Genomic DNA, 144,179 nt, shown 5'->3' on the forward strand with positions numbered 1-144,179 from the left:
ACTCTGGTACTGCACAGACATTGCAGTTCACTGTGCTGAGGACAGTGTCCAGTGCATGCATCTTGCGGTGTACACTGCTGGTGTTGTGTAGCATCACTGTTAGTGTCCTATCCTGTGTGATACCCATGGAGGTGGCTATGTAATCCGTGTCCTGCAGCATAAGGCAGTATGTGTGTATCAAGGGGCTTAGCCAATATACATTGGGCCATGGGTGTCACGTGCAAGCTGCCCCTCGCACATCATTGTGGCTTCCCTAGCATGTAAGCATACGTTGACAGCCAGTGGGTACCCTATGAATGACATTGGAGACTGAGCAGAATGTAGACATAGAACACCCTTCCTATATATAGTGGTAGCATTCCTGGTGAGGGTATGATGGCAATCAAGATCAGGCTCATACTGGCCCGTGCCACATGCTGAGAGATCCCTTCTATGTTCCCTATCATGTAGTCCAGGGAGGTATGTCTCAGGTCATCCATAGTGGCATGGTCAATGACTGAGTCATATGTGTCCATGCCTCTGACTGACCTGTTTGCATGTGTTTTGTGGTGGACCATAGTGCCCCAGAGGCATATCACTGTGACCTTCACCATGTACAGCCTGTTGAGCGGGACCCCACTGCAGCGGCCAAGAGAGGTACCTGACACATCTGTAGCAGTTGTGTTGTGTAGCCCTACAGGCTGCGAGTGTGTGGCACACGGGATGTGTGTGCCATGTGTGGCATGTGCTGTGTTCCGACGTAACATATGCCTGTGTGCCAGCTGCGGAGGTGTGTGATGCTCAAGCAGGATGCTATTCTGAGTCCCCACGTATGCCCCAGTGTGTTCAGCTTGCTGTCAGTGCATGTCTATGTCTGACTGGTATTGTAGTCACTGTAGTATGACATGCCACCTAACAGGGTATGGCATTACTGGGTTCCGAGTGCTCAGTCCCCAGATTGGCTATGTGGTGGCATCCCACACATGTGTTGTACGTTCATGGCAAAGGGTGATGGTTGACTGCATACATGTGGCAGCTGTGACATTGCCACATGACTCACATAAACCACAACTGGACCATAGAGGTGATTCATAGGTTACCTTTGCACATGCTACCCTAGTAGTGTGATTGCCATGGTGAGTACCAACACATAGGGCCAATGGGGAACAACATACTGAAGGTGTGTATGTGTGGGTGTACTGCTACTGTTTCATAGCACTGGCATATATGACTGCATACGTGGGTAAATGCCAGGTAAGACATGTGCAATGTGTCACAGGCAACGTACATGCGAACAGGACAGACAGTGACGTTCTGTCATGTGTAAACTTGACATACGTATCGTACGCTATGCAGATGTCACTAGGAGTCCACAGAAGCACTGTAACTCTGCATTGCAGGTGGAAGCAGTGTTCCAGGGAACCCCAAGCAAACATGCATGCAAACAACGCTACAGTAAGCAGGGCTGGAAGTAGTCCATTGTACAACAAAGAAGGGCTAACACTAACAGTAGGTAACAGTGCAAATATGTAGGCACTATCAACATGTACCCAGGAATGCACAGCACAGATGCCCATGGTAGAACTGATATTATGTCATAGTTAATTGTGATTTGGATTACATTGGTACTGCACACATATCAACATGCGCAAACATCCACATTGCATACTCATTGTGGGCAACTTGCCACCATTGCTGTACATGTCCATCATTGCATATCACTACTTGCATTAGCTTCCCCCTGTGCTACCCATGTATGTGGCTATCTGTTGACATCCTTTCCACCGGTATGCAATTATGTGCAGCTGTTACACTTTGGTATGTACTATGGGTGCAGATAACAATTCAGGACAGTCATACAGTTACTGCATCAGGCATGCTGGGATATACACACAGTCATATCAGCACACTGTACTGTTACCAACATGATACTACTAATACACTTCTATGTAGTCACCCTGTGCATCAGCAACGTGTTTACCTGTTCCTGCACTGATGTTGGAGATTGCAGGAGGTGGCACAGTTTCATCATATGCACAGGGTGTGAATTAGGTATGCCTGAGTCTGCCACTGATACCACCAATTGACATGTGTGTGTATGTGTGTTGGTGAGGGTCAGCAGTACAGGGTGGGGCACTGTTGGTGCAGTGTGTGCATGTATGTGGTAGCCCTAGGTGTTAACATTTCGCATGTGTGTATGCACACACACAGTTCTACCTCATGGCTGCCATATACAGGGGGTTGTGGACAGCCACAGACTGCACCTGGCAGGTCATACAGATCAGTGTCTGTGGACATGGACATGGCACCTGTGCCTGGCAGGGGTGCTACGGACCGTATCCGGTACTAAGCCAGACTGGGTACTGTCTTCAGAAGCGGGAGTGTGTTGACTGGACACAGGTCCCTGTTGGGACTGTCCAGAGCCACGTGCACGTGGTCTCCTGGGGCGTTCCGATGACAGCACAGACCCAGCATTGCTGGGGCTGCTGCTGGCACTATGGGGGCGTGCGCTGGCCTGTTGTCATCCGCTCTGACTGCCAGCTGCTGCTGTTGCTGGCATACGGCCACGTCGACGCCGCAACCACCCACCATTGCCCTGGCTCATGGACATTTGGTTGTGGAACTGCTGTAATATGTCCCCACAACGTCTGTCTATGACATCGGTGAAATTACGGATAGCATCCGCGATGTCACGCATACTGTCAGTCATGGCTGTGCGACATGCTCTCAGATCCCTCAGACCCTGTCTGGTGTACCTTTCCATACGCGACTGTGCCTGCATGACAGCCCGAAACATAGCTGAGGTTGACAGACCTCTTTGGGCACGTCTGCCAGAGGCAGTACGCCCACGGATGCTCCCACGAGAACCCATGGGCAACTGTCTGTGTGGTACCATCACAGGACCCTGCCCATGGCTGCTGTGTGGGGAAGCATGTGCCACAGATACCACATTATCTTGGTCAATGCCCACTGTATCCTGTCCATCACCTAGGGACAATGGTGACAAAGGATGTACTGGCAGGATGACTGTGCGCAATGATGGGATTGACAGCTGTGTACTGTCAATTGGCTGACCAATGGCGGACCCTGACACACCTTCCTGTACCATTACACAGATATCATCATTACCAGTACCTGTGGCACCAGATTCAGGTTCCCTGCTGCAGGACACCAGAGCAGCACCAGAACCTGTGGGAGGAAGACAGGAAACACAGTTTACAGTGTCCACACAATGTTACCAGTGATGCACTTATGCACACATGCACACATGCACACATGCACACATGGACACATGCACACATGCACACATGCTCACATGCACACAGGCACACATGCACACATGCACACGTGGGCACGTGTACACATGCACACATGCACACATGCACACGTGGACACATGCACACATGCACACGTGGACACAGGCACACATGCACACATGCACATGTGGACACAGGCACACATGCACACATGCACATGTGGACACAGGCACACCTGCACACATGCACACCCCGCAGTATACACACAGAGCACTACTGAGTTACACTAGTATTACTAGCACTATCAGGACTATTATAGGTATTGTTAAACACACTCACCAGCATGGATGGCCTGCCTTGCTGTAACCCCGGAGGGACCTGCAGAAATGAGGAGATTAATTTCAGTGGGCACAACTGTGCCATTGATACTGCATATGATACAGTGCATTAGTACACCAGTTGCCTTTCACATGTCAGCTGCTGATATTGCCAATATCACACATGTGCAATTACATACTATGTTGACAGCTACATACCACGGACACATCTTACACATGCATAAACTAACAGTGTACAAACCAGTCAAGTGTACATATGGCATATTACCTGCATGCTCCATGTCGTGCTGCTGTGTGGATCCAGCCTCCATCATGATGCAGGTGTATTGCTGTTGCTGTTCCGGGGCTGGAGCCACAACACTTAGGAGTAGCCCCTCCAGTCTGGTGAGGGGGGGATGTGTGGCCACCCCACCTCCTGTGGCAACCTGTTGCCTGTGGATATCCGGCCTTGCGCTGGCGGACATTTCTGATTAAATCACTGCAGTGATGTCATACCTGCTCATATGTCCTATTATGCGTGCCAATGTCATTTACCCTACGGACAAGGTCTTGCCACAGTGCAGCCCTCTCCTGCTGATTCTGGCTGGTGCAGGAAAACAGTATGTCATACTCCCGCACCAGGCTCTGGTGTATCTCCTCATCTTCCGCTGCAGAGTAGGCGGGATTACGCTGACACGCCATCTCCCTGGAAGAGAACACAAACAGGATATCAGCAGACTATGTCAGCAATATATCGCACACATACTATACATGATACTCAAGTGTAGTGATATACTACTACTCCCATATGTTGCATGTGTGTCTCGTGGTGGATACACAAGTACATGGCCAGATATCAGTGCTCAACCAACACCTGTGCAACAATACCTGCCACATTCCATACAACATAGTAGCATGCCCCATCGGTCAGCACACTGTGACAGGTCCAATGCACAACCTCACTCTGGGGTTCATACCAAGGTACTGTATGTGGAACGCCATCCACTAGTGTGATGTGGACACAAGTTACTCGGCCTGGATATACATATCCCACCACCACCACCAGCACAGTAGACTACTTTGATATGTATGTGATTAGACAGTTATTCACTTGTTAGGACTGAGATGGTATCCATGCAGCCCACTGGGCCAGTGGAAGCCACAACCCACACTGCTGACCCCTTTGCGAATGCTTACCATGGACATCCCACAGATTGCATGGAACTAGCACACACATTTCTAACCCAGACCCTATGCACAAAGGTTAGGCATCCTGTCCGGTGGACCCCAGCCAGAGGCAGATTGTATAACAATAGCAGGAGGCTACTGCAGGACACAGCAGATTCACATTAAGGGAAGGCATCTGTGGTCAGCACTGGTAATACGCTACGGTCTCTCATAACAATGGCCACAGCCTACTCTGGGAGGGAAATGGCCACAAACACTATAGATAACCACAAGGCCTTCTTCAGTTATGTTACACATATGGACCAAATGCCTCAGATATGCTCTGAGTTAATACACACCTACTTAACATTCACCGAACACACAGATATTGGCAACATTCTTGCAGACAGGTTCGGTGCACGTATCCCTCCTCCTTCTCCCCCACAAGTAGAAATACTTATCACAGCTGGATGTAACCTCCCTATCATCTCACATGTCCAGGTGAGGGCCGCCCTCAGCAAAGCAGAACACACAGCATCACTGTGACCTGATGGCATCCCTGGATGTGTGCTACATGCACTCCAAGAGGACATACAACCGCATATAAGACTGATATTTAACCTTGGCCATACTACAGGATATGTACCTGAACGCTGGCATACAGCAACAGTGGTCCCACACCACTAAGGAGGCACCTCTACTGATCCTGGGAACTACCGCATCATAAGCATAACCAGCCTGGTCTGCTAAGCTATGGTATTATTCAGTATGGGACGCATATACAGCGATATTGGGTACCTGCAGACACTTGTTCCCGGCCGGTTTGCCTTTGCGATGGGCTGATCCTGCCTTTCGAACCTGGCTGACCTTTCAAAACAGTCACTACAGCCATTGATGAAGGCAATGCACAGACAACTGCTGCTAGGATCATGGCCTAACACTGACTGACATGTAATGTATAGTCATCCCCTTTTGGTGGAACTACGTACACACAACATATCACATGGACATACCTATAGATACAGACCTATGACACATTTGGAGGGTTCATAGTATGCAGACTATTAACCTGCTACTTTACATTACCTGTGTTTGTCACAGCTGGTTGCGTTACCACTACTTCTGCTTCCTGCTGCTGCTGGCACGGCTTGCTACTGTCACTGCTGACAGCTTAGACTCAGTGTGTAGCGTGTGTATTTTTTTTTCTCTCACTCTCTGTTTCTGTCTCTGTCTGTCTCTCTCCCTCTGTCTGCTTCCAGACAGTGCAATGAACATATTGCATGTGTGGAGTGTTAGTACAGGATGCTTTTGTAGGTATCTGCATAGGTCCATGTGATGGCCTCTGCACCAATTGTAAGCCAGCATTTGCTAATTGCATGCAGCCAGTTGTGTACTGATTGCAGTTCTCACTGTGATTTCAGGACAGTGCTATAAAAGGGTATGTGAGATAGGCGTTGCCCTTTCAGATTGTAAGGGTGGGGACCATGCTGGTATGCTGTGGACACTGTTCTGTGAGTGTAAAGGATAGTATCTCTCTCATGATTCAGGCTGTGTTGTAGATTCACATTTCTCCATTCCTCTCTCATGTTCCCTGTAGTAAGTGTGTATGCACAATGACACCTACAACTATATATAGATATATCTATCTATATCTATCTATATATATATATATATATATATATATATATATATATATATATACATATATATATATATATATATATATATATATATATATATATATATATATATATATATATATATATATATATGTAAATATACATACATTTATATATGTACATTAACTGACATTATTACCTACTAGCTACCAAATAGCATGGTTGTTTCTGTTCACACACTACTATTATGGAAATCCACTAGTTTTGACAGTAATTCTAAATGACATGCTTTGTGTACTACACATCCTATATTCCCTTTACATTCATTCCTACTATTACATGATATATTTATTTTAGCACAATGTTCCTGTATAAGAGTCATGGCTTAGTGGTAGGTTATGCAGACTACTGTTTTCAAGGTCCTGGGTTCGGGACTGACAGTGGGATTTTATTTTGCTTTTGAACTGACTACAGGACCTGTCAATCAGAGTGACTAAGGCACTTTTAAGCAGTTGTAACCAGGTTAGCGCTGGTTTGCGCGGAGCTCACGCATGCGCACTGGCATTCAGCTCCGCGCACACCCGCTTACAACCGCTTAACAGTGTTTACTCTGGCGCACACCCACGCTATTTTCTTTGAAAGAAATGAAAATGGGGAGACAGGAAAGTGGTGAAAAAGGGGTCACAAAGAGGGTAAGACAGTAGGGAAACAAGCTTGGAATTTTCAGGAGGGATGTAGGTAAGGCCCATAGCTGCCCATTTCTTCATCAGCAACAGCTGTGCATATGTATGTAATTTGGTGTGACATTTGAAACCTTCCACCCCTGAGAGAGGTGTCAGGACAACAATAATACTTGTTGTACAGCCAATTGTAATTGATAGTTTCCATGTCCAGCAGACATGTGTGCGGAATGGGCAGCTATGTATGGGGCGTAATTTTTTTGTGGGTACAGAGTGCCCTTTTTTTCTTTTTTTTTTTCAGGTGAGAGTGGTATGTCAGGTGAAGGAAGTCGGTATAGCTGGGGAGGTAGGTTGGGTAGGTCAACAGACAAGACAAACAAGACGCATACAGGGGCGGTGTATGACAAGTGTGGGGGGTTACACAATTGACGGGGACAGAGGTTTGGATATCCAGAGCCCATGAGCCCACAGATGGCAACAGTGGAACTGATATCCCCAGCCATGGGCAGTTGCCACTGTTCCTTCACTGCCCAGGACGGGGCTGTGCTGGGGGCTGTGTAGGCCAGGCAACAGGCATGCCCATAAGTTGTGCCACCTGTGCCTCAAGCTGGCATAGGGGCCCAAGAACAGAGTCCTGGATCTCCCTACGCACCACAGTCCGGACTCTACGGAGGGTGAGTGGTGGTTCTCCTCCGGCCACACTTGCAGAGGGGGGATGAGTCCCATCCCCTGCAGCGCTTCCACCCACAGGTGGCACAGGGCCACCGGAGGAGGGTCCAGACTGGGCACTAGTGCCAGGTGCACTCGCCAGCTGAGGTGGGATAGGTGGATCCGCTGGAACCTGCCTTCCCTGTCGTCCTATGTTTTGCATTATGTCATGACAGTTTGGGTTAGTAACATATAATACCATTCACAATTAGATGCAACAGCATGCATTAGTATTCCCATTAACCAAACACCCAGATATTCACACCATTGAACAGCGAGCATAACACATGCATAATTTGAACAGCAATACACAGTCCAACAACATGCAGGGTTGATTGATGGCAACATGCCATCAGGTTTGGATGTATGAACAGGGCAGATGCATCAACGGACATGCAAATATTTATGACCCAACAGGACAAATGTCCAGGGGTGTTAATTGTGATTGCACATACCATTTTCACGTGGAATGGGTTATATGTGGTTATAGGGTGGGGTGAAGAAAATAATATTAACACCTTCGAATACCAATACATATGCTGTACATTTCTAATAGCTGCAAATATATACACACTACTGTTCTAACTACAGTTTCCTATATGATAACTACTTCAATTTGGTGATAGGACTGTTACTGCTACATCAATATACATTTTATTGTTCTTCATACACATTCATATCTGGCTTTGTTCAGCTACATCATCCTGCTACATTTGCTTTATATATCTATAGACAACTGTGGATGTTTGGTATGTCAGACAATCATACTATCTGCATATTGCAGACTGAGAGCAACATATCCAGATTTTGGGATACACATTCCAGCTGCAGCAACACTTTGAACAGATTTCGCTGTTTGGTTTTGCTTCTCACATGCATTTCATTCTGTACTGACTGCAGTATACTTTATTCAGGGGTTATTACTACTTTATTGGTGGATTCATAACACTTTCTCACACTCTCTCACTTGTTTTCATTTTACTATTCAGGATGGTACTTACTTCTAGGCTTTATTGACATGTTTTACCTGTAGTTATTACAATCCTTTCCAGCAGTCTCACTTCTATCATGTTTCAGTATTTCAACAGGGGTGTATTTCACACATGTGATTTGCTCATCTTCTGCAGCTGTACTTTTCAGCCTGCTGCTGGTTGTGTACTATTATATTACAGGTGGGGCATCTTTATTTCAGACTTTATTTCAGACATTTTCATTTTTCTGTTTGGATTACAGACTGCAACACACTTTTGTAATTAAGCAATACTTGCAAACACTCTTACACTTGTTACTTGCACATTCTATTACTTAGTGACTACACTGCACTCTTTTGCTAACTGTCATACTTTTATATTTCTTTACAGTTACTGGGAGAGGATTACTGACCTGCCTGGTGGCGCAACCGCACCAGCCTATCGCCATAGGCTCTGCGGTTTGCAGAACGGACACCTGCAGCTGTAATATAAATGAAGTAATATTGGAATACACATCTCCATAATATCAGCTAGTTTAATTTCTTACATACATAATTGCATGTAACTTACTCAGTAGTGGGGCGTTGGGCATTTGCCGGGCCTCCTGGACCCAAAGGTTCAATTGGTCCTGCTTGCATCTCTTCAGGTCCGCATGGTGGTGACGAACCTGCTCACCAGTCCTTGGAATCCCTGTGGCACTGGTGAGATCATGAGCCAACCGGTCCCATGCCTCAGCCCTATATGCTCCCCACAGGACCTGGCCCTGCATGAGTTGGGCCTCATGATTGTGGACTAGGAGCCAGACCATGTATCTGGACTCCTCAATGCCCCACCTCTGTGCTCGAAAGTAACTACCCTCACCTACTCCTGTCATTCTGGCTGCAAGTCAGTTCTACAATCGTTTATGCTGTGTATTCCCGCCTATGGGGCTTATATATGATGTTTTTCCCGCACATATCTGTGATTGGCCATTTTGGAATTGTATCAACTTTACAAAACCTGCTTTGTCATGCTCCACTTTGTATTTATTCCTATATATTTGCTATTACTGCATTTATAGGTACTGCTGTCATGGCTTAGTGGTTCAGTACCTTGACTATGGTGCATAGTATCCTGGGTTCAAACCTAGCCACTGCTTTTTATTTTTTATGACTGTCTAGACAGGCTGAGGGGTGTGTCTGTGTAAAGGCAGTTTTGATACGGCTTGCTCAACGTTGCCCATCGGTTAGCTTGTTGGCATGGTGCACAGCTCTGCGCAAACAAGGTGCACTGGTTTATGCCTCATTTGGCTATCAGCACACATATTACACTCAGCTCAGCTAGGGGCACACAGTTTCAGTGTGTTAAACCACTGCTCACCTACGGGCACTCATTTTGCACATGTTGAACCACTGCTCACCTTTGGCACTCATTTTGCACCTGTTAAACCACTGCTCACCTTTGGGCACTCATTTTGCACCTGTTAAACCACTGCTCACCTACGGGCAGATGCACTCACCTTGTTAAACTGTAGCTCAGCTATAGGCACATCTGGCATTTTTTATTATTTTATCTCACATTTCTTCAAAATAAATGGACTATTTCATTACATTTTACATGAACTATGATTTTTATATGTGTACATGTTTGGCAGGGACTTGTTTCGTGCTTATTTTACTAAAAATAAAAGTTGGTGTTGTGGGGGCTCGAATCATGAATGCCTGCTCTTCAGCCGATGTCTCTACTGCTACGCTATTGCTTCTTGGTTTACTTTGCATATGTAGTTCTTATATCCTTTTCCACTGACTGCTAACTGTGGCTAAGCTACGGGCATGCCCGCGCAAACAAGCGCACTCATGGGCAAACATCTTTATGTTTAAAAAAAATATATAAGATGTTCATTTATATATTTTATGTTCATAGTCTGTGGGGGCATGTGTTGTGTTGTGTTTATTCACATTTCCATGGCCTCTGTTGTGGGTGTTTACTTTGGGCAATTTTACTCTTCTGGGGGCGTGTCCGCTTGCAGGGCTCGGCCTACGGACACGCCCCTTACTGTCTTCCACTGACCGTGTTAGCCTTCGGTGTGATTCAGCATGCCCTCATGCATATGCATGACATGCTGACGTCACAACGTTTAACTGCAGCCTCCGTGTAAGCCATGTATCTCTTACATGGAGGCTTCGTGAATCCTGCCCAACAACATTTCTTTTGAATGTGAGAGAGAGAGTTTGTTCCTAATTATAGTACCACAGCTGCTCCCCTCACAGACCTGACAAGGAAGAACAGGCCAGATAAGGTAGTGTGGACCCCAGCATGTGAGCAGGCATTTCAGAAGCTTAAGGAAGCTTTGGGAGGACCCCCTGTGTTAGCCAGTCCAGACTATATCATAGAATTTGTTGTGCAGGTGGATGCTTCAAACTATGGGTGGGGGCTGTACTTAGCCAGATTTCTTCAGAGGGGGAAGAGCACCCAATGGTTTATCTCAGTCATAGGCTCCAACCCAGGGAGGAATGCTATGCAGCGGTAGAAAAGAAATGTTTAGCCATAGTGTGGGCATACAAAAAATTCAGCCTTATCTGTATGGAAGAAAATTCACTGTGATGACAGATCACAACCCTCTAACATGGTTAAACTGAGCCAGTCAGCAAAATGCCAAGCTGCTAAGATGGAGCCTGGGGTTCCAAGCATATGATATGTCAGTGCAGAACCGCAGTAGGAGTAGCAATGCCATTGCAGATGGGCTCTCAAGACAGGGAAAGGGGTTAGGTACACCCAGATAGATCTCACACTCTCAAGCGATGTTTCTCAAGGGGGACTTGAAAAACTTGCTTGAGTTCCCCGGGGGGGGGGGAGATGTAAAGATTTGGGGAAGATGGGCTAAGACTGCCAGCCTAGTCAAATATAATTTGATACATAATTTTATCAGTTGTATAAATAAATGTAAAATACAGGCTTGTGTTTTTAAATGAAAGAAAACACTTTAAAATGTGAACTTCAAGATTGTTGCAACATTGCCATCTGCTGTAAGGAAAACCAAGCCAAACATTTCAAATGTGTCTTTTGAAGCTGAAAAGATCTTATGAATCTCTTTGATGTTTACAAGTCGGCTTCAGTGGGTCTGGATGAAGGTTTCATGCCCATTGTTTTAAGGTTAAAGTTAAGGGCCAGAATTTTCATGTGGAAGGTGCTTTATTGCTCTGGTTTCTGCTAGAGTGTATATGTGAAATGCTTTGTATTGTTGTAGTTTCATGAGCAGGTGTTAGCTTGCTAAATAATGCAGTTTGTGGCCTGAGAAAACCTAAGTGTCAAAATTATGTAATTTGGGAGGGCCTCAGCAGAGCTGTAGGTTAGTGTTTAAAAAATATTGTTCAGTGAGAGACTGTAAGCATTTTGATCTTGGACATCTAACCCAGCACTGCTTGCTCTTTATGTATGTAAGTAAGATAATAGCACTGTGATTTCTCTTAGGAATAGTTAAACTTAGAAGAAAGTTAGACTAAGTATTTTCTTTGAAATCAGATCTTTCCTACTGTATTGTTTTAAGTTTCTGTGTGATATCTGAACTCTTAGATATCTCTGTGGTGTAGCAGTATTGTCTTGTGTTTTAATTATTTATTATTAAATATTTTAAAAACCTTTACCTGTGGCTGGTTTATGTAGAGATAATTTAACCTCTAAAGTACATTACACATTTACAGATTTTACTGTCTAAGTAACTCCAAATTAAGCCTTGACTGTCTAGTCATACTACCATTGGATTATAATATTGCTGATAATTATTTTAAGCTGGTGGTGGTAGTAATTACTACCATATTGTCTGGGTAAAGGGGTATAGCTGGAGAATCTGTGTCAGCCTTTCCCAGGAGTGTCTGTTAAGTTGTATAAATACTTATCTCAAAGTGTGGGTGTGTGTCAGCTACCTGGGCAGGGACACAAAGCACTGGTTGGACTGAGAAGATACTGGAGGTTAGCTTGCCAGCTAGGCTGAGATCTGGACCCTATAGCTGTGCAAGTGGGGATTCTTATTGGGGACCTGGTGAGCAAGGGAACAACCAGCCCCAGACTGACTGTGATCTCTGTGTGCACTTAAAGGAAATTGTACTTTGCTGTGTGTATTAGTTATCCTTCCCTCTTCTAGGAGTCACCCTCTTTGGTGTTAGTGGTGAGGATTGAGGCTCCTTGAAGGTTTTTAGGTACTTTCAACAATGTAATATATTTTTAAATTGTAAGAATAAAAAAAAAGAAGAAGAAAAAAGAACAAACAATAGTTTAGTATTAATAACCACTGTGTGATCTTGTAGTGTTTCAGGAAGAAAATAATCCTCCCTTTTCTCATGATAAATTTTTGAAAGTGTTTATACAGTCTGCATTTAATTAAAGAAAAGTCAGTAACAAATGGATTAACAAATAACTCATTTGGTAGAACTTTCTTATATACAGAAAAAAATAAAATGCGTCATGAAATGGTCATTGAACTGATTCACTTGTTAGACTGTCTGATGACGGGGAACACCTGTTTGTGGTGCAGCCATGGAACCTTCCCTGAATATTATTTAGGCAGAATTAAAAAAAAATATATCACTGAACTAACTATTCAATTTCCTGCACAGTCTGGATTCTGATGATGAAGATTATGTTGAAGGGTATCAGCACAGCTTGATGATAGTTTATTTCTGTGGTGACAGAAGTGGTGAGTGAACAATTCTGGGACTTTGTTAGAAAGTTTCCAGAGGCTGCATATAAGATGGTTGAATTAGATGATAAGGTACACAGAAAGACTTGTGCATAACAGGGGTTCCAAAACAAAAAGTAGGACAGAACCTTGTTAAATCCATGAGAAGTACATTTCTGATATTAAATGGGTTGTCAAAAAATTAATTAGTTCTGAGACTGTTGAATCTCTTCACTGGTAGCAGATATGACTGTTGGAAAACCCAGTGTTATTGTAGCCAGTGCCTGCATATAGGGGGACAAACCAATGACTATTGACTAGGTGTTCTGGGATCAATTAGCATCTTGAGTGCTTAATGTCACTATAAAGGAAATATGGGTAATCCCATTATTGGGGAGAGGGCAGGGTGGTGCAGGAAAAAGTTTGACACAATCCCTTGGAGGAGGGGTGAGATTTCCATATGCAATTGCACAGGGAGGATATTTTGAACCCCTTTTGTGAAGTGGGTGGCTGATCTCACAACTCAGAGACTGGGTTAGGAACTTACACAAAAATGCTCTCATTCCTGCATTGCTGGAGAGAACAGGCACTCTGAGATGTCTGCATAAACGATGGCCATTATGTACAACTCTTATGCCAGCACGTTTGGGGCTCTTGAAAACTGGAGAACAAATGCACTCAGGTACAGCATGTGGAGCTTGATTGTCAGAAGGCAAAGGGGAAAACGCACCAAAAGAACAAATAGAATTATCATGATGCAATTTGAAAATTTGTTTATGAATGGAAAAAGTACCATTCAAGTTTTGGACACTGGGTAAAATGGGCATGTCAGTCAAAAGAAAGATTTTAGTTTTGTCATAATTTTTAAGAGGGTAGCTAATCTCTAAAAGTCTATACCAAAACATCCTTCTCCCAGCTCTGATAGACTTCTTCCTTGGTTTATTTTCTTGTGCTTTGATCACCTAGTACATGCTCTTTGTCATACATTCAGTTTGTGGCTATGCAGCAATGCAGCACCTACATTTGGGAAATACTCCACCATCATTCTCCTTCCCAAATCTTTAAAACCTTCCATATCCCAAGACTACATCACCCATATCATTTCTCCCAAGCCTTTAAAAATTCCTAAAATATGTTACTTTCAGTTCTCTACCTAGATAAAAATATAGCTTACAATTCAACAGCCAACAAGATTTCTAGTCATGACACAATAATGCAACTGAGCTGTATACCCTCACCAATTATATCAAAAATAGACAAAGAAAAGCTTACATGCACCATCATGCTTGACTAAACTAAAGTATTTGGCCATATAGATCACAGCCTACTTTTAGACTCTGTTGCTGGCACTAGAGTCTGCCCCAATGTCCCCTGTGTTGGCTCCCACACTTTATGTGTTAAAAACCTTTAATGTCAACATTAGTCCATAAACCTCTAGTTCAGCCAATGTACACAAAGTGTCCCCCAAGGTTGTGTCCTCTGTCCCTTACTCTTCTGCATCTTCATAAACAGGCTGCCCTCTGATCTTCCCACCTGGTTGTTATATCTGTGTAGATGACATGGCTATTTGCAGTTTCTCATCCTCCACCTCATCTGCATTAATAAAGTCACAGTAAGAAAATGACTTCAATCTTTTGCCTAATTGGACCCTCAGCAGTAACTGCAAACTCAACCTCAAAAAAACAAACAAAAAAAAAAAAAAACAAAAGTCATATTCATTTGAAACAAACAAAAATTAAAAAAATGCTCCTAGCTGCCACCTCTTCCACAATAGAAAAATCCTACAGAAATAACAGACCAATTTCAATACCTCTGTATCTATCTGGCCCCAAAACTAAACTTTGAAACTAAGATTTCCCAAACTCTCTTCAGGGTCAGAAGAATTTCCCACTTCCTCTCACATGAAGGTAGAAACATCAACGGGGCATTTTGCAAGAAAAGTTGCTTAATGCCCTTTCATTATCTTCATCATCTTAAATGAACCTAATGGCACTTTATTACCTCTCAAACAGAACTGACTACATTTCCAATAATATTGCCAAAAACAGCACTATCAGCTTCTCCAACGCTTTCTTCTTTTTAAATTTCTTAAGACTCTATCTTGCTCTTACAGTCCATCTCAACATTAATACTTCCTGGTACAACCTCAGATCAATTCCACCACCTGCAATCTCCCTCTACCACCCAAGGAGCAAACTATACAGCTTTCTTTATCATGGGTCCAAAGCACTGGAAACTTCTTCCCTTTTATCTAGATACATTGTCCTTTACTAAATTCTCTACCCAGTTAAAATACCTCTCCAAAACTGTAAACCTCTCCTCATCCCTCCTCTCTTTTCATCACCATTAATTATCATATATCACCTTCCCCTTTCAACAGTCCCATTGCACATTTGCACTAGTCCTAGTAATGCTGTCAATCCATACATTCTTCCCTCCCTCATCCCATAAACCTCTTATTTCCCTCTATCTATCCACTCACTCTATCTTCCTTTTCTAAGCCTGCCCCCCCCCCAGATAATCAACTATTTTACTTTCTTTATTATTATCATTTATTTGCTTTTATTTACTGAGATAGTCTGACTGGACCTAGAAAAAGCCCCATTTAAATGGAGGCCAGGTGGAAAAGCTCTACATAACAATGACAATGCAATAGTTTTGAACCACTTGAGAAATAAGAAAAATTTACATGATTACACAAACTATAAAAGACAATATATAATGTCTGTCAGTGTAAAATCAGATGTTAAATGTAAACTCAGAATAGATTATTATACAGTAATAAGCTTAAGTCAAAGAACAAGAAACAAGCCATATTTACACGTTGGTATTTTGAGCTAGTTTATAATAAAAAGGGTAAGGTAAACTTTTACTTTTTAAGATGTATAGTTACAGTAAGGCTAACTTACTAAAATATTGACTATAATTATAGTCAATTTTGCATTTAAGCTACAGATTATATAATGTGATAACAGAGGCATGTTAGGGAGTTAGCTGCATTGGTGAAATTAATGTTAACTTACACTATTGAATTTGCATTAAAAGACGCAAGTTGAAAAAGGGAAGATTGAGACCTGGTTAATTTTCTGTGGGATAGGTAAGCTTACCCTGGGAATATGCAGGAACACATCCAAGACTAATTGATGTATTACTTTTATTAAGTTTTATAGCCCATGGGGCTTTTCCTCTAGTCTAATTGGTTGAGGTAAGGAATTCCAAATGTGTGACACACAGTGTGAATGCAGAGATTTTCCTGAAAAGTTATTGTTTTTGGATATTGTGAAGAGAGGTTGGTCCATAGAACACAGTGACCTATTTGTGGATAAGGGTTTAATAATATGTTTTAGAGCTTGTCAGTTCAGGGTCTTATGTTTTATATTATGAATTACCACCAGCTGGGTCAGCCATAAATTGTACAGAAGTTCCACCCAGGTTAGCTATTTTAAGGTGAGACAGTGATGTAACTTTGTTAAAATTAACTGTAACTAATTAAAAGTAACCTTATTGGAATTAAGCAGTTTTATTATAACATTGCTCAGTCTTCAACTGAAGGCCATACTAAAGGTTTGTGGAAACTGGGGCAGAATATAGGAAAAGGCTAATAGATGCTATTATTTTTTTTTAGCAGTGTCTGTGAGACAATCTTTGCAGTGATAGGGGAGACCAAGTTTTTGGTGTTTTTTCTTTCTTTTTTTTTTTTATTTGATAAATTGCTGAATGTGAATGTCTAATTGTTATCAGCTATGACAACTATCAGCTTGGCGTGAGAGATAATTTTGAGAGTTGTGTTATTTATAGATGTAACAGAGATGGTACAATTATCTCTATCAAATATTTTTGGTATAAAGATTATAGTTTTCTTTGCAATGAATATGAGGGTTCACTTTTCAAGATGTGACTCAATGGTGGAGAAGGATACTAAGGTTATAACTTGGAATCCTTGTAAGGTTTTGATAGAGCAGATAAGAGTAACATTTCTGTATTGAATAACAGTGGCTTCTTTTGCTGCTTTGAAAAAGTCATTTGGAAGTCATTTACAAATGTTAAAATGAATGCAGCCTAGAACTGAACCTAGGGGACTTCAACAGTAATGGATATAAAGGTGGATAATTCTTTGGATCATCTGACTGCCTGTAGTATTTTACTTAAGTAGTTATGAAACCACATAAAATGGGGAATATCTAATTAAGTAATGTTAATATATATATATATATATATATATATATATATATATATATATATATATATATATATTTTTTTTTTTAAATAGGAGAGTGTATCAAATGCCTTAGAGGCCTAGAAAGAGGAAAGAGCCTAGGTCACCAATATCCCTGTGAAGCTTAATTAGGTGAACAAAGCTGAGAATAACTATATTTGTGCTATGTCAAGGTTTGAATCTATAGTGAATGAATAAAATACAAGTCCAACCAAGAAGACAAAATAAAGCTGTCCAAATACCATCAAAATGACCAGTAGTCCATCAATAATCCACTTTATTAAGATACGAACACAGGAGCAACTACCATAAGCGCTTTCGTCTTAGGCACAAGACTTCATCTGATGAAGTCTTGTGCCTAAGACGAAAGCGCTTATGGTAGTTGCTCCTGTGTTCGTATCTTAATAAAGTGGATTATTGATGGACTATGGTTATTTTAATGGTATTTGGGCAGCTTTATTTTGTCTTCAAGGTTTGAATCTATGCTATGAGGGTAACTTTAGGTTAAAGTCTATGAGAAGTTTGAGCAGTTGTGACTGAATGCAGTTTTCTAGAATTTTGGATAGTGGTAATAGTATGGTGATTAGAAGTATATTTACAAATACACTGGTGATGCAACCCTTGCGGAATGGTATGATATATATATATATATATATATATATATATATATATATATATAATATATATATATTTTTTTTTATGAACTTCAGGAATGTTGATTTCTAGAATGGACTTGTTAAGTAAGATTGAAACAGGATCGGCAAGAGTCTGCTGCCATTCTATGGAAGCTAGAAGGAAGGCTGACATAAGTGGGTGAGGTTAATTATAGTTTGTGTAAGAGCTTTGCAGTGCTTGAGATGGCAACATGGTCAAAACAAAATAGGTTTTGTTGTGTTATAAGAGCTATTAAAAAAAGGGTCCACATACATTACAGGACATGAGAGTTAGATGGGGGCATGCAATATTTTCAGTAGGGTTGTATTATATTGGGGATGGCCGAGTAGGTTGGCCATGGTGAAAAATGTTGCGTACTGAAGACCAAAATAGTTTAGAGCTTATATAGTGGGCTTGTTGAATGGAGCTGTAGTAAACTGTTTTACTAGATTTATTGTGCTGTTTAGTTAGATTACATAGATGTCTAAAATATTTAAAGTTGTTTTGGGAACTGCTATATAACCATGCATGCCCAAGTTGTTTTGTGAACTGCTATATAACCATGCATGCCAGGCTCTATCCATCTTTCTTATAAGTTATTTTGTCTCTAAGATTAGCCAGTGAGCAGGATTGTATTTGACCCTTTTTGTTTAAGTGACAGTAGCTGATTAAGAACTTAGAGGAAGGTGTTAACTGAAGAAGACTGCAGTGTCATGTGGAGATGGCAATTTTAATAAGCTCTTATTGCATTGATTTAAGGTTGCAATAAAGCTATTTTTGTTAAACATGGAGAGATTACAAACTTTTTTATAACAATGCTGCTTGGTGTTCTTCAGGGTAGTATTTTAGCAAATATTTTATTAATATTGTGCAGCATTAATAATTCAGTTTTTCAGTTTACATTTAACCATATTAATATGTTGATTAATCTTTCTTGACTGAAATTTTTTTAATATTATGTGCTATAAGGCAACTTTCTCTACTGTTCAGATCTTTAATATTCTGTATCATTCCTGGTCTGAGTGAAAATAGTCATACTGGTTCATGTCTCTAGATAGATATATAGTTAGACAGACATATAAAGGTATGAATAGATGTAATATAAAAAAACAAAAAAAACAAAAGTGTAAACTAATCTCCACCCATATTTGATCATGTGGCCAGTAATAGCAGACATACAACTCTCATAATCCTCCTCATGTTCAACTACTTTACAGATAGATAATCCAAAAAAAAGTACAGGAGCAAACCAAGGCTGGCAACAAAAATCAGCATAAATCCAGCAGTCACTATGGCTTATTCAAGCAGCAAAAATAAATGCTAGTTTAAACAATGACTGAATCATAGAAAAAACAGGTAAAATCCAAGCCGTTTTATTGGTAAGTGCTTTCACCCTGTAAGGGCTTTTTCAAACCATAAGAAGCAAACACTGAATAAAATCAAGTCACATTTTATAAGGAAATAGGGATGACATCACTTCCTATTCCTAATTCAAACTTTTCAGTATGCAAAAACAATGCATATATATAAAAAATATGTATTGTTCAGGTTCTGAAGAAGTCATACTTGTTGATGAATGCGCTTAACAATATTGTTTTATTATTTTATAGTCATTAAATGTTACTGTGGGCTCGCAACCTTGGTACTCCTTTTTTATTATTTAGTTTTATTCAGAGCACTATTTGCACTACTTATTTGGATTGAGTTTTTATATTACTCTAACAATAATTCAGACTTTAGATGGAGTTTGGTCCTGGGAGAACTGGATGCAAAGTTTGGAAACTAGTATTACTGTATAGATTGCTGCATGTATAATTAGAGATGCTAGAGTTTTAAAGAAACAAATGATAGGGGGCATTCAAAAACAGACAGTGTCATCACATAGTGTTAACTTACCATGAGCTAGTGTTTTTAATTCTTTCCTATCTGCATCTTGGAGCAACATAAGTATATTAAGTGAATGTTTTGAACCAAAGCCTTTATTTTAGCTGTATATATACAGTGCAGATAGAATTATGAAAAAATGCTCACATTAATTAGCAATCCATGACACTGATAGCCCTTTAATAATACACTCAGATATTTTGTTTGAAGAGTGTTATTATAGAGGCTTTATTATGTTATATCATTGGTACAGTGTAATAATAAAAATATCTTTAACAGCAAAATGCAGCCACGATAAGATCATTCTGATACTTTTATGAGTTAACTGTGGTTTATGGGTTCATAGGTTCAATCTAGGCTGTTGCTCTGATAGATCATTTCTAGCACAGTCTTAAGATCCCACTCCATCTCTACCCCTCAGTACAAGTAACTATCAACTGATTTCTTTCCCTTCCAGTAAGGGTCTGTGTTACCTGATTTTGGGGGAATTTACTGTTTCCAATCCATTTATCCAGGTTACATATGAAAAGGGTCAAGGAGGGAGATCAATTGACAGAGGTATTTATCTCAGCAGTAGGTCTTGTTATGTTATCATGTTATTATGGAAGTGTAATAGTTTTGAGTGGATGTTTATGGTGGTGGTGTTTTTTGTCAAATGTATATTGTCACTTTGGACTAGACCATGAGAGAGACTTTGCAGACAAGACAAAGGTCCTCCCCTCAAATGTTGGTCAGAAATAAAGACAGATTGCTCTTAAAGGTGGTCTGTTCAGCACAGGGAAACCATATCCTTGACTTTATTTATGATGAAATTCAGAGGTGTTTCAATTTAAGTTACATGTTTGGAGAGGTACATACCAAAAGGTGCATTATATTCTATTATTGGTCTCATTAGTGAGGAGTGAATAGGGATAATAACTTCCTTTGACATAGAAAATATATCTCTGATAATTAGACTGGTTACATAGAAAGACTTCCTAATAATAGTAGATACATTAGATACATGGTGGTCAAATGACAAGTTTACTGTCTATGAAAGTACATTGGTGCCTAATAACTTTGTTAATTTTCAGAAGAGTGTCATTTATGTGTCAGGTTCATTGCTGCATGTGTTTATCAAAGGAAAGTATGCTATATTTCTTGGCATTTAACTCTAGGTTATAGTGCTAGCACCATGTATTTGTTTGTGTAGGTGCTCCCAGAGAATCCAGGAATCAGCTGTAGAGTTTATGGTAGGCCAGGGTTAATAGTCACCCATAAACTTATTCATCCACAACCATTTGATAATAGCTTTGACATCAGAAAAGTAAATAGACTTGTAAGTACCCTTTTTCTAAGGAGGGCATGCATATAACACTAGATTGGGTTGTGAGTGAGCTAGTTTGCTCTCCAGTGATTTACATGTTCAAAGAAGTCTACTAAGTTTAGGAGGCAGCAGTTACCTTTATTGACGCTAAATTGCTTTGGATTAAGGAACTGTAGACTGACAATATCCATTTTTTACTAGTTTCATAATGATGCACTCAGTTTCTTTGCAGATAATGTTAACTAGGTTTATTGGTCTGCAGGTCACAAAGTCAGTGGTTGGTTCTCTCTTGTGAACTAGGGTGCACACAACTGTTTTACACATCTCAGAAATGAAGCCACTGTTGAGGCTGAATTTGAACAACTTTAGTAGTAAGTCATTAAGTCTGTGCTTAAAGCTAACAAGAAAACAGTGCAAGGCATCGTCTGTGCCCATGGTCTGGTGTTCTTGGCCTTGGAAAGTACATTCAGGACTTGCTCCATGGTGGTCTGGGGAGGAAAAAGGCATGATAACATGGGAAATGATTATGGGGAGATAAGGTTGTAAAGTCTGAAATAGTTTGACAGCTAATATACTGGCTATGTCCAACATGGCTCAGTGTGTGTTACTATTAAGTGTAGTAGAGGATATTGCTTCTAAAGTTTTTAACAAACTTGAAAAATGTCTTTTTGTTGTCCTTTACAGAAGTAGCAATTTTCTCTGCAAACCTATCACTGCAGCATTTTTGAGTTTGATTCTGAAGTCTTAGTTTAGCCTTTCTGAGTTTATGTTTGAAGGTTAAGGCATTCAGTTAATTCCTCTGAGCAATAAGATTATTCTTTTTCAGTACAGTTTAGTTATACTAAACATATTATTAGGATATTTTTCTGAACTTAACATTATATTTGTATTGGATGGGGACAATGCCTCATAGCGGGCACTGAGGTAAGAATGGAAATTATCTGTAAAAGCATCAGTGCATGTGCATGCATGGGTCTGTGTGTGTGTGTGTGTGTGTGTGTGTGTGTGTGTGTGTGTGTGTGTGTGTGTGTGTGTGTGTGTGTGTGTGTGATTGTGTGATACCGGGCCATCAAAATAGGGTTAGGGTGTGCTTCAGTTTCATCGAGTCATAAGCTAAGCCCAACATATTTGCCCTTGAATAATCTGTAAGGATAGAATAGTTTGAAGGTAAAGCTGGTTTTACCCTCATAGTGAGTGTTTATGTGCAGTGCTCAAATCTGACCAAAGATGAGGTAACTAACAGTGAAGACATTAGCAGGATGATATTTGTGAGGACTAGATCTAATAGTTTTAAGCTCTTAGTTGGGACCTGACCTAACTGGCTTACAAAGCTAGTGGTTGTGACATTTAGGAAGTGTTGTGAATACATATTTGAAGTAGTATAGATTTTCCAGTTTATGTACAGATAGTTGAACTATTTCAGGAAAATAGTATTTGGTTTACTGGGAAAGAGGAACATAATTCCATATATGTAAATGTCTGCATGATAAGCAAATGAAGGTAAACACTGAAATAAAGATATAATGATATGAAAATGTACAAAATCAAGTCCTGATTCAAAGTCATTTTGTATGAACTTGCATGTGCACTATGACTGCAAGTGTACAAGTATCAGCTGTTTGCCCTGTCCAGCCTTTACCTGTATCCCTGTCCTCATTTTACCGTGCAAGTACAAGGTATGACTGTTAAATACATAAATAAATAAATAAATAAATAAATACCATAGCATGCATACTTACAAAGAAGACAGTAGCAATGCATATTATCAAGGCAGGATTTGCACAGCAGTATCTTATCATACTTAATGCCATCAGTTTCTGTCCAAAAGCACTATGTGGCAAATGACAACAATGAACGTTTTTAGATGGTGAATACACACCATACATGGATTAACCAGGGGAGAGCTGACCATTTTCCTGTTGATCGGGACATTATTGAGCTCCTGCTGGCATATGACTCCCACAAAAAGAATCTACAGGAAAGCATGGCCTGTATATCCCTATGAAGACATAAGTATGTGCAACACTCACCATCTTAGATACAGGGATCTTTCATGAACAAATAGGGCAAACAGTAGGCATATCACAGCCATCAACCTCAAGAATACTTACAGTTTCTTGGTACTATGTCTGCACATAAAGATGAGAACATCTGATTTTACAGGGCAGCAGAAGGAACAGCTAGTTCTATTTGTCACTGCTTTGACATTGCAAACCTCCCTAATGTACTGGATGCCACAGAGTGTACACATGGTCCAGTAGAGGACAGGCTTGGTCTATAGCCACATCTGTATGTCAATAAGACAGACTGTTATTCTGTGACCTACTAGGTAATGTGCAATACACATGGTATTAGCAGATCCCACACAGTTTTAATGATTCACATGTATGGCATATATCAGCTGTATTTCCACTTCAAAAAGAGTAACTCTCCATAGGGCCATCTAGCTGCTAAATGCAGTCACCACGGGCAGAATATAGGTGAAGAGCTGAATGTAGTGTGTACATATGTGCTAACCCCACAAACATTGCCCAATATTCACTTTTTTATATTAATGATTATGTAAAATAAAAAAGTATGTTTGCTTCTTTCAGTAGTCATATTTTGAAGTCATTTAACTGTATAAATTAAACAGATATGCAATAAGTAATTGCTGTCTATGCATACTTTAATTGCTGTTTGAACAAATCAGTCTTTAGATCTCATAGTGATCAAGCTATGGCATTAACAACATTCAGTTTTAGAATAAATGTTCTTGGGCATACATACATATATAATATATATATATATATATATATATATATATATGTATATGTATATATATATATATATATATATATATATATATATATATATATATATATATATTCTTTGAATTTTTGTCTAAATACTAAACATGACAACGCTGGGCCAAGAATAATGAGTCTGGATCTTTCAAGTTAACCAGGCATTTCAAATGCAAATTAATCATGTATTTTTTAAAGTATTGGAGGTAACAGATCCATAGTACTATATTTAATAATTTTCTTGCATTATGTTCCTATGCCAGTTATCCAGTACATATTGGACACGTATTAAACATTATTTTTGAAACTGATTATACATGCAGTAAACATTTTCTCATTATCACCATGTAAAGTTATGTGGCATCAGTGAACTAATATAATCCATGATGTAGCCACATATTCTGAGTTGACTGTAAAATGAAGGAGAAAATATTTCATAAATCAAAGCATGTGATTTCCTGTGCCTTGCTTAACATGCATGCCTCTTGCAATGCATAATTTTATCTAACATCAGAAATCCAAATGGCCCGTTCTTCTTTTGCTTATTATTTAAAGCGTTTATATTTCATGAATTAAAGGATAAGTAGAATCTGCAAAGTGAGAACCACCACAGACAATACCATTCCAAAATTAGTCATACAACTACCATAGATCTGGATTATAAAATGTAAAAATATGTATATATAGAGAGAAATGAATGACACACATACATCTTAAATAAAATATCAACATAGTTGCGACACGCAACGAATAATTTCAAGTCACTCTAGAGTCTAACAGATTCATAGCTTTGCAAGCTACGCCTGACCTACCTCAAATCTATATACCAGTCTAATTAATCTAACACAAATCCTAATCTAGTCAATGTCATCTCAGAATAAGAAAGATAACTAAACAGACTTAATCATATCAATTTAAAAATAAAATATATGTAGCTTACCAACAAGTACATTTTAAAGAAATACAAAGTATGTCAAGATGAGACATCTTTTATTTATTTATTTTTCTTTTCTTATCCCCGTAGATCTTTAGAATTGCAGCTAGTCTAAGTTAACTGCTATATATTGTTATATAAAGAAACGCGGAATAAGGAACAAAATAAATGCATATGTAAATAAGTGCATGCTCAAATGTAGACTTAGATAATGTAATATATAAATACACAGCTGCTATACAGAGTGTATTAGTGCACTGCATTTAAATTGATGTTTACATTTATATGTATATATATATATATATATATATATATATATATATATATATACACACACACACACACACACACACACATATATATATATATATATATATATATACACACACACACACATATATATAAAAAATATAGCCCAGAATCGTCTTCACATGAAACAAGCCAACCAATTACGTAGAAGAAACAGCATATGCAGAGAAACTCACGAGGTGCATGTAGCAATAAACGTACCTCTACTAAAAAAGAACGCCAGTCCTTCAATATAAATATAGTCTCCTTGAGCAGATCAATGCTCAACAGATGAGCAGAATAATCCTATGATGTAGCATAAATATATAGAGCAGCAATCAATCTCGAACACCACCACTGGTAAAGGCAAAGATTTATTAGAACAAAAACGTTAGTGCTTTCACGGACATAACATTTCCGCTTCATCAGACGTTACCAAGCCATTCAAAGAAGCACATATATGCATCACTTCCTCTATACGTCATAAAACATCAAAACAAATTTAAAAAAACAGTAATATAATATGAAATATAGAATACTGACCAAATATAATATTAATAAACAATCAATATAAAAATGCACCATTCCTAACATAAAATCAATCAGATAGCAAAAACAAATACTAACAAACAAAATCTATAGAATAAATATAAAGACACCAGTCAAATTCATTTCTAACCTGTGATATCAAAGTACAAATACTAAACATATAACTCAATATTACTGCATCAACATACAAGACATTGAACAACATACTATCTAACAGACCTTGCTTTAAGTATGGGTTTAAGGGGTACACATTCGTTTAAACCTCTACCCCTATTATTCTATAGATTTTGTTTGTTAGTATTTGTTTTTGCTATCTGATTGATTTTATGTTAGGAATGGTGTATTTTTTATATTGATTGTTTATTAATATTATATTTGGTCAGTATTCTATATTTCATATTATACTACTGTTCTTTTAAATTTGTTTTGATGTTCTATGATGTGTAGAGGAAGTGATGTATATATGTGCTTCTTTGAATGGTTTGGCAACGTCTGATGAAGCGGAAATGTTATGTCCGTGAAAGCGCTAACGTTTTTGTTCTAATAAATCTTTGCCTTTTACCAGTGGTGGTGTTCGAGATTGATTGCTGCTCAATATATTTATGCTACATCACAGGATTATTCTGCTTATTTGTTGAGCATTTGTTTGCTCAAGGAGACTGTATTTATATTGAAGGATTGGCGTTTTTTCTTAGTAGAAGTACATTTACTACTACATGCACCTCATGAGCTTCTCTGCATATGCTGTTTCTTCTGCGTAATTGGTTGGCTTGTTTCATATATATATATATATATATATATTTATTTCTTCGGATAAAATAAAAAGATTATCTGGCTACCAAAAGGTTGCAATTACTGAAATTACTGAAGCATTATGTGTTCTTAAACATCAAACATACCAGCAATATTTGCTTATATCATTCCCTATAAGAAAGAATATCATCCAAAGGAATATTGGTCTGAAATTCACTGCATATCTACTGTATTCCTGGAAACAAATTGGGGGTATATGAATCATTAACATAACCCACTTCATTAATGAACACATCTATTACCAGGCATCTAAAGCAATAAGACTGCTATATTAAAATAACATGAAAACAGTTAGTTAGTTATTTATACACTATCTTAATCATGGCCTATACAAAATATACTGTAATTTTCACCAGTTTGAAATAGTTCACGGGTTGTCAATAAAGAAAATAGGATGGAAAATACGCATTATTCTCACTGAAAAATGGGAGTTATCCTTTTTCTTTGTACCTTGTTGAGGCCTTACAGAGGAATTAGGTTAATATAAAGCCATTCCCAAGATTACTTGAAAATGCATGCCTAAAGTGTATGTTGAGAGGAGCTAGTAAATGATCTTATAACTTGCTGTTAAAAATTAACATGAACTATGGAAAAATAAATTGACTCGTATCCTATTGATTTCTAAAACTTTGAAAGATTGTTCCACTCATAATTAAGGCCTATATTACTGTACTAAATCAATACAAGTAAGTACTGGTAAAGAGAGTTATAACATGAAAATGTCAGTTAAACTTCTTGGAGGTCAATAGGTTGCAAGTTTGACACCTAAACCTATTGAAGAAAGAATATATGACAAAGTCTTTTTGTGGGTGACTGAAATCAGAGAGTGTGTTGCAATGCATTACAGGTCTTTGATGGTTTTATGAGAATGGAAAACACAAGAAGAGGTTATTAATGCTCAACATACATCCTTAAGAATCTACCCTATAATATTTTCTTGTGCAATATAATTTGAGATCGATAAAAGAACTATATGGCATGAGCCCTGTATCCAAGTTGTCCTTATGCAAAAAAGTTGATTCAATAGAACTGCAGATGATGAAAATTGAAGTTCCATTTTATCAATGTTTTCTATAAAATGTCAAGAAAGTGAAACTATTCTGTTCACAAGATACATTTTTTGTAAGGGTCGAACATCTGCTGCTCTCAGAAAGAGCAAAAAAAGCAAAAGGTTATGAATGTGTAAGTGGTGGGTTAAATTTTGTTTCAGTGATGTAAGGTCTCATCTTAATCAAAGTTTAGACTAAGATACAGCAAAATGAGTTTAAAGTTAATTGGTTTTCCAAACTGGTAGTTTTCAATTTTCAGGTTCATTACTGAAGGGAATTTGATGTACTTTTTTCACCAAAATGAGAAATTATGTGAAAGATGTGATAAATCCCTCTCCTCTCCTTTCTCTAGATATATACTTGATTGACAAAATCTGAAACTGAGTACCACTTTAGGACAACCATTGGAAAGATGTACTGGTGTCCTGCCATGCACTGTACTTGTCCTATTAGTTATGTGTTACTGGAAGATAAAAGATAGGTTTTTAGAATACCACCAAAATGTAAATGGTCTGGTATGTTGCTAATGAGATGATGGATATCATTAATCTTCTGATCTCTAGACAATGTCCCAATATATCCAGCTACACAAGTTTAAAGATAAACCTTTTTAGGGTTGGTATAGTGATTAAGATGTTTGCCTTGTAGACACAAGGTACATAGTTTGATTCTCACTGTTAAAGAGATGTTGGCTACGCTTAAAATGGCCTGCAATGGCAGCAACCTAGCACTTACCTATGAACTTATAACTGTATACTGGTTGCAATTATCAAATCCCTTTCTGATGCTCAAGTCCTTCAGCAAGAACTTATGTGTGTAAATATCTGGTGTATAAAAATAGGCCTAAATTAAAAGCCCCAAAATGCAATATTGTCATATTTGATAGACTACCTCTCCACCTAGCATACAACATAGACAATATCCCACTCCAAAATGAGAATGTTATCTGAGGCCTTGGAACTTGGGTAGATAATTACCTTTCCTATTTGAAGTAGTCAGAAAGTCCTTTATTTTAGTGCAGCTGACTGCCAAGGGAATTTCATCCATACTTTAAGAGACAATTTTTCCATTATATCCTGTATTGATTAGGCCAGCTATTCAAAATAATGGTCCTTTTGTGCTACTCCTCACTAGACATATCAAACAACTAGAACAATCTCAGAGGATCCTAACTAAAATGATTACTGGCTTAAAAACACTTTATCCAGTATAGTCATGCCCTGTTTTCCAAGTTATTAGGGACCCAGTGGTTCTGGATCTTTTCTATTGCCACAAATTAGATATTCTTACAAATACGAGAATCAGGGATCTAAATCTTTACTAGCAAATAAATAAAACATGATGGAATGATAGGTTCTTTACTCAGTACCTTCCCCACTTTTGGAACAGACTTCCACTGCAAATTAAGAAGTGTGTTACCTTATCCTCCTTCAGTCATGAACTAGAGGATTTGAAGTCTATTCACAAAATCACTGATGGTTGACTGTGCATGCCCTCCTCGGAAAAAGAGATATGGTCAAAGGATAGATACTTGCATAAATGGTTGTAATACTCAGTTGGCCAGTAGTTCCAAGGATCTTATGTTTAGAATTTGTAGGACCTTCTTAAAATTCATTATGCAGTTTGATTATATCCTCACCTTACTGATTTAGTACAGTTAGTTAGCAAATAGCTGTACCCCCCACACACATACACTCCACCTTCAGTCCACCCATACTTTTGGGATTATTTCTTCTAGACTTTTGTATTATTAGAAAGAAAACATTTAAGGTGATCCATCACTATGAGTTGTGTATCCATGATTATACTGGCTGGTATAATAAGTTTTAAAGTAAGCAACTAGAAAAATGTACTAAAATGGTAGGTAGCACCAGACGTTGAGGGAAGCAGATCTGAGCAATTTTGGCATGATCATTTTAGGCACTTCAAGATATTTTGGGAGGGTGGGATCAGCTTCTGACATGTCAGAGCAAATGCCATTTCTTTTCTCCATTTACTGAAAAAAATGGATGTTGCTAATGGTATTTCTAGCAGTTTCACTTAGCATCTTTAAAACATTGACTAAGGGTGGCCGTGGTGGTGCAGCAGTTAGCATTGCTGCCTCACAGCAAGAGATTCTCAAGTTAGATTCTCGGCTGGGGTGCCTTTTGTGCAGAGTTTGCATTGCCCTCCCTGCGGTCACGTGGGTTTCCTCTGGGTGCTCCAGTTTCCTCCCACAGTCCAAAGACATGCTGCAGGTGGATTGGACACTAAGATGGCCCTAGTTGTGTGCTTCAGTGGAAGGTTGGGTGCTGGGCTGGCAAATTGACACCGTAAAAACTTCACTGCCAACAATTATTGCGTGGACCATTGTTCCGCTGTGGTGACCCTAATGGGAAAAGCCGAAAGAAGAACTAACTTGATAATCAAGGAAGCTGAGCTTTTGGTAAAGCTTAGTAGTTTACTTTTTCTTTCATTTCTTGATAACAGCTGGGTCTAGGTTATGGAGTAGTCAGAATCTAACTTAGCAATCAATAGACAAAAAGCAAGAAAACTAGCCAAAAATAAATACCCATCTATTGCACAACACACATACATATGCACTCACTCATGTGCAGTGTTATCAGCTAACCTGTGGGTTGTTTGGTTTGTGGGATGCAATTACTCTTAATTATAAAATTATTTAATACTAGTTTCCCTTACTATATAACAGACATCCAATATACATTATTGTCTAAACTTAATAGAAGATTGAATCTGCTTTTCTGTATGTCTTACCAATTCTAAATGCAAAACAGATTTTTAAATTGAAAGAAATTTGTTATAGCTAGGCTAAAAGTATTACTACTTGATATTATCAATATTCTCCACCTAGCCTGTACTGAGTTCAATCTAAATTAATATTAATATGCTATTAACTTGTCAAATCATGCTAGTAAATCAAAATCCATATGGTTATCCTCATGCTTTTTGCTGAAAAGGCTTTTGATATTTTTTCATGCACACATCTGTTCACATCCTTGATAAATTTGACAGTCACAGTCATTTAAAAATGAAGGAATTCATATAGTTATTATCTGTCTTTTAGATTGAAGATTTACAGGATTTACTGAAGGGTGTGCAGCACTGTCTCTTCTAAGACATGTCTTCTGTCTTACAAGATCATAGCTGTAGGAGTAAGACAAAATGTTAACATTAGCAGCGTTCAAACTGTAAAGTCACAGCATAAATTAGCATTATTACTGATGTCTTATAAACATGCACTTATGCACGTAATTCCAGATTATCATTTTTTTATCACATGTCTTTATCTGCTGCCTTTAAGCATTGTAAATCAAAATCTGTTTATGGTATTCTTTTCCACGCAGTGTCTGAGAGATTTGTTCTCATACAACTTGAATTTTATAAATTTAAATATGCTTAGCCATATACAGCTATTATCTTTAAGAGCATGCATCTTAAATTATATACCTCACCTTTACTACTGTCGTTGTCAATAAAACTGAGAATTGTTACCACTTTTGTTGACCCACTAGTCAGATTTAATGACTAATAAGGTCTCATTCATTTATGGTTTTGCTATAAATTCCTTTCATACGCAATATCTTTTTGATCCATATTTCTGTTAAGGCAGAAATACAAATGTAATACATTTATTTGAAGGTCTTCTAAGAAAAGAATTATGTCAGACATCCAAATCCTATGATAAAGTGAGGGGTACTATCTTTGCTGAGACTTGCATTTGTCATGAGGAAAGGTGAGAGGGACAAAGGCATGGGTCCTCCTCACTTTGTCTGCTAGTGAGAAACAATTGGACATTCTCTGTCAAGTGTTGCCTGGTGCAGTGCAGTGAGGCTGGAATGCACTGCATGCTTTTTCCTTAACCTCTTAAATTCTGATGTTTTTACAGAATTTGCTCTCCAAGAATCAACTATTTAAATATTGTTACTGAAAATATGGAATTGTACCTCTTCATTGCATAATGTTTTGTAGTAGATTTGTCTGGGTATGATTTTTTCACTGATATTATTATTATTATTATTATTATTATTATTATTATTATTATGTTTTGCTCACAAAATGAATGAAACAGCTACATTTTGAACCACTGTGTTATAATTCTTTTTGCATGTTTTTTTGTAAGGGCAGCTTAGTTGCATGAACACATTGTCATCAAGTTTGAGCTGGCATTCTTAAATCTGAGCTGATAAAACACTGTAGCAAAATGTCTTATTTCGAAGTCTACTGCATTCGCCTTCTCATGTAGAAATTAATAATTGCCTGTAACTGTGAATGAAACATAATGTAAGATGACATGTTTCAGACACTAGCAACTCTCCTGACTTGTTTTATTCTGTACCTAAATGAACTAGATCACTTAAGTGATTGAGTATCTTGCATTAATCATTCTCAAAAAATATTTCTCAATTTTTATGTCTTTTCTTAGATACTGTGACAGGAGAACAACTGAATCTTGGATCTCTGAGTCATCATGAATGGTTCTCATAATATTCCAAAAAATGAAAGGCATAAAATATCACCTTTTAGGAAAATGTATTTAGTCCTGATGTTATAACTCTACAAAATTATTGCAAGTCTTTTTTATGTTGTAGTTACCCACTGAGAAATGTAATATGTACTTTTTGATATGACCTGCATCTGAATGAAGTTTGCTGATTATCGATTTTATAAGCAAACTATGATTCTTGGCTTGTTATCAGAAGGTCACGTAACGTAAACCTGAAATATAAGGTCATAGATTGCTTATGCTGAATCAGTGATATGCTGAAAATGGAGAATCACTGAGATTTTTCTTTCAGCTTTTTTTTAATTCATTTCAGTACAAACCACAATACAAATCAACATGTAGCTGTGAATCCATCCTAAGAAACATACAAATAGAGTAAAGGGTATAGTCTAACATTAAGTCGAGGTAACAGCAGAAAAAACAATTAGAATGCACAGTGTTGTGCAATACATTGCACTGATCCACAAGGTGTAATACTATTATCAGTTTTAGCCAGCAAGAGTTTGAATACTTCTTCTTTATCTGTTAGCTGCTTTACTTTAGGGGATGGTGGATTGCTGTACGATGACCTACTCTTAATGTCATCCACACTATTCTGCTGTGATGCCTTCAGCTGTATTTCCCTGAGAACATCAAACCTATGTAGGTTTTTTAGTTAGTCAGACTTCTCAATCTTCTTTGCCATCCCTCGATTGTGTTTTGACTTCATGGATAGCCCAAGCTTAAAGTATTCCAGTGATTCAAAAGCTTTATATGAAATAAAGTCGTGATGCATCCCAGCCTTCCCAAAATGTAATTTTACTTAAAAAAAATCACAGCAGCTTCCCAAAATCTTGCATGCCTGCCTCAATTTGTATAAATGTATCAGTAACAGGATGTATAAAAGCAAGCTAGGAATTATTTACATAGCATTGCAGAATCAGTGTTGTTACCAAACTCTACAGCAAGCCTCAGTGTTTGATTTTGTTGCCATACAGCCCAACATAAATCAAGCCAACAGACCTTTGGTATGGTGTCAGGTATATTTTTAGTGATTTTGTTTACTGCTCTGTTTTGAAAGTCACTCAACATTATGACAGGCTGCTCTCACCAAATTTTCTTCACCAATTTCCAGAATGCATCATAATATACCTCAAATTTGCTCAATAACATTGTGATGCCCATGCACTTGCCCAGTAATCAAGGATCCTCAAGCCTCACCACTAGCACAAGTGAGGGGCATACACATTTTGGGGATAACAAGTACACACATAGTAAAGTACAATTTCTCTTAAGACCACACATAGCTTACAGTCAGTCTGGGGCTGGGTACTCCCTTTCTCTCCATATCCCCAAAAAGACTTCCCACTGGCACAGTTATAGGGTCCAGATCTCAGCCTAGTGGTCAAGCTAAAACCTCCAGGACCCTCTCTGTCCAACCAGTGCTTCGTGTCCCTGCCCAAGTAGCTGACACACACAGACACTTTGAGATATGAGTTATATAAAAACACACAGACACTCCTGGGGAAGGCTGGCACAGGTTTTCCAGCTATGCCCCCTTCTTTCCAGACTATAATGTAGAAATCACTGCCACCAGCCACTAATATCAGCTACTATAAGGCCCTTCTCAAAGTCTGACCAATTTTACTGTGAAATATTACTGTTATCCAAATAATAAGTGTGACTGAGCAGCAAGACTATTGGAGTGGCTTGGACAGTATCACCAAATGCATGCAATTTACTCTAAGAGCTTTAATTATCTATACACAAAACAGCCAAAGTTGAAAGGTTTAAAAATATTTAATAATAAATAATAAAAACACAAGATAATACTCATCAGTTTAACACAATGCTAACCAACAGTTCAGAGATCACAGGAAACTTTTTAAACAATATTGTAGGATAGTCTGACATAAATGTAGAAAACAGATAGTCTAATCCGGATATATTTCCATCTAACTCTAAGAGAAATCACGGTTCTAAATACTACTTACATACAGTGCAAAGCAAGTACCTGGTGAGTTGTTGTCAGATATAGACAAAATCCAAAATGCTCAAATCTTTCGCTCTGAGATAGTCTTAAATTGATATGCACATTACTCCTGAGTAATTTCACATTACATCATTTTTAATACCTCTGCCGAAGTTTTCCGAGGCTCGCAGAACTCAAAATGTAACATTTGTTTGTAATCTTGCACCTGGCAAGAAACCACAGCAATAAAGGACACTTTACATATAAAACCTAGTAATTACATATTGTCCATAGACAATAGAAATAATTTCTTAGTCCAGAAATCATGTCCCCAAGCTTGAGATCAAACAGTCACAAAATGCTTCCCTTATCAGCTTTCTTCCAGTAGGGTGCACTGCACAGTGGTTAAATTTTTGAAGCTCAGAACATATAACACAGTTTTCTTACATTTAGTTTTCTTACATTTGTAAAAAACACACCTGTAAATTATATTAATATTTACAATGACATTGGGTTATTTACAAAATTCTACCCGTCTAGGCTGGAAGCCTTCGCATATCCACCCCCCCCCCCCCCGGAGAACTCAAGCTAGTTTTTCAAGTGATCCTTGAGAAACGTTGCTTGAGAGGGTTAGGTCTATTAGCGTATACCTTACCCTATTATCTGTCTTGAGAGTGCATCTGCATTGGTGTTGCTAACCCCACTGTGATGTTGCACTGACATATGTTATGCTTGCAACCATAGGCTCCATCTTAGCAACTTGGCATTTTGTTGGCTGGCTCGGTATAACAATGTTAGGGCATTGTGATCTGTAACTACAGTTAATTTTCTTCCATACAGATAAGGCTGAAGTTTCTGCAGTGCCCACACTATGGCTAGACATTCCTTTTCTACAGCTGCATAGCATTCCTCCCTGGGTTGAAGCCTATGACTGAGATAAACCACTGGGTGCTCTTCTCCCTCTGATGAAATCTGGCTAAGTGCATCCCTCACCCCATGGTTCAAAGCATCCACCTGCACAACAAATTCATTGCTGTAATCTGGACTGGCTAACACAGTCCTTTTGACTTTCTCAGGGACTCTATACAGTGGCTGCCTAATAGGCCTTTGAGGTCCTGTATCTACCTGCTGCTGCCCTAGGTGGGCACACCCTGATTTCCCAGTGAACATGTCCCAAAACTCTAGTAACACTGCTCGGATTTCTTGAACCTGGGTAGGATATAGCTAATGGGACATTGCTATTCCTTCCACTGAGATGTCATTCCAAGCCTCACTGAGGAGATCAGTCACCAGACCTCCCTCAGATTCTTGCAATTCACTGCAAATACTCAACTCAAGGGCCTCCCTCTCATGGTAAGGTTTCATCATGTTAACATGGTACAATTTGTGCCCCTGCCTCCTGCCTAGCAGTTCTACAATGTAGTTAACATCACTGACCTTCCTTACCACCTTGTAAGGTCCCTCCGAGGCTACCTGCAGATTGTTGTGTCTTACAGGAATGAGAACCATTGTCTGCTGCCCTACAGCATACTCTCTAGCTCAAGCATTCCTTTCATACCAGACGTTTTTTGTTGTTCCGTGAGCCTTATCCTAAGGTTTAGGATATATGCCACAACAGACTCCTTGTGAGATTCACACTCACCTTCCCACTCATCACAAATGAAATCTAGAGGACCCCTCAACCCATGCCCATACAACAATTCAGAGTGAAAAACTCGTGGATTCCTGGTGAACCTCTCTGTAAGTAAATAACAGAGGGGGCAAGTATTTGTCCCACTCCCTCTTGAGCCGGTCTGCAAATACCCATAGCATGGACTTGAGTGTAGAGCTTAACCTCTCAACAAGACCATTAGCCTGGGGATGGTAGGAGTGGCCTTTAGGTACTTCACCCCACAGTACGTCCACAGACAAGCCTGCGGGCCTGACATGTAATTGCCACCTCTATCAGTCAGTATTGCTTTTGGGAAATCTACCCTGCTGAAATTCTCTAACCAAGCATTTGCCACCTTTTCCACCTCAATGAAGGACAAAGCCACTGTCTCAGGGTATCTTGTAGCATAATCTACCACCACTAGGATATATATTTTACCTGTGGAACGTTTGGCTACTCTGAGGCCCCACAATATCCATAGCTACCCTCTGAAATTGCTCCTCAATCACAGGCAAAGGCATCAAAGGAACTCTCACCTTGTTTCCTGCCTTGCCTACCTGTTGGCACTTCCCACAAGTGCTGAAGTACCTTGTTACATCTCTGGAAATTCCAGGCCAATAGAAGTTCTGCATAATACGTCTCTTTGTGTGTTGTATGCCCATATGACCTGCAAAGGGAATATCATGGGCTATGGCTAGAAGCTCCAGACAGTAGGCTCTAGGCACTACCAACTACTGTATTTTCTCACCTTATAGCCCTCCCTCATGGATCCACTCTCTATACAGTAACCCTTTGTCCCAGTATACAGATCCCCCCTTCCCTTGAGAATTGGATGCCTCACTAGCTACTTGCCTCAGGCCTTGCAACGTAGTCTGAGAGCTGAGCCTGCCTCAACTTTCTCTTTGTAACCCTTCCAGCTCCCCTTCAACAGGAAGTTTGGCATCCTCTGACAGTGGTGCCTCACTGTTAGCTTGGGTACTACTACTCATCTCTACTTTTGCAGTCACTCCGTCCAAGGGAACATCAGTACCCACAAGCAGCTGTGGCTCACCTTTAATTTCACTGCTACAGGCCAGCTCCCTTCCTGAAGTAATCACATCACCAGTCCTGGCTGCAAGTATGTGGTCTGTTTGGGGCTCCCCTAGGCTACCCGACCCACATGCTTATCTCCAAGCCTGACTGCATTAACACACAGTACTGCCTCATAAAATCCTTCCCTATCAGGACATCTGCAGGATGGTAATTTGGTACCCCTGTTGTCTCAAGGCAATCTACTATTGGCATTTTGCCTGTCCCACTTACTGGCTCCTTCACCTTTTGTTCCCCACCTTACCTCTGTGGACATATATATGCTACATGGCCCCACTGATTGCATTCAAGGCACTTAGCTCTAGGTCCTGGATGTGTACCTGGATTATTGGCTTCCCTTGCTGCTGTCATATTCTGTTGGGGAGTCTGGGCTGCCCACCATGAGTTCTTTTAGACCCATGAGCAACACTGGGTGTCCCTTTCCTCTGCAGGGATGCCCTGCTTGCTAGGTATAGCTCTCCCTTCTTCCCCAACTCATCTGAAGTAGCACATTGTCTATCAGCTAACAAGATCCTCATGTCCTCAGAAAAAGAGCTAAGGGTTTGTTCCCTCACCAAAAATGTACCAGCTCTTCAAAAGTGGTGACCTGACATCCACTCATCCACCTATGAAAATAATTGCTCAGTTCAGCAACATACTCACACACAGTTTCATCTGCCTTGCATCTATGCTCACAAACGATTTTCCTATTAGCTTCAGGCTTTAGCTTTAAAAAATTGCAAATAATTCTTAACAGCAGTATAATCCAAAAAGTTATGATCAGATAATTTAGACAGCACAGCTACAACTTTACCATGGAGTATGGGGGTCAGGAACTGTACCCAGAGCCTTTGGTCAACATGATACTGTTTACATACCCTCTCAAACATATGAATGAAACTATCAAAATTATCCCCCTCTGTAAACTGCAGAAGAAATTTACTGGCCTTTTGTGCTTCTGGGTTCCAGTTACTCCCATCCCCATTACCTCCATGACTCTGGCAAAGAGTCAGCATCTCCTTTTTGTGCTGCCTCTGCCTCCTCTTTTCCTCAGCTTCCAGGCATAGCAGTTTCTCATTCTCCTCAGCCTGTAGATATCTCAGTCTCACTGCTGCTTCTGTTTCCAAACACCTGGCCTCCAACTCAAGTATCTTTAGCTCCAGATGGATTTTTAAATCCTCTGTAGAAAGGTTGAGCTGTCCATTGTCAGAGTGTTGTACATCTCCACAGCCAGTTGATCTTCCTTCTGGTTGCTATTCTGTGATGTAGCTGTGACCAAAGCAGCAGTCATGTCTGCTTTAGTCAGGTTTCCATGCACCAGTCCTTTAGCCTGGCATATCTCAGCCAAATGGATCCTTGTCAGATTACCGTACTCCTATGCTGACATGCTTGCCTCCTCTCCCTGACTAACCAAACTAACAAAAGAAATAAAACAATTGTGATCTGAACTCTTAGTATTCACTGCATGGCTGATTTAGAGTACAAAAACACCTTCAGTGATCACTGTACACAAGCTACAGGAATTCACTATCCAAACCACTACAAGCCAATTGGTATGTGATGTGGCTAACTCACCACTATCAAACAATTAATATTTGATGTGGATATTCCACCACTGCCACCAATTAATATGTGACATCCATGCACTGGCCCAGTAATCAAGGAGCTTCAATCCTCACCACTAGCACCAGTGAGGGGCATGCACATTGGGGGATAACAAATACACAAACAGTAAAGTACAATTTCCATTAAGAGCACACAGAGATCACAGTCAGTCTGGGGTGGGTTTCTCCCTTTCTCTCCAGATCCCCATTAAAACTCCCCATTGGCACAGCTCTATGGTCCAGATCTCAGGCTAGTGGTCAAGCTAAAACTCTAGCACCCTCTCTGTCCAACCATTGCTTCATGTCCCTGCCCAAGTAGCTCACACACACACACACACACACACACACACACACACACACACACACACACACACACACACACACACACACACACACACACACACACACACATGCACACACACGCACACACATGCACACACACACACACACACACACACACACACACACACACACACACACACACACACACACACACACACACACGCACATACTTTGAGATATGAGTTATATACAAACACACAGACACTCCTGGTGAAAGCTGGCACAGGTCCACCCCCTATACCCACTTCTCTCCAGACTATAAGGTAGAAATCACTGCCACCAACCACTAATATCAGCTAATATAAGGCCCTTTCCAAAGGGTGACCAGTTTCACTGTGTAATATTACTGTTATCCAAATAGTAAGTGTGATTGAGCAGCAAGACTATTGGAGTGGCTTGGATGATATCACCAAATGCATGCAATGTACTCTTAGAGCTTAAATTATCTCTACACTAAACAGCCACAGTTGAAAGGTTTCAAAATATTTAATAATAAATAAACACACAAGACAATACTCATCAATTCAACATAGTGCTAATTAACAGTTCAGAGATCCCAGGAAACTTTTAAAACAATATTGTAGGATAGCCTGACATAAATACTAAAAACAGCTAGGCTAATACAGCTATATTTCTAACTCTAAGAGAAATCATGCTTCTAAATTCTACTTACATATAGAGCAAAGAAAGTGCCTTGTGAGTTGTTGTCAGATGCAGACAAAATCCAAAATGCTCAAAGCTTTTTCTCTGAGATAGTCTCAAATTAATATGCACATTACTCCTCAGTAATTTCACATTACATCATTTTTAACACCTCTGCCGAAGTTTCCGAGGCTCACAGAACTCAAAATGTAACATTTGTTTGTAATCTTGCACCTGACAGGAAACCACAGCAATAAAGGACACTTTACATATAAAAGCTAGTAATTACATCTTGTCCTTAAACAATAGAAAATAATTTCTTAGTCCAGAAATCCTGTCCCCAAGCTTGAGATCAAACAGTCACAAAATGCTTCCCTTATCAGCTTTCTTCCAGTAGGGTGCACTGCACAGTGGTTACATTTTTGAAGCTCAGAACATATAACACAGTTTTCTTACATTCAGTTTTCTTACATTTGTAAAAACACACCTGTGGATTATATTAATATTTACAATGACATACGGATATTTCCACAATTCTATCTGTCTAGGCTGGCAGCCATCACATATCCACCCCCACCCCCCACCCCCGGAGAACTCAAGCTAGTTTTTCAAATGATCCTTGAGAAACGTTGCTTGAGAGGGTTAGGTCTATTAGGGTATACCTTACCCTATTACCTGTCTTGAGAGCACATCTGCATTGGTGTTGCTAACCCCACTGTGATGCTGCACTGACATATATTATGCTTGCAACCATAGGCTCCATCTTAGCAACTTGGCATTTTGTTGGCTGGCTCGGTATAACCATGTTAGGCATTGTGATCTGTAACTACAGTTAATTTCCTTCCATACAGATAAGGCTGAAGTTTCTGCAGTGCCCACACTATGGCTAAACATTCATTTTCTACAGCTGCATAGCATTCCTCCCTGGGTTGAAGCCTATGACTGAGATAAACCACTGGGTGCTCTTCTCCCTCTGATGAAATCTGGCTAAGTACATCCCTCACCCCATGGTTCAAAGCATCCACCTGCACAACAAGTTCTTTGCTGTAATCTGGACTGGCTAACACAGTCCTTTTGACTTTCTCAGGCACCCTATACAGGGGCTGCCTAATAGGCCTTTGGGGTCCTGTATCCACCTGCTGCTGCCCTAGGTGGGCACACCCTGATTTCCCAGTGAACATGTCCCAAAGTCTCCTGTAACACTGCTTGGATTTCTTGAACCTGGGTAGGAGATAGTTGCTGGGACATTGCTACTCCTTCCACTGAGGTGTCATTCCAAGCCTCACTGAGGAGATCAGTCACCAGACCTCCCTCAGATTCTTGCAATTCACTGCAAATACTCAACTCAAGGGCCTCCCTCTCATGGTAAGGTTTCATCATGTTAACATGACACAATTTGTGCCCCTGCCTCCTGCCTAGCAGTTCTACAATGTAGTTAACATCACTGACCTTCCTTACCACCTTGCAAGGTCCCTCCGAGGCTACCTGCAGATTGTTGTGTCTGACAGGAATGAGAGCCATTACCTGCTGCCCTACAGCATACTCTCTAGCTCGAGCATTCCTTTCATACCGGACGTTGTTTGTTGTTGGGCTGCTGCCAGGTTCCCCTGGGCCAAGCCCATGAGTTCCATGAGCCTTATCCTAAGGTTTAGGATATATGCCACAACAGACTCCTTGTGAGATTCACACTCACCTTCCCATTCATCACAAATTAAATCTAGAGGACCCCTCACCCCATGCCCATACAACAATTCAAAGGGTGAAAAACACATGGATTCCTGGTGAAGCTCTCTGTAAGCAAACAACAGAGGGGGCAAATATTTGTCCCAATCCCTCTTGAGCCGGTCTGCAAATACCGATAGCATGGACTTGAGGGTAGAGCTTAACCTCTCAACAAGACCATTAGCCTGGGGATGGTATTAGTGGTCTTTATTTGCTTCACCCCACAGTACGTCCACAGACAAGACTGCGGGCCTGACATGTAATTGCCACCTCTATCAGTCAGTATTGCTTTTGGGAAATCTACCTTGCTGAAATTCTCTAACCAAGCATTTGCCACCTTTTTCACCACAGTGGAGGACAAAGCCACTGTCTCAGGGTATCTTGTAGCATAATCTACTACCACTAGGATATATATTTTACCTGTGGAACGTTTGGCTACTCAGAGACCATGCAATATCCATAGCTACCCTCTGAAATTGCTCCTCAAACACAAGCAAAGGCATCAAAGGAGCTCTCACCTTATTTCCTGCCTTGCCTACCTGTTGGCACTCCTCACAAGTCCTGAAGTACTGTGTTACATCTCTGGAAATTCCAGGCCAATAGAAGTTCTGCATAATACGTCTCTTTGTGTGTTGTATGCCCATATGACCTGCAAAGGGAATATCATGGGCTATGGCTAGAAGCTCCAGACAGTAGGCTCTAGGCACTATCAACTACTGTATTCTCTCACCTTATAGCTCTCCCTCACGGATCCACTCTCTATACAGTAACCCTTTGTCCCAGTATACAGATTCCCCCTTCAGCTGAGAATTGGATGCCTCACTAGCTACCTGCCTCAGGCCTTGCAACGTAGTCTGAGAGCTGAGCATGCCTCAACTCTCTCTTTGTAACCATTCCAGCTCCCCTTCCACAGGAAGTCTGGCATCCTCTGACAGTGGTGCCTCACTGTTAGCCTGGGTACTACTACTCATCTCTACTTTTGTAGTCACTCTGTCCAAGGGAACATCAGTACCCACAAGCAGCTGTGGCTCACCTTTAATTTCACTGCTACACGCCAGCTCCCTTCCTGAAGTAATCACATCACCAGTCCTAACTGCAAGTATGTAGTCTGTATGGGGCTCCCCCAGGCTACCTGACTCACATACTTGTCTCCAAGCCTGACTGCATTAACACAGTACTGCCTCATAAAAATCCTTCCCTATCAGGACATCTGCAGGATGGTAGTTTGGTACCCCTGTTGTCTCAAGGCAATCTACTATTGGCATTTTGTCTTTCCCACTTACTGGCCCCTTCACCTTTTGTCCCCCACCTTACCTCTGTGAACATCTATATGTGACATGGCCCCACCGGTTGCATTCAAGGCACTTAGCTCTAGGTCCTGGATGTGTACCTGGATTATTGGATTCCCTTGCTGCTGTCAGATTCTGTTGGGGAGTCTGGGCTGCCCAACATGCATTCTTTTAGACCCATGAGCAGCACTCGGTGTCCCTTTCCTATGCAAGTGATGCCCTGCTTGCTAGGTATAGGTCTCCCTTCTTCCCCAACTCATCTGAAGTAGCGCATTGTCTATCAGCTAACCAGATCCTCATGTCCTCAGGAAAAGAGCTAAGGGTTTGTTCCCTCAGCAAAAATCTACCAGCCCTTCAAAAGTGGCGACCTGACATCCACTTATCTACCTATGAAAATAATTGCTCAGTTCAGCAACATATTTACACACAGTTTCATCTGCCTTGCATCTATGCTCACAAACCATTTTCCTATATGCTTCAGGCTTTAGCTTAAAAAAATTGCAAACAATTCTTAACAGCAGAATCATCAAAAAAGTTATGATCAGATAATTTAGACAGCACAGTTACAACTTTACCATGGAGTATGGGGTTCAGGAACTGTACCCAGAGCCTTTGGTCAACATGATACTGTTTACATACCCTCTCAAACATATGAATGAAACTATCAAAATGATCCCCCTCTGTAAACTGCAGAAGTAATTTACTGGCCTTTTGTGCTTCTGGGTTCCAGTTACTCCCTTCCCCATTACCTCCATGACGCTGGCGAAGAGTCAGCATCTCCTTTTCATACTGCCTCTGCCTCCTCTTTTCCTCAGCTTCCAGGCATAGCAGTTTCTCATTCTCCTCAGCCTGTAGACATCTCAGCCTCACTGCTGCTTCTGTTTTCAAATACCTGGCCTCCAACTCAAGTCTCTTTAGCTCCAGATGGATTTTTAAGTCCTCTGTGGAAAGGTTGAGCTGTCCATTCTCAGAGTGTTGTACATCTCCACAGCCAGTTGATCATCCTCCTGGTTGCTATTCTGTGATGTAGCTGTGACCAAAGCTGCAATCATGTCTGCTTTAGTCAGGTTTCGATGCACCAGTCCTTTACCCTGGCATATCTCAGCCAAATGGATCCTTGTCAGATTACCGTACTCCTATGCTGACATGCTTGCCTCCTCTCCCTGACTAACCAAACTAACAAAAGAAATAAAACAATTGTGAACTGAACTCTGAGTATTCACTGCATGGCTGATTTAGAGTGCAAAAACACCTCCAGTGATCACTGTACACAAGCTACAGGAATTCACTATCCAAACCACTACAAGCCAATTGGTATGTGATGTGGCTAACTCACCACTATCAAACAATTAATATTTGATGTGGATATTCCACCACTGCCACCAATTAATATGTGACATCCATGCAATGGCCCAGTAATCAAGGAGCTTCAATCCTCACCACTAGCACCAACAAGGGGCATGCACATTGGGGAATAACAAATACACAAACAGTAAAGTACAATTTCCCTTAAGAGCACACAGAGATCACAGTCAGTCTGGGGGGGGGTTCTCCCTTTCTCTCCAGAACCCCAATAAAACTCCCCATTGGCACAGCTCTATGGTCCAGATCTCAGGCTAGTGGTCAAGCTAAAACTCTAGCACCCTCTCTGTCCAACAAGTGCTTCATGTCCCTTCCAAAGTAGCTCACACACACACACACACACACACACACACACACACACACACACACACACACACACACACACACACACACACACACACACACACTTTGAGATATGAGTTATTTACAAACGGACACTCCTGGGGAAGGCTGGCACAGGTTCACCCCCTATACCCACTTCTCTCCAGACTATAAGGTAGAAATCACTGCCACTAATATCAGCTAATATAAGGCCCTTCCCAAAGGGTGACCAGTTTCACTGTGTAATATTACTGTTATCCAAACAATAAGTGTGTTTCAGCAGCAAGACTATTGGAGTGGCTTGGATGGTATCACCAAATGCATGCAATGTACTCTAAGAGCTTAAATTATCTCTACATTAAACAGCCACAGTTGAAAGGTTTAAAATATTTAATAATAAATAAACACATAAGACAATACTCATCAATTCAACATAGTGCTAATTAACAGTTCAGAGATCACAGTAAACTTTTAAAGCAATATTGTAGGATAACATGACATAAATATTGAAAACAGTTAGGCTAATTCAGCTATATTTCTATCTAACTCTAAGAGAAATCATGTTTCTAAATACTACTTACATATAGAGCAAAGAAAGTGCCTGGTGAGTTGTTATCAGATGCAGACAGAATCCAAAATGCTCAAAGCTTTCTCTCTGAGATAGTCTTAAATTGATATGCACATTACTCCTGAGTAATTTCACATCACATCATTTTTAACACCACTGCCATAGTTTCTGAGGCTCACAGAACTCAAATTGTAACATTTGTTTGTAATCTAGCACCTGGCAGGAAACCACAGCAATAAATGACACTTTACATATAAAACCTAGTAATTACATATTGTCCTTGGACAATAGAAATAATTTCTTAGTCCAGAAATCCTTTCCCCAAGCTTGAGATCAAACAGTCACAAAATGCTTCCCTTATCAGCTTTCTTCCAGTAGGGTGCACTGCACTGTGGTTACATTTTTGAAGCTCAGAACATATAACACATTTTTCTTATATTTAGTTTTCTTACATTTGTAAAAACACACCTATGGATTATATTAATATTTACAATGACATAGAATTACTTACAAAACTCTGTCTAGGCTGGCAGCCTTAACATATCACCCTCCACCCACGGAGAACTCAAGCTAGTTTTTCAAGTGATCCTTGAGAAACATTGCTTGAAAAGGTTAGGTCTATTAGTGTATACTTTACCCCATTCCCTGTCTTGAGAGCCCATCTGCATTGGTGTTGCTAACCCCACTGTGATGCGGCACTGACATATCTTATGCTTGCAACCATACGCTCCATCTTAGCAACTTGGCATTTTGTTGACTGGCTCCGTATAGCCATGTTAGGGCATTGTGATCTATATCTACAGTGAATTTCCTTTTATACAGATAAGGCTGAAGTTTCTGCAGTGCCTAGACTATGGCTAGACATTCCTTTTCTACAGCTGCATAGCATTCCTCCCTGGGTTGATGCTTATGACTGAGATAAACCACTGGGTGCTCTTCTCTCGCTGATGAAATCTGGTTAAGTACATCCCTCACCCCATGGTTCAAAGCATCCACCTGCACAACAAATTATTTGCTGTAATCTGGACTGGCTAACACAGGGGGTCCTCCCAAAGCTTCTTTAAGCTTCTGGAATGCATGTTCACATGCTGTGGTCCACACTACCTTATTTAGCCTGTTTTTCCTTGTCAGGTCTATGAGGGGAGCAGCTATGGTACTATAACTGAGGGCAAACTTTCTGTAGTACCCTGCTGTCCCTAAGAATGCCCTCACCTGCCTTTTGGTAACAAGTGTAGGCCATGCTTGAATGGCTTCCACTTTGGCCAGTTCAGGCCAGATCTTACCACTCCCCACTCTATGTCCTAGGTAGTAGATTTCTGCCATACCCACCTGACATTTGATGGGCTTATTGGTCAACGCTGCCCTCTGTAGTCTGTCCAGCACCTCCCTGACATGATGAAGGTGTGCTTGCCAGGAATGGCTGTAGATGACAATATCCTCTAGGTAAGCATGGGCAAACCCTCCTGCTCCTGCTAGGATATGATATACCAGTTTCTGGAAAGTTGCTGGGGCATTTTTCATCCCAAAGAGCATCTTTGTGAACTCATACAAGCCAAACGGAGTCACAAAGCCTGACCTCTCTCTAGCACTGGGAATCAAGGTCACCTGCCAGTAACCCTTTGTAAGATCAATGGTGGTAAGATACTTAGCCCCACCCAGCAGCTCTAGGACTTCATCTGTCCTAGGCATGGGAAACTCATCTGACTCTGTGTGACTATTTAATTTCATGTAGTCCACACCAAATCTGGTGCTGCCATCCTTCTTTGACACCAGCACCAATGATTGGCCCAGGGATTGTTGGACTCCTGAATTACCCCTAGTTCCAACATTTCCTGTATCTCCTCACTCAGAGTCTGTTTGACTCTCTCAGGCACCCTATAAGGGGGCTGCCTCATAGGCCTTTGGGGTCCTGTGTCCACCTGGTGCTGCCCCAGGTGGGCACACCCTGGTTTCCCAGTGAACATGTCCCAAATCTCCTGTAACACTGCTTAGATTTCTTGAACCTAGGTAGGAGATAGCTGCTGGGACATTGCTACCCCTTCCACTGAGGTGTAATTCTAAGCCTTACTGAGGAGATCAGTCACCAGATCTCCTTCAGACACCTATAATCCACTGCAAATACTCAACTCAAAAGCCTCCCTCCTATGGTAAGGTTTCATCATGTTAACATGGCACAGTTTGTGGCCCTGCCTACTGGCTAGCATTTCTACCATGTAATCAACATCACTGACCTTCCTTACCACCTTGTAGGGTCCCACCCAGGCTACCTGCAGCTTGTTGTGTCTGACAGGAATGAGAACCATTACCTGCTGCCCTATAGCATACTCTCTATCTCGAGCATTCCTTTCATACTGGACATTTTTTGTTATTGGGCTTCTGCCAGGTTCTCCTTGGCCAAGACCATGAGTTCCCTGAACCTTAGCCTAAGGTTTAGGTTATATGCCACAACAGACTCCTTGTGAGATTCACACTCACCTTTCCACTCATCACGAATTAAATCTAGAGGACCCCTCACCCTATGCCCATACAACAATTCAAAGGGTGAAAAACTCATGGATTCCTGGTGAACCTCTTTGTAAGCAAACAATAGATGGTGCACATATTTGTCCCACTCCCTCTTAAACTGGTTTGAAAATACCCGTAGCATGGACTTGAGGGTAGAGCTTAACCTCTCAACAAGACCATTAGCCTGGGGATGGTAGGGGTGGTCTTTAGGTGCTTCACCCCACAGTACTTCCACAGACAAGCCAGCAGTCCTGACATGTAATTGGCACCTCTATCAATCAGTATTGCTTTTGGGAAATCTACCCTACTGAAAATCTCTAGCTAAGCATTTTCCACCTTTTCTGCCTCAATGAAGGACAAAGTCACTGTCTCAGGGTATCTTGTAGCATAATCTACTACCACAAGTATATACCTTTTCCTTGTTGAACTTGGGGTTCTCAGAGGTCCCACAATATCCATAGCTGCCCTCTGAAATGGCTCCTCAATCACAGGCAAAGTTATCAAAGGAGCTCTCACCTTGTCTCCTGCCTTGCCTACATGTTGGCACTCCTCACAAGTCCTGGAGTACCCTGTTACATCTCTGGAAATTCCAGGCCAATAGAACTGCATAATGCATCCCCTTGTAGGTTTTATGCCCATATGACCTGCAAAGGGAATATCATGGGCTATGACTAGAAGCTCCAGATGGTTGGCTCCAGACACTATCAACTGCTGTATTCTCTCACCCTATAGCTCTCCCTCAGGGATCCACTCTCTATACAGTAACCCTTTGTACCAGTATACAGATCCCCCCTTCCCTTGAGAACTGGGTGCCTCACTAGCTACCTGCCTCAGGCCTTGTAATGTAGAGTCTGAGATCTGAGCCTGCCACAACTCCCTCTTTGTAACCCTTCCAGCTCCCCTTCCACAGGAAGTCTGGCATCTTCTGACAGTGGTGCCTCACTGTCAGCCTAGTTACTACTACTCATCTCTTCCTTTGCAGTCAATCTGTCCAGGGGAACATCAGTGCCCACAAGCACCTGTGGCTCACCTTTAATCTCACTGCTACAGGGCAGCTCCCTCCCTGAAGTAATCACATCACCAGTCATGGCTGCAAGTATGTGGTCTGTTTGGGGCTCCCCCAGGCTACCTGACCCACATGCTCGTCTCCAATCCTGACTGCATTAACACGCAGTACTGCCTCATCAAAATCCTTCCCTATCAGGACATCTGCTGGATGGTAGTTTGACTGTACTCTCTTCTTCACCTGTCCTCCATAGTCATCATTACTCTGAAATGTTGATCCCAATCATTTATACTCATCCACCTTTGCCAGCTCTACTCCTTGCATCCTCAACATTCCACTACCCTCAATCTCATTCGCACCCAGATATTTTGACTTAGTCCTGCTGACCTTCATTCCTCTCCTCTCTGGAGCATATCTCCACCTCTACAGGGTCACCTAAATCTGTACCCTACTCTCAGTACAGATCACAATGTCATCTGCAAACATCATAGTCAACAGAGACTCCTATATGATCTTGTCTGTCAACCTGCCATCACCATTGCAAATAAGAAAGGGCTCACAGCTGATCCCTAATGTCATCTCACCTCCACCTTAAACACATCTGTCACTATCACCACAGACTTCATCACTGTCACAAGATCCTTGTACATATCCTGTACCAGTTTAAATATATCTCTGCCACTCATGACTTCCTCATACAATACCACAACTCCCCTCTAGGCACCCTGTCATATGCGTTCTCTACAGAAAGACACAAAGCAACTCCTGACCTTCTCTGTACTACTCCACCAACACTCTCAGAGCAAACATCACATCTGTAGTGCTCTTAAATGGCATAAAAACATACTGCTGACCAGTACTCATCACCACACTGCTTAACCTAGCTTCCACTACTCTTTCCCATGACTTCATGCTGTGACTGAGTAATGTTATCCCTCTGTAGCTACTACAGCTCTGCACATCAACCTTATTCTTAAAATGGTACACAAACACTTTTGCTCCACTTCACATGCAACCTCTCACTTTCCAAGATATCATTAAACAATCTGCTTAAAAACACCACTGCCATTTCCCCTAAACACCTCCATGCTACCACAGGTATGTCATGTGGACCAACAGGCTTTCCAGTATTCATTCTCTTCATAGATATCCTTACTTCCTCATTGGTAAGCCACTGCACTTCCTGATTCACCATACCCACATCATCCAACCCTCTCTGTCCATTCTCTTCATTCACCAGCCCCTCAAAATACTCTGTCCATCTGTGCAATACACTCTCCTCACTTGTGAGTTCATTTCCCTCATTATCCGTTATCACCCTTATCTGCTGCACATCTTTCCTTGTTCAGTCCCTCTATCTAGCCAACTGGTACAAGTCCTGTCATCTCTCCTTAGTGTCCAACCTGTCATACAAGTCTTCATATGCCTCATCCTTAGCCTTTGCCATATCTCTCTTTGCCATGCACCTCATCTCCTTATACTTCTGCCTACTTTCCTCATCTCTCTGATATTCCCACTACTACATCCCAAATCTCTTTCTCTGTATAGTGTCCTGTACTTCCTCAGTCCACCACCAGCTTTGCTTCTGCGCCTTTCTCCATCCACATGACACACTAAACACCTTTCTAGCCATCTCCCTTACTAGCTCTGCTGTACTTACCCAGATATTTGGTCAATTGTCACTGCCACCCAGTGCCTGTCTTAACTCTTCCCTGAACTCCACCTCACAATCACCCTTTTCCAGTTCCCCACCATCTGATCCTTGGTGCTGCCCTCACACTTCTTGTCTTCTTGATCATTAATGTCATCTTACAGACCAACAGTCTCAGCTGCTAACTACACTTTCCCCTGTCACCACTTTACAGTCTCCATTCTCCTTCACACTGGCCTTCTTACATTGGATATAACCCACCTGTGTGCATCTCCCTCCACTCTTGTATGTCACCCTATGCTCCTCCCTCTTGTTATAGTATGTATTCACCACAGCCATGTCCATCCTTTTTGCAAAATCCACTACCATCTCACCATTTGCATTCCTTTGCTTAACACCATATATACCCATCCCTTCCTCATCCCCTCTGTTCTCTTCACCAACATGGCCATTGAAATCTGCTGCAATTACCACTCTGTCACCCTTGGGTACAGTCATCACCACATCATCCAACTGACTTCACATTTGTCTTCCTCATCCATCGCACAAGCAACTTGCATAGCATATGCACTAACAACATTCATCAGTATACCATCAATTTCCAGATACATAAGCATCACTCTATCAGACACTCATGTCATCCTCCAAAAACACCCTTGGCATACTGTTCCTTCAGGATAACTCCTATCCCCTTTCCCCTCCTATCAACACCCTAATAGTACAATTTTGACCTGCCCCCGATACACCTAGCCATACTCCCCTTCCATCTGGTCTCTTGCACACACAATATATCCACCTTCCTCTGGCTATCATATCAGCTAGCTCTGTCCCTGTACCAGTCATACTGTCAACATTAAAAGTTCTTACCCTCACTGCCACACTCCTAGCCTTTCTCCTCTTTTTCTGCCATATGAGTGCTAGACATATTCCAGGGTATGTCTGTCAATGTAAAGGCCACTGTGCTATTGAATGACTCACGTTACTGCAATATAAAGACAGTGTCACTAATTTTGTCCCCTTGGCCCCCATGTATGGGCAGCATCCTACAGATGTCCTGCTCTAATGGGTTCAGAGAGTTGACTGGGCAGCAAGAGTGTGAATACAGTGTGCCATACTAACAAAGAACAGAAATGTATATCAGGTATTACCTATGCACATGTCAGTATGTGTAGGTGTATCTGGCCACCTCATAAAAACAGACATGGGATGCAAAATGTCAGTTAAATAAGCTGTACATGTTGTACATGTGTGTAATCTTACTTACTGTGCATCCAACAGAGTAACATTTCTACAGGTACTGGTTGTTGCATTGCCCTGACACAGACATGGATACTACAATAAGAATGATTATCTGTTTGAAATTGAAGGGGTGTCCAACTGTGTCATAACTGTGTGTCTATGCCTACTACAAACAGCTATATGAACACCAACATAGCTGTCTGGACTCAGTAATACCTTACTTGTAAAACCTGCCTCCACCAAAGTAGAGTAATCTCCTTTGCTGGACAGCAGCAATACACAATCCACAGACTTGGTCCCTAGCTGTACAGGGCAAATTAGGAGCAGACACCAACTTGACATTGTCAGCATTTGTCTGAACAAGGATATAAGGTCACAGGTGGAGCACTGTAAGGCTAACTATGAGTGCAAATTGGACATATCCACCAAGGCCAATCACAATGCCATCTTCACATATGTCCACAATTTCAGAGGCAATAAACCAACCCAACCTGTAATGGTGGTCAATCAGACCACATACACATACAATATAGCTATAGCTAACCTGCTGCAGACAGGTGTAGGGCAAACATCCCCCCTGGCTCAGCAGCACTATAGATGGATATGCACAGCACTCACACCCCTCCCCTCATTACCAGTGAGCGGATACATATTGCCTACTGAAAGGCAACACATGTAAGTATACATGGGGCATGATAACATCACTGTCCACATCCTACATGAACTCAGGCATGTGCTCCCAGCTCCATTACCCACTGTAGTCACACCAAGCCTTGGCACCATCCATGCCCCATCCACATGGAAGATGGCCAATGTCAGCCCCCTACACAGACATGAATGAGGAGTAGAGGATTATGAAACTAGCTAGGCATCATTGGGGGAATATGACGCATCAGGACCAGCAGTGCAATGCAAGCAGATATAGTGCTAATAGATTTCAGGGGCATGGTGTGGTTGTGAGTGGTGACGATTGGTATTCCATGTAGCTGTGCAGGTTCTGTACATACTATTGCCATATGTGTAAGGTCCTGTGATGTGTTTCCCTTTATATGACTTTCAGGTGGAATTTCGCATCAACAATGGTCACCTTTCTCAGTGGCTGAGACAAATATTATCATAGAAGCCATACTACAGAACCATGCCATAATGTTTGGCCAGAGCCAGCAACATCTGCAGGAGAGGACTGGCCTGTGGGACGACCTTGTACACAGGGCAAACGATGTTGGCCTGCACACACGTACATGCAAGCAGGTCTGGCATTGTGCAAATGACTTCATACGCCATGCCCGGCAAAGAGCTACTGCAGTGGCCAGGGACTGCACAGCCACAGATGGGGGCCCAGCCATGCAACGCCCAAATGACACCTACTAAGGAGTTCCTTGGCAACATTGGGGCACCCATCCCAGTACAACATCAGGGTACAGACCCCCACATGCTGGAGGTGGGTGGCACCCAGACATTGGACAAGGAGTGTGCATGTGGACCCAGTGGAGATTACTAGATTAACGCAGCAGACATACGTGTATTTGTCGAGTATCTATATTCATGTGCTGGGCCAGATTGCAGTTGTGCATGGGATTTTCTAATGCACAGAAGTGCACATCTCTGGTGAAGGAAAGCAAATTGTGTAGTATTGGGGGCTGTGCTGTAAATGTGCAGACAAGCTGCATTCATCCTGTACCAATGCCACATGTGAGTCTGCTGACAATACTTCTCTCCCACAACTACCTAGGTCCCTCTGGTCTGCATGTGGAATGACAGCCTGAAGCTGGTGAGTATGGAATTGTTCTGCTGTGGTTTGCCAATACCCCAAGCATGTGAAGGCCATGCAATCTAACATGTAAACAACTGTTACTCATAGCCATAGTGCCTTATGTGCATGTTCACTTGTGGTGGGGTTAACTGTATTGCATCACAGTGGTCAGCACAGGGGCCTATCTAAAAAGAATGTAACATCCATGTAGCATACCTCACAACCTGTCAGTGCAAGACTTCTGGACAGAGACCAACAAAATGGTGGGACAAATGGCCTAAGGTAGGGATGTGTGAAACATTACTCTCATACAGTGGATATAAATGGTGTACACACCCCTGTTAAGATGCCAGGTGTTTGTGATATATATATATATATATATATATATATATATATATATATATATATATATATATATATGTATATATATATATATAAATATATATATATATATATATATATATATATATATATATATACTGAGACCACAATATGTCAGTCCACACCTTTTTCAACCTGTAATGTGACCTATAACATGAGCAATTCACTTGTAAAACCTATCAATCTGTTGGGCACCAACTATGGAGTACACAAACCTTACAATAAGCTGAATGCATATATGTGCACACCCTTCAAATAATATTTTATTGCAGCAGCTTGTGATTTACTGACAGCACTCAGTCTGGTTGGGTACACACCTACCATCTAGTAAAGGAACTCTGAGTAACACCAAATAACAGCCTGCTGTACAAGTAGGATATTCATGACATTTGCTCAGTTGTCTGTAACAGCAACAGCCATGGCTTGTAGACAGCTTACAAAGCAGCAAAGGGATCACATATTTGGAAATTATCAGTCAAGTGTAGGGTACAACAACATTACCACAGCATTAAATACACAATGGAACACAGTGGAGACAGTTGTCAAAAGGTGGATTGAATATGGGACAACAGTGCTGTTGAAAAGAACTTGATGTCCCTCCAAAAATGATAACAAGACATGTCAAAATCTGGTCATGGAGGCTGCCAAGAGGCATACAGCAACACTGAGGGGAATTGCAGGAATGTCTTGCAAGTACTGGTGTTGTGTACTACATGTGAGAACACTCTCCTGTATTCTGCATACGTCTGGTCTATGGGGTAGTGTCAGAAGATGGAAACATTTCTCCACACCAAAAAACATGCAGGGTGGGATAAAATTTGCAATATAGCACATCAAGTCTCCCAAAGGCATGTGTGAAAATGTGTTATGGTGTAATGAGACTATGGATCTACCTCACAGCCACAATACCAAAAGGGATGTGTGGTGCACAAGCAACACCTCTATTAACCTGAAGACCAACATCTGCATTGTGAATCATGCTGGTGGCAGTGGCCTGCTGGGGGGATGCTGTTCCAAAGCCAGAACTGGGTCTGTAGTCATGGTGGTGGAAATTCTGAATAGTTCCAAATAACACCCACATCTGTCCCAAATCCATTAGGCATCCTCAAGAATGCTGAGGATGGGGGGGGGGTGCCAGCCTTCAACATGACAAAGACTCAAAGCATACATACAAAGCTACATTAGAATGGCTCCACCTGAGCACAGTCATGGTTATGGATTGGCCCAGCCAGAACCTAGATGTACACCAGATAGAAAAACCCCAGTGGGACCTGATGAGGGCTGTGCACATGAGCTGCACTTGCAATCTGACAGACCTGGGTGACCTTTGCATGGAAGAGTGGCCAAATAATGCCAAGTCAAGATGTGCCATGCTGATAGACACCTTCACAAGAAGAGTGAATGCTGTAAGTCACTTACAAGGTGCTTCAACAAAGTATCATTTTAATGGGGTGCACACTTATGCAACCACCATATTGTACATATTGCAGTCATTATATTTTATACATAACACATTTGTTTGTTTATCGATTGGATTGCACATGTCATATGTCACATCAAAGGTGAGTAACATATTTGAATGCATTATTGTGGTCTCATCTTATATATTACAAGAACATAGCAAGTTAATAGGGTTGTGTACACTTATCATATATCCTGTAAGCTTAGAAGGTTGGTGGTGTAACAGGAATTGTGTGACCATACATTCACTGCCAGTTTGGAGGTCTGACACTCAAATGTATGTCATTAATCAGTGATGTCACTCATCAGACCATCCCAGTTATGCATCATAGAAACACAGGGGTCATGAGAAACAGAGCAAACATATGAGCCAGACATCTACACATCCTGCGAGGATCTGTACAGTTGTGAGGTATGTTTTGTAGTACTTGCCACTGTGCTATACAGGTGAATAGCAATGATGTGTACATGGGTGCAGTCTGTGCTGGGGAAGGGCCATCACCTACTAACACTGATCATGTATTCCAGAGCTTTATATTGTTAGTTACATGTAGTAAAACTGGCTGCAATGCATGATGTTGAGGGCCGTGTGTCATGTATGTCACCATTTGGGTAATGTGTGGTCTATGTAACGGATTTGTGCCACCTCACCTGTAAGTGTGTGTGTGTGTGTGTGTGTGTGTGTGTGTGTGTGTGTGTGTGTGTGTGTGTGTGTGTGTGTCTGTGTATGTATGTGTGCATGTGTGCATGTGTGTACCAGCCAACTTCAAAGTGCAGGTATTAATGTACATATGTTGTCTTCCCCTCAAAGTTGGCGATGGAGTTTGGGGTCCCTCCTGCTTGGACACTGATGGCATTATCTCTGTAGACTCTGACAATGATGACAGGAATAGTGAGGTAAAGGTGGGGTTGTCAGGGGCTGAATCTTTGCTATTGGTTGGCATCCCACTCTTGTGCACACCACCACGACACACAGTAACAATGTCCACACATACCCCGTCACCAGTGGCCACAGATGATGGACAAGTGGCAGGTGGTGGTATTGAACAAGCTAGTGTGGTGACCATGGCAGGTGTGAGTGTAGACAATGGCCATAGCCAGAGGTCAGGCAAGGTCTCATACAGGCAAATGGACCAGGGTGCTCACAGCAGGACTGCTCCTCCTCAAACCGCTGTTGCAAGTGCCACAGTAGGAGTCACCAGACGCATGTTTCAGGCTGTCATGGATGTACAGGCATGCAGTGAATGCCACACCAGACAAATACTCAGGGTGGTGGATACAGCTCTTCCTGATTAACGTGGTGACATACATGACCTTGTTGAGGCCACAGGTCAAAATACTGAGGTCATGAATAGACGGTGGAGTGAGACCTTGGCAATCCCTGACCATGGCATGTCTTTATTAGAGTGTGTGGTGGGAGATGGGCATCAGCCATGTGGATGTAGGTCAGCAACAACAACAGCTGAGAGTCTACGGGGCCATGCACCTTCACACTCCTGTAGTGACAGTGACACCAGCAGTACTGAAGGAGGGTTGCTGTTCACATCACACCAGAGCAGGCCATGGGCAAGTGGTCCTGTCAGTTCCCATCAGGGGCACAGATCCAGCAGACAGTAGTCACCATCTGGAAGCAGAACTGCATCTGGCCTTGGGCCTGGTAGTGCCTGTGATACCCCTGGCAGGACCAGTTCCCACGTCCATGGCTGGAGATGGTGAACTGGACACTCTGCCATGTACAGTACACAGCTTTCCAACATACCCCTGTGTAGGGCAGCTACATGGCATGACTGTGTGCATACATACACACACACATCTGTATCACAGGCAGGTCACCTCCAGACATACACAGCACCTCTGCACAACCCATCTATGGGATACCCCTCCAAACACACGCACATGATGTCAAACATATGGCCCAGCGTAGGCCTCTGGCAAACCCACACCACACCCTGTGAATATGATGATACCTGTGCCACATCCCTGTCATCCATACCATTGCTGCAGGAACATGCTTTTATAGGTCTGATGCACAGGGTGAATATAGTACAGTGTAGCTATGTAATACTATGTAAGGTGCTGTCTGCTTACATTTGCTATGGGTACACAGACAGGTGTATGCACCTTATTAGCCAGGATGCATTACTGCTGGTAGTACCACTGACTGAATGTAGTCTGATATGATGTATTCTGTTTTTGTTCAAGGTGTCTGTGTGTCGCAGGCTGTGGCCCAGCTGACATTCCCAAGATGGAGTAAGGCAGAGTGGGAATACACTGACAGTGTCATAGGCAAGGCACAGCTTTGTATGTAAATGTACCAGGTGTGTATGCATGCAGCAGTATGTGTGGGACTCTGTTGTCAGACAGTGTGACCTTGCATACATACCCCTTGTCACAGACAGGTAGCCTTTAGACATGTCAGCTCAGTGTTGTATAATACCACATGCTCATACATACAGAACAGGTTACTGAAATACTGTCAGCAGGTCCCTCACAAGTGTAGCCATTACATTAACTGCAACAGATTCACCTGTCAACACCAGTTGGTCCTGCCATTTCTTTCCCATACACTCAACCTTGATGCAGTTGATGAGGGCACGCATGATACTGTGTATGACAGGTTTGTGGTATGCATTCCTGAGTTAACTGGGTGGAACAGGGAGATAAAATGGTATATTCTTTGCATACACACAGTAGGGACTGAAACAGGGGATGCGCATACAGTAACATTAACACAGCTGGCAATAGACAGATTAGTAAACCTACATTTCCACCTTGATGTACTGTATTACTACATACACATGACATGCCCCACATAGATTATATGCATGGGACATAACACACTACCTCTTACAACATGTAATGTTCTGAATGCCTCCATGGATGGTGAGATAACCCACCAGGAATATGATGTGGAGTCATGTATTGCTCCTACAAGCCTGGGCAAATGATAGTGTAGCAGACGTTGAGCATGATGTTTCAGTCAGGTATGATGCCTGATGCTGGCATGTGTGTCACTACACTCACTGTAGCCAATTTGGCAACAATATCATATACATGGGCATCATTAAGGGACACAGACCACAAATAGGTTGCAAACATCTGGATATTCCATAGACATCTGTACAGAAGGCTGGCATGGCCTGCACAATGGTTTAACATGCTGCATGTGAGACAGATGCCTTACCACACTATATAAAGTAATGTCATCGGGAGGTGGTAAACAGGCATGGCTGGTACACAAATCAAAATGGTACCATCCAGACAGAATATGAGCTTCACCCAAATACATGCACACATGCAAACACACACTTGACAGTATGGAGATTTGAACTCTTACCTATCTAGTTATTCATACTATAGTGTTATGCAGTTATCAGACACGACACAAAGCTTATATGATTTCACCTATTCCCAAGGACCTTTTAAGGTGAATGACATCAGCAAGCCTATTAAAGTAGGATGATACTCTAAGGTCCATAGTGCAATACTCAAATGTTCACATTGCAATACTCAATGACTTTTTCTGTGCAAGCATCAATGCAATGTCTTAACCAAGTAACTGTGCAATACTAAATTCTCATGCAAGTAAGTGTTCTGTTCAAAAAGTGATAAAATGTGTTTCTAATTATGTGCAATATTAGTCTGCCTACCAGTATGTATGTGACGTAATAGCCAGGTGTTACACATGTAAATGTCTGCAAAAACAGTCTATATGTTGTCTCCACATTGAGTCTAGAGATACTGATTTTCGTTCAGTTTTTGCACTTGTGTGATTTCTGAATGACACTAAAGTTTGCTTTGACTTTTGACTTTGATGGGAAGTTTACATGATGGTACAGAACTCAAAATGGTATAACCCACACACTATATGATTCTCACACAAACAGTTGCCTGTGTTGAGATTAGAACCCCTACATATCTAGTTATTACTACTATAGTGTTACGCAGTTATCAGATGCACCACAGAGTTTAAATTATTTTACCTCATCCCAAGGTACTTCTAAGGTAAATGACATCAGCAAGCCTAGTAAAGTAGGGTGATGGGAAGTTTGCAGGGCAGTACACAACTCAAAATGGTATAACCCATACACTATATGATTCTCACACAAACAGTTGTCAGTATTGAGATTAGAACCCCTACCTATTTAGTTATTACTACTATAGTGTTACACAGTTATCAGATGTACCATGGAGAGTACATGATTTCACCTGGTCCCAAGGTACTTCTAAGGTGACTTACATCAGCAGGCCTAGTAAAGTAGGGTGATGGGAAGTTTACAGGGTGGTACATAACTCAAAATGGTATAACCTACACAGTTTCTGATTGTCACATAAATAAACACATAAACAGTTGCCAGTATTGAGATTAGAACCCCTACCTATCTAGTTATTACTACTATAGTGTTACACAGTTATCACACACACCCGAGAGCTTACATGATTGCACCTACTCCCAAGGTATTTCTAAGGTGAATGACATCAGCAGGCCTAGTAAAGTAGGGTGGAGGGAAGTTTTCAGGGTGGTGCACAACTCAAAATGGTATGATTCCCACACAAACCTGCCAGTATTGAGATTAAAATCCCTGCCTATCTAGTTATTTGTACTATAGTGTTACACAGTTATTGCATATGCTACAGAGCTTAATGGGCTGATAACTGGCCAAAGGTGCTGAGAAATGCACAGCTGAGGTAAACTGTTGCAGGTGCCAGAAAGTCTGCCTTTAATTTTTCCCTTAGATCTTGCTAGTTCTTTCTCTCCCACACTTCAAATAGCCTCATAGCTTTGTACTTCAACAGGGGTTTTTATCAATTATTCTACCACACCTGAGAGCCACAGCAGTAGTTGTTCCTCACAGAATTAGCTCCAGTACTTAGCAGTTATGATCACCCCTCCTGGCATGATTAAAGTGCAGTTCTTTGTGCTTTTGCCCATTAACCTGATGCATTTGGGCATTCTGAGGCACTGTTGCACCTGCCTCTTGTACACAGACAACCCTCCCCTTTAAGCTCCTAACACTCAGACCTATGAGAAATACCCCTATCACTGAATTGGATGGTATGCACTCTCCAGTGAAGGCTGGACTAGCTGGTCAAGAGGAGAATAGCCAACACCTGCAACACACCACATGGAACACATACCCCTCCAGAACACCCACTATCACAGCTCTGGCATACAAACAATAACCACACACCCACCTTCACAGAGGCACTCAATAGACATTTACCCAAACAGCGGAGACCACCAAGACAGACACCCACTCAACCACCACAACACAGCACAAACCACAGGACACATATCTCACCTTCATAGTGTGTCCCGCAACCTAAGCCAGAAAAGCGAACCACCTTGCCTGATACAGTAATCATAGGTGACTAAATAGTGAGACACACAGGTGTTCCACTCACTAGGTTGAACATTGAGGAGGTAACAGTCAGCTGTCTATCAGGTGCCATAATCCAACACATAACACACCCAGTCAGGTTACTCCACAACAACTACAAGTATCACTCTGTCATCGTGCATGTGTGTGTGTGTGTGTGTGTGAATGACCTGAGATGCACCTCCATGGACTGTATGAGAAGAGACATGGTGGAGGTCTCAGATTATGTGGGCCAGGCAGGTATGACACTAGCCCTGAACATTATACTACTGTTACCCAGAATGATACCACAGTACAAACAACAAATGATTGACTTCAGCAATTGGCTTAAGTGTCTGGTGTCACTCTCATGGGATCTAGTATCTGTCTGCTTGGGATGACATGATTGACTGACTGCAATGGCTTGCCAGAGATGGGCTACATCTGTCACCCCTGGTTTCCAGGTAATGGCTAAGTGTACCATTTACCACTGTAACAGCTACACATATAAGCAATCTGAGGGTCATGCTGCTCAGCACTAGACATCTACATCCCGAGATGCAGTCACTCAAAATACTCCTCACAATGGAGAACGTTGACATTTGTGCTGTAACAGAGACCTGCTTTACAGCAGCAGACAGCACCACTGCACTACCAGCCTATAACTCATTCCACACCTGTCAGCACCAAAACATGGCCCACAGCTACAAAGGCAGTGGTGCCGCCACATTAATAATGGATATGCACATATCCAGAGTAGTATCCCAGCATGATGCATCTGAGATACTTCAGGTCCAACTGGCATTTAGTAATAGTGAAATCCAGGTCTTAGGCTGCTATAGGTCCCCATCCATGACCCTAGACTCTCAATTCACATTCCTCAACACTCTGGAATATATCAAGGTCCAACTCAACAGTCTCATAGTGGGACAGTTCAACTACCCCTCCATCAACTGGGAAAGATACTCAAGCACCAATACATTGACCCAATGCTTCATGGAATTCAGCAGTTCCAATCCCTGGACCAGCTCATTCTGGCACCCAGTAGAGGAAACAACATTCTTGACCTGTGTTGATTACTAACATATGGGACCATTGCTTGACAACAGTAGTCAATCACTATCTGGTCAGATCTAACATAGAGTAATCACCATGGAATTCCACATCTCACCCACACCTCCTGCAAAGGTAGTTACCTTGAAAAGCTTCTCCAAAGCTGACTTTGGACTCATAAGAACAGAGGTGGCTAACTTCACAGCACCCATGCCAATGGAAAATACCTGCATGACTGCTGAATCATACACAAATGCACTGTACAAACATGTATATCAATGCATGGAGCTAGCCATATCCAACAGAACCATGACACTCTCCCCCAAACACTGGAGGCCAATCTGGTGGTTGCCTGCCATTAATAACCTGTATAACAGAAAGAAGAAACTGTTGCAGAAAAAGGTGGAGTCCCAATAGTAGTGAAACTCCCTTATTAACCTCAACAACAACTTGAGATCCCTAATGAAATCATCTAAAGCCATCTATGATGGCAGAATTGCAGCAGACACTGACAACAATCATACATCCTTTGATAGTTATATCTAGAACTTCAATGCCAATAGCCAGAAGTGCTCTGAGTTACTGCACAATTGCTACCTCCTATACTGAGCCAACAGATATTGCCAACATTCTTGCCAACACATTCAGTGCCAGCTTTACCCCTCCCCCCCCAGGGGAACAATCAGAATGCCAGGAAAATGCCAGGCACCCAGGATTACTGCCCCCAGGTTACATCTGCATTGTCCATGGGCAAGAACACAGCTTCCATGGGACCCCACATTATACCTGGCTGTGTTCTACATGAACTACAAAGATACCTGGCACCATGTCTGTGTGCACTGTTCAGTCACAGCCTCACCTCAGGCTTTGTCCCTCCCAAATGGCTCACTGATACAGTCATCTCTCTCCATAAAGGTGTGGCAACTACAGACCCTGGGAATTATCAGTCTATTAGCCTGATGAGCCTGATATGTACAGCTATGGAGTGCATCATCAGGGATCTGATTGACAAACATATAGGTAATCTCCTACCTCTGGACCCCACACATTTTGGCTTTGTGAAAGGGAGATCATGCCTGCTCTGCCTGATTGGCTTCTTTGAGTCAGTCACCAGGGCTGTGTATGACAGTAAGGCACTGCATGCAGCCTACATCAATCTGGCCAAGACTCTTGATACCATTCCTCAGTCATGAATTTTGGCTGAACCCACCAAACTAGGCATCAAACCCTATATGACTAGGGGGGGTTGTGAATTGGTTCACAGATAGAACACACAGTGTGAAAGTAGTGAGTTCCAAGCCAGACTGGCAGCCAGTCAAGAGTGGAGTCCCACAGGGATCAGTCCTGGGTACTCTCCTATTCAGCATCTACTTCTCAGGAGTCCAGGCCAACACAAAGGAATTCTGTCTGACCAAGTTCACAGACAACTGCAAGCTGGGAGCCATCATTAACTCCACAAGTGATGCAGACATCCTACAGAAGGGCCTCACTGAGAACACTGACTGGTGTGGAAACCATGGCCTGAAGCTCAACACCACAAATACATCATCAGCCCCTTTGGTAAAATCTCAGTTCCCACTAAGTACCACATCAATGGGAGCCCAATGAACACTGTAGGCATTAATAGAGATCTTGGGACACAGGTTGACAGCAACCTCTCCTTTAATCACCACATTGCCACTGTGGTCAGGAAATCCTTCTACGTGGCACATCTCATTACCAAGGGGTTTGCATTCAGGAAGAAAAAGGTCATTGTCTCTGCGTACTCTTCCCTCATTACACCAATCATCAAGTATAATGGCCCACTTGGCATGTACCTCATTAGACACCTGCAACAGCTGCAGAGGCCACAGAAGTACTCCACAATGAGGATCCTAGGCATTAAACACATGTCCTAAACAAACAGACTCAAAAGACTCCAGCTATTCTCTCTCTCACATCACCTACTTAGAGACAATCTCTGCTTGACTTGCAAAACCTTGTCTGTCCCAGCTCTTCCAGAATTGCTACATCTAAATACATCCCAATCCCTCTGTACCACACACTGCAGGGGCCTTGCCCTCATTACCATGATCAACACAACATGCTGGAGGGACAGGTTTCTCACCCAGGGACTGCACATGCCCTGGAATAGACTTCCCATACATGTCAAGCAAAGCACATAGATTACCCTGTTGCAGAAAGATCTTGATGAGTGGATGGGTAATAGAAAGTACACCACAGGGATCACTCCAGTGGCTCTACTTGTTGGGAGCACTGTGAATTAGCATTGGGTGGTACAATGGCAGGGCACTTCTATGGGCTAGGCTTGTAGCAGCTCCAGGGCTATTAGCCTAGTAACACCTATGAACTTATAAGGGGAGTGACATCGGCATGACTGATAAAGTAGGCCAGTGGGTGGGTAACTTATCAAAATACTTCTTCCTACAAACATACTCACTTGCACACTAACACATGCACTTGCCAGATCTGAGAGCAGAAGCCCTGACTATCTAGTTATTTGTGCTATAGTGTCACACAGTTATCATATGTGCTACAGAGCTTACTGGACTGACAACTGGGCAAAGGTGCTGATAAGGGAAATGACATCAGCATGACTGATAAAGTATGCCAGTGGGTGGGAAACTTATCAAAATACTCTTTCCTGCAAACATACACATTTTCACACACAGACATTTGGCAGATCTGAGAGTAAAACCCCTGCCTATCTCATTATTTGTACTATAGTGTTACACAGTTATGGTATGTGCTACAGAGCTTACTGGGCTGACAACTGGCCAAAGGTGCTGATAAGAGAAATGACATCAGCATGATGGATAAAGTATGCCAGTGGGTGGGAAACTTATCAGAATACTTCTTCCTACAAACTTGCACACTTTTATACCCACACACACATTTACCAAATATGAGAGTAGAACCCCTGCCTATCTAGCTATTTGTACTAGAGTGTTACACAGTTACTGCACATGCTATAGAGCTTACTGGGCTGACATCTGCCCAAAGATGTTGCTAAGGGGAATGACATCAGCAGGAGTGATAAAGTAGGGCAGTAGGTGAGAAACTTATCAAAATACTGCTTATAAGCATACACAGTCCTTTGCCAGATCTGAGATTAGAACCCCTGTCTAGCATAGTGATTTGTACTATATTGTTAGGCAGTTATCACAAATGCTATGAAGCTTACTGACCTGATAACTGGCCAAAGGTGCTGATAAGGGGAATGACATCAGCAGGATTGATAAAGTAGGGCAGTGGGTGGGAGATTTATCAAAATACTTTTTCTTATAAACATACGCACACACACACACACACTCCTTTGCCAGATCTAAGATTAGAGCCCCTATATAGTTAGTGATTTTTACTATAGTGTTAAGCAGTTATCATACATGCTATAGAGCTTACTAGGCTAACAATTGGCCAAATGTGCCAATAAGTGGAATGACATCAGCAGGACTGATAAAGGGGGGCACTGGGATGTGTTGTGGGTGGGAATGGCCTGAAACTGTTTCACTTACAATCAAACAAGCAAACACACATACCCTTACTCTCACATGCACAACTGTCACACACACACACACACACACACACACACACACACACAGTTGCCACTATTGATATTAGAACCCCTACCTATCTAGTTATTTGTACTACAGTGCAATGCAGTTATCAAACATGCTACAGAGCTTATAGGGGTGGTTGATGTCCAATTTTACTTCTAAGGTGAATGAAACCAGCAGATCATGTGAAGTAGGGCAATGTGAAGTGTACTGAGTGGAACAAGTCCCCTAATACTTGGACCTATGGAGACACACACACACACACACACACACACACACACACACACACACACACACACACACACACACACACACACACACACATGCAGGTGATGTGATATTATAATCTCAACCTCAGTACTGTTACAAAATGGGGCTCACCTTTTATGCTGGCATGTGCAACTGTTTACCACTGGTATGCCACTGTCCACAGCAGGGTGTCACTGTATGCCATTCAGGGTGTGTGACTCACTCTGTTTGTGTCCCCCTGTGTCTCTCTCTGTATCACTGTCTGTCTCTCAGTTCCCCACATCTATGTGTGTGTATGCTTGACATATGTTATCTGTTGCCCATATATATGTGTGTGTGTGTGTGTGTGTGTGTGTGTATCTCATGCAACAGATGCAGTTATATTACATATGGGCCACCTACAGCTAGCTGAAGGTGATCCTGTCTGATGTGTATGTGTGAGGACAGTTGAGGTGTGCATAGCTGTCTGTATGCACGGACATATATACACAATTCAGTCATATATTCTGATGTGGGTTCCAACATGTCCTGTGATTCTCTAAGTGTAGGCTCTTGCCCAGTGTGACCTATAGTTAGGGTGGGACTCCATTCCAGAAATAGGTGTCCAGTCAGGAGTACACAGTACTTTACTCAGGGTACTTGTTTTGTTTAGCAGAGATTTTGTGACATATCTGTAGTCTGTAACTGCAATGTATTGTGTCATTACCTAGTGCCAGACATCCTCAGATCATCACAGTGCTTTACCAGAGGAATACTAGTTGTATGATGCATAGAACAATATTATGGGGGCAGCTATGTAAATTCTTGTCCAGCCATGCCATTTGTGAGGTGTAGCTACAGCCAATGTAGTAATGACCCACAAGTGTGTAAACAGTCCAGCAAAGTGGTGATATACTGGCTGGGGATCTCCTGCTTGTGTGGTATCTTTCTAGCCTGACATGTCATATCCTTGTGTGTGCATACCTCTGGCCTGTACATTTTTTGGCAGAATGTCCAGGTGTTTGCCTATAGGTTGCATCCTTTCTACATAAACTTGTGTTTTGATGACAAGTTAGTTACATATGATTGAAGTGTAATGTTACAAAATAATACAGACATTTCTGTTTCAGAATACATAACCTTCAGACCATTCATGCTACCGCAAACCCATCACTCTACCAACTTTCTCAGTATGTACAGGTGATATCTATAACACATGCCTATCACTGTGCCTTTGTTCCACTTTTATTTCTGCCCTTGTCCAGACATCTTGCTGTCAGAGCTTGTGAGTTATGTGTGTAGGGACAGAGTGCATTCAACTGTGCAGACATGTCCATTATTTTTAAAAGCAAACATAAGTGAAAGGATTATTGAGAATGGCCACTGGCAATAATACCACAAAGCACTTATATTCACAAAAGCCTTGGCACCTCTGCTAAACATCCTTCAAGATGTCACTAATATGTGTAGTATATTCCACATAGTACTGTGACTTCCAGGTATGTCAGTGGCAGAGCAGTGGGTGTCACTGACATGCATAACAGTTGGTACTCAGTTATCTGCACATGGCCCTGTCAAAGGCAGCACTGTACCTAAGGCAGTACAAGACTACTGCCAGGAGAACATGCTGGCCAAACCCAGACAGCATTAACCACACATGGACATAGCTCATTGATCCCTGAATATTGTGGACAGGCAAGATGTTTTCATGTGCATTGGTACAGCCTTGCCAATGTGTGCCATGCTGCTATTTCCTTGCAAACATTACTGCATTTGTGTGGGTATATGGGGGGGGGCACACCTGTCAACTGTACACATTTGCACAGACTGTGCTGAAATTTGCTTTAAATTTTGGTTCTGTTTACCATACTTTTGTGCCCTGTTTTGGGGACTGGAGGCATATCACTAAAGAGCCCAGGACAGATTGTACTAGCATACATTTGAGTTTCAGACTTCTTACCCTTCATAGCCTTACTGCAACTGCAGGTCCTGCTGTGCTGTCACTGTGTGAGTCTGTAGAGGGTTAAATCACAATTGCCACAATTTGTGTGCCTTTACCAGACATTTCTCTGTGGTTTTCTGTAGCTGACTTGCTGTATGGGTGTAAGGGGTAGTTATGAGAACTCCCACCCTGACATCCATGCCTGTGAGCTATGACCTCCCAGTTAGTTGTCCCCATACATATACTGCAGTGGGATTTGCCACTTTGGGTACTACTGCATAGTGTGTGGAAGCCAGTTTTGGCCAGACATTTCCTGGTGTCCCACATAGCTGTCAGTTGTGTGCTGCTCTCCCAGTAGGCCATCTCATTCCCTTTCATGCATGCAGCATTACTATAGATATGCAGAACATACTATTCCATTCCTTTATTGTTAAGAAGACTAACTTACCATGTGCTTGTGACAGTTGTGAGGATGGTGCTTGAGGGCCGCCTATGTTGGATGAACACAGTACACTGCCTATACATAGTATGTTACAGGTAATGTGATGTGAATGTCATCCATTTTACTGTGTGTGTGTGTGAGTCAGAGAGAGGTGTCAGTCCCTGGGGTCCCTACAGTGTCAGTGTGTGGTCTATGCATTGCTTCTTTGCCAAGGCGTGCGTATACTGGGCACGCCTCCATCTGCCTACAGGAGCAGGCTCAGGGGCCTCTTCCTGTGAGTCCCTCTGTGCCTTTGGGGACCTTGGCAATGGTGGTGGGCTGTGTGGCCCTTTCCCATGCTGTTCCTGCTGCAGCTGTTTCTGCAGAATCATATTACTAAGAACATGTGTGCACATGTGGCTGGAGAGTACTGCAAGTTTCCACCATATATATCAAGTCAGTGGAACCATGACTTGAGCACCCCAAACACACACTCTATAATCCTGGTTTGTGCATGTGCCTCATTATGGCATTCTTGTGTGGGTGTGTGTGCATTTCATCCACAGTTCCAGTGCATAGCGAGCATCCCCCTCAGATGGCCCTATGAGATGCCCCCACTGGCAAATGCCTGATACAGCTGTGATGAATGCCAGATTGTGGGAACCATGATAACTTCCAGGGCTGCCAGCACACACATTCATGATAAGGCTCTAGGCATTCCACATGACCTGGCAGTTGATGGAAGGGAATCCCTTGTGGTTTATGTAGACCCTACTCTGTTCACCGGGTGGTGCTTTGATGTGGATGTGCTTGCAGTCTATGCACCCAGTACCTCTAGGTATTCTGCTATAGAGTGGAAGAGATGCATATTGATGGTCCTGTCCTCACTGGTGTTGGGGAAGTAAATCTGCTCATTGGCTTGTGGTAGCATGGCATCCGGGAACTGGTGGAGTACCCTGGATGCAGATGCCTGCGAGACCCCAGTCATGTCCCCAGTAGGTCTTTGGAAAGTACTTGTAGCTAGAATTCGTAAGGCTACACATACCTTGGTATCCACTGGGATGAGCTCCCCTCTGTTAATTCTGGCTCTGAGTTGAGACCAGCACAGCTCAGTGATTTGCTGGAGTATGTCTCTGTCCACCCTGTAGCACTCTACTATCTCCAGATCATGTAGCCTCTGGTAGGTTACCCTGAGTCTGAACACTCCTCTCCTCCTCCTTGGTCTGTGGCAGTTGTCAGCATTATCCTTCTCTCTACCATCAGCCTCTAGCACATACTAATGGATCAAAGCAATGGCAGCCTCTAACATTTTTCCAGTTAAAATTCCCCTGCATGTATACACCAATGGTGCAGAGTTTGTGGGAAAAACCTGACTGTAAGGTGTTTCCATACTTTATACTGTTGTGCTGCAGATGCTGCCTGTATGATTGTTTGACTATGATGCAGTCCACCTGCCAAGTATATTACTCATGACTTTGGTTTGGCCACTGTTAGTGTTAGAGGCATTGCTGGTAATTTTTGGATGATTGCCTTTATTCTGCTGTTGCCCCCTTTTTAATTATATTTTACTTACATCTCCTCCCATTTTCAGCTATGCAGCCACCAGCCAGCTGTATTATAGTGTGCTTTGCATAGCCCATTGCAAGTTGCAGAGTCCCATATTAGTGATTTCTACTTCATTTCTCCTTTAATGTGCTGTTGCCCTTTATTTCTTTTTTTTATATCTCCTCCCATTTTCAGCTTTGCAGCCACCTGCCAGCTGTATTATTGTGTGCTTTGCATGGCCCATTGTGAGTTGCAAGAGTCCCATATTTGTGATTTCTATTTCATTTCTCCTTTATTGTTCTGTTGCCTTTTATTTTTTTACATCCCCTTCCATTTTCAGCTATGCAGCCACCTGCCAACTGTGTTATTGTGTGCTTTGCATGGCCCATTGTGAGTTGCAAGAGTCCCATATTTGTGAATTCTATGTAATTTCTCCTTAATTGTGCTGTTGCCATTTATTTTTTTATATCTCCTCCCATGTTCAGCTTTGCAGCCACCTGCCAGCTGTATTATTGAGTGCTTTCAATGGTCAGTTGTGAGTTGCAGAATCCTAAATTGCTGATTTGTACTGCATTTCCCTTGCTCTGCTATTTCCTTTGTTTTCCCCTATTTCCTTCCTGCTTAAGCCCCGGAGCACTGCACAGACCCATTTAGCTAGTGTAAACAGCAAGAAATCAGCTTCCCTTGGGTGCAAACACACTCCTCAGTTCATGGAATAAGAGTATACAGCCTCATATACACCCAACTCACTTAGTTGTGCTTAGCTAAGCGCAATCCTGGGCAACAGAGCTCCAATGTACTTACAGCTCCTCGTGGTGCCCTGCAGAGTCCTACAAGTGGCCGAGAGACAAAAGAGAGACTTTGGACTTGGCTAAGTATTATTTTTGCTTGTTGTTTCCCTGAAACGCTAATCCCACCTAAAACATGGCTTTTCAGTGCGTCTGTGGATCCCTAGTGATATCTGCATTGCTTACTGTACTTATTTCTTTGTTGCACTTGAAAAAAGTTACTGTTTGTTGTTTTTGCATTTAAGTTACCGGTAACACAGTCGTAGGCTACACACTCAAGTGCACTAGCCTCCTCTGTGTATTTAAAGTAATTTAAGATCTGCATTTCTGTTGTTTCTGAAGAAAAAAAAACACAAAAAAACTCCTTGTTTTCCCGCCTTTCTGAACTAGTCTAGTCCAGTTTTCAGGCTTTGCTGAATCCAGGACTGTGGTAAAGCTTCCTGTGTTGCCCATATCATACTTGGATAATTAGTTGGCTTCCTTGTTCACTGCGAGAGAGGGAACTCTGAGCAGCCTATCTGTCCCTGTAGGAGTGGTCCCAGCCCAGCAACTTGTAGCTCATTGGCCATTTTGGGCTAATTTCTATCCTTTTGATGTCCCTGGTATAAAAACTGCTTAGCGCGGTTTTGCACGGGTTTGCGCACCGCACAGCGCTGTTTAGCTGCGGTTAAACTATTCCAGGCTCCACGAAGTCTGCACTTCAGTATTTCCCTTGAAATGTGATACACTTCAACCCAGCACTAGAAATAAGGCAATTTAAGACCGGCACTTACTAAAACTCATTAAAACTAGCACTAGCTTACAGCTGGTACTTCAGCCCTATACTCAGGAAGTATAAAGCTCTTTACTCATCCAATCAGCAATACAGTCCAAACCATCTATTCAGGCATGTTCAAGGGAGAGCTTCAGGTGTACTTTCCGGTCCAGCTGGTGAATCTGGGCATCCTGAGGCAATGTTACAATTGCCTCATGTACACAGACAACCCCCTCCTCCTCCCAACCAACACAAACATATGTGAGAGATGCAGCTACACAGACAAGCTGGAGGCTAAGCTCTCTCATCCCATGACTGGATCATCCAGTCACAAGGAGAAGGGCAAAACTAGCACCACATTACCAGACTCACATAGACCAGCCATAGCTGCACCTGCAAACAACTCTCAGAAACACACAAAAACATACTCGGAGGCTCTAAATAAGAACCTGCCTAAACAACAGAGACCTCCTAAGCATACACCCAAGCAACCCCCACCCCACAACAGAAACCAGGTAACACATCCGTCACAACGTCAGTGTGCCAAGCAAAAACAGCCCCTAAGGCTAAATAACACACCTAACACACTAGTAATCAGTGATTCTATCATCAGGCACAAAGACGTCCCACTCACTAGACTAAACAAGGAGAAGGTTATCGTAAGCTGCCTGTCGGGTGCCAGAATCTGCCACATAACACATGCACTAGGTCACTCCACAACAAGTACAGATATGACTCTGTCATTGCACATGTTGGCGTAAATTACCTGAGAAGTACCTCCCTGGACTACATGAAAAGAGACATTGAAGAGCTCTCTGACCATGTAGCCCAGGCTGGTATGACTCTGAATTTGAGTAGCATCCTGCCCTCACCCAAAATGATGCCAGCATACGAAGAAAAAATGATCCATTTCAACAATTGGTTAAACTACTGGTGTCATTCAAAGGGGATTCAGTACTTGGTAACCACAAATCCAACCACGGAAAACTTGAGTAGTCCAAACACTGGAACTTACGCTGTTCTTTTAGAAAAACTGACAAGTGCAATAAACTTGTCAGTTTTTCTGAAAGAACAGCATAAGTTCCAGTGTTTGGACTGCTCAAGTTTTCAGTGGTTGGATTTCTGGTTACCAAGTTTGCTTTGAGTTGAACTGTGTATTTGTCATGGAATCCTTGGAGTCTGATTCAGGCATTATGGAACTTTTACTGAAAATCAAACAACAGTTATCTGAACATAACGAACAAATTAAATCTTTGGTGCAACAGTAACAGATAATATCAACTGGTTCTCCTTGTCTATTTGGCAGTTTGGGTGTACCTTTAACCCAACCTACTCCCTTGACTAGTAATTTAATGACTAATGACAAAGATGCGAATGCCCAAGTAATAGCTGGTAAGGATAAAGTACTGACTGCTTCTAGTAGTGATGTCTGTGTGAATAAAATGCAATGGAAGGCTATTAATTTCAATTTTTAGCATGAATCTAATAGAGTGAGTACTCCTATAACAGTAAATATATCCTTAGCAGAGCGTTTGAAAACCTTTGAAAAAAAAACTATTTTCAATGAAAAAATTACAGTTGGAAAATGGGTATCTAATGAGAAATATTGAATTGGGTTTTGTACCTCGGGGTCTCCAGTTGTGGGGATACCCTAATGGTATAGCTGGAAATGAGGAAATGTTACAAGAAGTGCATCAACTATTTGATAAAGTAGGGCTTGATCTATTGAGAATTATGATAAAGCACAATGATAATGTTATAGCTCGACTAATGGCAGAATTAGAACAGAACAATGACATTATATTGAGTGATTTAAATTTTGAAAATTACTCAACTAATTCCAAGCACATTCTTAATTCGGTGGAAAATAGCTGCCATGCGATTTTTTGGAGGAAGATGCATAAAATTAAAAGAGATACGGATGAATATCGTGATGAAAGAGTATACACACTATCAAAGGGGAATCGTAAAAATTCCAGAGTGACAGTGAATGATATTGAGCAAGTGGGACAGGATATGATGTCACCTCGTAGGGATGCGTACCCTCAGCAGGATGAACACCCTTTAGAGGAAGGTCCCAGATGGTCAGAGAGGTTGCGCAATCGAGTGGGGAATGCTCCACAGCAGAGAAGGGAGAACAGCGAGAGGTATGCCGAGCAGGGAGCAAGACCAAAGAAATGGGGGCCACCAACCATATATCAAGATCAACACAAGGTGTAGAGACAGTGAATTTAATTCCTGCTTCAGCGGTCATTCTTGGAAGTTATGTTATGGTGTCCATGGGGCTTTTACAACGTGATTTGGGAAATGGGCCCAAAGTGAATTCAACTTTTTGTCATGAAGATACAATGGATGATAGTTTTCTATTTCAGGGTCAGCAGCAAAAGGACCCTGTAGTCAATGGCGAGGAAGAAATGATTGATTCGTTGTTGCAGGTAAGTATTTATCCAACATGTGCGACTAATATGACTGAAACCACTAATGTTGTTAGCGGACAGTGTGTGGAATACTGCAACATATCTACGAATGACTTTGAGACTAATAGAAAATGTTATTGTACTGAAGGGCCAAGTCTGAATAATACAGATGATTTGTTTGTTATTAATGAAATTATAGACCCTAATTTTAGGGAAGGCTTGTTAGATATGTCTGATATTTTAGAGGTTATACAGAGAAATAATATTTTTGAGAATGAACCTGTAATTATTTTTAACAAGCATGGGGATTTTAAAGTATATAATTATTCAATCAGGGAATTAATTATTGAGCATGCTGAATTACTTTCAAAAGGTTTTACCTTTGTACCAAGCAGAAGAGGTACAATTACTGATGTTCTTATTGACTTAAAATTGTTAACTCGGAAGATGAATATTAAGATGTGGGTAACTGGAAATAATGAACAAAATGATGGGGAATTATTTAAACCAAGTAAGTTTAACCCCGCTGTTAATAATACTGTGGCCTTATATGAAAAAGCTTTTGAATTAGAAATAAGGGAATTTTTTAAGAAAAGTAAAAAGCATGGTTTAAATGGTGAAAATAATAATTTAAGTGAAGATGAAATGGTTTTATTAAATGAGCACATCACAGATAAAAATATTCGCTTTATGAAACCTGACAAGGGTAATGGGATTGTAGCCATGGATAAAAATGACTATAGTAATTATATATTTCAAATGTTGACTGGTGAGGCATATGAAGAAGTTACATTAAATGTGATTCATGTAGCTTTTTTGAAAAAAGATTTAATGATAGAAGATATGTTATACCAGGGTCAGATTAATGAAGTGGTATTTAATTACTTGAAAAATGATTTTCCTATGTTCAGCAACATATTTTGCATTCCTAAATTACATAAAGGCTTAAGTAATGTAACTTTTAGGCTAATAGTTGATGGTAAAAGGAATAAGACGGTATTTATTAGTAAGTATCTTGACCATCACCTTCAAAGGGGGCTTACTAAGTTTGATTACATTACTAGGGATTCATGGCATTTCTTGTATAAACTAAATGAGGTAAAAATTGATGCTTCTACTATATTTCTTACTATTGACGTGTGTAATATATACACAATAATACCAAATAACACAGATTCCACAGTAGAGTTATTGCTCAATACAAAAATATCTCTCTTTCTCTGATGTCTTGGCTGAAAAAGCCTTCAAGGAGTAAAGAAACATCATAAAAAACTTGCCTAAATACTAAAAACATGACAATAAAACAATTAAACAATTAAATAAAAAATCTCCAATTTAACTCTTAAAATAGGTTGCATTGTATGCATTTAAGAACAGAAAGCTGATTGTATTCATTCAGCTGATCATATTCTAGGATCTGAGCTATACAAAACCAAAGTAGCTTATTCACTAGTAAAGTGTGTGTGTGTGTGTGTGTGTGTGTGTGTGTGTGTGTGTGTGTGTGTGTGTGTGTGTGTGTGTGTGTGTGTGTGTGTGTGTCTGTGGATAATGGGCATATGACAACAACAAATATATTTTTTTGGCTATTTATATATTTATTCATTGATTTGTTTTAACTCAGACATCTGAGATGTACACACTCAATAAACTGTCTGTAATTGTTGGGAATATTTGTGAATGTGTATCTTTGAAATGCTATAATGGGTTTCACTGCATGATTCTGACAGTGACAAGCTGAAATATATTTGTGTGTTATTATTTATGCATTCATCCATTTATTTGTTGAAACACGTGTGGTGTACAGGGTGGTTAAGGTGGCTGTAAGTGGTGGGCACCTCTTTGAACTGTATGCATTTTGATCCATGCACACATGAGTGTGTGTGTGTGTGTGTGTGTGTGTGTGTGTGTGTGTGTGTGTGTGTGTGTGTGTGTGTGTGTGTGTGTGTATGTGTGTGTATGTGTGTGTAATATCTGAAAGCAATGAGTTTAAGTATATTATCCTGGTTATTTAAGTATTAATTCTTTCATTTGATCACAATCTGAAATCTTAGGTATGCAATGTCTGTAATATAGCTGTACTAGTTGATGCTTCTTAGTGCATACATGAAGCAGGAATGCATGTGTGTGTGAGTATGTATTTTTTGGTACAGGTGGGGTCACTGGAAGGTGCATTGTGTATATCTACTAAAATATTTTACTTTAGATATTCATTCATTCAATTACAATCTGGCATCATAGATGTACATAGGATCATAGGTTAGTAAGCTAACTGCCCCTGAGGGCCATTTTAAGCCTAGCCAATTACCTCATGTGAGAATCAAACCCTGTACCTTAAGTCTTTAAGGTAAGCATTTTAACCATTATACCAGCCTCCCACCCAGAATCATTAAAGTGGATATAAGTGTTAAACACATCTGTGTGCTGTGGCTGAGGGTTGCAGCTGGCTACACTGCATATATCTGAAAGCTATAAGAACAAGTTGATTATTGTGGATATTATTTTCACATTTAATCATTCATGTGATCAGTTACAGACTTCTGAGGTGTTCACAGTCAATAATGTGACTGTGGCCAGTGGGCTGGAGTCACTGTATGATGAAAGTAGATGAACTGGTTGGTTGGAGGCACATTACAAATAAAACTTGATGATCTCTGCTGTCCCTCTTTTAAAATTAAACAATCATTGATATGGCTTGGCAGGGATCAAATGTGCTTTCTTTGAATAAACTGAAATAATAATAATAATTATTATTACTAGTAGCAGTAATATTGTTATTTTTGTTGCAGTTGGACATCTGAGTCAAATAATTGCTAAACTATGTGAGTACTGAAACAGACTGCCTATGAAACCTAGTTATGCCTGCTGTTGAGTGATTAAAGTTATGCTGTCACTAAGCTGCTATGATATAGCTGTACTACATTCCAATTCCTATCCATCAGCCCCTCGTTCATTATCACCAGCCACCTGTGCCTTAACTTCAGTCAGTTTTAGTCTTATCCAACCTATTTTGAAATATTCATGTAGTGTTCAGTGTTAATTCTAGAGTAGCCTCTGAACTCCAAAAAAATTAATTGGTTAACAGACTAGTTCCAAGTAATCCTATCTGTATTTGCCACTTATTTGTTTAAATATAAATAAAACATTTTTTGGGATATCACCATCAAAATAAAACTTCAGTGATGCTGAGCTCTTTCTGCTCTCACTGTTGTTATCACTTTTTTAAATGGCTGTCAATAGATGACAAGTTTATTTTGATCATGTTATTTTTATGGACATAATATTCAGGATATAAAAGTTGGTCTTCTCTGTAAGCATTATACTCTTAGATGCTCTTTTTGACTGTCTTGGCTGTACAAATGTGACAGTGCTAATTTGTTTATCATGTACATCTATGTCTATATATATCAGATATATCACACGATTATTTAGTTTTGATTACTGGCCATTTAATAGGGAACTCCACTATGAAATCACCAATTCCTTATGAAGCAGAAATAACTCAGCAAGTGTCTTCACCATAGAATGATGTGACCTTTTGCTTACACATTTGAGGCATTTCATGTGTTAGTTAGTTCTCCCAAATGATTAAAATATATTCACAAAATTATTCCGCAATGTCTTATATTTGGGAATAGCAGACAGAAACTGTACCTATTAATCTTGACATAAATATATTTTCTCTAATAGTATATATATATATATATATATATATATATATATATATATATACATATTCCCAAGAAACAGCTTACCACCCCAAGTAACAAAAGCCTTAAAGTAAGAAGCATGTTAATAATAAACAAATCAGAGAATGTATGTAAAATCAGATAATACAGAATATTAATGTATTCCTTTGTGCCGTCTCAGTTCTATCCACAAACAGGTTATCTTCTTTTGGTAGTCTCTTCTTGAAGGACATAGTTCTTCTAAAATTGAATTACTAGATGAAAAAAACTACAAATTAGTTTCCACCAAACAACAACATTTTACCAAGGTATGCCACCTGTGTAAGTTATGAAACATTCAGTTTTACTCTTTGACTGATTGATTGAATGATTGATTTACAGAGTTAGTATGTCAGTTAGCTAGTTATAAGCAAAACTGATTGTAAAAATAATAAAAGGGATTGTAAAGTTAAAATAGTCAAGTAATATGTATTTCTTGGAAGCAATTTATCTCTTTTTTTCACAGAAACTATTCAGTTACACAATGAATTTCTGATAGGATATGAGTTTTTAGACTGTATTCAATTGAAAGAAGCAGTATAAAAATGCTATGGAATCTCCTCACCTAGGCTTCTATGTTTTACATCAGTTACCTGGTTTTGATTAGTATGCCACATATCAAAGCTAACTAAAATGGGATAGTTTCATGAAACTGCAGCTGTATCACCTGTCATAGTAGGTAGTGGGGTATCTTTTGTTAAAGCATCACCCTGGTGGTGTCTAGGGAACGCTTAAAGGCTTACTAACAAGATGAGTTAAGTGAAGATAGTGTGTGTTCGGTGTGTGTTCAGTCTGTAAACATAACCAGTGAAACCAGTCTGTGTGAACATGGAACATGTGGCCAGTGTGTGTGTTCACTGTGAACATGTGTAAGTGAAACCAGTGTGTTCAGTCTGTGAACATGTGTAAGTGGAACCAGTGTGTTCAGTCTGTGAACATGTGTAAGTGAAACCAGTGTGTTCAGTCTGTGAACATGTGTAAGTGAAACCAGTGTGTTCAGTCTGTGAACATGTGTAAGTGGAACCAGTGTGTTCAGTCTGTGAACATGTGTAAGTGGAACCAGTGTGTTCAGTCTGTGAACATGTGTAAGTGGAACCAGTGTGTTCAGTCTGTGAACATGTGTAAGTGAAACCAGTGTGTTCAGTCTGTGAACATGTGTAAGTGGAACCAGTGTGTTCAGTCTGTGAACATGTGTAAGTGGAACCAGTGTGTTCAGTCTGTGAACATGTGTAAGTGGAACCAGTGTGTTCAGTCTGTGAACATGTGTAAGTGGAACCAGTGTGTTCAGTCTGTGAACATGTGTAAGTGGAACCAGTGTGTTCAGTCTGTGAACATGTGTAAGTGGAACCAGTGTGTTCAGTCTGTGAACATGTGTAAGTGGAACCAGTGTGTTCAGTCTGTGAACATGTGTAAGTGGAACCAGTGTGTTCAGTCTGTGAACATGTGTAAGTGGAACCAGTGTGTTCAGTCTGTGAACATGTGTAAGTGGAACCAGTGTGTTCAGTCTGTGAACATGTGTAAGTGGAACCAGTGTGTTCAGTCTGTGAACATGTGTAAGTGGAACCAGTGTGTTCAGTCTGTGAACATGTGTAAGTGGAACCAGTGTGTTCAGTCTGTGAACATGTGTAAGTGGAACCAGTGTGTTCAGTCTGTGAACATGTGTAAGTGGAACCAGTGTGTTCAGTCTGTGAACATGTGTAAGTGGAACCAGTGTGTTCAGTCTGTGAACATGTGTAAGTGGAACCAGTGTGTTCAGTCTGTGAACATGTGTAAGTGAAACCAGTGTGTTCAGTCTGTGAACATGTGTAAGTGGAACCAGTGTGTTCAGTCTGTGAACATGTGTAAGTGGAACCAGTGTGTTCAGTCTGTGAACATGTGTAAGTGGAACCAGTGTGTTCAGTCTGTGAACATGTGTAAGTGGAACCAGTGTGTTCAGACCATTCTTTTGATCACTGCACCAAAATAAGGTAAGACAAAATCTGTTTATAATCAAGATCATGCTATTTCACAATACTCTGAACTTCATTCCACTTATGAGTGAAATTGTCATTATCAAACACACCGTAAGGATGGTCAATGGTTCTGATGTAGGGGTAGTCTGATCAGTCATGGTCACTATGTTAGAAGAACATGGTGGAGCACCTGAACACAGCAAAAGTTTAGTGAGAAGAACAAAGTAAATATATTAATAAATAAATCAGTGCACACTAATGCAGAAACTGTTTTCTTAGAAATGTTTCACTCACGTCAAAACTCTGACATGCAATAAATCAAAATATGTGCACAAAATTAAAAATGCAGGATATTTTCTTACATCTATTTTATGTCCTTTGTCACCCAGATTTTTCCTAAAAACAATACATTTTTTATGTACAATACTACTGTTATCTGTGAATGTGCAAGGCAAACTTTCCATGAAAGATGCAATAAATATATCACCTAGGTAGTACTTCTATTGCATTTCCACACTGACCCATTTAGATCTAACTCTTGCTAACAGGTTACACATCCTTTGATTATAAATAATGGGTTAAAAACTGCCTCAATCTGAAATGTGCTAACATTATTTTATTTAAAGTATTCACTTTCTTTCTTTCTTATTCAGATTTCCACTGCCAATAGTCGTTTCAAGAGGATATACATCATATGAATGCAAACAAGTGATGGAAACTGCCAGAAAGTAAAAGTAGCAAGTGGATTTTGCTCACTGGCAGATATTTGCAATGAATGACTGTTTTTTTGAGCTAGGAAATGAAAGTAAAGCATGTGAGTGTGGGGGTTGGAAGTAGTGAGATTATTTTGGTAGTGTGTGTGGGGGCAAGATATGAGTTGTTAGTGGAGAAGCAGGAAAGAGATAGTTAAGTAGGGTAGCAAGTTATGTTCATCCTCTTGGCACAGACATGTGGAAAAGAAAGATCCCTGTTGGAGGAAGATCACCATGCAGTCCATCATCCAAGCAATCAGACATCCTGCAGAGCTTTGAGTTGAGTAGGTTAAGAATATATGTTTTTCTCTGATGTAGAGTGTTGCTACCTATAGGCATAATTTAATTGTGAGGGTTTAATGTTTGTGTAGTTGCTACAGTGAAGGGGTTCAGTTATGCTTTAGTTTTCCATGTTCATTAGGGTGTGAATGAGTGAGTGGTGAGTCAATGAGTCAGGGCTGTGTTATGAAGGTTGAAGGTTGATTTTAATTTAGAAATGTCTCCATTGGGGAAGTTAGTGTAGGAGAGAGGTGGCATTCAGAGCTATATTGCAGGGTTTTTGATGCTGGACAGGTTTGGGTATTTTTTTTTTTTGAGATTCGAAGAGGGAGGTATAAGGGGAGTGGTCTTTGTTAGACAGAGGCTGAGTGGTCTCATTATGGAAAGGATATACTCAAACCAGTGAATAGGTAAGTTGCAGGCAGGTTTTGTAAAAAAAAGAAAAGAGGTAACAGAGAAGGAATAGAAACATCAAGACCCTGTCCATTTCCACTGAGGTGGGGGGAGGCATGTGTCTAGGAATTCCCATGGGAGGCAGGAAGCTTAGCTTACCGTGTCAGGGCTCGTTAGTTAAAAAACACCAGAAAAACTGTGAAAAATAACAAAAGCAAAGGCAAGGACCCAGATAAAAGACTACTTCTTTAATATCAGATTTGGATATTAAAGTGGTAGTCTTTTATTTGGGCTTTGTTAGTTGTCAGGGATGTGCTTCTTCACCCGATGCATGGTTGGTAGAATACATACAGAGAGATGGGGAGGCCATGTGACTTTGCCCACACATTTGTTAAATGTGGGAGCTCAATGTCGGGCGCGGAGTATGTCATATTCAGATTGATGGCCAGAAAGTGGAGGTGCCCTTTGACATAACAAGTTTAGAATTCAATCGAGGAGGTTCAGAGAATTATTAAATGTGACCCAGGCTGAACATTTCATTTACAAATTTAGGGAGTTTAAAATAAGTGTGTCATGAGAGTTGAGTTTTGCAAGGAACTAGTTGTATAGTTGCTGCTCCTCATGCAACAAAAAATGGTAATTTTTATCGATAGATCAAGTGTTAATCAGCGAACAGAGAAAGTAGTAATTTTGCTGCTAATTTTATTCCTTGATGACTCGGCTAGTTTGTCTGGCATGATTTCAGTGAGATATTGCACTGTGGTGGTCTCCATTGAAGTATATGCAGTCATGTAATCTTGCTACCCCATCACACTGCAGTTTATTTATGCATTTTATAAAATCATAGTATGCTTCTGTAGCTCTAAGAAGGTGTGGTGCTGCTCTTTATCCTTCCTTCTATAACATGCACCTGTCTGTAATTGAATATTTTAGGAGAGTAGATCTCCTGCGGAGAATGCCATAGAGTTGCTATACTGCAGAGACACAGCATGTCTGTCAGTCTGCTCCTACAGAAATGTATTTGTTTTCTATTGATAATATCAGTCAATCCTGGGTTTTAATCACTTGTACCCAATCCAGAAGCTAAAGTGGGACAGTAGGTGGACTAGTGAGAGTTAAGGTACGTTTAGGCTTTATGTGAGTTGGAAAATACATATTGTGGTTAATTTCTGTTAGTTAAGACACAATATGATACCCCCCAGGTTGGTGAGTCAGAGTTTCTTTATGGATCTGATTTTGTTTGATTATGTTGTAAGTTGTGGTAAGGTCATATGAGTCCAGTGAGAAGGTCTGGATGGGGAAGAAGATGTTGTAGACAGACGTTATAAAGGTAAAGAAAGCATGAAGGAGTTATATGGTGGAGCTTTAGGTTTGGTGTAGGATGTCTTGGAACATTTAAAGTAGCACACTTTAGGGCAATTAATTCAATAGTTAATCCCTGCGAGTAGCAGGAGTATTCATTTTAATGCCTTAACTGAGGAAAGGAGTTAGAGAACAGTTAAGCTGCAAAAGGGGTGAATGTGAGCAGCTTGACGTGAGAGGAGAGTGGTAAGGTTGGTGGGGGATGATAATAGTGTGAGCCCCTAATATGGTCTTTTTATGACAAGGTGGTGAATGTTGAGGAAGTGTGGAAGAGATGGGAAGAGATACAATCTCAGGAGCCTGAATTCTCTTGGCAGGCAGCATCCATGTCCCAGGACAGTAGCAATGCAATGAGCAGGCCACTCTATTCAAAAGATGTAGAAAGAAGAAGCTAACAGACAGTGGTCCAGGGTAAGATCACCCCTCGGGAGAGGGGGGTGAATGCACAAGTTGAGTGGAGCAGACAGGTTCAGTGGTGCCTCAGCCCAATGCAGGCAATTGCTTTGTTATAGATGTTGGGGATGATATGTGTGTGGATTAGGCAGCAGGTGACGTATTGCAAAACTAGATGTTTAATGCAGGATATGGCTGCAATAATTGCAAAGATGAGCAGACAAGGCAATGATGATGTCAATGACGTGATAGTTCAGGTCATCTCAGCTTGAGTGTAGTGGCAACTGAGGATGATGACAATATGCTATGGTTTCAAGCTTTGCAGGCAGGAGGCAAGTCAAATGCTGAGCAGATGGCTAGCTTGATTATGGGGGTGGAGGTCATTGGGGACATTGGCATGAGTTGCCAAGTGACAAGGTGTATTCATTACACCTCACATTCCTCCTTAGGTTGAACAATGTTGCTAGATAAATCATGCTTCATGCTATTCAAAATACATCCTGTGATATAGTCACAATCCATAGATACAGTATTTTTGGCCTTAGATAGTGTTTTCAGGAATTGGTCTTGTGTAATAGGGGGAGTATCAGTTTATTAGTAATTATTGAAAAAAAGTAAAAAAAAACAGGGGCAGCCTATGAATACTTGATGTGTTCAGGCCTATATGGTAAACATAAAAGTCCATAGGGTGTGACATGTGTCAGCAACATTTTGGTAATTTTGGGGCAAGCTTGGCTTGGCATGAGAACTCTTCTGCCGATAGTCTAGTAAACTCCTATGAATCTATGAACCTATCACTGAAGAAGAAAATATGGTGGGAGGAATTTGTGGATTTATTTGACATTTTGGATGCAGATGAGATGCAGAAGTTATCAGAAGTGGAATTTCCTGATTCTCAGGACTGGACTCTGACACTGGTTGCCATGGGAATGAGAAGACCAGCTATGTTTAGGGCTAGGACATGGGACAACCGGATACTGGATTTTATATATTTCATGGTGGTGATTGTGGATAAGGGGTGGCACCACCTGGCTGTGGTATGATCAAAGATTTCTGAAACTGAAGGCTGTAGATAGGTCCCTCAGATGGGACAGAAAGCCTGCAGACTCATTGGCTGGCACAACAATCAATAAGTTGCCAGTGGTGGCAAAAAGGGCACAGGAAGGGGATTTGGAAGGAGCAAGAGCTTACTGGGCTTTAAACGTGGGGTGTGTGTTTGGCTGTTGTGCAGGTTTGTACATAATTAGTTATATTTTGGAGGGGCACACAGCAGAGAAGGATTTTTGGCAAAGGAGGATAGTCAGGTAGGGAGGGGAGCAGTAGCTGTACTAGAAGTGCCAACGGGAGGAGTATCAGATGTGCTAGCCACAAGGACTAAGGGGGCTGCTAGAGCTTCTAGGGGAATGTTGCACTTTCAGGGAGGTGAGAGACCAGCTGACATTTCCCCATATTATTAGTTTGAATCTATATTACCACATCAAAAACCCAAGTCAGTAAATGCTTGTTCACCAATCAATAAACAGCAAATTGTAATTTCTGTGAATGGCCACAACAGCAAATATTTCTTAGGGGAAAAAAAATCACTTGGCCATCATCATGAATTTTCCATTTTTTCCCACCGTAGTGTGATCTTGAAGTTGGTAGGGGGGTGTTGAGGGCACAGCATGATACATCTGGGTGTGTGTGGGTGAAGCCCCCCACTTTGATAGGTTTGGAATACTGTTTAGTTTCTGCTTGGCCAAGTGATATTTTTCCCCAGGAAAAATTTGCTGAAGTGGCTGTTCATAGAAATGACAGTTCACTGTTTATTGGTCGATGAGCAGGCATTTGCTGACTTGGGTTTTTGATGTGTTAATATAGACCCAGTTTGTTCAGGGCTCGGCTGAGAAGTTACCCAGATTAGGACAAAGCTGGAGACTTCCACTTGGGAACTGGGGATTCAGGCAGTGCATGCTGGAATTTTCTCTGTGTCAGAGGGAGGGAAAGGTTGTGCACAGTTTGCTGGATAAAGAAACACAAAGGGGGAGATTCCTGGGCCCCTTTTTAGGGCCAGCTTTTGAGTTATACAGAATATTCATGTTCTGCTTCATGCCCAAAAAGAAGCCAGGTGATTTTTGTTTGATTCAGCACTTGTCCTTTCCTGATGGAGACTCGGGCAATGATCACATTCACAGGAAGGCAGCAGTGATACAGTATGGATCTCTGGATTATGTGATGCTGGCCATCAGGATATGTGATGACCCCTAAATTGTAAATCTGGACAATGAGTTAGCTTTTAGGTTGTTGACAATATAAGGCAATGAGTTAGGAATGTTTTTGCTAAGCTTTATTTTGATATAGGTATTCTGATGGGGTGTGCTGTAGCTTGTGCTACTTTTGAGAACTTTAGTTTGCCATTCCATTTGGATATGGTGGAAGGGTAACCTGAAAGGCAGTGCAGCCCACTACCTGGATGATTTTCTCTTGGTGAATGAGGGAGCAGAAGGGGTGTCAGAAGCCCTAGTCGGTATTGTTGAAATATGTGAGGAATTAGGTATTCTATTGACCAATGTTAAGCAGGAGGGCAAATGATGGTGCTTACAGTTTTGGAATTGGAAGCGGATGTTGGGAAATAATTATTGATGTTACCTCAGGACCAAATGGAGAGATCAAAAGGTAAGATGATACCTGGCTAGGTGTATATATGGTTAGGATGAAGGATGTGATGTAACCTTTGGGCTTGTTGAACTTTGCATGCAGGACTGTGGGATCAGGGTGGGAATATTGTAGGTCCATGGCTAATTTGCTGAGAGGCAGAATTAAGAAATATCACAGAGTGAGAGTCAATTAGATGTATTAGTTTGGATCTATATTACCACATCAAAAACCCAAGTCAGTAAGGAGAATCTTTCAGTTTGGGAGATTTACTTGAGCACTTCAATGGATCATTAATGTGGTAGGTTGACTAGGTGTCATTGGATGACATAAAGTTGTTTACTGATACAGCTGGAGTGACTGGGATGGGAGAGTATTTTCAGAAAAGTTGGTTAATGGCCATGTAGCTGACTGCAATCTCAGGTGAAATGAGGAGAAATGTGCTTTTGCAGATGATACTGATATAGCAGCAATGGTGGTTTGGAAGGAGGAGTTGATCAGCAGAAAAGTCATGTTTAATTCTAATAATGTGGCTGTGCTTCAGGTTTTGGGGGGAAAATTCACTAGGTTTGTTCCAGTGCAGTTATTTCTTAGCAAATTATTTTTACAGTGTTTGAGCAATAATTTATATTTAATTGTTAAATATTAAGTGGTAAATGAACTTTAGTTGCTAACAATTTATCCAGATTTTAGTTTCACAGGTTTTTGGCAGTCATGCTGGCAGCAAAGGCTCAGCTGACCATGCTCCCAGAAATGGTTTGGAAGACTGGTAGGCTATAGTGGGCTGGCTGGTGGAGAAATCAAGGGCTTTCTCCACATGGTAGATACATAGTGCAGCCTGAAAAGCTTGTTCTGTTTTTGTTAAGCAGGGAAAAGAGAGGAATAGATGTTTGCCATTATATTTGATTGCAAGGTATTTGGTATGTGGGTGGCAGTTTGTAGAAGCAGTAAGGACTGTTATGGAGAACTTGGTGCATTTGGGGATGGCTGCTGAATTTTTTGGGAAATATACACTGGACTAAACACTGGCTGGTAATTAGGATACTCAAAGGTTGGCAGAGGTTGAGGAATTTCTGTGAGATGAGCAATTCCCTTTAGCTGTTAACTGTTGAGGCCGTTATTGAAGGGTTTATTTGTGGTAGTGTCATCTCTGGAGGAATTTATATTATGGGTGACGCTGTCATTTTTCTTGTTAAGTTGAGGGCATTTAGGATGAATGAACTAGTTTGTCATTTGGGGTTGTCTGATATGCGGGTACTGGATGATGTGGTGTTTTGGTTCAGTTGGACAAAAACAGATCAGTCAGAGACAAATAGTCTTGTCTCATGATAGAGAAAATTTGTTGTGTCCCATGCACAGGTCTAAGATATGATGTAAACTGTATGGTGGTAAATGAGGTTTTTGGTTTGTCATCATTTTTTGCTTTTTTGGTTTCAGTAAATCAGTCTGAGTTGGTTTTGAAAAAAAAAATTGTGCAGCCAAGGGACTGCTAATGGGAGGCACTTGTCACATTCATTGTAAGTTGTAATTCATGTTTAACTTTCTATGCTGGCAAACAGAAAAGAGATTAAAATACAAACATTAACAATACTGTTATGTGAGGCAAGCTAAACCCCTGCTCCTATTACAAAAGACTTGCTCTCAGTGTAATTGGCTAACTCTGGTGTAAGGCTTATCTATAAAGCAGGCTTACACCGGGACCAGATTCCAATTGACTTGCTCTTGGTATAAGTGCCTAACTCTGGTTGCTCTCGGTAAGTAACTTATTCCAATGTATACAGCAGAGTAAGTGACTTTCACCGAGAGAAAGTTTTTTGGAATCTGGTCCCCTTTTAGGTTCATTTATAGACAATCCTTATACTGAGAGCACATCTTTAGGAATTGGAAGAGACTTTTACCAGAGTAAGTCACTTAAACTGAGAGCAAGTCTTTCAGAATCTGGCCTAGAATGTGTTGCACCATCACCATGTTAATTATAGTAATATTATGACATTTAGATATTTTTTTTTTGCTGGATAAAGTTAGCCTGGATGTTATGGGATGAGGCTTTAAGAGTCTCATCGAGAAATGAGAATTGGAATGACAACTGATGATTAATGCCTTCTTTGCACTTGTTTGAATGATGCAGTTTCCATTAGCACATTTCAATGCTAAATTCAAAATGAAGGGAATGAAGTCTGAGTTTCAGTTATGACTGGCGCATTTGCAGGGATGGAATCTGTCGTGTCTTTCAAATAGCATTGTGTCTTGACTATTATTCAGTTCTGCTGTAGTTTAATCGGGCTGATGACTAGCACTTAATTCTTACTACATTGTCCAATGTTTGAGATTCCTGCATTATGTGACAGAATGCAACTGATGTGAGAGTACTGTAACTGTACTAAGGTTTGTATTTACTAATCCCCATTCTAAAGTTAAGTTACTGCACCTAAACATCTGGTGCTTAGGACATAAACTAGGTTTGCACCACAAACCACCTTGTCCCTCTACCTCATAAAGTAAGCTGCCTTCCGCCACATGTAGGAGCTCAATTTAGGGGCAATTTATGGGGCTTCCAATGTCATTCTAGTGGAGCAGCCCTAGGGAATACAGATGCATAGTAGCAATCACCTGTGATCAGAAGACATTTTATTATTTGTTAAAATAACCGCAAGTAATGCACCTTTCAGCCTCATAGCACAAGAAATCAAGAGAAGAATGTAATCAAAAAATAAACAAACAAAAATAAACAAAGGCAGCATTTTTGTTTAGACTTTTTTTTTTAAGACAGGAAGTTTATCTCTCCATGTCTACAACTTTGGCCACACATAATACATGATGTAGGCTTGGTATAATGGTAATGTTGGTAGGTTTGATCCCCATTTTGATTTTGGAAGATTGCACTTTCATTTGCTATTGATATCTGGGTTAATTTTTATTGATTCATATCACTTATGTTACTTTTACATGAAGACAGGATCATATTTACTCATGCAGTCAGCATTTATTCATAATTGCCTGTAAGCATGCCAAATTTTCTCATTTTATTTCCATTGGAAATTAGTTAAGGTGATCTGGCTTTCTTCATGCTTCCTCATTTTATGGCTAATCTGGGTATTATGTAGAGAACTGAGACCTGACAAGTGCATTGTAGATTTTGCAGTATAGTTTAAAACATCAGTTTCATTTAGGGTTATTTAGGTTAGAGAGACATTATTTTTTTTTATTTTTGATAGTTATGTGTATAGTGTATTTATTTTAGTGTGTTAGGATGGTATCCCCAAATGTTATCTTTTACTAATTAACAGTGAAATATTAGTATTGAGTAATCTATCTATCTATCTATCTATCTATCTATCTATCTATCTATCTGTCTATCTATCTACCTGTTCATGTGCATCCATTTAACAAACATTCACTATATCACAGATAACTGATCAAACACAAATGGCAGATCAGCTGCCTATCAAAAATCAAACAAAAAAAGAGAAAAAAAATGTTTTTGACAGGGTTTGATGGCTCCATGCAGCCCCCACACCCTCTGCTAGTATATATATATATATATATATATATATATATATATATATATATGGTTTACTATTAGATTTTCGAAGCAAACTCCATCGACTGTACTGTTGTCGAACACGGAAGTTCGAAAATGGTAATATCGAACACCAAAAGCCAACCTAGGAACGGGTTTTTAACATGGGCCGAGATAGGGGAGAGGTTTGTAGTTCGGCAATAACACTGAACACCTATCTCGACCCATGTTAAAACCATTCCTAGGTTGGCTTTTGGTGTTCGATATTACCGTTTGCAAACATCCGTGTTCGACAACAGTGCAGTCGACGTAGTTCACTTTGAAAATCTAATAGTAAACCATATATATATATATATATATATATATATATATATATATATATATATATATATATATATATATATATATCAAGATGCCATATATATATATATATATATATATATATATATATATATATATAGTAATTAAATAAAGGATGGGGCACTTGATATTTAGATATTTAGCCTTAATATGTCAAGGTAGAATAAATCCATCATTGGCATATCACCTGGGTTATAATAACAGGGCAAGGGATCCATAGGCATTTTTTTTAAACAGGTTTATTGTTTTTCACATATACACAAATGATCTTATTAGCTTTAACATACAATTGATAAAAATATATGTAAATAACATAAATAAAATAACTAAAGTGTTTACAAGAACATCCACTTTTATGAATATCAATTTGTAAACATATTAATATTTCATGAAACAATTTATTCTTTTTTTAACAAATTCTGTAAACTAACCATGTGTTATATGTATATGTTTTCCTAGATTTTCATGATTTGATAGTTAGAAGTTCTAAATGACAGAGATCAATAATACCATTTTTAAACTCTGTAAAAGATGGAGGGAATTCAGAAATCCAATTTTTAGTAATGGTCTTTCTGTTTACAGCTAGGATTGACCACATTAAAGGAAGTTTTATTTTTTACCACATGGCAGAATAGATGTATTAAAGAGAACCATAGCTCTATTTATGGTAAAATAGTCAGTAAATAACGCTTTCAACAAGTTATTAATATTCTCCCTATAAACTTTCAGTTCCGAGCAAACATTAAACATATGTGCCCATCCTGCATTTATCTCAGATTTACATCTTTTACATATTTTGTGTTTCTTATTGATTTTATTCATAATTCGTGGTGTATAAACTGATCTATACATAAACCTCCAAGTGTATAACTTCCACTTAAGAGAGGATGTTATTTTACTGGCTGATTCCAGTAAATATATTTTATTTTGTTTTTTAGGCATTTCATTGTTAATTGAAGAATAATATTTCCAAAAGCTTTCTGGACAACTATAAGTTTCATCTCTTATAATCCTATAAATGTAGAAAAGTTTACCTTTGCTAGAGGATTTGTGTTGTATATTCACTCCCAGATAATCTATCAAAATAGAATTGTTTTGTCTTACTGCAGCATACATCAAATCAAGTTTGTTTAATAGGAAGTGTCTGAAGGATTGCATATCCAGCCAAATAGATTTAGTTAGTTCAGATTCTTGTGTGAGTGAGTGAGTGTATAGTTTTAACTTTACTATCAGATATCATCTGAAACCAAAAATGTAATTATTTTGTTTAAGTAATACATTCTTAGTTGGATCTATGGGAAATATCAAAAAGATCCACTCTTTATTAATAAGATGTTGATATATAAAGTTTCTAAAAGTTATTAAGATATTAGAAATATAATTTGTTGAGTGTGTTGGTGTAACATAAGTAGTGAAGTAATATTTTATAATCCATAACATAGGATTATTTAATAAATCTGTTTTATAAGTCTGTGGTTTTATAATTAAGACTGTGCTTATCATTTCCCAGTAAATTTTCCATTTGGCTAAATAAGATGAGTCCACTACTTGAGATATAGTTTTGATTATGGAAGAAATTAAATGTAAGTCTAGGTCTGGGAAGGCTATTCCTCCTTTGGTCCAACTGTTTCAGTGATATTTAAAAGTTATCCTTGTTTTTTATGGTTGTCCAAAAGAATCTTAACAACATTGAGTTTAATTTTTTAATTAAAGATTTAGAGGGCAATAATAAGATTGATTGAATAATGTAGAGAATTTTGGGAAGACTTATCATTTTAATTATAGTTTTTCTTCCATTGTAAAAAAAATGTATTCCAGCTGGTGCTGACTGCTTGTATATTTTCAAAACATGTATTATAATTTAAATGGAGTATAGTCTTGATATCTTTAGCTAGGATAATTCAAAAATATGTAATTTGATCAGTGAGAGATTTATGTTTATAATAGTTTCCTTTTAATATGTTTTTATTGAGTATATGGGAAGAATTTTTGTTTTATCATCATTGAAGATTAAGCCTGACATTTTTTGAAATCTATCCATAGAGTTGAATAGAGATGCAATGAAAGACTCATTTCCTTTTGATGTTATAAGGACATCATCATCAAAAAGCTAAATTTTAGATAAAGTTTCTGTATTAATATTTAATCCTTTCATATTTTTATTTCTTCTTATTTCATTAGCCCAGAGTTCCATTACAAGGGTAAATATTAAAGGAGAGTTCCTTTTAAGACTGAGATATTTTGTGATATAGATGTATCAGTTTTAATATATGCTAATGCCCCTTTATATGTGGTTTCCAAAGTTATTCGAGAAATTTAGACATTCAAGTAATATAAATAAGTAATCCCAGTTTACCGAATCAAAGGTAGAGTTTATATCTAGGCTTATTAAAGTCAAATCTTTTTTCTTCTTTTGAGAATAGACTATTACTGCTCAAGATCTTTTAATGTTGTCAAATGTATTTCTGTTAAATATAATGCCTGTTTGAGCTTCTTCTATTAAATGTGGAAGAAATGTTTTCAGTCTTTTGACATAGATATTCATAAACATTTTATAGTCAGCATTCAGTAATGAGATAGGTCTATATGAGGAGCAATTCTTTGGGTCTTTATTGGATTTCAGAATAGGTGAAATAAATGTATATTTCCAATATGGAGGAGTTTTAGATTCATTCTGGGCTAGTAAGAATATATTTTGAAGTAAGGTCAGAGCACTTTGGGGCATTATGTTATAGATTTCTGGTATGATACCATCATTGCCTGATGCTTTATTTGCTTTAAGTTTATTGATTGGAGTCTGAACTTCTGAGACAGTTGTATGTTTATCTATAAGATCAGCTTGCTGTTTGTTAAGTTTTTCATTAATATTTTTACTAATAAATTCTTTTATTTTACCTTTTGCCTCCATTTTTACTGTATTTTGATTAATTTTGAGAAAGTAGTCCCTAAATTCATCTATTATGTCATTTAAATTAAAAACTTTCTAGATTTCTTTATAGAGTAGATCTCTTTAATATGATTATGTTTATTAGGTCTTTTCGTTTTGTTTTTAAGATTATTTAAATGTTATGGATTCATTGAGAAAGTTAGACATTTATATATTTTTAAGTAAATCCTAGTCTTGTGATTTAGTATTTCCTTGTATTAATGATTAATTTATCAGTTTCTTCCCTTGCATCTCTATTGGTAAGTTTATCCTTGTTATTTAGTTTCAGCTTGTCTAATTTATTCTGTATTTCCGTTAGGTCTTTATCCCAAGATTTCCTTTTATTACTTTGCCATCTGTTAATTTTCCATAAATATATTATTTTAAGGCATCATCATATACATATATATATATATATATATATATATATATATATATATATATATATGTGTGTGTGTGTGTGTGTGTATATGTGTGTGTGTGTGTGTGTGTGTGTGTGTGTGTGTGTGTGTCTGATGAGTTTGGAAAGGTATTTGTTTCTAGAAAGTTTTGAGTCCGAGTCTCATGGCCCAAGAATTCTTTGAACTCTTTTAATTGAGAAAGATAGGCTGGAATTCTTCTGATTTGTATGTTGAATGTTACATTGATAGAGAGTTCAAAAGTAATTGAATTATGATCAGACAACGGGCAAGAGATGATCTTAGATTTGGTTAAATCATTAACTATTTGAGTAGCTATCATAATTCTATCTTAGAATAAGAATGATGTCTATTTGAGAAAAAAGCATATTGTAGTGATTTAGGATCAGCTTGTTCATATATATCATACAAATGATATGAACTAATACAGTTTTTTAAGAGTTTGGCCTGAGAAGTTATTTTTCTATTTCCCAGAACACTAGACTCATTTTCTTTAAGGATGCAGTTAAAATCTCCTGCAATGATGATATTTCCTTTTGATAGGAGAACTACTTGGTTTAGATGTTGCTTTACTGTATTGATACGTATACCTGGCATCCAATATACATTAATTAATGTGAAAGTTTTCCTATTTATTTCTACTATGGTTAAACAAAATATTCCCTTATCATCCTGATATGTCTTTATTATCTTAGGATATGGTAGTGACTTATTCCAAAGGATGGCTACTCCTCTTTTTTTCTTGGAATGCTCTGAACTTGTTAAGACTATATATTTCTTAGTATTTAATGTATTTATATTTTCTTTCAACAAATGTGTTTCTTGTAACAAAAATCAGATTAGATTTGTGTAAAGTTAGACATCTGAATAAACTTCCTCTTTTACATGGGCTATTTAAACCATTGATGTTAACTGAAATGCCTTTTAGTGTAACCATTCTAAATATGTATGGGTGCTAGTTAAAATATATATCATGTTATTTCCTAATAGGTTTCTTATAGTTTTCCCTCCTGAACAAGTTATGTTGAATTTCCAAATCATAAATAATAATATATTGTGAGTGTGAAGTGATTTAGAGTTATTATAAATTGCAAACTTATAAGTTATGAATAAAGTGAATATTAAGTGAGACTTAACTTTATAACTATGTATATATTGCAAACCTTTAAAAAATAAAGCTGCTACTAGCCTGGAATTATAAACTCCCAATCCAAGTAGCATGAACTGCTTAGATTTACCCCCCCTGTCTGTAACAGCAGAAAATCAGCAACCACCTTATGATTGTATTTAGTACTTGTTTTCAAATTATTTTTAAGTTCTGTTCCTTAGAATTGTTTAAATATACTAATATATAACACAGCTACCACTTAATCTTCACAAATTATAAGTACAATATTTTAATCTCTACTGATTATTTAGACTCTAACGAGTCTAATAAAGGAAAATAAATCTTTGAAGTTCTAAATGAACGCATGAATTTTCAACTATAAGGTTAAAACATAATATTCAGAACTATGGTTAAAATATCTCCACTTTAATGAGTAAATTCCATTTTAACATGCTAGAGCAAAGACAATCAATTAGGTTAATTGAGTTAAGTAAAATGTCAAATGTTATAGATATTAAGAGTATACTCATTTCTAAAATAATAAGGTAGTCTCATAAACCATGTAACAAATGTCATAGAAAAGCAGTAAATACAATATCAGTAGCTATGTATAGGTATGTACCATAAAAATGCATAACTTTGAGAAAACATCTGCGTTATTATTACCTCTTCGCATTAAAGTGAGTCGAAAGCGAAGAGAGAAAAACAAACACAAGCATAGTACAATTATAACTATTTTTTACATTTGTATAACAAGGTGGGAGTATTAATCTATTATATTTACCTTTTCAATTTTAAATAACTTAGTGAATTCATAACCATGAACTATATACACATTGTCTATATGCATTTTTAATATATAATTGTATGCTATTTCTCTATCTCTTCCATACTCCTTTCCTCCATTATTCCCTTGTTCTGCTTCCTTTTTCTCTATTATGTTTGAGTTATATGATAATCTCAACATCCATTAAAATTATAACTGCATACTATCTCTATTTGAGACCAAGTAAAAACACAAGTGTTAAGAAAGTTACAATCTCTTTTAAAATGTATGTAACCTAAATAAAGAGCTATTAAATCTAATATAGAGATCCTAAACATATGAAAGAAAGGGTTTTCATTACTTCCTACGGCACTTTGCATTTAACCATGTATTAAAGAGGTTTAAAACATAGAATGAAAACATTTAGCATGAAAACTTTTTACCCCTCTATATGACTTTAAGCAGTTGTTTATACAATGGCACATTGGTTCTTTTGGAAGAGAACAGCACAGAGCCTGAATTATTAAAAAAATGAAACATTTTTAAATAGTTTAAGTAGAAAACTCACATTTATTCCTTTTATTTTTATTACTAAAGATCTGGTTTCACTGTATGTAGATAGTGACTGCTTTATTTCCTTGGTTTCAGTGTCTTGAAGTGTTTTCATTGTGTATGTGCAACATTAGAGTTCAGAGGTCATCAAGCTACCTTATTCCATTCCCATGCTGCTGCGGAGTATGCTGAGCATGGTTTTGGCTCATGAATGTACAGCACAAGACATTTAGGACCAAAATTGTCTCCAGAATTGATTTCAGTGAGGAAAAAAAGCAGAAGGTAGCTTTTTTAAGCCTTTGTTCATGTTAATAAGCTAAAAAAAGGATAAGTTAGAGCGAGCTATGTTGCAGGGCTCGAATTTAGTGCTACCAATGTGTCTTCAAGTATACTAAGACAATTCAAGGCATATTACTAAATATAGCATCACAGTGGCTCTAAAACATGACTATTTACACAGTTTACATTTCTGTTACCCCTAAAACATAAGCAACAAGTAAAAGATAAGGAGAGCAACACAATTAAATGTGAATAAAACCATAGAACAGGTGAAATTAAGAAAAGCAAAATCAAATAGGTCCTTTGTTTTCACTGAACCTTAAAATATCAAAGTAGATCATGTACATATATGTAGTTCGTGTGTATAACAGAACTTTAAATATTCCAGAAAATATTGTTTAAACATTTTCTGTGATGTTTGTCTCCGCTATTATGTTGGAAGTAATGCAGTAAAAAGCAATTACTTTCCCATTCTCATCTCCCCCCCCTCTCCACTTTCCCTCAGTCCCTTTCATCATAGTCATTTAACAGATAATATACATTACTTTACTACATTTAATAACCAGTTTTGGCTTATCTTGTTAAAGACTGTGAAACATGAAAATCCACGTTAGATTATGAAGAGGGTTAACTTGAAAATATGACTTAAAGTTAATACTAATAATGAGTCATTTATTTTTTAGTCTTTTTTTGTTTATCTGAAGATTTCCATGAAGAACCAGATGCTGTTCTCTTGAGAGATGGGCTTGCCCACTCCATCTCTTCTATTTTTTCAAGGATTTTATGATTTCTGATATAAGCCAGGGCAGAGTCCAAGTCTTCAAATATCTTGGGACTGCCTGGTGAAAAAATCCTTAGTTTTGCAGGAAACAAAAGGTGAGTTTTCAACTGGGCTTTTTAAAGTTCTTTAATTAGTGGTAATAAGATTTTTCTTTTTGTTATTACCATGGAAGAATAGTCAATTTCAAAGCATATCACTGCCTCATTAACTTTTATTGGTGCCTTTGCCCACGGAGTTTTAAGAAAAATTTCTTTATCAGATGAAGACAAGAATCTAGCAATCACAGATTTAGGTATTTTCTTATTTATATTAGCAGTATATAAGGACCTATGGGCTCTTTCTATACCAAAAGATAAAGCTTCTGGTAAGTCTAGAGTTTTTGTAGCCATAAAGTTAAAAAGCTTACCAGGTTATTGCCCTCAATGTTTTCAGGTAGCCAAAAGATCCTAATATTATTACGACGTGACCTATTTTCCAGATCATCCAGTTTGGTTTGGAGTAAAGTATTTTGTTTAAGAAGGAATTCTGTGTTGTATTCACTTTCTTTTATTCTGCCGTCCATGTCATTAAGTGCTTTCTCTATATCAGTAATCTGAGTTTGTTGTTGTTGCAAGTCTTCATGTAATACATTCATCTATTTTGAACTTTTTTGAAGTTGTCAAGTTTTGAGTCTGTTTTGTCAATTTTGGTTGTTAAATCCTGTAGATTGGTCAATAAGGTTTGATTTTTTTTTTGAGGCTGGAGTCTTGGTTGCTGGTTTTTGAGAAGTTCATTGTGGTATTTTCAGATGAGCACAAAATTTCCAAGAATTATTTGACTAGAAAATATGTCCTTGTCAGTATTTTTTTAAAATGGTATTGTAGAGGATGTTATCCTAAACAAGATTGATAAAAAAAGTTCCAGTTTTTAAGATAGAAGACAAAAATTCCAGGATTGAGAAGTTGTCTTAGTGGAGCTGATAAAATCTGCTGTTACTTAGAGCTCATCTTGGCCATGCCCCCTTAGGTAAATTTTTAGAGGGCTAGGGGGTGTTTCATGCTTTTAAAAAAATAATAGGTGAAATATAATAAGTATAGTACTGATGCAGGAAATAAGTATTCCTGTGTAGTTGGATAAACTGGGTCTTGTAGGTCAAATTATAAGTTCATCAGCAAGTTATGTTTATTTCATCTTTCTCAGGGGGTCCCGTCCACCCCCTACTTTGTCTCTTCCATATGTTTCATGATCTTTATCTCTGTTTTCTTCTAGGAGAGTGCCATCTGTGGAGGTTCTGGGGAAGGTAAATTATCATTCTGGAGGAGGCCAGAGTCCTCTCTGCAGAAATGCCAACTTCCAATACCAAGCTGCCATTGAAGTCTCCTCAAGATGCCGAGAAGAGGACTAATCAGCAGAGAGCAGTTACAGCAAAAGAAGGGGAATTTTCCCCCAAAAGAGTTAGAGGAAATGCTAGGAAGGATTTTTCATTCCCTGTTTTTGAAAACATACCTTTGTCAGCTTTCCCAGGTAATGAAGCTTAATCAGAACATCAATGTTTAGAGAAGACATTCACCAGCTGATTGCTACGTACTTAGAAATAAAGCTTTACTGAGGCTCTCAATAGTGAAAGGATACCCCGTCTATTTGAATTTGTGGTAGGAAAGAGTGCTCTTCCTTCAACTTATTCTAGTGGAGATACATTTTGGGCAAGTTTTAATAGACAAGGGGGGGATAGGTGCACTGTTTCCTTAAAAGTCCTTGCCTGGGAAGAAGTCAAGTGCTGCCTCTCTAGCTGCTTGTTGCTGTTTGGAGCATAACAAAGTTTTATAGTGGAGCCCCTGAAACTCCAGTGATGATCTTCTGTTATTGCTCTCTCTCCATTAAAGGAATGATTTGGATGGGGTATGTATATGGAGACTTTTTATTTGGTTGACCCAGTTGGAGTACAGATTATAATGATTTCTGATGGTCCAGGATACCCAGCACATTATTCATAGTTTCATAGGTTCATAGGAGGTTATTAGGCTAACAGTCCTAGAGGATTTTCAGTCCTTGCCATATTTATCCCTAGTTGCCCCAGTTGTCAGTGGTTAGGTGAGTAAAGTTCACAGAAGTAAGGGTCTATGGTAAATAATACCAACTTCCTCTGTCCAGGAAGGAAATGGGCACCACCTGAGGAGTGAATTTGTAGTCACTCATCCATCGAACTAGGTTGTGTTTGAAGGAGGTTCACAGACGGGCTGTTTTCATATGAATTGAAAGCTTGTTCCAGAGAAGTGGCAGTGTCTGAGAGATGTAGCTTTCTCTCCAGCATGAACTGTTCATGTCAGATGCTAGGTTAAGATCCCTGGAGTGAGTGACAATTCTAATGGTCCTGGATTCAATAAGTAACAACAGTGTAACTTTAATGCAAAGTCATGGGAAAACTGAGTGATTGGCTTCATACATTTATAGCAATTATTGAGAAACAACCTGTCTAAGCCCTACCATTACTCAAGTACTTTTTATTTATTAGTCAGGCCTTTTGTTTAAGAGAGGGATATGGTAAAAATCAACAATTCTTGAAAATGAAAACAGCAAATAAGAACCTTGTGTGGGTTAATAGACATCCTGACATGTGCTTCAGGTTTATGATAAATTGGACAAGAACCCCTTTCCATAGTAGTGAAATTTTTTGCCCTTTCAAAGCGAAGGCTTGCTGGGCCTTTAACACCACTGTTTGTTCATGGCCATTGTTCAGATTTGTAAATGTGTACTTTCATTGTGGGGTCAGGCATCCAACAGTAAAATATTGTTTTAAGAAACAGAAAGGGAGAGGAGCAGCAACCTACTCTGGGAGGGAAAGGCTTGGGTAAAAACAGAATCCATTATTGAGTGAAACAGGCCTCCTTTATATGTAAGCAAGAGAGATCATTCCTTTCATGGTTTCCAATAGAATCTGTTACTATTCCCCATTAAAGTCTATGTCCTTGATGACCTTTTAGAACATTACACAGGTGAAGATAGAATTAATGCAAGGAGTCTCAATAGGCTTTCCTATTAAATGGTAAGCATATGATCATGCTTACCAGAGGGGTCATTGGTGAGTTTATAGAAATTTGAGCTCAGTTAGAGGCAAAGAAGATATTACAAGGGGCCATATGTTTATTGAAATGCTCAAGGCAGAACTGCAGGAACATTTCAATTCCCTTCCCTTCCATTGATGCATTTAGAACTTTACTGTCATGTTTTGTGCCAAAAAAGACAGGGGATGAGTTTCACTTAATTCATCACATTTCCTGCCCAGATTGGTCATGGGTCAATGATGGAATCAACAAGTCAGATGACAAGAGTGCAGTATTCTTCTTTAGATTATGCTGTTTCAGTGATTCATCAAGTTCACGATAATGGTTAGATGAAGTGGATGCAGAATCAGGTTTTAAACTTTTCCCAATTTTAGCACATAACTGGCACCTTCTTTGAATGCAGTTTGAAGTTTTTTCTTTTTCTTTGCTATGGCAGTGCCAATGGGGTGCATTGTGCTTTGCTCCACCTTTGAGAAATTCAGTACATCCCTACAATGGTGCTGAGAACAGAGGTCTCCCGTGCAACATGCTATATATTATTTGGATGTTTTTTGTTGTAGTTGAGTGTAAACAGAGTACTTTGGCAGGTCTCTTTTTATTTCAGGGTCTTTGCCAAAAGCTGTGCTGCCTTTTAGCAAGTGACAAGATTAAGAGCCATGTGAAGATGACTGCATTCCTAGGTATTAAGAGTGATGTAGTTTTGGTATCTTTTAAATTGAAAGACTTAAGTACTCACCTCAAATCCTTTACAGTTACTATAAAGGTAAACTTCAACCAAGTTAAGGAATTGGGTGGGTTTTTCAATTTTCCTTGCAGTGTTCTGACTCAGGGCAGGACTTTATAACATGCTTGACTAACTTGCTGTAAGGTGGATGCAAGAAGTATCACAGGGTGAGGTATCTAAAAAAGTGAAGGCTGATGTTCATTTGTGGTCCATATTTGTAAAGACTTTAATGGCTAGTCATTTTGCCAAGACAGTGTAAGAAACAAAGCATTGCATTTGTTTACTGCTGCCACTGGCAAGTTTGCTATGAGGGCCTGTTTTCATTGTCAGTGGTTTTCAGCTCCTTGAACTCCACTCTGGTATAATGAAATCAGGATGAGCATCATCTTCTTACAGCTGTTTGGTTGGCAAGATGACACACAGAGGTCATTTTCTGGTCTGATAACATGCCAATGGTGCAAACTTTGAGCAAAAGGTCACATAAGTCAATGTGGGCTCAGTCCCTAATAAGACAGTATGTGCTACATAGCATACAAATTACATTATTGTTTGCTGACACACGTTCCAGGAATTTATAATGTTTTGGATGACAATCCTTCTCACCTACAAGTTGGAAAATTGCACATGTTGGCCCTGGAAGCAGCTACTTAGGCCACGAGAGTTCCATTCAGTAATAGCTGATTGATGAAGGATAGCAGAGCAGCTTTAGGCTTCCAACACCAGGAAGCCTTAAGAAGACGCTGTTAGGACATTTAGAAGTTTTTGTAAGAACTTTCCAGTGCATGATAGGTATTGGTCAGTACACCTGTTAGTGCATTACCTAACACAAAGTTAGGTAACACACTTGGTAGTGTGTTACCCAATTTTGTGTTGGGAAGAGGGTGAAGCAACTGCCACAGTGAGGATACACTTTCCTACATTAAGCATTAAGCTTGGTTGCCAAAACTTGTGGAGTCATAGACTTCACCAAGCATTTGTTAGTGGTCAGGCATTTAAAGGGTTGAGACATAATTTGGGTCATGCCATTTAATTTCTTTCTTTGCATTGCCAATCTTTGTTAAAAGATATATTGGCAGGTGTAGATATGATTGCCACACTTATGTTACTTGGTCTACCTTGTTATATGTCCCTTTTTTGGGACATTTCTCAATAATCAGCATCTTAGGAGTTTACAATGATGTCAGATTTCAGTTGTCCAGGATGCAGTGTTGGTTTGGATTGGTCCCTCCAAGAATAGTCAAGCAAGTAGGGGTCAACAAATCATTTTAGACAGATTTCCAATCCAATTAACCTGCTCTCGTAGGTGGTTCATCAGCTTATGTAGGCAGTCTGCATAGTTTATTTTTTCTTTCCCAGATGGTAGCCAGGTACATCCCAGATACCATTATTTATGATTTTGGAAGGCTTTGCTTTCTCAAGGTTTAGTCAGTGAATTTTATTCCTCCCATTGTTTCAGGATGGAGCACGCTTTGAACATGGCTTTTGAAGGCAGACCAGTAGACTGTCAGATCATCCTGTAGTGTTGACTAATATATAAGATAATTGATAATTGTGCTTATTTCATTATATTATGTTTGTTGTTTTTGTATCAGATGGTCTTTAAGTGGTGATCCTGGGACACTTAATTATAGATCACATAACTTTGGTCCAGCCTATATGGTTGAACTGGGGTCTTTTTTCTCAATATCTCTAAAATAATTGGGAAAAGTTTTCATGGCTTTACCTGGACATTTTTATTACCATTGCCATACTGGTCTGCAACGAAGCTGGTCTGCATCATATCATGAGTGCCCATTTAAGATGCAGTGATGCTAGAAGGATTGCCAGAAAAAATACTTTTGTTTTGCATTTTTTAGAGTTCTTGTGTAATTCTCATGAAGATTCTCTGGGATCTGGGTTGCCCAGTCCACAATTATCCTGAGTTTATCTTGGTTAGGGGTAGTTAAATATTCATCTTTAGATAGAAAGCTTATGTTTTTTATCTACACTACTCCTCAGCTTTGTTTTGATGTAATTGACCAAGGACCCAATTTGCTTTAAAATTATGGGGCTCACCTATCTTATATGGGTCTTGATTTGTTTAATGTCAGTTTGGCTCTTTACCTTGAGAAATTGCTATAATGATATGTAAAACGAGAGAGAGATAGAGAATGAGAGAATGCTTATAAAAGAGGGAATTTGATTTGTTGTTAAATTACTTTACAAGTTTGAAAGTTTTATTTTGTGGAACATAAAAATAGTGTTCATCGCCTTTGGTTTTCTATGATCTGGAAAGTGTGGGATGGGGAGCAGTCTGCTTAATTGCATTCTGGTGGGTGTTGGGATTTACAATCTGCAAATAGGACAATGGCAAGTTTGATGAGGGGGCATGGTCATGAAACACTCAATGGGATAGGGACAGGCCAAATTGGCAGAGCAGTCTGTCATGAGACCCAGGCAGCAGCGCTTTGGTATAAACAGGAATTTTATGGTATTTATGAGTATGCAGTTGCTATTTTTTTATGATATTTCATTCCTGCTGAATGAATATAGTAAATAGTATGGTCATGAATTCAATTGTTGTGTGGTTATTTTGTGAAGGGGGATCATAGAGCAGAAGGGACAAATGGGTTTTCACCCCAATCCACTTTGTCCCTCATCCTTACAGGGTATGCTGCCTTGTAGCTAGTGTAAGAATTTTATTTAAGGTAGTTCTAGAACTCCTGATATCATCTTGGTGGAGTAGTCCCAGAGGTCACCATCCCTTCCTCCCTCCATTTCCTTCAAGGGGTGGTAACTTTAAGGCCTGATATGTTTGCCAAGGGGTCGCTGTCAAGAAGCCACTTGGTGGGATGGAGACAGGCCTGACCGGCAATCAGGCTGTCACCTGACTTGGTCACCTCGGTCTTGATATTATTAGGAATTTATGGCATTGATGAATATTTGGTTACTGCTTTTTTATGATGCTTCATTCCAGAAGAATTGATATAATATCTAATAAACTGATTGCAAAATCTATTATTGTGTAGCTATGTTGTGCGGAAAACATGGACAGAAAGGGACAAATGTGATTTCTCTTCAACAGTGTGATCTGATGCTTTCATATTTACCCACTTCTTCTTATTAATTTGATAGCTTGATAGCCATTTTTCATATTGATATTTCTATGATTGCCTGGCAAAAGGGAGAATATGCCTTTTTGGAATGGGGTAGTCAAGAAAAGTAATTAATATTGGAGTTTGCAAGCATAGTCCCTGGAAATATCAAGGAAAATGCAAAGGAATTCCTTCAGTAATTATTTGCCTGCAAACTTCTACTAAAATATAAAATTAATTCTGCATTTGCCAGTGTCCAGAAATATTGCGATCATTAACCCTCATATAATACTTAAAACTGTTCATGTATGGAATTAGTATGTTATGGGCAACTTTGGAAAAGTCAGATGCTTACATCATTGCCATTGAAAAAAAAAAACAATTGTTAATTTTTACAAGGGTCTATTTTAGATAATCGAACTTTCAAAAGTTTGAGTGCCATATGATCAACACCATATGATCACATTTTTGAAAGTTCAAACATTTTAACAGAGATCTATGTACAGAGCGGAATGGGAAGATTTCCCTTTTCTGCACTGTAGTGCAATCTCAGAGTCGGTATATCTAAAGAGTGGGGAGTTTGGGGGGAGCAGGGGTACTTTCCCCTTTGCTTAAAGCATTCAGGTAGGGTATTTGTGTAGTTTTTTTTGTTTTTAATTAGATATTCAAACTGTTAAAAGTTCGATCATATGTTGTTGACCATATGACAGTCGAACTTTTGAAAGTTAGATTATCTAATATAGACCCTTTTTACAATTGGAACCTGCACTGAAAACATAAGGATGCATAATGATATGAACAATATCTTCCCTTTTGTCACTGATAACAGCAGTGTACTAGCAAGCTTTTGTGAATTTGTCTACTTGGTCCATCATCTTACTGCAGTTGTCTGATTAGCTCTGGCACAAGTTCATGACATATCATAACAGCAAAATCGCCACTTGAGAATATAAATACATTCTGTGCATTTGACAACTTTGGGTGGCACTAAACCCTGTCCCAGGGACTCAGAAATGGTGTCTCTATAATCACAGCCATGACACCACTGTTTACATTGCATGCATGATAAGACTCAATGCTTATTACCTATACACATGGGCAAGCTATTGTACCCAATGCAGCCACAGCACAGACGTTCAGCCAGATTGTGTTAAATCACCTCATGGCCAGATTTAAAGTACTAGCAACTAAGGTAAGCATGGAATGTACATAAGCACCTCTGGTAATCATTGCAAGTTACAAACTGGAAAGCAAAGCTGACAATTTTGATGTAATTTACAGAAGGTAACCATTTGAAACTCCTGAAATATTTAGACTAAATGACTGAAAGATCAGAATTACATATACTGAGTCTGAGATGCCATTTGTAATAACATTCCCTTTTCTCCAAGGTTTGGCAATTTCAGAGTTGGTATATATAAGTTTGGGGAAGTGCAGGGTGGGTCTGATTGCCTCAATGCAAAAAGAAGTTAAAACAGAAGAGTAGTTTTTAAAATTCAGTATTTTGCTGTGTTTTCAGTCTTTTTTTTCAACTTGTTGGAACTGAACATTTTTAGTGTCAACGTTTCAGTAAGGAACAGTGCAACAATATATATGCACATTTTCCATGTAAATATCAACTAGGATGGGTGGCCTAATGGTGGAGTAGAGGCTGCACTATAGTAGCAGAAATATAGAGGGGGGAGCTACCCAACAAAGTAGTGTAGCAAAACAAAATGGAGAAGGTGGCATGACAATACTGGAATGCAGAATAATGTGAAGGTGAGGCAGGAGAGGTGGGATACAATTAAGTAACATAATGTACTGACCTGCACAAATTCTGACAACATCCGAGTGTGAGCAGTGGACCTGTACTATAATCCACATATGAGTGTCAATAAAAAAGGAAAATGGGGTAGCCTTTGTGTTGTCAACCCATAAATTCAATCCAGATGCCATTATATCCTCACTTCAATAGTAGGGGAAGCCACTGAAAATTTCATACTAAAAGGGGTCATAAAACCCACATATCAGGGAAATGTAGCACAATTCCAAACTGATAGTAAGGATGCAAAGATAGGCTTTAAGGTAGTGAAACCCTTTCCTAGCAATATTCTCCACAGCAGTGCAGTAGCAAAGGATGCCACTAAACCAGTCTTTCTAAAAAGGGTCCTAAAACACACACATATCAGAGGAAATGTAGCTTAAACAGGTTTAAACTATTCCAGGCTCCACAAAGTCTGCTCTCCACTTTTTCCCTTAGAACTGTTCAAACTCTCAAAGTAATCACTATATTCTCTTTCTAAAGCCCTGCACTTGCTCAGCTCTTATAAGGAAACACTAACTAACTAAAGCACTACAACCTCCTTGACTTCTCATAAGTATTAGGCTCCCGATTGGTCCTTCCTGATCAAGTAAAAAATCAATTCCCTTCCCTATCTGATCAAGTAAAAAAACAGTTCCCTATACTAATCTGGTATGTCCAAGGGTCAGTTTCAAGGTTACTCTCCAGTCCAGATGGTGAATCTGGGAGTTTTGAGGCAATGTTACAATTGCCTTATGTACACAGACAACCCTCTCCTCCTTCCAACAAACTCTAATACATGTGAGAGATGCAGTTACACAGCCAAACTGGAGGCAGAGCTCTCTCAACCCAAGACTGGCACAGTCAGTCAGGTGGAAAAGGTAACCACCCACACCACAAATCCAGTCTCACACATACCTATTGCATCTGCATACCCAACACATAAACACACAAAAACATACTCGGAGGCTCTAAATAAAAATCTGCCTAAAGAGCAAAGACCTCCTAAGCTGATATCCAAGCAACAGCCACCCCTCAACAATACCTACGAATCACATATCTCACAAAATTAGTGTGCCTCACAGTCACAGCCCTTAAGGCCAAACAACACACCAAATACACTTGTTATAGGGGACTCTATTGTCTGGCACACTGATGTCCCGCTCACCAGACTGAACAAGGAGAAGGTCACTGTAAGCTGCCTGTCGGGTGCCAGGATCCACCACATAATGCAAGCACTCAGGTCACTCCAAATCAAGTACAAGTATGACTCCATCATTGTCCATGCTGGTGTGAATGACCTGAGACGTACCTCCCTGGACTACATGTAAAGAGACATAGAGGAGCTCTCTGACCATGTAGCCCAGGCTCGTATGACCCTGACCTTGAGTAGCATCTTACCCTCAAAAAGAATGATGCCACAGTATAAAGACAAAATTATCAGTTTCAACAATTGGCTAAAGTATTGGTGTCATTCAAAGGGGATCCAGTGTCTGTCAGCCTGGGATGACATGCTCGACAAGCCACGTTGCTTCGCTAGGGACGGCTTGCACCTGTCACCCTTAGGCATTCGTATACTGGCCAAGGCTCTTGCCACCCCCATAGTGCCTTTTTTAGGCAAGGCTCAAAGGACAAACCCACCTCCATAGACAACCCAAGGATAAAAAAACTAAAGGTAATGCTACTCAATGCTAGAAGTCTAAACCTCAAGATGCATGCACTCGAGGCTCTCCTCAGTATGGAGAAAATCGATGTCTGTGCAGTAAGAGAAACCTGGTTCAAGGCTCCTGAGAGCACCCCAGCACTACCAGGTTATAACTCATACCATGCGTTTCGGCCCCAAAACTCGGACCGAAGCATAAAAGGAGGGGAGTATCTATATTCATCAAAGATACCTACACCTTCAGGTTAGTGGCACTGCACCGAAACATCGGAAACCATCCATGTGCAACTAGCAGCGGGCAAATCTGCCTTTCAGTTTGTAGCCTGCTACAGAACACCCTCCCTATTACAGGAACCCCACTTGGCATTCCTGAGAACACTGGAGAATATGAAGGTCTCACCAAACACTATGTTATTGGGTGACTTCAACTACCCAAACATTGAATGGGAAAACTACTCAAGCCCAAACACCCTTGCCCAATGGTTCCTTGAATTTATAAACTCTAATGCAATGGAACAACTGATCACCACTCCCACAAGAGGGAACAACATATTGGACCTGGTCATCACCAACATGGGGACTCTATGTTCCACACCAGAGGTAAACCCCTCATTGGTAAGATCAGACCATAAACAAATTTCCCTGGACATCCATATCCCATACCCACCCCCAGCCAAGGAAATCACTGTAAAGAATTTCTCAAAAGCTAACTCTGCACTTCTCAAGACTGAGGTGGAATCCTTCAAATCCCCTGGGCCAGAGGATAATACAGCCCAATACGCAGAATCCTTTACAAATGCATTCTATGAGCACCTGCAGGAATGCATGGATCGTGCTATCCCAAATAAAACCAAGACTCACTCCTCCAAAAACAGGAGACCGGTCTGGTGGACCCCGGCCATAAATAAGCTATACAACAGAAGGAGGAAGCTACTACATGACAGAGCAAAATCCCAAAAGGGGAAGGCATCTCTGATAAGTATTAGCAAGAAACTTCAATCCCTCATAAAATCATCAAAGGCCAGTTTCGAAAGAAAAATTGCCCTAGACACTAAAGATAATCACAAGGCCTTCTTTAGTTATGTCAGGAACATGGGCAGATATGCTCTGAATTGTTGCATAACGGTACAAAATATACTGAACCTACAGACATAGCCAACATCCTGGCAGACAGATTCAGTGCAAATTTCTCCCCCCCTTCCCCCACAAAGGAGCAAATGCCTATCTCAACTGAATGTAACCTCCCTGACATCACAGATGCACAGGTGAAAACTGCCCTCTCCAAAGCAAAAAAACACAGCATCTATGGGACCGGACGGTGTCCCAGGCTGTGTCTTACACGAGCTCCAAGAAGAACTGAACCCTCACATTAAGTCACTGTTCAAACTTAGCCTTACTACAGGATATGTACCCAAAGAATGGCGTACAGCTACAGTGGTCCCACTCCACAAAGGTGGTGCCACAACGGACCCCAGAAACTATCGCCCCATAAGCCTGACTAGTCTGGTCTGTAAAGCTATGAAGCGTATTATCATGAAACTCATAAACAAAGACATTGGGAGCCTCCAGTCAGTGGACCCTACCCAATTCGGCTTTGTTAAGGGCAGATCTTGCCTCTTAAACCTAGTGGATTTCTTTGAAACAGTTACCAAAGCCATAGATGAGGGCAAGGTAGTCCATACAGCCTAACTGGACCTCGCAAAAGCCTTCAACACAATACCCCACTCGGGCATCATAAATAAGCTTACCAGCTTAAATATCAACCCCTATATCACAAGATGGGTTGCAAACTGGCTCAGAGATAGAACCCCCATGGTCAGAATCGCAGATGCCATGTCTGAATCCAAACCAGTTACAAGTGGCGTCCCACAGGGCTCAGTTCTGGGACCTCTTTTGTTCGGTATATACATCTCTGAGGTTCAGTCTAACACGGGGGGATTATGGCTGACAAAGTTTGCAGATGACTGCAAACTGGGGGCCATAATCGAATCTCCAGCTGACACAAGCATCCTCCAAAAGGGTCTCACAGAGATGGATGCTTGGTGCCAGAGCCACGGCCTCAAGCTAAATGCTAAAAAGTGCATAGTCATCCCCTTTGGGAAAAACAAGGTGCCCACAAATTACCACATAGGTGGTAATCCATTAAGTACGGAAAAAGGAATTAGAGATTTGGGGACCAACGTAGATAGTAATCTCTCCTTTGATAATCACGTTGCCAAAGTGGTTAGAAAGACCTTCTATATAGCCCACCTTATCACGAAAGGGTTCGCATCTAGATCAAGAGAGGTCATTGTGCCCCTCTACTCGTCACTCATCAGGCCCATAATTGAATACAATGCCCCTTTTGGGATGTACCTTACCTGACACCTGCAGCAACTGGAGAGACCCCAAAAGTACCTCACCAAGAGGATAATGGGCTACAAACAGATGTCCTATGCAGCTCAACTAAAGAAACTCCAGCTCTACTCAGTTGCTTACCGCCTACTCAGAGGAAATCTATGCCTGACGTACAAAGCCATGTCAAACCCAGAATTAATGAACATGCTCCACCTCAAAAAATCCAAGTCCCTTAGAGCTACATGCTCCAGGGACCTAAACCTCAGCACAAAAATAAATAGGACATGCTGGAGGGACAGATTCATTTCCCAGAGGCTCCCCTCACTCTGGAATAGAATCCCAATTCATGTTAGACATAGCCCCTCGCTGACCCTCTTCAAGCGAAATCTGGACGCGTGGATGGGAAATCGCAAATTCACCCCTGGGATCTCTTCTGTGTCCCTGCTAGACAGAGGCACAGTAAACTAATCTTAAAAGGGTACCTTCTGTGACCTACTTTACAGAGGCACAGTAGGCTAATCTAATAGGGAGGCGGAAGCCAAATACACTCTGGCTAGGCTTATAAATGCCCTAGGGCAGATAGCCTAGTATCTACCTATGAACCTATGAACCTATGTGCAAAATGATAGCAAGAAAATAAAGATAATACCCAAAAGACTGAAACCTAGGCCTTCCCTAGTGATATTTGCCATTTCAGTGAATTAGCTCAGTGCATTAGCAAGGTTAGAGCACTAAAACAGATTAAAAATATTCATAAAACACACATATCAGGTAAATGTAGAACATTTGTTGACTAGAAAACTAACTGTATAAAACAAGATATAGCCTAAGAGGATTTGAAGACCACACACAGTACATTTCCACAATAGAAGTCATTTCATGTGTACACTCAGCCATCTAAGTAGTTAGATGTAAAGATATTAGCTTAACAGTATTACCGATTTTCATGTTTATTAGCAGTGATGCTTAGCTTATTTGTGTGATTGATTCATGCATGAAAAGGATCTTTCTTCATGTTTCCATCGAACATGCAGTGCTATGTTTCTGTGCTTATTTATGACCATTGGCATTAATATCTCCCAACTGTCACTCAACCTATGCTCTCAGAACAATGACTTTTTATAAGCCCTTTTTGGGCATGTACATGCTGTGATTATCTCTTTTTGACCAGATTATTGTTGGAAATGGGAGTACACAACAGAGATGGAAATACACACCAAAGATGAAAAGCACAGGGTAGAACACGAGATGAGACAGTAAGGAAAGAACAGGATGGAGGTGGATTATGAGCATATCCCTTAAATTCTTAGCTCAGCAATGCTAGATAAATTCATAAATAAATTTGGTTAGAAAGCATCAAAATCACTGACAGAATTTATAAATTGATGACAAGGAATGTTTTATTTCAAGGCAATGGATTACATGGTAGCATGAAAATAGAAACAGTATGGAACTGATTTGAACCCATGCCTTAATAACTACTGTATATTCCCTGAATCAGAGCATAAGCTGGCTACACCACCAAATCATAAATAACAAAGGCATTAGTATAACACATTTCAGGATAATGGAACACATGAAAGCAAGAAAAGGATAATAGCCCTGAATGTATTTAAAACCATGGTCACTCATATTTCCTGAGACAGAACATTAGTCAGGTATACCACAAAAGCACTTTTAGGAAATGCATTGGAAAAAAAAACAAAGTGCAGAGGAATGGAATACAGTTGCAGAATTAAAAAAGAATATTGTAAACAATGTTACGCCCACAAGGTGTTGCAAACATTCAACCAGTGCACTGAAAATAGACTCATCACATTATTCATGCACTGAGCCATGAAAGCAGTCATAACAAAATGATTAACTTTACCATATTTCAGAGATCCTTGGTGATGCACGTTGATACTAAGCTCATTTGCACAGTCAATGGCAATATCATTTGCACATGTCAAGGATTTTTCTTCATTTTTGTCTTAGAATGGGAACTGCAATTTCTCCGTTGTTATTTATGGGCATCAACATTGTGCCAACTGCTGTCAACACGTGACAACAGAAAGCTGATTTTTTATGTCCTATGTGGGCTCATGTGTGTGTTGTATTAATCTATTCTCTGACTACATTAATGTTTGGAAATAGGAGTACGGGACAAATAAGAAAATGAGAAGCAAGCTGTGGGTAGAATACAAAGTGGGCAAATAAGGGATAATGAAGATGGAAGTGGGACAGACCATATCTGTCAACTATTTAGCAACAATCCTCACATCTTTTAACAATATTTGTAATTATTTACTAACATATAATATATAACATCACTGATTTGTCAGATAGCCACACTTTTTGGATGAACAATTAGAACTAATGGGGTACATTAGTAAAATAACTGAGAAGTTGATAGGTATGGGAGGGAATATTTTTTGTGGGACAGGTACACCTTTATTTATTTATTTGTTGATGAATTCATTTATTTATTGAGAAATGAACTTTTGGAAAGGAAATCAGGAAAATAAAATGTGGGTAAAAGGGGGAGGTTAGGTCATAGAAAAAGACACACACACACACATGACAGACAGGGTACGGGGTAACACAATGAGTGATTGCCGGAACACAATGGTGGAGGCAACATCAGACAAAGGGAAAACAATGGTGAAAGGAACACTGTATAATACACACAATTAGGTTTAGACACAAAAGAGAGGGGAACACTGAGTTTGGAGATAGGATCGGGTGTTTCAGTATGTAGTCCCTCTGCCAGCTTATATTGAGTGAGAGAACACTTATCTCATTGGAAGCCATCGTCACTGGGTCCTATCTCATAAGGTGGAGTCATTACTTGGCAGGGATGCAGCTCAATGAGTTGTTGAAGTGTGCTTTCCATATGGCCAATGTGGTCATCTAATCACCTCTGTGTTATCTCCCCTGCAAGCTCCTGATGGTAAGATAAGAATTACTTCCACTTGCATTATTGCTGGCAGACACCACCCTACCACCCTCTAGTGCAGGGCTACCTAATGCAGGTTGTGTTTGTAACGCAGAAACTATGGAAACAACTGTGGCAGACTGTGACCCATATGTTCTGGGTGCCTCTGATAGTGGTGGTGGTGCTATTGCTTCCCCCAGTGGGGGAACATAAGTGGGTCATACGTATGCTGCTGTGTTGCTGCACACGACTGTAATGGAAATGGAGAGAAAAATGTATGAAAGAGAAAGGGTAGTGTTAAAAAGTGTGGAGAAAGACAAATACAAAACCAAAGAAATTTAATTCTTAACTATGTTGATATTGATGCAGTAAAGCAAGAAAACCTTTTAATTACAGGATGACAACTCTCTTATGTCTAATGTTCACCTTGGGTATGCTGAACTGGCCATAGGTACTCTGACATGTGCATGATATGATGTAGTCCCTTTAAAGATATTGATACAGTGTGCACATCACACAAACTGAGCAGTACAGAAGAAATAATGAGTGCAATGATCACACCTTGAGGGGTGAATCCCCATAACACAACCAAGATGAGAAGCCCACAGTCTTATCACACTACAGAGGAAAACTACTTTGCAAGGGGTTTGAATCATTTGAGCTGATTTTTTGAAAGCTTTCCCTCTGAGTCAGATATCTTCTTACATAAGGTGAGTGCTATTTCTAATATAATTAGTTCCGTTTGAGAATGCTACTATTGACTTTTTCTAGACCATAATGCCTGTGAGGGATGTCACTTTGTCAATAATTTTAGGATGTGAGGGCCAAATATGTCTCTGCAGGTGCATTTCCAGTATACAGCCAGTAGTAGGCTATAAGGCTGATAACATTGATGGTGGATACCCTCCTGGGTTCAGGTTCTGAATAATGTTCATTATGCTAAAGTTGATGGTGGACACCATCCTAGGCTCAGGTTCTGAGTAATGTTCACTACTATTTTATTGTTGTGCACCTTGCACATATGTCAATACCCACAACTTTAGTTAAATTGGTATTATAATGTCCGAGGCACTTGTTTACATTTACCTCTGTAATTGTTTTATGGGGAATATGTGGTTAGAACACATAACATGCCTGCCATTTCCTTGAAGATATTGGGTAAACATATATAACTGTGATACACAAACTGAGCATGATATATGGTATACTAAGATAGGAGTATTGTACAGATTTTTCATGACCATGTGAGACTGAGGCTATTGATTCCCCTGTTTTCCATGCCAACAGAGCAATGCCGAAAATGACAGGTCATAAATAGTGTGGGATCTGGATGCCCATCCTTATCAAATCACGAGCCTAAATTTACATAGGTTCATAGGTGTGTACTAGGCTAATGGCCATGGGGCCTTTGAAAGCCTAGCCATAGGATTACCCTGGCATACTGCCACACAACCTTAGTTCCCAGTGCCTCTGTCAAGTAGAGCCACTGGTGTTATCCCCGGGGTGAATTTTCTGTTTCCCATCCACTCATCAAGATTTCTCTTGAAGAGGGTCAGTAAAGTGCTCTGCTTGACATGTATGGGAAGTGTGTTCCATAGCATGGGCAGTCTCTGGGTTATGAGCCTGTCCTCGCAGCATGTTCTGTTAATTGTGGTAATGAAGTTGAGGTCTCTGGAGCATGTGGTGGACAGGGATTGGGATTTCTTTAGATGTAGCATTTCTAACAGACCTGGATCAGACATGGCTTTGTAAGTCAAGCAGAGATCACCTCTAAGTAGGTGATATGAGACAGAGAATAGTTGGAATTTTTTGAGTCTGTCCATATAGGACAAGTGATTAAGGCCTAGGATTCTCTTTGTGAGGTACTTGTGTGACCTCTCCAGTTGCTGCAGGTGTCTAGTGAGGTACATGCCAAATGGGGCATTGTACTCAATGATTGGCCTAATGAGGGAAGAGTAGAGGGAGACAATGACCTCTTTCTTCCTGGATGCAAAACCCTTAGTAATGAGATGTGCCACATAGGAGGATTTTCTGACCACAGAGGCAATGTGGTAATCAAAAGAGAGGTTGCTGTCAACCTGTGTTCCCAGATCTCTTATAATGTCTTCTGCATTCAGTGGACTACCATCAATGTGATAATTCATGGGAACCAGGTTTTTCCCAAAGGGGATGACGACACATTTTTTGGCATTGAGCTTAAGGCCATGGTTCTGACACCAGTCACAGTGAGGCCATTCTGTAGGATGTCAACATCACTTGGAGAGTTAATAATAGCTCCCAACTTGCAATCGTCTGTGAACTTTGTCAGCCAGAGTCCCTTCATGTTGACCTGGACTTCAGAGAAGTTGATACCAAACAGTAGAGGGCCCAGGACCAACCCCTGTGGGACTCCACTCGTGACTAATCAGCAGTCTGACTTGGAGTAAGCTACTTTCACACTGTGGGTTCTATCTTTGAGCCAATTTGCAACCCACCTTGCGATATAGGGGTTGATGCCAAGCTTAGTTAGTTTTTCTGTGATTCCTGAGTGGGGAATGGTATCAAAAGCCTTGGCCAGATCAAGGTAGGCTGTATGAACCATCTTGCCTTCACCCACAGCTCTGATGACTGACTCAAAGAAGTCAATCAAGTTGAGCAGGCATGATCTACCCTTCACAAAACCAAACTGGGTGGGATCCAGAGTTTGGAGATTCCCTATATCCTTGTTTATTAGGTCCATGATGATGTGTTCCATAGCGTTACATATCAGACTCATCAGGCTAATGGGGCAATAGTTCCCAGGGTCTGTAGTCACTCCTCCTTTGTGGAGAGGGATAACTGCAGCAGTGTGCCATTCAGCAGGGACAAAACCTGAGGTTAGGCTGTGATTGAACAGAGCACATAGGTGAGGTGCCAGTTCACGCTGTAGTTCATGTAGAACACAAACAGGGATATTGTCAGGTCCCATAGAAGCTGTATTTTTGACCTTGGACCATGCTGTTTTAAACTGTGTATCAGTAATACTGGGTGTCTGGCAATCTACTGGTATTGTGATTGGTCCTTTGGGGGGGGTAAAGTTGGCACTGAATCTATTGGCCAGTATACTAGCAATATCTGTTGGCTCAGTATAGGAGGTTCCGTTGTGCAGTAGCTCAGAGCAAATCTGGGTATTGCTGTGGAGATTCTTTACATAACTATAAAAGGACTTGTGGTTGTCTTTACTATCTGCTGCAATTCTGTTTTCATACCTATCTTTAGAGGATTTGATGAGGGATCTCATCTTTTTATTGAGGCAGATAAAAGAGTTTTTTCAGTCTTGGGACTTCACCTTATTCCGCATCCGTTTCCTCCTTCTGTTGTAGAGTTTGTTTATGGCAGGGGACCACCAGATTGGCTTCCCTTTTTTGGAGGAGAGTGTCTTGGTTCTATTGGGTATGGCGATATCCATGCATTTGTGTATGTGTTCGTACAGTGTATTGGTGTATGATTCTGCAGTCATGCAACTATTCTCCATATGCATTTGGTGCTGTGAAGTTACGCATAAAAGCATAAAATGAGGTGGCATTGCATTGCAGGCCCTCTGTCTCCATGGCTGATGGATCTTTGCTGTCCATACTACTGACCAGCCCTTCCATGACTGTGCTTTTGCTGATATGTTCAGTGATATAAATGGCATAGTCCACTGTCAGGCCACTAATATGCTGCCACCAATCGAGCAGATGCTGATGCACAGCAATGGAGGGCAACTGGTGTGGGCTGTCAACTCAGCCATCTCTTAACAGAAATGAAGGAGTTTCTGTCCTCACTGAAAGGCAGTGCCACCTCAGCAGAGTCATACAGTGTGTCACTAGATGTTGGGGCCTAGTTGGACTAGACCCAGAGAATTTCAATGACATATGACTTAAGTATATAGTTCTACCTCTTATTATCAATAGCTGCAAATCCTCCTTTACATCTAATCAGTGTAACGTTCTTTAAATCTGTCTAGATTATGGTATACAGGTAAATTGGATCTCCAAATTCCATGTCCTTTGGCATTAGGAAAGGCCAGGGATATTAACTGCTATCATAGTTTTATAGTTGTAAAGCTATCATTTGGATGTGTAGTTGTGGTACAGAGTCCTACCCACACTTTGTATATGTTTTTTCTTTGGTGTATTCACATATGAGTCTTTATCCAAATCCAGCACTGTGTAACTGCCCCTGTCTGATGTTGGAGATCCTGTTGCCTCTGATGATGATGGCAGGGATGAGTTGGTGTGATCAGGTTATGCGGAGTGTGCGTGGAGGACACAAGCAGTGTAACCCCTGTATACCCTACTCAGAGTAAGGACACTATCTCTATGCCTGCAGATAATAAGGAAACACAACCATCTGAGAGTGTAAAAGTTGATGGAGACACTCTATAGCAGAGAAGAGTGGTGGCCTCTATATCAGAGATGTCTGCATCTGTCCCTAGCACGTGGGACAGGGGGCTCCACACAGAGGATTAGTAACAGAGCTTGTTGGCGATATGGTTACCACCCTTCCCCTAAGTTTGCTGTGTCAACAGGTGCCATCCAGCATATATACAGGACCATCATGGAGGCACAGTTAAATTCCACCAGAGCTATAGCAGAGATAGTGGTGTGATGCAGGCTGTGCACTCTGACCTACGTGAGTGCATGACCCATAGATGTGATTCACGTAATAGATTGAGTCACACAGTGGACCTTGCAGTGACTTCTCTGGGTCATCTGTCAGTAGTTAGGGGCCATTCTTACAGCCAGCCATCTGCTATATTGACAGATGTTCACCAACATGGCTGTGAACAAGGAAGATTCACCTTTGACAGTGCTAGCACATCCATGGCAAAGCCAATTGTTGAGGTGTATGTCAAGAAGATGCCATCTCCATAGCCATGATCATTGTTGTGCTGGAAAATCTGCAAGTGGATGTTGTTCTAGACCACACAGAACACTAGCATCAAGCCAAGATTGCAGTACAGCCAGTGAAATTCCTAGCAAAGCTAGCTCTTGCAGCTGGGCATATTCACAGGCAGATGAACCCTCAGTCTTGTATGTCCTGGACCTGTCCAATATGCTGAGCTACAGTGATGGCCTTGTGGTGAGACTGTATCCCTGCATACATATATAATACCATGATTTCCAGCACATCTCACACATACCCACTGACCCTTTGATACATTAAACCTGCATGCCAAGCAGATTCTCACACTACCTGTAAACACTTTTTTTTTATTTTGCTACATAGGTTCATAGCTCATAGGTTCATAGGTAGGTACTAGGCTATCGGCCCTGGGGCCTATACAAGCCCAGCCAAAAAGGTACCCTGGCTTTTGCCACCCAAGAAAATTATTTTCCTGTGCCACTGTTGAGCAGAGTCACAGAGGTGATCCCCGGGGTGAATTTCCTATTTCCCATCCAATCATCAAGATTTTTCTTGAAGAGTGCTAATGAGGAGCTTTGTTTGATATAGATAGGTAGTTTATTCCAGAGTATGGGAAGTCTCTGGGAAAGGAATCTATCCCTCCGGCATGTTCTGTTTATTGTGGTGACAAGGTTTAGGTCCCTAGAGCGTGTAGCTCGGAGGGATTGGGATTTCTTTAAGTGGAGCATATCCAACAGCTCTGGGTTTGACATAGCTTTTTATGTTAGGCAGAGATCACCTCTGAGTAGGCGATATGTGACGGAGTAAAGCTGGAGTTTTTTGAGACGGTCTGCATAGGGCATCTGTTTCAGGCCAGTAATCCTCTTTGTGAGGTATTTCTGCAGCCTTTCCAGTTGTTGGAGATGTCTTGTGAGGTACATACCAAAAGGGGGGTTGTATTCTATAATGGGTCTAATGAGTGATGAGTACAGGAAAACAATGACCTCTTTTTTTCTGGATGAGAAACCTTTTGTGATGAGGTGTGCCACATAGAAGGATTTCCTGACTACTGTGGCAATGTGATTATCAAAGGAGAGACTACTGTCCACCTGTGTCCCAAGATCTCTTATCACACTTTCGGTGTTAAGTATACTACCGCCTATGTTGTAGTTCATGGGTACAGTTTTTACCAAAGGGGATGACATTGCACTTTTTGGCATTGAGCTTGAGGCCATGGCTTTCACACCAGGCATCTGTCTCCGTGAGGGCCTTTTGTAGGATGTCCACATCATTAGGAGTTTCGATTATGGCTGCTAGTTTGCAGTCATCTGCGAACTTCGTTAGCCAAAGACCTTCTGTGTTAGCCTGTACTTCAGAGAAGTAGATACCAAACAGGAGAGGACCCAGGACTGAACCCTGTGGTACTCCCCTTGTCACTGGTCTGAAGTTGGATTTGGAGTCTGCTACTTTCACAGTGTGGGTTCTGTCAGTGAGCCAGTTGGCAACCCATTGTGTGACATAGGGATTTACACCTAGTTTAGTGAGTTTACCTATAATTCCAGAGTGGGGGACGCTGTCAAAAGCCTTGGCAAGATCTAGATAGGCTATGTGAACCACCTTACCATTGTCTATGGCTTTGGTGACTGCTTCAAAGAAGTCTATCAGGTTTAGGAGAAATGAGTTGCCTTTTACAAACCCAAACTGGGTGGGATCCAGAGTTTGGAGATTACCAATGTCTTTGTTTATAAGTTCCATCTCAGCATTCACACTTACACTCTTTTCTGTGAAAGACATGCATTGCAGCACTCCACAGTCCAATTGAACAAAAGATGACAGCTGTTCCCTGCCCTTTGTATACTGTTACTTGGGTTGCCTATGCCTGATCCACAGCATGGCTAGTCTCTGCATGGGTAAGCACAACCTAGCATTTTTGTAGGCATAAGTTTTGCTGTATGTATCTGCTTAGCTCTTGTATAGTTATGTTGTAATGGTATACTGTGGCCACTTCTGTCAGATATGGTCATCTCCTGAGGTTGGCTCTTTGCCTAACTTCTTATCTGTCTCAGCTGCCATTGCTTGTCATGCCAACAACTGCTGGCCCTGCAAGGGGTTACCTTGCGGCAAAAGCTTCCTACCTGTCTTGTTTTGTAACACAGCATGCATGGTCAATATTTTTGAATGCGTGGTTCTGGTCATACTGTAAATCACCTCCAGATGTATCCAGATAGTGAAGGGGTGACTTCAGGACTCTAAACAGATTACACATAATATTTCTGGTTTTCAATAGTGCATGATTGTAACCCTGGTTGGTTTGATTGTGTGAATTTCTGACTGGTGATAGATAATATTCAGCATAATCCACAAGATGGCACTATCAGGAGTTATCCTTCACAAACCATTGATAAAGGCCACTTATGCGCCATATGTGGAAGTCAGGAAAACTATCTGGGAGGGTTCCCACACAATGTAACTGTTCGACTAAGCATTACAAACCATCTGGCAGTTGATGGGAGTGATACCCTTTGTGTATCACGTACGTCCTTTCTAGTTCACCAGGCAGGGACTTTATTTCAATGTGTGTAGGATCTGTGGCCCCAGTACATCAGGGAAATGAGCTATGTCATAGAACCTGTGCATATTTGCCCTCTCTTCGGGAATTTGTGAAAATTACATATGTTCCCCACATGCTGAAGCAGGGATTGAGAGACCGATGGAACATCCTCAAAGTATATGCTTGAGACTGTGTCCCTGATAGGTTGCTGGAAGGTCACTGTCATATGACACTTCCAGTGTAGATGTTGGGCAAAGTGGCTAAATTACAGGTCTCTACAGATACACATTTACAATGGCTGCAGCAATTCCCAAGCATATTTGCATGTTGCACTCTCCCTGAATGTGGACATAGGTCCACGTTCAAATATGAGGCAAGCATAGCATTGTTGTGTGGCATTTAATCCTTTCTGTATCAACCTTGCCGCATTTTTGTCTAATTAGTATATGCAGCACTTCATAGGTTCATAGGTAGGTACTAGGCTATCAGCCCAAGGGCCTAAGTAAGCCTAGCCAACAACGTTCCCTGGCTAATGCCACCCAAGAAAGTTAATTTCCTGTGCCCTTGTTGAGCAGAGCCACAGAAGTGATCCCTGGGGTGTATTTCCTATTTCCCATCCACTCATCAAGATTTTTTTGAAAAGTGCTAATGAGGAACTTTGCTTGACATAGATGGGTAGCTTGTTCCAGAGTATAGGACATCTCTGGGGCAGGAATCTATCCCTCCAGCATGTCCTGTTTATTGTGGTGACAAGATTTAGGTCCCTAGAGCATGTAGCTCAGAAGGATTGGGATTTCATAAGGTGTATCATGTCCAACAGCTCTGGGTTTAACATAGCATTATATGTTAGGCAGAGATCTCCTTGGAGTAGGCGATATGCTACTGAGTAAAGCTGGAGTTTTTTGAGACGGTCAGTGTAGGGCATCTGTTTGAGGCCAGTAATCCTCTTTGTGAGGTACTTCTGTGGCCTTTTCAGCTGCTGCAGATGTCTTGTGAGGTACATTCCAAAAGGGGTGTTGTACTCTATAATGAGTCTAATGAGTGCCGAGTAGAGGGGAACAATGATCTCTTTTTTCCTGGATGAGTACCCTTTTGTGATGAGGTGTGCCACATAGAAGGATTTCCTGACTACTGTGGTGATGTGATTATCAAAGGAGAAACTACTGTTCAACTGGGTCCCAAGGTCTCTTATCACACATTCGGAGTTAAGTAGACTGCTATTTATGTGGTAGTTCATGGGTACAGAGGTTTTGCCAAAGGGGATGACAATGCACTTTTTGTCATTGAGCTTGAGGCCATGCCTCTTAGACTAGGCATCTGTCTCAGTGAGGCCCATCTGTAGGATGTCCACATCATTTGGGGACTCGACTATGGCTCCTAGTTTGCAGTGACCTGTGAACTTCGTTAGCCAGAGGCATTCTGTGTTAGCCTGTACTTCAGAGAAGTAGATACCAAACAGGAGAGGTCCCAGGACTGAACCCTGTGGTACTCCACTTGTCACTGGTTTGAAGTCAGACTTGGAGTCTGCAACTCTTACAATGTGGGTTCTGTCAGTGAGCCAGTTGGCATCCCATCTAGTGATGCAGGGATTTATACCTAGTTTAGTGAGTTTAGCTATAATTCCATAATGGGGGATGGTGTCAAAAGCCTTGGCGAGGTCAAGATAGGCTGGGTGAACCACCTTACCCTCGTTTACGGCTTTGGTGACTGCCTCAAAGAAGTCGATTAGTTTCATAAGGCATGATCTGCCTTTCACAAACCCGAACTGGGTGGGGTACAGAGTTTGGAGGTTACCAATGTCTTTGTTTATGAGTTCCATAATGATACATTCCATGGTCTTGCAGTCCAGGCTTGTCAGGTTAATAGGGCGATAGTTTCCAGGATCAGTGGTGGCTCCCCCTTTGTGGAGTGGGATAACTGTTGCTGTGTGCCATTCAGTGGGCACAAAGCCTGACATGAGACTTTAATTGAACATGGTGCTTAGCTGGGGAGCCAGTTCATTCTGAAGTTCGTATAAAACGCAGCCTGGGATGTTGTCCGGTCCCATGGATGCTGTGTTTTTGGCTTTAGAGAGTGCAGCTTTTACCTGGATAGATGTGGTTACAAGGACTCTGCATTTTTCCTGTATAGATATGGGCCCTTTAGGGGGTGAGAGGGGGCTAAAGTTAGCACTGAACATATCTGCCAGGATGTTGGCAATATCAGTTGGTTATGTAATTTTGTTGCCATTGTGCTGTAACTCAGAGCAGATCTGAGTGTTGCCATTGAGATTCTTGAATAGCTATAGAATGCTTTGTGGTTGTCTTTAGAATCAGTGGTGATTTTGTTTTCGTAACTAGCTTTGGAGGATCTTATAAGGGATCTCAGCTTCTTACTGAGGCTGACCAGGGAGCTCCTCCACTCATGGGATTTTACTCTCTTTTGCAACAGTTTCTTCCTTATGTTGCAGAGTTTGTTTGTTTATAGCAGGGGCCACCAGATTGGCTTCCTTTTTTTTTGGAGTATAGTGTCTTGGTTCTGTTTGGGATAGCACGATTCATGCACTCATGTAAGTGCCTATAGAGTGCATATGTGTAGGACTCAGCAGTCGTAACTGTATTGTCTATCTGCATGGGTGTCATGAAGTTTACCACTTCTGTCTTAAGAAACATGAAGTTGGCTTTGGAGAAATTTTTTACTGTGGTTTCCTTAATGGTGGGTGGGGGTGGGATGTGGATATCTAGGGTGATTAGTTTATGGTCAGATCTGACCAACGAGGAGTTGATTTCAGGTGTGAAACACCGGTCACTCATGTTGGTAATGACTAGGTCTAGGATGTTGTTGCCCCTGGTGGGGGTGTGGATAAGTTGATCCAGGGCACTGGAATTTATAAATTCCAGAAAGCGTTGAGTGAAGAAGTTGGTACATGAGTAGTTTTCCCAGTAATGGTGGGGTAGTTGAAATCGCCCATTAATAGGGTGTTTTTGATTATAATGTAATTAGCATATAGCACAGCTACCCACATTATTTGGCTTGGCTACATTGAGTTGTCATGATTTCTGAACTGAAGCCACCCTGTACTCATTTGTTCATCCCACAGATTTGCTTTCCACAATGCAACAACATTTTCAGAATCTGGCCCAGTGGTCCATATGGGTAATAAATATTTACTTTTCTAAGAGTTTTTCTGGAGTAAAAAATTTAAGAGTACTATATTCTGGGTCTATATTATGTGATTGAAAATTCAGATGTTTGAACGCGTACTGATCGACCCCAACTGAGCGAAACGGCAGAATGTCGAACACGTAAACAGAAATCTCCATAAGGGGATATTTCTGTTTACTGCAATGTAGTGCGGCCTCAGAGTTGGTATATTTAAGTAGCGGAGGGTGTGGGGGTGCAGGGGGGCTTGCCTCCATGCATAAAGAGTTTAATGGTTTGTTTGGGTTTTTATTTTTTTTTGGCCATTCGACATTTTGCCAGTTCACTCTATTTTGGTCGATCATTACGTGTTTGAACATCTGAATTTTTGATCACATAATATAGACCCCTATATTCTATATATCCAGGCAAACTTATTAGTATGTAGTAAGATTTTAGCTAAACAAAGAAGTTTGACATAATTGACTCTAATCCAGGAAGATAGATTAATTTTGAACAGTATGGTCATCATGTGTCTCCAGTACATGAAACCTAAAAGTACATAGCTTGATTTGTTGGCTTATTGAATCCCCTCTACCAAAGTGTGGTAAACCTCAGGTTACAGGTATGCTTGGTGACTGAAAATTGAAAAGTAAAGCTTGTTTTTTGTTTTATTTTTTTTTTTTTCTTCATTCTTTTGCCCTTATGTGAAGAAGTGGAAAATGCTTGTGCTCTGACTACTGCTTCCTCTGGGTCTGACTAGCACCACATACACACGTAAAGGTTTTGTTAGCAACTAAATCAGGATACTGTCCAGTCCTTTTAAGATGGAATCCCTGTCAAGACATAGATATTGCTTCATAAGCAGATTCCTTTTGCTCCTAGATGACTATTTGCTGCTAGTCCTTCTGTTGTTAACACATATAGAACATGAAATCTCTAAGATGTTCTCTAAAATGTCCATTTTTCCATCTCCCATATGATGCACAGGCAGTTTCATAAGTTGCTTTATCATCAATTTATAAGGTATAATTTCTTGACTGGAATGTGGTCTGGGCCTTATTTTCATCAAGGTAGAAAACAAGGCATGACTCTAGCACTTCCTATTATCCACCAACACTTTTGCTGTTCTCTGCATTATTGACTGATTTATACACTCTTGTCAGTCCAGAAGTTTGGAGACAATACTGTATATGCAATGTGTACTTATTCACAAGAATATAGATATCTGCTTCGTACTCATCCCTGTAATGTTTCTGTTTCAATACTAATCCAGCTGTAGTAGGACTAGGTAGTGAGGCCCAGTCTTCTCTGAAGTAATAACTCATCCGTATTGTATAGGAAAAGATTCTACCCACTCATTGAAATGATCTGCAAAGACAATATAATATGTTTTCCTTTTATCTTTAGGAAAAATCCAGTATGATCTATGTGTGCATTTTCTGAGAAGCTTAGCTGATGTTAGAGTTGAATATAACTGGTTGTCCTTGAGTTATTCAAGGCATTGATTACATACCACTAACACTGCTTTAGTAGAGTTTCTACGCATTCCTCATCAATAACTGTTCTTTTTGAGAAGGTAAAATGTAACATCATTAACAGAATTTCCTGGACTTGACTCAATTCTAATAACGAGTAACTACTTGATTAAACTGTGGTGCCATCACTTCCCAGACAGAATCCTCTGGAAAACCCGGTCTAGCTTCCCATTTTCTCATTTTCTTTGTTACTGAAAGCATGCAGCTGCTGTTGTGCTATTTTCATCAAGATAACTGGCAACACCAACTTAATTACATCTGCTTCCTTAGGGGTCAAACCAGCACCGTGATCCCAACTGAAATTAAAGACTCCTCCTCTTATTCCAAATTCTGCTCTCTATTAAAATCACACTTGGTTAATCAAGTAGAATGTAGGTTACCTCTCAGGTTAATTAAGTCTGCTTTAACTCCTTCCCATTCAAACTCAACCAGTAAGATAGTACAGTTGTGTAAAATCTTACCATAACAGTAGCTGTCCATCTCTTCACTGTTATAGTATTCTTTGCTATAAGCATCTCCCGCCTAGAGCAGCCTGACACTTGGCCAGTATCAGTGGCAGCTGGTGGCTTCAAATTAAAGGGGGGGGGCTGCAGGAGACAGCTGCATGGGTGGGGCCAATTAGAGGGGGTGTGACCAACTAGAAAGGGGTGGGGCTATGCTCAAAACCACAACTGGAACTTTAATTAAATACGCTGCCCTGGGTGCCAAGCAGTCATTATGAGAGTCCAATCAAGACAAAATGAAGTATAGAAGAAAAAAAAATATTTCAATGCATTGGCTACATGACAGCTTACTTAATATCTAGATGGAAACACAGGTTGTGAGGCATGAAAAAATAATTACTTTTTAAATACATTACTGGAATGCCAGTCAAAATCAAGTATAAAAAAACAAGCAGCACTCAACTTAAACCACTTCTCCTTGCACTGCAGTTCTAATTATAGTTTATATTCAGTTTATAAAATTACCAAGTAACATGCTGAAAGTAGCAATCTCTTTGACATCCCCACTTGTAAAAATGTTTCTTGTCCAAAAAATACCTGCTGCCTGACAACAACTATCTACTTGTTTCATGGGAAAGACATGATCAAAGTAAAAAATGAACAGCAAACAAGAAACAAGCTCAAGATACATTGCTTAAAGGATTACTGCACAAGTTATGGACCACACATGATAGATTGGCATTCTGTTTAGTTTATGGGTAAAGCCTGCAAAGATGACTGCAAGTCTCTAACAAATGTAATGAGCTTCTGAAAATCCTGTAATCCTGTCCTTTATTACAAATACTGTCTTATGCATTTCAATACCTAAGGCTTATTCGTTATCTAGTTATGTAAATATTATCTGCATGGCAACAACAAAAAGGCTTTCAATCCTGGTAATTCTTTAACAGTATGCTTATTAAATCTTATTTGCATCTTACAATCTCCGACAAGCTTACCTGATGGTCATTAAAGCATTGCTACTTAAACATAGAGCAACAGGGCACTGCGACAGCATGCATTTTCTGAGTAATAAGAAGCATAAATCAACAGTATAAAAATATGACAGAAACCCAGAACATTCTGCAAAATCAAGGACAGATGAAAAGCCTCGGTCATACTTGTGGTCTACCTTGGATGGGGGAATATTCTGCACACTTACACTGCATAACTGCTCCTTGTCTTCATTGGACACATCCAGAGCCACTACAATGGGGAGTGGGGTGCAACAAGTATGTCACAATTTGAAATGTCTCTGGCTGACAGTGATGGCTCTGACACTCATACCTCTCAATCTCAGAGCAAGAAATCTGGACAAAGCCATACATAGAACTAGAAGTGGGACACAGGACCAAAATAAGGACAATTTTTAAATATTGCTCTTATAAACTTAGAAAGATAATAGAACAGTAGTAGGTCTTGCATTAGTATGACTTTTCTGAAGTGTAGGAAATCTGAAACTCAAATGTCTGCCATTATTTTCTAATTCAATCTTTAATGATTTTCCATTAATTTGCCAGAAAACCACAATTTTATGAATATATTGTAAACCTTCCATGTTTTCTTCCAAAATTGCCATTTTGAGGAGGGATTATTAGGGGGAGAGAAACATTTTGAGCCAAAATTGGGGACAGTTGAGAGGTTTGGATATTCCTAATTCTATAAAGCAATTTGCACGTACCTCTCAACCTCTTAATGCAGGAAATCTGGACAAGGTCAAATAAATATATTGGGAGAACATACAAACAGTACTAAAAATTGTTCTTGTATAAATTTAAGACAGTTTATAGAATAACAGATCTTGCTTTAGCATGCATTTTTCTGAAGGTTATGATGTTTGATACTCAATGTCTGTCATTTAGTGACTTCATTCCTTAATGATTTGCCAGAAAACCACAAATTGTATGAGGAACAAACCAAAGTAAGAAGCAAATATCTATTCCTTCTGCAAAAATCTGGACAGTTGAGAGGTATAGTTCAGCCGGGGTGTCTGAGTTTGCTGCCCTTCCCCCTCACAAAATCATGGAGAATGGAGCCTCCCCCCTGCAGCCATTCCACTGTCCCATTCCTAGGTTTTTTCACCCCATTTACCATAAACACTGTAATGTGCATACTGATTTACTTCTGCTATGATTTGGATTTCATTTGAAAGTTTTATTTTGCATTTTACAGCACAAACCCTAATAGATATCTGCTAAACAAAGCAATGCAGTCTCACAATAAAAATAGACTTAGCATTAAAACTTTTCTGCCCTTGAAACTCACATTCATTGAAACAGCATTGAAACCCACATTCAAAGAAAATACATTTTGCCAGTGGCAGATTAAGATTAACTTTGGGCTGTTTTCAAATCATAGGGCCCTTGAACACGAAACATACACATGCTCTTTGATACACTTTCCTGATTGTATTAAATTATATTCCTTGTATAATACAGTACAGTTGTTAGAGGGCATTTTAAATTTATTGTTTTGAACATTTTTCCAGTAAACAATGAAACAAAATGCATGCACCAATGACAAAACTGCCCAGTTCAGAACATTTCCATCATAAAAGTCTACTCAAACTTCTACAGTCCACCAGTATCAGTAAATATGTACAATCTCTGAAGAAGTAAAAGTCATCTAAATAATTCCACACTAAAGAAATCTGTAACTAATGAAGAGGTTGCTGCTAGCAAATGACTTTATATGTCATTGTTTCATCTACAAATAAAGTGACTGTTGCCCTTGAGGAATAAATTGCCTATGTTGCATTAAAAAAAATGATAAGCTAGTAATATCGCAATAGGAAATGGATGGCAAACTGATAACAGGTTCATAGTTACTAGGTATCTTCACCAAAATGGACTGCGGTATCCACCTCCTTTACAACACAGTACAGCATCAGCAATGTATCTACCTACTGTGGGAGTAGAACCCACAGCCTTCTGCATCAAAAGCAAGTACACTACCTGTTGTGCTATTAACAATGACAGTAGACTTAACATAAGCAGCACTAAACTTTTGTTCCCTGAAGCTCTCAGCTCCTTGTAAAATCTACTCGACACTCAGCTGTATCTCTGTACTTTGCAGCACAAGAAATCTGGAAAAAGCCGAAATCTATTGGGGGGAGGGCAAAAGCCCAAAAACCAGGGACACATTTTAAACATTGATTGTATAATGTTGGAAAGTTGCTAGAATAAAAGGCTGTGCTACTACCATACATTTCACTGCCAAGTATTAAACCCAGAGGACCCTGTCAAAACAGTCAGAGCAACATACCACTATGCCAAATCAGCTGTTTTGTGAAAGAGAGGAAGACTGCAACTTAAATGGTTACCATTTAGTGAATTCAGTTCTCACCATAGCTGTCAACCTCTTAGCACTAAACACCTGAACAAAGCCAATAATGGGGGAATACAGCCCCCAAACATATTCAGTGAATTCAGTTCTCACCATAGCTCTCAACCTTAGCACAAAATACCTGGACGAAGCCAATAATGGGGGAATACAGTCTCAAAAATAGGGACAAATTTCAAATATCCATGTTATAAACAGAACATTGCTAGAATAAAATGTTTTGTGTTATTATGTACTTTCTGAAGAATATAACATCTGAAATTCAAATGCCTGTTATTTTTAAACATTTGTTAACCAGGAAACTAGTCTGACTTGGAACAAAAGCCAATTTTTAGCAGAGCAGGGAGAAATACTCCAGACACACGTCTTAGTAAGATGGGAGGACATGCAGACTCCACACAGAAGGCACCCCAGCCAAAAATCAAACCAGAGAACCTGTAACTATCAGGCAACAATGCTACCAGTGCACTGCTGCACTACTGACTTTGCAAGGAAAAATGAAAATACAAAAAACACAGATTTTATGAGGAACAGAACAAATATGAGGCAAAAATCTGCAACTTTTTTACAAATGGTCATGGGTAGGGAATTCAGGCCCTTGCCACCTGCACCCAAGGTACAGGGTTCAAGCCTGAGTATTCTCTAGCCACCAGTATATAGCAACTGGGGCATTACACACACACACACACACACACACACACACACACACACACACACACACACACACACACACACACACACACACACACACACACACACACACACACACACCTCAGCAGCAGCAGCTGAATCCCCTATGCAAGGCTAATGGTTGGTTTCCTTGTCTCTGTACCTCGGCAGCAGCTGAATCACACAACAGCTGGTTTCCTCATCTCCATACCTTGGTAGCAGCTGACTCACACACACTCCTTCCTTGGTGCAGTCTCAGCAGCAGCCAAATCCAATCCTGAAACCCACATGCAAGTCTAATGGCTGGTTTGGTTTCCTCCTCGCAGTCCTGAAGCCATGCAAGGCTAACGGCTGGCTTCCTCCTCAGCAGCAGCTGGTTACCATCCTCCTGGCAAGTGAAAGTAGGCTGGAGGCTCCAGCCTGTGGGCAATGCAGTCCAGTGTTCTTCCATTCTGTGTGGTAGTCACCACACAGACTTCTGGGCTGCAGGGCAGAGATGCCTTTCTCCTTATCTGGACAGCCTAACACAGCAGTCTGGAGTTCTGTGAGTCCCAGGAACTCCAAGCAAGCATGCGTGGAGTTCCAGGACTCACATTTTTTTTTAATCTTCTTTTCTTCTTTCTTTCTACAGGTGGGGGGGGGCTGCAGTCCTGCAGTTCTATAGCATGAGCCGCCCCTGGCCAGTATACCAAAGCCTTATGATCTTGTGTGCATTGTACATCACACATATGCTCCCTGCACAGGGTGTAGGGAATATAAGTGATGTACGGATACAGTTACCCAAAACTGAATTGTCCCAGTTGAAAACAGTCTCCACAGGACAATGGAATCCATGCACATCCAGAAGGAGAAAATGCAGAAGAAAAAGGGAAGACCCTCTACCAGAGGGTAATCCAAAAAAAAAAACAGATGAAACAAGAAGGGGTTGGAGGGAGTGAATACAGCAACAGTGAAGAGAGGGACATTGACTATTATGGTAAGAATATGTAAAACTGTACTATGTCCTTCTATATCACTATTGCAGTATTCTTCACTATAGGCAGGGTTAAAATGCTCAAGAAACAGAATGGGGGTGGAAGGCTGAGACATCCCTCAACAACCCCATACAAAATGTTTCAAGAAAACCTGCTCTGGACCCTAGAGACCACATCCACCTTAGAATGCTTAGTAAAGGTATACACTAAAGACCAAGTAGCAGCTTTAGGGATGGAACTGGTGTCCAGCCACTTGAAAAAGAGCACCAGAAGAGGCAATAGTCATAGTGGAATGAAGCCTAACAGAAGTAGACAAAGATTTGCCATGAAAAGTATAACAAAAATAAATGGCCTTAGATATCCAGGAGGAGACATTCTGCTTAGAAACAGCCAAATTCAATGTCCTGAGATGAAAAGAAACAAAAAGCTGGTCAGGCTTATGAATGGCCTTAGTTTTATCCAGAAAATACCTAAGCCTTCTGTGCAAATCCAAGGTATGCAAGGCCCTCTCACTAGCAGATTGAGGACAAGGGGAAAAAAGAAGGGAATTGTGCCGACTGATTCAAGAGAACCCATTTACTACCTTGAGCATAAAATAAGGATTAGTACAAAGGGACACCCTGTTCCTGTGATCAAGCAAAAAAGGAGAAATAGCCATAAGGGCCTGGAACTCAGAAACCCAATGAGCAAAAGTAAGGCAGTCTTCTAGGTATAATGTTGCAAAGAAGCAGAATCTACAGGCTCAAAAGAAGCCTGAGTTCAATTTTTACAAAACAAAATTAAGGTCCTTAGGAGGAGGAATAGGTTTCCTTGGACACCTAAGATGCAGGACAGACCTTTTGTATAACTGGAATAAAAGAGTGGGGTTTTACTAGCATTGTTAGTGCTTTAAACCTTTAAGAAATTGTTTGAGCTCAAAACAAAAAGCCAAGTGAGGATGTAAGGGCAGACAAGCAGAAATGACTGACAAATGGGTCTTCACAGAAGAATAGGCCAAGCCAGACTGGAACAACTCACACAAATAGGAGAAGACTAAAGGGACCCCCACTGAAAAAGGGTCCTGGTTATGAGCATGGCACCAGACAGAAAATCCTTTCCATTTGCACATATAAGATTTTTTGGTTGAGGGTTTCCTTGTCTCTTGTAAAACCCTGAGCACATCCTATAAAATAGGTGCCTGAAAGAGATCAAAACCCTATCACCCACAGTGTCAGCTGAAGAGTGGTTAAGTGGGGATGAATGAGAGACCCTTTGTCCTGTGTGAGGAGGTCCAACCTGTGAAGAAACACGTGGTGATTGCTCCTGGCCAGATGTATTAAGAGGGAGGAACCAGTGCTGTCTTGGTCTCTAGAAGGATTTTGGGGAGTCCAGCTGAATATTCTTCAGAATTCTTGGAAGTGGAGGAAGAGGAGTGACAGCATAAATAAACATCCCCTTCCAAGGAATAGAAAGGGCATTCATTTTCCATTCCAGGTTGCATGGGACTCTGGAACAGAAGAGAGGGAGATGCCTGTTCAGAGTGGAGGCAAAAAGATCTGCCTGAGGAACACCCCACTGATGCACAATGTCCAGAAACATGTGTCTGTGAAGCGAATTGTCGTAAGCCTGTGTTTTGGACCTGCTCAAAGGCTCTCTCACTAGATTATGCTCTGAAGGAATGTATACTGCTTGAAGAGCTCACTGATAACTGAGAGTCACCTCCTAGGCCTGATGAGCCATCCTGCCGAGGAAGTAAGATTTTGTGCCTTCCTGTTTGCTGACATACCATATCACTGTAGTGTTGTCTGGTTACACCTTCAAGGGTCCTGGAGAGAACACAGGTGAAAAGCTCGAAGGTCCAGAATCAGAGCTCTCATCTCTTTGATGTTGAAATGGTCTGACTTCTGCTGATGGGGGCCAGAGACATTTAACTTTCAGGTGACCACATGAAGCACCCCACTCCATGTCTGAGGCATCAATGAACAGTTCTTGAGAAGGGACTGGAGGCTGAAAGGGCAGGCCTGGGTTAAGAGCAAATGCTTGAATCCACCACTTGAATTTCATTTTTAGACAAGGGAGGAGAGGTACACTCAAATCCAGAGGATGGCAATGCTGCCACCAAACCAACTTGAGATACCACTGAAGCTTCCACATATGCAGTCTGGTAAGAGGGAGCACTGGAATAGAAAAGGCCATAAATCCCAGGTTCTGAAGAAACTCTGCGGCTGGAATAATAGTCAGAGGAAAAAGAGACTGAAAGAAGGCTGTCAATGACAAAACATTTGGAGATGGAATAGAGGCCAACATTGGCACTGTCTGAATCCTGCATCCCAGATACACATGATCCTGACAGGGAGTCAGGAAGGACTTTTGGAAGTTGGCAGTGAACCCCAGATTTTGAAGAAAAGTGATGGTGAACTGCAAATCCTGTAACAGGTGACTGGGAAAAGTTGCCTAAAGCAACAGGTCATCTAGATAAGGAAAAATCTGAATGCCTTGGAGTCTGCAGAAAGCAACCATAGGCTCTAGGCATTTTGTGAATATTGAGGCAGTAGAGAGGCTGAATGGTAAAGAAGAGAACCGAAAATTAGAAAGAGAAACAGAGAAACATAAAAACTTCCTGAAAAAAGGGTGAACAGGGATATGGAGGTAGGCATCCTTCTGATCTGAAAACACCAGAAAAGCCTGGGGTAGTAAAAGAGGAAACAGAGTTTGAAGAGTAAGTTTCCAAAAAGAGGGGACCTTGAGAAAGGTGCTAAGCAGAGAGAGACCCAGAATTGGTCTCCAAGTGCCCTCCTTTCAAGGACACAGAAACAATCTGGAATAAAGATCATTTCCCACTTGAGAATGGGGAACGGGCTGAATGGTTCCCTGGTTCATTAGGGACACTAGGACCTCTGGGAAATGAGGAATTTGTTCTAAAGGAGTTTGATGAATCCATGAAAAAGGTGGGAAGAGACTTCCATGCCATGAAGTAACCCTGAAGAATGATAGAAAGAACCCAAGATTTTGAACTGACGAGAAGCCAGTTTAGAAGACAAAGGGAAATCCATTGGGACAAAGGAACATGGTCTAACCGTAGTGGGGGTAATTGCCAAATAGAAACAGGATTAAAAGATAAAGGAGGCTTCCGGGCCACAGAAGACTGAGAAGTCTTAGCAAAGGAGGCTCACCACCCACCATCCTTGCCCATGGAGGCCTAGCAGGTCTGCCTATAGACAAAAGCAGATCTGGAAGGAAAATTCGTCTGGAACTTAGGGATAAGACAGACAAAAATATGTTTAAATTCCTGCAAGGCTTTGCCTTTTTCTTGAAGAGACTTAAAAAGGGCAGCAGCAGGAATCCCACATCCAATGGGACATCCAACAACTTGGCCTTAATGTCCTCAGGCAAAGACTGAAGACAAAGCCAAGAATAACACCTCTTGACAGACCCAAAAGCCACAGCCCTGGAAGAAGCATCAGCAGCATCATAGCCACATGTGATAGAGTGGTGAGCCACTTGTGATGTAGAACCTAAAACAGATACAGGCAGAAGATTTGCCCTCAGAATCAGGAAGGTCAGAAATAACTTGACAAGTCTGAGCAGCCAAGGTCAGAACATACCCAGTCATGTAGGTCTGGTTATTAATGTCCCTAAAGGCCAAAGTAGAAGCAATGTAAACCTTCTTATCAATTGTCTCCATTGCCCTACTATCCTTATCAGAAAGCAAATGTTTGGAAGAGGGCAAGAGCTTTGAAGGTTTCTCAGAAGAGACTGACACCACAGCAGGATCAGCAGAAGGACATTTAAAAATAACTGACAATCCTCAGGAACCTTATAGAACCTCTCAGACTGCAGCAATGAAAGTGTCTAACAATGCAACCAACATAGGAGGAAATGCAGAGGGTTTAGGAGCATCCACCTGATGCAACTCATAATATCAGACACTTGAGAAGAATCCCATTTAAAGTATTCCATCATCCTAGCAACTGTGTCCCTAAAGGACAAGTCTTCAAAAGGAGACTTGCAGTTAATAGAGTCCTCCTCATTAGAACAATAAGCCAAAGGAGAAGGCATATGTGAAGAACAGGACAAGCACCACTCATCAGACTCGGAATCTTTATCTGAGGAATCTAGTTCCCTAGGCCATTTAGAAGAGGTAAATGTCCAAATAGGAGCAGGAACCAAACCTCTTGAGGAGGCTTAAGGGCCATCAAGGCAGAAAACAAGAAAACAATCCCTAAGTAAACTCTTGCCATTCCCACTGAGGATCCTTAGGATGGATGGAAACATGCTCCATCTTTTATTTTTTCTTGGCAGGGATGTCAGCCCTAACAGATACTTGAGGTTCTGACCCTTAGCGAGATTCAGTAAGAGTACCTGGAACCTTCTTCCTGACTAATATCTGCAGAATCCCTCTAGGACCCGATGAGATAAGAAACCACACTTCCCCCTTGACATCCAGATGCATGCAACACCTCAGATGACATGTGAAAAAGCAGATCCATGCTGGCCTCCAATGACTTGTGGCAGAAGAATGTAGACTCCAAACAACTTATAGAGCTATTATATCTTTCTAGATGGACATCCAGTGGAGGTTGGACAGCTAAAGAATCTGTCCAAGACTTTTTGGCCTTCTTCTTAACTAGGGGGAGTATCTCAGGGTTAATGGTGTCCACCATTCTACCCTGGGCTAACTGTTTAAGCTGTTGGTTTTCAAGATAAATGGCTAGGGAAGACAAATGACTTCTGTGTGTCTTAAGCACAAATATCTTACACATACTACAAGAAGTATGGTTGTGGAAAGCACCCAAATAAAGGAGACACTGTTCATGATGATCCTTATGGGGAATCTGCCTCCCACCCTTACATTTTACATTCTTGTATGACATGAACTCTAGATAAGAAAAATAAAAGACCAAAGAAAAGAAAAAAGAAAAGAAAAAAAAAATCACAAAAGGGCACTTATTTGACAGCTAGGTGTTCAACACAGCAACAAGGTGTTCAGATCGATGAGTGATAATGGCATTCAGACTGGTGGTAAAGAAGTTCTGGGAAACTACATCCATAAGTCACTTTTATGCCCTACATCCTGTGTGGGGAGCATATTTTTGACATATGTGACATACAATGTCTTAAGGCTTTGGTATACTGGCCAAGCAATGGATTGCCCTAGGTGGGTGATCCCTATAGTAAAGAATACTGCAGCAGTAATATAGATGGGCATCCTTTGCTCTTTTTCACATCTCTAGTTTGTTCTACTCTAATTTCTCAAATATTTTGAAACTTTTGCTCATATTGACAATTAATATATTGGATTCACTATGTATTTAAAGCATTACTTTAACATTGTACTGTTTTACTATAACAAACATGGTCTTGTGCTCTTGACAGTTTTATGTCTGGATAGTTTTTACCTTAGTCTGAAACTGAAACTGACCAGAACTAATCAGTGCTGTACCCCAGTGAAATAAATGTAAATATATAAAAATAAATAAATAAAAAAAAATGTAGGGAGGAGTAACTGTCATATCTGTCAAAGCTCTTGCTCAAGACTTCTAGATAGAGCCAAAAATAATGACCTTCAAGCAAAAGGGATACTTTTTAAATATTAATGTTAAGTAAGTTAATAGATCAACAAGGTTTGCACCAATGTGCTTTTTTGTAAGCCATAAGAAGTGTGAAATTCTAATGTCTGGTTTTATTAACTGACTGAAATTATAGTGATTTAACAGGCAATTCTATATTTTATAAGGGAAATGGTAAACTCAGGGACATCCTTAAAAACCATGGACAGTTTAGAGGTATGGGGATCTGACAGTATGTGTATTTATGTAGTAATATGAGAAAATGGCTACAGGGTTACAAATGCTGTCTAATTGCTGTGTGTGTGTGTGTGTGTGTGTGTGTGTGTGTGTGTGTGCGTGTGTGCGTGTGTGTGTGTGTGTGTGTGTGTGTGTGTGTGTGTGTGTGTGTCTGGGTGTGTGTGTGTGTGTGTGTGTGTGTGTGTGTGTGTGTGTGTATGTGTGTGTGTGTATGTGTCTGTGCATGTGTGTGTGAAGGTGCATGTCTTGTGTGTATATGTGCATCTGCATGGCTGTATGTGTATGTGTCTGTATGTGTTCATATGCATGAATAGGTGATTGTGTCCATGAGTGCAACTGAGTCGGGGGATGTCATGCTGAGTGACTGTATATGTGCAAATGCCTGTTAGTATGTGTGTTGGCATGTGTACATGTATGTATATGTGTGTATGTGTGCCTGTGTGTGCTTGTGTTTCTGTGAATGTGCCTCTGTGTGTGTCTTGTGTGTTAGAATGCATGTAGGTGTGAAAGAGTAAATGATACTTGTGAATGCATAGGGGGATATCTGTACCAATGTGATGTCAAAGCCTCCACTAGCATTCACTGCTAAAAAGTGCTTTTTGGCCCTGGCAGTAATTACACACAATTCAGAGAAATAAAAATTAAAAGATACAGATGTTTTCCTCGTTTTGCTAGACGTATCTCTGAATTGCATTTCATATGCTCATATAAACTGCAGCTGTTTACTACTGCAGTTTACATGAGCACAGGGATGTTGACTGAAATTCAGCCTTTGACATCATATTTGAATGGACTAGCTCTATACAAACCAAGTAAGATAAAAACTATGCAAACTACATAGTCTAGGGCAAGAAGGAAAGAGACAAATAAGAAAATGGAAGAGAAGGTTGGGCAATTGGGAGAACTAAACTATTGATTTAATTTATATGTGATGATATGAGGTATTTCCAGTGATACCAGGAAAAGTATGGCAGTGGAAGTGTAATATATGCCAGCATAGCTTACTGGAGTTTTGTAAAGAATTATATGTCATTTGTATATCAGACTGATTTGTAGGGGTGCTTGTGTTGAAAATGTATTTGTAAAGCTGCTTGTGTTCAAAAATGTACGAAAAGGGGGTCCTGCTGGAGAGAAAAAAGAAACACATCTTTATGTCAGACTGTATTTTAATTGCTGAAATTAATATTCTAACAGAGGATACTGAAAGAGAAGAGGTTAAGCTCAGCCACAGCTAAATTTTAAAAACATATCCTGAAATTAAATTACTTAATTTAGGCAATAAAGATTGTATCTCACAGGTCTCAATGCAGCCAGAGACAAAAAGTCTGTACTAGGAAGCCTTCTGTATTGCCCTTAGCAGTGAACTAATTGCTACCCTGGAAGGGTGGAAGTGTTGAAATGGTTTTATGGCTTCCAGATGCTATGACACATTTTAGCAAAGCTTTATCTCTGTGTATGGTAACACATATGTCTGATATTCTGGTTCAGTTTCTAGTAAAGGGGGGTAGTATGGGAAGCAGAGGTCAGATGAACAGATGTATGTGATGTCATTTTGTAATCCAACACTGAAATGATGTTTTAATACTAGATGAGACAGAAATCTCAGAGCTATCTGCTTTTCGGAGCCTGACATAGAAGGATCTCCCACCCGCTTCATCTTGTCTTACTTTAGTAAGTAACCAGGAATAGAAATTCTTTAGATCAGTCAGGAAAATATAGTGAGATTAGTTAACTACTGTCTTTCTGTTTCTGTATGAATCTATCTGTCTGTGTCATTTCTAAATTTTCCTGTGATTGAAACTCTGGTGTTTATTGTAAATAGCTACTTAGTATTTTCATGTTCTTTTATTATTTATTATTAAATATATTTAAACTTTTCATTGTGGCTGGTGTTTTTGAGTACCTTTGCGAGTACTCATATTTATTTGGTGACACTGTGGCTACTCCTGAAAGTCTTGCTGTTTGGTCAGCATTACCATTTGAATTAGTATTAATTTTACTCAGTATGATTGGGTACCCTTGTAAGACTCTTAGAGTAGCTGGTTTTGGAGTGTTCTGGTGGCAGTATCTACCTTATAGTCTGGGCAGAGGGGCATAGCTAGTACATCTGTGCCAGTCTTTCCCAAGTGTGTGTGTGTGTGTGTGTGTGTGTGTGTGTGTGTGTGTGTGTGTGTGTGTGTGAAAAGCAAATCTCAAAGAGTGTGTGTTAGCTACTTGGAGCAGGGGCACAGAGCACTAGTTTCACAGACAGAGTGGTGGAGGACTTAGCTTGGACACTTATCTGAGGACTCAACTCTATAGCTGTGCCAGTGGATCTTATTGGGAGCCTGGAGGGAGATAGAGGGAAACCCAGACTCTGGACTGAGTGTGTTCTCTGTGTGCTCTTAAGGGAAACTGTGCTTGGTGCAGAGAGGTGCGTCTTGAAATACTGTGAGTACCTATCTTTGTTCCAAGTGAACCTACTGTACCAGTGTCAGTGGTGAGGATTCCGGCTCTTTGATTACTGGCCCAGAGAAACAGGGATGTCACAACATATGTAAAGAGAGTATTAGTTGTAATGTGGGTAGGGCAGCTTTGGAGTATATTACTACAAGTATTGGTTCAGTACACTTTAGTAGATGGGGTGGAGTGTAGAAAGAAATCTGAGAATTTAGAGGTAGCAGTGCTGTCTGAGGTCCAGCTGCACTTGGTCAAAATTGAGGACATGGATTAACTCAATATAGCATAGGAGTTCTACTGTCAGCATATCTGTAATTTCATGCAATGTGAAAAATAGCATATGAGCCAATTGTTTATTTCTCTGATCCTTACTTGTAGTTGTTTATTTATTAGCTGTTTACACTTGATGACAAGTAATGTACTGCTAAGTGCAGTCCATTTTTCAATGAAGTGCTGTGGAGAAAAGCTCTGTTACTATATAATTTTCCTAACAATACATATACATTGTTGAATAATCAAGGCAATATGGCTGAGCAAGCCCAGTTAAATGATATATAAAGCAACTGAAGGGATACTGAAAAAAACAGGTGATATGGTAAGCAGCTATTAAGATAAACTACCTCTGGAAGTATAGCACAAGTCAAGCTGGTACATCAAGTGTTATGAAGATGCATAAAACAATGAGGCATTCCATTCATAAACATAAGAACATATAGTATTAACAAGGTGTTCATCTGCATAAATGATAGGATCGACAAAAGGAAATGCATTCAGCTAAACAAACCTTTTCACATTATGTACATATGCACATACATACACACATGTACATGCATGTGCGCGCACACACACACACACACACACACACACACACACACACACACACACACACACACACACACACACACACACAAACACACACACACATGCAGATATTCACATGCATAAATGGGCAAATGCACATACTGCACATATGTATTTGTACACACACACACACACACACACACACACACACACACACACACACACACACACACACACACAGTCACTAAAGTTACATATGTATCTACTCACAAACACTCATACACACTCACACCGACACTCACATACACCATCACACCATAAACATGTTTGCAGTCATCCACAAAGGATGGTCACTGAGACTGTTGTATTGTAATATGTGACTGGTTTCATGTGGCCTGTGTGTTGTATTGAATGGAATTGTGCTGATAGGGCCCATAAAATAGCAGTAGTTTGTCCTTTAATGATATTCATTACACAATAAAAAAACAGAAGGACATGCATATAAACATAAAGTACTGGTCTAGGTAAATCACATAAACTAGTTTTGTTAGTTTCCCAACTGTTTGCTCATTCCTGCATTCCAGTGCTATGAGAAGTGATGCACATTACATATAGCCAGTATTTGCAGGAAACATAGTGTTGCTTTCTAATGGCTGTAATTTATCATAAATAAACAAGTAGGATCAGCATACATTAGTACTCCCTTCACACACAACTTGTTTGTTCCATCAGTGTAGCATTACCTTTCATATTTTCCATGTAGTACAAAAATATGATGACCAGTGGGTTTGTTTTAATCCTGGGGTTCATTTCATCTGTTTTTACTTACATACTGTGTGACTGAGAACACATTTAAACTGGCAGTGATATCACAGCACCCTCTATATGGTACAAGAACACTCATCACATATTGACTTGAAGGGTACATGCTGCCACTGCACTTATAATCTAGGAAATTTTTGTTCAGTCATACTGACTGTCATTATAACCAGTATGCAGATTTCTTTCTGAATCTTGTTTCTGTCTGCTCTGCAAATGGTCACAAACTTCATTTCACCTGACTCACAGGGCAGTATTCACAGTCCATGACTTCTCATTTTCATAGCGGTGATCCACAAAGAGTGGCACTATGTAGCTATGCAAATCCTGGACTGTGAGCATGTATGCAAAGATGTGAAAGAGTTGCAGTGAACATGCCCCCCATCACACAAGTGTAACATGCTTTACGCATAAGTGATAGGGGACATCTACTATGCTGTTAAGGGGCATTACACCTATACATATGAGTTCAACTCATAGATATGAATCTATAATGAGCTCATTTGCATTCAAAGTCTGTAAATATTAAATAAGTTATGTCAGTAAGCAGCAGTTTTCAGGGGATAATACAGAGATGCAAGGGGAGATTAGGTGTGCTTCTGCATACCTGGACTTTTTACTGAAGGGGTCATTTCAGGAAATATTTCATTTTGGTGCTTGTGCATCCTTGGACATATTAATGAAGGGGCTACTTGGGTGAATGTTTCATATTAGTGCTTGTGCATACTGGACATATTACTGAAGGGGTTGCCCAGAATAATGTTTCATTTTAGGGTTGTGCACACTGGACATATTACTGAAGGGTTTCCTTGTGAAAATGTTTCATTTTAATCATTGTGCATACTTGGACATATTAATGAGGACTTCATTTGGGTGAATGTTTCATTTTAGTGCTTGTACATACCTGGACATGTTAATGAAGGGGTCAGTTGGGTGACTGTTTCATCTTAGTGCTTGTGCATACTGGGCTTATTACTGAAGGGGTTGCTTGGAAAAATGTTTCATTTTAGGGCCTGTGCATACCTGGACATATTACTGAAGGGGTTCCTTGGGGAAATGTTTCATGTTAGTGCTTGTGCATACCTGGACAAATTAATGAAGGGGTCACATGGGTGAATGTTCCATTTTAGTGTTTGTGCATACTGGACTTATTACTGAAGGGGTTGCTCAGGGGAATGTTTAAATTTATTGCTTGTGCATACCTGGACATTTTACTTAAGGGGTTGCCTGGAATAATGTTTCATTTTAGGGTTTGTGCATACAGGACATATTAATGAGGGGGTCAGTTGGGTGACTGTTTCATCTTAGTGCTTGTGCATACAGGACATATTACTGAAGGGGTTGCTCAGGGAAATGTTTAATTTTAGTGCTTGTGCATACCCAGGCATATTACTGAAAAGCCTCTTGGGGAAAATGTTTAATTTCAGTGCTTGTGGAGACCTGGATATATTAATGAAAGGGTTGCTTAAGTTAATGTTTCATTTTGGTGCTTATACATATCTGGACATGGTACTGAAGGAGTTGCTTGGGTGAATGTTTCATTTTGGTGCTTGTGCATATTAGGGCATGTTATGGAAGGGGTCCCTTGGGTCAATGTTTCATTTTGGTGCTTGTGCATAGCAAGAAATGTAATTGAAGGGGTCACTTGGGAAAATATTTTGTTTTGTGTGTTAGGGAAGTGCTTGTGCATACATGGTCAGACTGCTGAAGTGACTGCTGAGCAAAATAATTTACTGTGTTATTTTACTTGCTTGTGCATACTTAATACAAACTAATGAATGGTTTTCTAGGGAAATAATTCATTTTGTCTTAGGGAAGTGCTTGTGCATATTTATACAAACTACTGAAGGGAATGTCTGGGGCAAGTAAGCTGACTGCATCTCCAGTATCAAAGGCGAAGCATCAAATTTAACATGGGTTGTGAGTACTGTATAAATGTCAGTCTATGAATTACAAAATCACCTTATTAGCAAACTGTGCTTTACAACAATTCTCCTTTGCATCTCATTATTTTTTAGGCCTTTTGCATTAGTGTAAACGGCCTCTATGAATCTCACCTTTATTCATTCGTAAGCATTAGGGATATTCCTATCACATTTGTGCAAGGGATTATGAATACTAGTCATAGTGTAGCTGTTGGCACTGAATTTTGTCAATTATACTTCTTGTTGAGGAGATATATATTTATGAAGCTGACATGACAACAATGAAAAAGCAGAATGCAGACAAATTATAAGACCTGTCATGTCTGTGCTATTTTAATTTATTATGATAATTCAGCTTCAACAGTGCTAACGTTCTCAAAAGGATTAGGAAACAGTTTAGGATATTCAGAATATGGATGAAAATATTATTCCATGCTGAAGAGAGATAAACAAATGCTATATCAATTTGCAAAATGACACATCTATCTAGCATTTATTCAATGGTCACATAACTACCTAAATTTTAAAATCAGAGAAAAGTATTATAAGTGCATGTCACTCAGGGGACACATATAGGCCAATGCAACCACTTCTCAAAAGATCTTTGTTTTCAAAATAAAATATGATGGACGATTCTTATGTATTCACTTGGAAGATATTCATACCCCAAATGTAAAGATATTACATGCATAAAATGGAAGATCACTTTTCATATCTTATTTAGGATATCAAAAACTGCTTCAGTCATATAGTACAGTTAAAAGTTCTTATGCCAAAATCATGTTGCCAGAAGTTTCAGTTTGCATAATTTATGAGCCTCATTTTCCCAAAGTTAATAAAAAAAGGCTTATATCTTTTATGGTTAAACATGTATTTATGCCATTTATTACAATTTATGTGCTGGTTTACTTTACTAAAATATTAGGGTATACATTCAGCTTCTGCTTATGACATAAACCTGCAAAAGTAATATTTCATATTGGGGTGGCTTTTGAAAATCAATGTACATTAGAATGACCAATAAACTGTGTAGCCAAAGTAAATAAAAAAAGCACAAAATACAGAATTTCTGAAATGAGATGTTCAGCTAAATGTGAATAATATGTTTGTAAAAGTAATATGAATTTTCTATAGCTGTGTTATCCCACACTATGAAATAAATAAGATTTAAGATCACATCTTTCATTATATGAGCTGACTCTTTTATACCAAAGTAAACTTGCAGAAATCTCAGTTTGTTCAACTGTTTTTGATAACTTAGACTAATATAAATTTAGTTTGCATAAATAACCTCGATCACGGATGGTGCAGTGGTGCACCGGTAGTGTTGCCTCAAGGGAATAGGTTTTCCTTTTCAATTATCGGCTGGAGTGCCTTCTGTGCAGAGTCTGAATGCCCTCCCTGTGCTCGTGTGGGTTTTCTCTGGGTATTCCAGTTTCCTCCCACATTAAAAAAACGTGTCTGGAGCATTTCTCCATGGGACTCTGCTGAAAATTGGCTTTGTTCCAAGTTGGACTTTTCCAGTAAATAATAAATAAATTATTATTGTCAGTTCCTTTATTTCATTATCACAGAACACCAAACAATTTGGCATCTAAACTCTCTTTGAAATGAGAAGTATAAAATAAAACCTGAATATAGCTCTTTAATTCTAGTGTTTGTCTGTTTCAGTGTATATTAAAACTATTTTGCCATTTTGAGTGATCTGACAAAATAAATTATGTAATGCAAAATGTGCTATATAATCCAGCTGATGTGATTTTCTGAGACATTTCATTCAACAGTTGTGTTTGAATCATTTCCACAGAATTTGTGATAACTTGGCGAGTTAGAAAATAATGATTCTTCTGTGCATAGTTTATTGATTTGGAGTGCAGTGTAAAGAAATTACAATGAAGAAATACACACGAAATGTAGAAAAATGACAGGAGAAGAAAAGCCAGTTATATATTTCATCTGCCTCTGAACTGCCTATGAAGCAGAATTTAAGAGTTTTTTTTTTATACAGAGAAAAAAAAAACTCTAAATGTCATAAGACTAGCTCTATTAACAGAATATTTGAAACAAAGGCTGAAACTGCAAATCTCTTTTCTTGTGTCAAATTTCAAAATCATAAACTGAAATATATTACTACAGGAGTGTTGTTTAACTGTTGCAATTGTTTGCTGAACTGGGTCCCATACGACTGGAAGAAAAACGTGGGTGCAGATTCAATAAAGCCTACATGGTCCACTAAAACAGTGTGCCCACCACACATGATAGCACACCATCTTGTATACAGTAAGCAGCTCTAAATGGTGTGTAGAGCCACTCAAACATGATAAACATCAAAGCATGCTAATTACAGCATAAGCAGTTGAATTATATGCCAATCAACCTTCCAAGATGAAGGAGCTATTCAACAAGCTATAAAGCAACTGTGTAGACTCAGTGCTGGCTTTCCCTGCAAATTCCAAAACCTATTCGAATACAGCCATGGAAACTAGTCTACACAGAAGGAATGTTAGGGGCTGCTGTTGCTCTTATTCATGTGTATGTGCAGCAGACCCAAGTCTATGGTGCTTCTGATAATAGACCACAGCCAGGAAGGAAAAGGATGTTTAGACCCAATTTAACTTTTCACAGTCTGCATGAGGTGAAAATTGTAGCGCACTATATGGTGGATAGAGACAGACTTCATGACCTCTGTCGTTCTCAACTAAGAGCTAAGGCAAACTGGGGAAACCAATCCCAGTGGAGACTAAGGTATGTGAAGCACTTAGAATTTTAGCTACAGGAACCTTCCAGAGATAACAGGGGCATGATGGAGAGTGTCACAGGTATCAGCATCCAGGATCCTCTATCAGTTCCTGAATGCTATGCTACAACATGCCACTGAATACATATATTTTCCCTGTACACCTGAGGCCAGAACTAGGCAGGAGTTCTATCCTGTGGCACACTACCCTGAAGTCCTGGTACAATAGACTGTACACATATAGAAATCAAAGTGCCACCTGAGGAACAGGGAAGTTTGTACATAGATAGAAATGGCTATCATACCATTAACAGCCAGGTCATGCGTAATGCTAAGGGAGCCATCCTGAATACGTGTGCTGGCAACCCAGACAGTTACCATGACTCACATATCTGTCACAATTGTCAACTGTATGAGATGTTAACTAGAGGCAGCTATCCCACAGGGTCATTTACTGGGGGATGCAAGTTATGCACTGAAAACCTGGCTGATGATGCCCATCAGAAATCACACACACCAAATGAATAATGCTATAATGCACAACGTCATAGAGTATATGTTTGAGCTGCTGAAGTCACCGTTCCAGTGCCTAGATACATCTGGGGGACCCCTGCAGTACAATCCCCATACATGTACTGAAATATTCATCATCTGCGCCATGCTTCTTAGCATTATCCTGAGAAAACAGATTTAGCAGGAACAGCAAGGGGAAGGGCCACACATCCCACCACCACTGGCAAAGTTACCACAGCCACATGAAGGTGAGTAGTCAGAGGGGGAACCAGCAGCTGCTGTGGGCGTAGGCAAATGTAGGCATGTACACTATGCCTTTGCACTGGCAAAGAGGTAATGGATAGCATACATGCTCACCACCTAAGGGGCTAAAACCTTCATCTCATGTACATACCTACAGTAACATTGATGCCAGGCTCACTACTTTTACTTACTCATGTAAAGACTGTGTACTGCTAGCATCAGACAGAGTCAGCACTGAACTAAACTCTTCCAGCTGCCTGATTTCTAAGGTAAGTGTTGAACCTGGAACAGAAATATAAATGTCTAAGAATACAAAGGAATGGCATACCCTTGCATACTGTTACTTGCTAATATAAGTAAGTAGAAGGTGGGTGGGTTTTACAGCAATGACAGCAAGATGTGACAGCAGTGACTTAAGTGAATAAATGTGTCCTCTATCAAATGATAAGCCTCATGTATCAGTCACATTCATACACCTAAAATGTACAGATTTTCCCTGACTGTCCACAGTTTGGCCTCATCATTTTGTACTGGCAAACCATTACAGAGTAAAGTTAGAAAATAATGGCACACATTTCAGTTTCAGACTTCATATCCCACAGGGGAAAAAAAACATAAAAATAGTAATGCAAAACCTGTTATTCTGTCAACTAAGGTTGTAAGACCACAATTTTTAAAAACTCTCCCCATTGTTGGGCCTTTGTCATACTTTTATTGATGGCCTGATCCAGTC

This window comes from Protopterus annectens, chromosome 1.part0 (genome assembly GCF_019279795.1).
Source record: "Protopterus annectens isolate FY-2018-M chromosome 1.part0, PAN1.0, whole genome shotgun sequence".
NCBI classification, from domain to species: Eukaryota; Metazoa; Chordata; order Ceratodontiformes; family Protopteridae; genus Protopterus; species Protopterus annectens.